This window comes from Barbatula barbatula, assembly GCF_947034865.1.
Source record: "Barbatula barbatula genome assembly, chromosome: 23".
NCBI classification, from domain to species: Eukaryota; Metazoa; Chordata; class Actinopteri; order Cypriniformes; family Nemacheilidae; genus Barbatula; species Barbatula barbatula.
Window position 1 is genome coordinate 2,961,122 of NC_136786.1, and position 144,179 is coordinate 3,105,300.

General features: G+C 41.2%; 1 protein-coding gene across 5 annotated transcripts; it reads left to right on the top strand.

Annotated features, from left to right (window-relative positions):
- Positions 1 to 3,458: 3,458 nt before the first annotated feature.
- On the top strand, positions 3,459 to 83,024 carry tmx3b (thioredoxin related transmembrane protein 3b). 5 transcript variants are annotated; one of them, XM_079487762.1, is made up of 17 exons: positions 3,535 to 3,626; positions 3,732 to 3,792; positions 7,052 to 7,091; positions 12,018 to 12,065; positions 15,694 to 15,817; positions 19,862 to 19,907; positions 29,362 to 29,442; positions 30,698 to 30,797; positions 34,243 to 34,320; positions 34,772 to 34,838; positions 37,546 to 37,644; positions 44,836 to 44,893; positions 45,003 to 45,056; positions 58,104 to 58,160; positions 77,449 to 77,578; positions 78,575 to 78,643; positions 82,624 to 83,024. In XM_079487762.1, exons 1-17 carry the CDS (start codon positions 3,608 to 3,610, stop codon positions 82,882 to 82,884), a joined length of 1,392 nt encoding a protein of 463 aa, XP_079343888.1. In that variant the 5' UTR covers positions 3,535 to 3,607; the 3' UTR covers positions 82,885 to 83,024. The 5 variants fall into 5 exon arrangements, with proteins under 5 accessions (XP_079343889.1, XP_079343892.1, XP_079343891.1 ...); XM_079487763.1 differs by lacking the exon at positions 12,018 to 12,065 and having other exon boundaries at positions 3,459 to 3,626; XM_079487765.1 differs by lacking the exons at positions 77,449 to 77,578; positions 78,575 to 78,643; positions 82,624 to 83,024 and adding exons at positions 60,081 to 60,212; positions 60,384 to 61,090 and having other exon boundaries at positions 3,531 to 3,626.
- The last annotated feature ends 61,155 nt before the right edge of the window (positions 83,025 to 144,179 follow it).

Here is a 144,179-nt window from a genome sequence, read left to right on the forward strand (position 1 = left end):
GTCCTTGATGGTTTATACAGATGGGAATAGCAGATTTAATACTGCCACTCTTTGCTATGTCTATTTCTTTCATTCTTTACTGCTTCTACATTTCATTTGTTGTTTGCTTAGTGTTTGTTACTTGTTAGTTAGTTGGTTTGTTTCCCCTTTAATGTAGTTAATAAACCCGCATTTGTATCTATGCTCGATTTGTTTCTGTGTTTATTGATCACATCTTAACGTCACTTAAACTCCTTGATTTCGTTATGATTTCTGAAGTAGTACTGCACCACAGTAAGCGTACTGTTTTTCCAAGGTCAGAAAACTAATATTTCTTAGAGTTAATATACAATCTGTTGATCACTCACTGGACGAGAACATTTAGTTTGTTGCAATTATTAATTCTGCTGCATCAGGTAAAGTGTATACAACAGGTATGATTAATCACCATTAATCACCACAGTATTTTACTGTGGTTAAACTCATAGTTTTCATATACACATATGTCAATGGCAAAATGTTTCCTGTGAACGATTCAGTATAAATAATAGAAATTTTTCGCTCAAAGTTTCAGCAGTGGCACCTCAGCCCCACCCAATTCACTCAGTTTTCTTGTCATGATCCTGCCTCTCCTTGTCTTGGTTCCCTTTCTGTCGGTCTCTCGACGTTGTGTCGACAGAATGGGGTTTGACTTGAGAACCTACCTTCTCTGACTGACTTGAACAGGCCAATAAAAATTGGCGAATGAAATTTGCATGCCGGACTCCGCCCCCGGATATCCGGGTATAAAAGGGAGCCGGCGTGCCGCATTCATTCACCTTTTGTTCTTCGGAGCCTTCGCATCCTGATGCTGACGACTTCGCAGATACTTTCTACGTGTTGCTGGTCTTACGACGTGGTGCAGCGGACTGTCCCTTTTCCTGTGACTTCCCCTGGGCGTCTCGGCAACTTCCAAAGCGTCTCTCTAAAGAGCGAGCCCTTTTCAGGGCTTAGGGTTTCTTCAGCGCGGCATGTCCCGCTGTGCTCGTGGGTGCGGCGCACTCATCGAGGAAGGGGACGGACACGATGTCTGCCTCAGGTGTCTGGGACTCCAGCACGCTGAGGCAGCATTTGTGGATACATCTTGCCCGCACTGCGGGCGGATGGTGATTCAGACGTTGCGGTCACGGGTAGCTGTGTTCTTGCGAGAATCAGCCGCCACCTCGAGTGCTTCCCGTTCTGCGGCAGCAGCGGCATCAGCCCTGCCGTCCGCTTCGGCGAGCACCGAGGGTGATCGGGGAATTACCGTGAGCCTCAATGCGTCAGCCACCGGCTCGCGGACCGTTCACGCCCCGCCTCGCTCGTCTGACCGTCCCGGAAAAGGCGGTACGCCGCCTTGTTCCTCCGTCACGTACTCGGACACGGGGCGTGACGACGATGAGATGTCGCTCGCAGCATCGGGGGGCGACCTCTTGGCATCCGACCTCAACGATTCCTTGGAGCTTCCTCCCCCGGGGGGTCGAGCTCAGGATGAAGCGGACGTCGAAATGTCAGCCATGCTTTCCCGGGCCGCCGCGAGTATTGGGCTGCAGTGCACCGCACCGCCTCTTCCCCAACGCTCGCGGTTGGATATGTGGTATCTTGGGGCCGGCCGTGACTCTAAGCCACGGTCGGCACCGGTACCATTCTTCCCTGAAGTGCATGACGAGCTCAGTCGGACCTGGAACGCCCCCTTTTCGGCGCGTGCACGTCAGACTAGCTCGGTCGCACTGACTTCCCTCGATGACGGGGCAGCTAAGGGCTATGTCGACATCCCACAGGTGGAACGTGCAGTCGCGGTGCACCTGTGCCCGCAGACAGCTGCCACCTGGAGGGATCGACCAAGGTCCCTTCAAAGGCTTGTAAGTTTTCGGCATCGCTGGTGTCGAGGGGTTACAACGCTGCGGGTCAAGCTGCCTCGGCTCTTCACGCCATGGCCATCCTGCAGGAGGCCAGGGCGTTGAAGGAGTTGCACGAGGGAAAGTCCGACCCGGGGCTACTGCAGGAGCTCCGCACTGCCACTGACCTCGCTCTTCGGGCGACCAAGGTGACGGCCATTAATGAATCTTAAACTATGATTCACTTGTAATCTTCTTCAAAAAAAGTTATATATTTTGTATATATACAAAATAAATTACAACAAAACAAGCAGTTTGCTGATCTTTGTATTTATTGAACATTACACATTGTTTGGTCCGCTTTGTCACATGACTGCAATTAAAATCTCAGCGCTATGCAGACATATGCATGTTGGACATCTTTTACAACATGAATGCATCCAAATATTATTTAATAATCACGTAAGAAGCATACTTTATTCGGTTCTTTTCTCTCCTTGACAAGTTACAAACGCTGTCTACTGTTGTTAGCCGTTAGCACTAGGTGTGAGGAGGGGTAACCCTTATTTCAGTTAGATGGAAGGGTCTTTAATACATCCAACTGGAGAAAGCGTAACAGCTAACAAACCCATAGACATCCATTTTAAAAACTAGCCTGTTGTCTCCTTGCTGTGTTCCGATGAAGCTAAGGTGATAGCATTAGCCGTTGCGCTTTTGGCTTTGGCTCTGGTGTAGGGGAGGAGCTGAGGAGATTAAATCTCACGTTACACAACAGCAGATTCGACTAGGTGCAGGCACAATTCAGATATCTTAAAATATAATTGTGACTAGTCGAAACTGAATTCGAGATATCTTTAAATACTTTGCGTATGTGTGACGAGATAATTTTAGATATCTATGACATCATTACAGATATCTCAAATAGAGTTTTGACTAGTCAAAACATATTTACAGATATATCGAATCAGATTTCTTACTAGCGCAATTATAATTGCAGATATCTCTAATTATCAATGTGACTAGTCAAATTATAATTATGACTCGTCGAAATACAATTGAAACTATCTAAAATATATTTTATGGATAGTCAAACCATAGGTTTATATGTCGAAACGGCTTGCCATACTAATGGGTCTGGCTGATCGTATCTGCTGCTCTCTGCAATCGATGAGCTAAAAACTCTTCTCCGCCGGTGACGCGTCTAAACTTCTGATTGGTCATTACGTACACGCGCTGTCTGTGATTGGCTGTGATGCTCAGCGCTGTAAACACGGAAAAAAACGTTGATGAACCGTGATCGGACGTGAACGTAATGCTGCACGGACACGTTTTGTTCATTTTCACATTTCATGTGCCTCGTCCCTTTATTGTAAAAAGATGGACGAGTTATCCCTCAACCTGAAAAATTCAAGGTGTGGCGTGTGAACATGCTGAAATGCGTGTCTCACTGCGAATGCGTGAAACTTGAGAGCCCTATGAAAACGGTATGGTAATTTTAATGCAGAATAAGCGCTGCTCCCCCGTCCCCAACATTTGTTTACAAGCCACTCTCAATGGCGGCGCCGTTGACGTATCGCAGCAGCTGACCTAAGCGGCCAATGCGCGGTTGTTTTTGTCTATGACGTAAACGCGGATATACAAGCAGAAGCTGAGAAGTACACAGAGCGCACACATAAGATTTGAGTGCCATCCGCGCACAGCAGCGTCACAGCGCATGCGTGCTGGACTACTATGCTCGCGCTTCCTGTCGAAAGGCACAATTAGCCGGAGAGATGATGCTTCTGAAAGCAGGTACTGGCTGCATTCAAATTTTCAATTTATCACCTTAATACCCATATCTTATTTAACAAGCAATGGATGTTATAGTCACAACCGTGTGTGATTTTGTGTTTGTAGTTATATCAGTTCTTATCTTCAGTCCGACGGCGTTTGCTCTAGTGGAGGATCTCGATGACACGTAAGAGACTTCATCTCCTAAACTGTGATTTTTATATAAAACAGGTAGAAATATTTTGAGGTTGTGTGAGAAAATGGGGTTTTAGACGCATGAGTGTTGCATCTTTTTGAGCTTACGCAAATTAACAATGGTTTGTTGGTGTATTGATTACTACTGGCAAAACCATGGTTTTACTATGGTAACCATGTTTTAACTATGTTTTTTTTATTTCAATTGTAGTAAAACCATGTTTAATTTTTGTAAGGGCGAGCACATCTTGACAGATACAGCTCAGGCATGTACTGAAATAGGTGTGATGGCATGTCAGTTTAGGGCCACTAAAAGAATCATGGTTGACAATTATTCACCTTGATATTGAAAAAGTGATTATAGTCGTTGGTCTATGATTAGATTGCATTGAAGCAGTGGTTCCCAACCCTGAAAACGTGTGTGTCACGACTGAAACATGGGATGTTTTGTCAAAGATAAATATATTGATAATTGATTTACATCTGAAATAAAAAAATATATACACATTAAATATTAATTTAGTAAATATAAGTATACTCTAGTGTTTCTAGTTTATCAATTTACTTCTACACTACTATTATTATAATACAATACAGTGTTTTTAATATTCGAATGCTGCACATATGTACAGTACAGCCTCGGAGTGTATTTACATTAGCTGAAGGGTTTAGGAACTAGGCCTATAGTTCTTTAATATGAAGCTCCCCCCTTTTTGTTTAAAAAAGGACATTTGAATCAATAGCTGCATTATCCATTTACATTTTTTCATTTGGCAGACGCTTTTATCCAAAGCGACTTACAAGTAGTTTTTACAGTGACACATTACTGCAGAGCAATCAGGGGTAAGGTGCCTTGCTCAACGGCCCTTCAGTCATGACCTGCTGGAACTGAGCTTTGAACCAGCAACCTTCTGACCACAAGGCCAACATTCTAACCCCCAGGCCACAACTGACATCTTGCAACACATTTTCAGTGAAATTCGATGCACTGTCTGGGAGAAGAATGAAAAAGTTTGCAAAAAAGAGCTAAAATGTGTTAATACTTCAAAATGGCCGACTTCCTGTTCGCTGGCATTTGTGGAATTTGTGAAAATCAGATGAACTTTGGGGGTACAATAGCAATAAACAGATTCACAAATGTTTGGGGGCACTGTGGAGCCAATGAGGGCTACCTCTGCTGAGTTTTGCTTTCAAATCCAAATTTGTCTTAAGTAACGCGTGTGTACAAAATTTCATAACTTCTCAACGATCATAAGGCCTGTATTTGGGGGCGCTGTTCAGCTCCATGGCCACGACCATGTCTGTTAAATGCAGAACTTTCTTATTTTCACCAAGTCTGACAAGTGTGCCAAATATAATTTTATCATGGTAAGTGCCTTAAAAATTAGTGCAAAGTGTCAGACAAATAATAATAACAATGGAAGGAAAACAATAGGGCTCTGCACCTCTGTGCTCTGCCTGAATAATAAATGCCAGGAAAACAACAGGGCTCTGCACCTATGGTGCTCGCGCTAGGGCTGGGCGATATGGCTTAAAAAAAAAATCTCAGATTTTTTCACAACAAACCCGATTTTCGATTTTAATCGATTTATTTTTTCTATTTAAAAACAAACTACAACTGACAAAGAAATTGCTCAAAACAAATGTACTCTTTATTTTGTTCTGATTTTCCTTTATGCAGTTTAATCTAAATTTCCCATTGGGGCATAAGTGTAACAGGAAACAAGCCTTAAAACATGCTTATAAACGAGATGGCAGGCCCTGCCATTGTAAACAGTGAAAATCTAGCTTATCAGTTTTCTAATAACCTCAAACTTACAGTGACACAATGCACCTTCAAAATAACTTAAAATATGAAAAAATAATGTAATTGTGTCCCTTTTTGGTCAAATAAATGTGGCAAAAATGACTAAATTAGATTGTACAAAAATACATACAGCAGTGGTATTCATAAAGTGCAAACAAAACTTTAAACAGTTTTCCTGAATCCCTGAAATTGTAAACAAAATGAAACATCTACATCCATTACTTTAGTTTCAACATTCTTCATTTACACATTTTTAGCCAGGAAGACAAGCCTGTCTACTACTACCTCTGGCTTGAGGCATGCCCGGTTACATGTAACAATGCCCTCTCACACACTGAAAAGCCTATCTGATGGGGCACTTGTAGCAGGGACAGACAAGTGTTTTTTGGCCAGATTACTGAGCCTTGGGAAGTTTGGTTCGTGACGCTTCCACCACTGCAGTGGATCAGTGTCTGGGTGTGCCGCTACACCCTCAACAAAATCCATGTCGCAATTAGACGAGAGCGGCTTGCCAGAAGCCCCTCCCATGATGCGTATTTCACTCACGAATGGCGCGAATTACACGCGCAAATGGCGCGAATTACACGCGTGAATGAAGCGAGTAAAATCAAAATGTTCAAGCGTCCAACTACTCGCGAATAGCGCGTTTTATTCGCGCAACTCGTGTTTGGTGTGAACACTCGAGAGCGTCGGTCGTAGAAGTTAAAGAGAAAACCGATTTTCATAAAAAAAAATCGCCCTAAACGTCAAATTCGAGTTAATCGATAAAATCGATTTATCGCCCAGCCCTAGCTCGCGCCCTAATAATGTTCAGAGTGAGCATTTATTTGCAAGACAATGTTAAAAGATTAGTAAAAAAATGGATAATTTACAGTACTGTATGTACAAAAAGTATTGTTTAACCCCCAAAAATCTCACTTTAACCCCCAAAATGCTTAAGGATCTTAAATGGTAATGAAAGCCTTTTACTTATTGAAATTTCTAGGGATGTCCCAAATTGTGACAGTTGTGGAAATACAAGAGCAGTGAAACAGCTGCTTGCAATATCTGCAGCGCGAGCATTCCGCAGGGTGCAAGCAACTGAGCGTTGTTCAATGATGATAATTTTATACCAAATCCTCAAAAAAGTGGATGGATTACAGCAACTTCAATCAGCTTTGTGATTGTTACAAATTGCTCTAATAATTGCGGGCCCTATTTAAAAACTGACAATTGTATTACCAACATATCTTTTGGATATCTTTCGGTAAAAGGAAGCAACACTCCGTAATCTTTCTGCAGGTCTGCATGGACCTATCATTTGACTCTAGTGTTTGAAATGTTAGTTTATTGCAACCTTCAACACTTGAAGCTTCAACACTTCAACATTTTGCTACCTTACATCAACTGCTGTCTCCTTCAGCTTATGCAGATTCAATATGTCTATGTTTTCTACTTCATTTAGGTTTAAAGACAACAGAATGGATGACATTTGGCTGGTGGATGTGAGTATCCTTTCAACAACCATGCTCACAGTGAATTATTATTATACAGTGAACAAAGTTTTATTGCACTTGCTATGCATTGTTGTCTCAATGTTGTTCTAATTGCTTATGTTGTTCACCTAATTTGTAAGTCACTTTTGATAAAAGTGTTTGCTGATGACTAAATTTAAATGTAAATGAACTGGAGAGGTTGTAGGGAATGTTTGGATGTCCGAAGGGAACATCTTTACATTATTTGCTTTTAATGCCATCTCAGGCTTGATTTACGCCTTCAAATATGAGGTAGGCTGAAGGGGGAATGGACTAAAGGCAAACTACAGATTTTGAGGAAAGCCAAAAACCTAAAGCAAATGTTATCAGTTTCATCGGTTTTCATATTTTGTTGATTCTTTCTTGTTTTTGACTACAGGATAGTGCTGTGCGCAGTGGCGTAACTTTGTTTTGAAAAGTGGTGGGGACAAAGATGACACAAACTATAGTTTAATTTTTTTTTCTGTAATAACTCTTTGGGAATATTCATGGGCGTCACAAGCACGAAAAATGAAGACTCCTCCTCCTCCAGAAAACAGTATAAAAACTGCACCGCTTTATCGACGGCTTCAGCGGTGTAACGTTAGTGCGAAAGATGCATGACAATTAATACAGACACTACCATGAAGCAGGTAGTGAACTCACTATTAAAAATTTAGACCGCAAACAGTAAAAAAACATTAAAAAACAGCAAACAGCATTCCCAAACCCAAGACGACATGAAGTAGGTTACAAATGCTTTACGCTCTACTCCACTGGAGCAGTCAATTTTCTTGTGCCTTTCTTACATTTGGTTTATTCCAATCTGAAACTGATGGGCAGAGTAAGTATAAATAGTCTCTGCTTACAAAGCAGGGAAAATTGACACTCCGTATTTTTTAATTCGTCTAATAAGGGGTGGTGACAAAGGCATGTCCAACACGTCCACCCGCAGGGCTTGGTGGTTTGACGAAAGATCTTTATCACAGTATTTATGTATTCGGGCGGTTCCCTGGTTTTTCAAGGGTTTTTAATGTGCAATACAATGGCCAAAATATGAACAATACAAAACAAGTTTCGAGTTGGACATTTCCCCACCATTTATTTAAACGAAAAATATTATTAACATTATCATTAAATTCAATTTTATTTATATAGCGCTTTTCACAATGTGCATTGTTCCAAAGCAGCTTTACATGAGAAAAACTGAAAACACAAAGGTCAAACATAGCACAGAACATGGTGTTTATAGAACAAGCTAAATTATTCTAGTAAATAATATCTAATGGATGCAGTGTCCCGGTGGTTTATTTAGCATATTTTTTATTAATTGAATGCTTTGCTGAAAAGATGTGTCTTTAATCTAGATTTAAATCGGGCGAGTGTGTCCGACCCTCGAATAGTGTTGGGAAGGCTATTCCAGACTTTAGGAACTACGTATGAGAAAGCTCGACCCCCCTTTGGTGGATTAAGTTATTGTAGGTGTTATCAAAAGTCCTGAGTTTTGAGATCTTAGAGAGCGTGATGGGTTGTAGTGTGATAGAAACTCTGTTATATAGGTAGGGGCTAAACCGTTTAAGGCTTTATAAGTGAACTTTAAAGTCAATACGATACTTAATGGGTAGACATTGAAGGGTTGATAACATTGGGGTTATGTGATCGTATTTTCTGGACCTGGTAAGAACTTTGGCAGCTGCATTCAGAACTGACTGTAGTTTGTTTATTGATTCTGACTTGACTTGACTTGATGATGCAGGACAACCACTAAGTAGTGCATTACAGTAGTCAAGTCTTGAGGTCACAAATACATGAATAAGCTTCTCTGCATCAGCAAATTTGGCAACATTTCTTAGGTGGAAAAAGGCTGTTTTTGTGACATTTGAGATGTGATTTCGAAATGACAGGTTGCTGTCTAATATAACGCCTAGATCTTTTACTGTATTTGTTGGAGTAACAGTACATCCTTCAACTTGCATTTTATAATAAGAAATATTCGGTTTGCGTGTCTTTGGTCCGATAAGTAATATTTCTATTTTATTAGATTTTAAAAGAAGGAAATTACAGGTCATCCAATGTTTTAAATCTACAATGCACTCTGCCAATTTGGACAGCTGGGAGGAATCATCTGGTCTTGATGAGATATATAGCTGAGTATCGTCTGCATAGCAGTTTTTTAATAATGTTTCCGAGGGGAAGCATGTATATGGAGACCAGCACGGGTCCCAGAACCGATCCCTGAGGTAATACATAATTTACTTGCGTTAGATTGGATGATTCCCCATTTAAATGGACAAATTGATGTCTGTCTGACAAGTAAGATCTAAACCATTGTTTAACGAAAAATGAAATTTTTCGTGTATGCCGTTATTTTGTAAGAAAGAGCACAACTGAGTGCACACTGCTTTTTCTCGAATTTTAGACAGGTATGGAAGATTTGAAATCGGTCTATAGTTCCCTAGTTCATTTGGATCTAAGTTTGGTTTCTTGATTAGAGGCTTAATGACGGCCATCTTAAAGGGTCCTGGGACATGGCCTAGATTAATTGACGAGTTGATAATGTTATAAATGGGCTCAATTGCAACAGGTAGTAACTCTTTTAATAATTTAGTTGGTATGGGGTCTAGTAAGCAAGTTGTAGGTTTAGAAGTTGCAATAAGTTGAATTAAATCTTCCTGTTTTATAGGTGAAAAACGCTGGAGCCTTTGTTTTGGAGCGATGGTTTTCGATTTTCTCTGTAAAAAATTTCATGATTTCATTGCTACCGAGGTGCGGCGGAATAGCCAGGTCAGGTGGTGTATGTTTATTTATTAATTTAGCGACTGTGCTAAATAAAAACCTTGGATTGTTTTTGTTGGTTTCTATGAGGTTACGAAGGTGCTCGGCCTTTGCTGCTTTTAGTGCCTTTTTATAACAATTTGCACTCTCTTTCCACGCCATTTTAAAGACCTCTAATTGCGATTTTATCCATTTGCGCTCCGTTTGCGAGTTTCTCTTTTAAGGGCACGAGTGGTGCTATTGTACCATGGTGCAATATTTTTCTCATTAATCTTTTTTGACTTTGTAGGTGCGACAGCTTCTAATGTATTAGAGAAAATAGTGCCCAATTTCCTGGTCATGACATCGAGCGATTCTTTATTTATTGGTATGGTTATTAAAGGAGTCAGATCTGGCAAGCTCTTTGCGAAGCTATCTTTAGTAGCGGAGGTGATTGTTCTACCTTGTCGATAACGAGTTAAAGGGCTGATTCCTGACGTGTGCAAAGTACCCGTTATAAGATAGTGATCGGTGACATCGTCGCTTTGAGGCATAATATCTATATTGGTTAGATCGGCTTCGTGAGATATAATCAGGTCTAGTGTATGATTAAATCGATGAGTGGGTCCTTTAATGTGTTGTACTACCCCAAAAGATTGTAGTAGTTCTGTAAACGCCAGTGCTAATGCATCGTTAGCGCTATCTATGTGGATATTAAAATCTCCGACAATTAGTTTTTTATCAACGTTAACCAATAGGTCTGATATGAAGTCCGCAAACTCTTTCAGATAATCAGTATAGGGACCAGGGGGTCTATACACCGTAGCCAATGTAAAAGAAAGCAATGTTTTTTTACTTTTGTTAGGAATAATTATGTTCAACGCAAGCACTTCAAATGATTTAAATTTATGCTCTGTTCTCTGAGTTACAGTAAGAAAGTTTCCAAATATTGTAGCCACGCCGCCACCCCGACCAACCGGACGTGGCTCATGCATATAACAGTAGCTTGGTGGGGTACACTCATTTAGACCGAAATAATCATTTGGTTTAAGCCAGGTCTCGGTAAGAAAACTGTTGTCCGTGATCATTTCATTTACAATAACTGCCTTTTGAATTTAGTGATCTAATATTAAGTAGGCCGAACCTTATAAATTGGTTTTGGTTGTTTATTACATTGTCTTCAGGTTTAATCACGATCAGATTTTTTCTCTGACTTTTGCCAAAATTTTTACTTTGTAGTATTATTCGGGGGACACATATAGTCTCTATATATTTGGAAACAGTAACATTTATAGCAGTTGAGGCGCACATACTATGGTTAAAGTATTTACTTACCTGAGGGAGACTTACCGGAGTGAGACATAGTCAACAGGTGCGTAGCGCCTTCGAGACGTTGTCGGACAGGAGAGCCGCTCCGATGCTGCTGGGGTGCAGGCTGTCGAGGCGGAAGAGCCTAGGTTGCTCCCAGAACAGATCAAAATTATTTACAAAGAGCAGCTTCTGTTCAATACACCATGATATCAACCATTGATTAAGCGAAGAAAGTCTACTGAACTTATCATTCCCTCGTCGGTAGGTAGGCAGCGATCCTGATATGATAATCCTCGCTGTGGGCGATGCGTTGCGTACCGTCTCCGACTGCCGCATCCTGACGTCGTTCACTCCCGCGTGCAGCACGACAGCTTCGATGTTAGCGTTGTCCTTCAGGATCGCAGGTACCTGCGCAGACACATCAAGAACACGAGCGCCGGGAAAACAGTGAGTGCGCACCTTACCTTTAGTAGATGTAGCGCGTATGTTCCGGACGATCGAGTCTCCGATGATCACAGCGTTGCATTCGGTCTCGCAGAGGGCGGCAAAGTGGTTCCTGGTCGGGATCTCGAAGACCGGTGCCGGCAGCTGAGTCATCTCACCGGTCCTGGCTTGCTTTTTTCACCGTGGGTGTGCCGGTGCAGGAGTGAAGTTCATTCGGGCTGATCGTGTTCTCGTAGCCTGGGCTCTGTGCAGAGAAGCACGCGGAGTAGAAGTGGAAGAAGTATTATAATCGCGATGAAAATTTACCGCAGATTTGCGAGCTTCAGCACGGGATGTTTCCAGCACCGTTTTACGTTCTCGTAGCCGTGTCTGCTTCATGAAGTAAATCATGGATCTGCTTCTCCACAGCCTCCAATTCCGACTGAAGCGCGAGCGTTTCCTCATCTGCACTCAAAGGTACAAACACGTCTGAAGCATTAGCATTAGCCATTAGTGATGTAATAATGAGAACAGCGAGTTAAGCAGTATGCAGGCTGGTAATGCTAATAGCCTAAGGGCTAACACAGAATGATCCGATCAAAATAATTTATCAGTACGTTTAACAACGATTTTTGTTTATGCTATACTTAAGGATAGGTTTCATTCTCGCTTAATAACAATTTAAGACACAATTCTTCAAGATGTAACAAGAATTATTAGATTTGAAAGAGCTCCCGCTCAAACCACACGCTCTCAGCAAACTCAAAAAAATATGCTTTTTTCCCTATAATTAACACATTTATGAATACATTATCTACATACTGAACCTACATCATAAAGGTTAAACTAATAACAGTAAGTAAATGATCCCGACAGAAAGATACTGTACTGTATTTTTAATTGTGTGCAGCATTCAGCTGAACAAGATTAACCAGAGGACATTATTTTTGGTTTATTGGCTATAATATATCAGCCTAAATTTTATTATCGGCCGATAACATTAAAAATGACCATAATATGGCCAGTCGTTTATCGTGCATCCCTACCGAACACATAGAATAAGGGTGTGTGGGAAACCCTAACTCAGTCAGCCAACTTCTCTGTCAGTAACATCTGTGACTGTTGACATTTTCGTGGAAAGGCAAGGAGAAACGCATATTGAAAACAGTGCCACATTTTAATTAGTTGCCTGTCATGTGAGAGAGTGGCGCTTAGCGTTGAGGGTGGAGCTGCACGCAACATGAGAGAGAGAGGCGCTGAGCATCAACTGGATGCTCATTACTGCAGCATGTTTAAACTGTTTTAAATAGTAAAATAACAATTTAAAGGGGAATCATGAAAAATCTATTAGTGGCAGGCAGTGTTGAAAGTGTGACGGGCTACCACGAATAAATAAATGTAGGGGAAACACAGTTATTTCATGGTTGTGAATAGAGCTGCCATGCAAAATATATATTTTTGATAAGTTAAAGTAAAGTTCTCGAAAATCCGGAGCCTGCGTCTGATTCTCTCTCACTCTTTCTCTGTTTTATTTTCTTACTCTCTCCTTGAAACGTTATTTTTTTTACAACATTTATCGACATGTTTGACAGCTGGAGTTGGTTTTAGTTGTATATTAATTAGGGCTGTCAACGGTAACACGTTAATGCATGTGATACATTTTTACAGATTAACGCGTAAAAACGCCATTAGTGCAACATCTGTTTTTCTGTCATCATTGTTTAGCGTTACATTATATAATCATGCTCTTATTCATGTAAAGGCTATTAAACTTGACACGGTTTGAAATTGTTGTATTGACATGTCCTGTATAGATTGAGCCTCTGGTGATATATTGTGATACAATTTAATAATTATTGCAAAAGGTAATTGAACAAAAATACAGAGTGACAAGAGGCCCCTAGAACCCCATGCAAACAGCCTGCTGATCCCCTGCTTTCTGTGTGAACACAAACGCATCCTGGATAGATCCGAAAAATTATTCCGGAAAGGGGACACATTAACAGGATCAGTCCCAGAAAGCGCCCTCTGTGAACAAAAGGCAGAAACAATGCAGTAAAAGCAGTTTAGTGATGGCACACATCTTTAACAAATCATTTGGCTATGAAAACAAAAATAGTTAAGCGAATCATTTGTTTTGTTTGTAAATCAAAAACCAAAAAAATTTGCCTACTATAGCTTATACTTTAGCTTAATCATGGATGAATGCAAGAGTTCTAATCACCAAACATAAGGTCAGATGCGAGAATAGAGTTGTCTGCTTATAAATGATAAAAAAGATTAACACGAAAATACACAGAGCTTCAATAAACTTGATCACTTACCAATCTTTAAAACATGGCTTCCGTTTAAGAAAACAAAACATTTTTTAAAATCTAATAAACTGCCACTAAATATCAGTAAGAAAAGTAAGAAAATCCACTGAATATAATAATTCTCATATATAATAATACTTGTGCAAGCAGACGATTACGAGAAACAATAAATGCAAGATCAGAACTCTGGTTAGTTAGGTTTTAAGTTACGTGACCTTTTGGAGGAATTTATTCGGCAAATGCGTTTCCATTTCCCATTATTCGCATTTACAAAATCTAAATGCTAAAAAAACTTTTCTCAAACTTTGTTTTAAAAAACGATAAACTTATTTTTGCATTTTGTATTGCATTAGGCTATGTTGCAAAAATACTGGCTCATTTTAACCTTTCAGCATTCAGCGTTATAGTTTTTCATTAAGGTTGTGTAAATTTACACTGAACAATACTGAACAATTAGCTTTTATATTTTTTCATTTGACATTTTATATTTAGCTTAATCTCGTTGGGCTATTGCCTACCTTGCGTTATTGTGGCTCTTCGTTGTTCTGCATTTACCAATAAAAATATAAATACAAAAGTTTTTTTAAATAGACGTCTTTGTCATTTGCAAAAGGCAACAAAATATGCTACAGAATAATAACCAAAATAAGAGATATTATTTAGGCTATACTATAGGGCTAGGGTCTAGAGACTGGCTAAAACATTAATTGTGCTTCTACTTAATCCACTCTTTGGTTGTCTTGGCAATTTGTTTTGAGTCTTTTGTCATGTTAAAGGCACATCCAGAACCCATCTTCAGTGATCTAGTTAAGGGGAGGAGGTTCTTGCCAAATATTTTACAGTACATGGGCCCATCCCTCAGCCCCTCGATGCGGTGAAGTCATACTGTACCCGAGAAAACGCCCTCAATTTTCTTTCCCTTTGACCACATCACTTTGTCTAAAGCCTTTTTTTGAATCATTTTGATGTTCATTGTCAAGCTTCAGACGAGCCAGGCGGGCCTTCATGAGCAGGAAGACCTTGCGGGTGCTTCAGGATTTTAATCTATTGTGACATAGCGTGTTACCAATGGTTTGGTGGCTAACTGTGGTCCCAACTGTCTTGAACTCATTAACAAGTTTCTTCCGTGGAGTTCTGGGTTGATCTTTAACCTCTCTTAACATTTTTCCAAATATCTTTTTTGTGTCCAATCGAACAAAGAAATGTTTTCTGTTAAGCTTTGCTTAAGTGAACATCATATTCAGTGTTGGCAACGCGCCATCGAGCAGTTCGTCCTATCAATGATGAAAGAGTTCCGCTGAAGCCGTCAGGTAATTTTGATAAAACTGCTCACTTTTAGTCATAGCTGGATTAAAGGGCGCTAGTCCGGCGTTCCGGTCGCTAGTCCTTTTATGCTCCCAATCTCCTCCGTGATGCAGCTCTCATCCCACCACCTCACTACATTCCCCTCATCGCCCCTCACAGGCCGGGGGTACCGGTAGAATGTAGACTTTTTTTACCACAATATTTACTTTAATTTACTTTCATCACCTTAAATTATTAACAAGTATTGACAAAGAGATGGAATTGATGACAAAGTTACATCTGCATTGTGTAATATTGCATATGTTTTTACATAATCTTGCATATGTGATGTGTAAAAAAGATATGACACTTTTCTTTTGTTAGGACTACACCACTGGTGTATATGCATGTCGGAATGAACTGTTTATTTTACTTGATGAATGTGATTTATATTTGGTGGATTTACAGTCTAGCTGAAGTGTGTGTTGTGTTGTGTTGTGTTGTAGTTTTATGCACCATGGTGTGGTTATTGCAAGAAACTTGAGCCAGTGTGGCAGGAGGTAGGAGCTGAGCTAACACATTCAGGGTCCCCAGTCCGAGTGGGCAAAATGGATGCCACTGCATATTCAGGTAATTTAATTTTTTTACATACACACAATCAAATTCATATTAAAGAGAGGTGAATTTTTGTTAGCTATGACTTTAGGGATGTTCATATTAATCGTTTAACCGTTAACCGATAGTAAAACCCTATGACCGATTACTATTACCAGTTAGTGCTGGGCAGAATATTCCGTTCCGAGATTTTTCTATTCCGTGTATTCCGTGGAATGTAAATAAGTAGGCGTGTTTAACTCGGCGCTCTGCAAATTGGGCTCTATTCTGAAAAAAACTAATGAATAAATCCACCCGTATCAAATTAACCTATCAAACATTCTTTTGACCTTCTTTCAGTCTGTAGTTTAGTGATCCGCTCCAGTCCGGCGATTCTTCTCTCACCCGGGATCTGCTCCAGCATAGAAAAAAGCTCATTCTCAACACGTATTGCAGAAGTCAGGTTGTTTTGTAAAGCTGTTAATAGCTTTAATAAAATTTTACTTCAGGCAAGCTAAGGTGAAACTTGCATTGAAATGTGCGATGATGCTCGCCGCGTGAGCGCTTTGATGTGACTCGCTAACATCCAGTTTTGGGAGACGCGTGAGGAGTAAACATAGACAATAAACAAACCTAAAGACAGAGAGCAACACAAAAATTTTGCTCATCTAATAGAGAGTAAAAACGATAAACGCCTACAGTACAGACCCCATGAACACCAGTTTATAACACGAGTCAAATACTGTACTCTCATTGTTTGTGCATATTAAAACTTAATTATTATACATGCTGTCTATCTGCCTACTGTATACATATGATATAGATATGATATAAATATGAATAAATAATACATCTGATTGTCAGAACTTAATTTGATATCTGCAGTACATTTTCATAACTTGCCTACATTTTAACTATGGTGAGCATTTAAATAAACTGTAATAAATAAATTAGTTAAATCAATCTAAGACAAATTCGATGTAAAATATAGCATTATAATGCGAGATTTCATGAAAATGTCGTTACCGTAAAATAATTTACTCATTCCGTGAAATAGATTTTTGACCATTCCGCCCACCTCTACTATCAGTTAAACGGTTTAATTTCTTTTAATAGAGAAAAAAATATATTTTTTGGTATGACAACGAAAGATGTGCTAATACTTGTTAATTTACGCCAACACGTGAAAGACGTCGGCGTGTGAAGCCACACGTGCCAACAGAAATTTCGCTGGGAACGCAAAATGAAGGGAGCGAAAAAAGTAATGTGTGGGAGCATTTCGACAGAAATGTGTGTATCTTTGGCAATGGCCACTACAGAAGATGACCAAGCGGTGTGCGGCTGCGCATGCGCGGGCATAACAGTTAACAGGCTGCGGTCCAGATTAAAATCTTAATTTGTTAACTATTTAATTTATGTGATTTTTTTTTTTTTAGTTTAGGTTTATTTAGAGTTTATTTATTTTCGAAATTTTGAAATTATATTCTTCATTTATATTGTGAATAATATTATGTTTGTTTGTTGTTATCAAGGTTCTCTTGTGATCGTTGTTGATCCGTTTTGTACGCTACTGTTTGCACTTTCATAATAAACCAATAAAAATTAGTTTTTCCAGGGTCACAGACAATCGGCAACAATTTTTTTCAATGTCCGATTTATATAAAAATCTCAGTTAACGGTTAATGTTCGGTTAACGAGCGTCATTTAAGAACATTATCCGAAATGAACATCCCTACTATGACTGTGTAATGTAGGTTAGCATAAACGTAAAAGAAAAAAATCACATTTTGAATTCACTGAATTAAAAAAAATATATATAATAATACACAAAATAAAATGCACTTATTCAATCACAAATAATAAAACATGAAAGGCAGGACCCTTTGGTCGCAGTTTCGCTTACAAAATGGCAGAGATGGGGCTATTAGGCTCTCGGCGAGTACTGCTGTGGAATGGTTATGCTTCTGAAAGAATGGTCTTTTTTAGTAAAATAGATTCAGATTCCATTAAATGTACAAATGTGAGATTTTTTACATGCATTAGGGCTGAAAATTCCCATTTTAACCATTAAATCCATAAAATGTTCTATTGTCTTTAGGGAGGGGGTTATTTTTTCAGCAAGGAAGATTATAATGGTATTACTACTCTTTCATAATTTACTTAATTACTGAATTTCACTGTAAAGATATGTTTATTTTAGTCAATTATTAAAATATTACGTTTCCTTTGCTGATTTATTAATTTTTCAATATTTTAGAGGGATTCTTCAAAAAGAAATGTCCCTTTGTTCATCCTAACTGAATATGACTTTCATCTTGAAGAATAATGCAGTCCAATTTATAGTACCACGTATCATTTTACTTCCAAGCGGTAGAATGGTAAATTTTTGGTTGTACATTTTTTGAAGCTCCAAAAAGTGCCACCATTGATCAAAGAACTGTTAGACACGGCTCCATTGTCTTAATAAGTCTCCTGAAGCGAATAGATCTTAAACAAAAGTGTTTAAGATATCAATATTGAAAAGTTTTAAATGGATGTCCATCTTCCGTTATCCCTCTGCTGCACGTGAACCTGAGGCATATTTTTCCAGAAAATTTGACGGTGACGAAAGCTCCGCGCAAAGGAGAAGGCTTCCTATTGAACAAAAAAGAAAAATTCTGCGTTGTCAACAGAACTGTCATTTGCCGGAAAATCACGCCTTTGTTAATACCACAGAGCCTTGTCTAGCACTTCGCATGTCAATGGATGCACTTTTTGAAACTTCCAAATTCTAATGCTTGGAAGTAAAATGATACGTGGTTTTATAACTCTGACTACATTATTCTTCAAGATGAAAGTCATATTCGATTAGGATGCCTTGAGGGTGAGTAGAACATTGGGAAACTTTGTTTCTTTCCTTAAGTATCCCTTTAAAAACAAGTAGAAAATGTACAGAATGTTTCATTTCATCCAAATGTAATTAGCAATGCATTAAGAATCAATTTGCATTTGTTTTAAACACAGAGCTGCGCGAGTTGACACAGGTTGTGTGTGCATCAAGCCTCACCCATATTGACAGATGCATGGCCGAGAGATTTAGAGACACAGGTTGTGTGTGTGTGGTAGTGTAAAAAATATAGATATTTTGATGCATAGGCCTATCGATACTGAAAAATCGGAAACTGTTCTAATACGCATGTCCTACAGAGCCCCACCTCCTCTCACGGACTCGACTCGATTGCGCCAGTTAAATAGTGTTAAAGTTTAAAAGATGACCAATGCGGTTTTTCATTTAAGATCTGGCTCTTGATGCACGCCTCTTTACGCTTCCCATGTTTACCATAACGCTTTTTAGCGATCCATCATTTCGTCCACTCGTCGGTTAGATGTTGTTAATGTTAGAAACATAGCCCGTGAAAGTCTCCGCAACAGTTTAATGGCCGCTCGTTCACGTTTCTGTCTCTATTTGCACTGCTGCTTATCAATAATTATATGTGAATAAAAGCCGAATTAAAATATGTTCATAATATAATGATATAAATATCAAATTATTCACAATGAGCAATACATTTGTTCAAGTGTTTATTCTAAATTTTTTATTCAATTAAGTTTGAATTTAATATTAATATGTTAAATATACCTACCTCATTGTCTAGTCTTGTTTCATTTAACGTTGAATAAAAAGCTGTTCCTAACCTGTATACATTTCTTTGTTTGGTTGAACACAAAGAAAGATATTTGGATGAATGTTAGCAGCTGAGATCTCTGGGGCAATATTGACTTCCATTGAAGAAAGAATTATTGTATTTTTTCTCTTTTCTGTTGAATACAAAATAAAATGTTTTTAAGAATTTAGCAAAACAAATAGTTATGACAGAATTATCATTTTTGGGTGTACTGTCCTTTTAATGGTAGTGGTTTAATAGTATTGAATATCAATATTTTTCAAGGTATTGTATCAAAGTTCGAAATTCCAGTGTCGCAACAACACGATCTATGTAATCTAAATAAACAAACGGCTTGCTGTGTTTAGAATAAATACGTATATGTTAATTACTTGGAATTATCAGAATTCTCTTACTAATATGTTGTATCATGCAGGTGTTGCCTCCGAGTTTGGCGTGCGAGGATACCCCACGATTAAACTGTAAGTCCTCCCCATCTCCTAATCTGTTTAAAATCCTCTCTCTCTGCTACTGCCACGATGATTATGTCGTCACTGCAATTCCAGCGTTATGGAGGTGACATATAAACTCTGAGAATGTATTTGTTACCCATATACTGAACCATTGTTTCTATTTTACAAGCCCTGTTGATAGTGTTTTAATGTCAGAAAAATAACTGTCAAAAATGTGTTCTCTATTTAAAAAGGTAAATAAACATGTGTATGTGGAGATATATGGATGTGACAAAAAGAAAGAAGGATTTCTGTGAAGTAAAATGGACAAACAAGAAACCCTTAAACTCAACAAATAGCGAAGGGGTCATAGAACATAAAACGGTTATTATATTAAAAGTTTTATTTGTCTATTTATTAGGAATATGGGCCGTTGTGGATGTGACAAATCTAAAAATGGCACAAACTATACATAAAGTTTTCAAAAGCTTTTTTCTTTGTTTTTTAAGTCGTCTTTAGAATCGGAAGAGTCCCGCCCCCTTCACTATGAGAGCTGCGGATGCGGCACCTCAAATCAGCCACTTGTTCGCACATTTATTATGTCCTACATGATGAATGATGCATAATGCACTAGATGAGAGATGGGGGACGATCCAGACAGTTTAACCATTAACATTAAAGTCTTAAATTCACGTTAGTGTCACACGAGTGGTTGCATTTGATTGTAAGATCTGATCATTGGCGCAAATCTGCTGAGAAAACACAACGTATCTGACCCGTTTCAAGTCTACACAGAATATTGAATGTTAAGGCTATGTGGAAGAGATCAGACTTGATTAAAGGACAATACAAACGCTAGTGTCACTCACAAACGTAAATAAAACGCTTTGAATGACACATCACTGATATCTCTGCCATTTCTATAAATGAACAATGCAATACTCCGACTGATAGCCAGTTTGTTCAAATTGCATCAACATATATTTCACATCAACCTCATAAGAAAGATAAAATAGATAAGTAATTATACTGTGCACAGTAAATTTTATTACAATTCTTAATTTTAGACACCACATGTAGTTTGCAGTTTTTTTGACAGTCAAAGTGTGGTTTCAGTTTGGTTGTGGCAATTCTCAGGACAGATCTTAGGTGTTCATCAGTTATCTGGGATCTGTGGCGTGCTTTGATGATGTTCATCAGGCTGAATGTCTGCTCACACATGTAGGTGGAGCCAAATAACACCAGCATCCTCTGTGCCATATTCTGAATGCTTGGTTCACTAAAAAACACCACCTTTCCATTAAATTTGTCCAGTTTAAGAGAGTTGAACCGTCCCTTTAAAACAGGGTTGCATTGAAGATCGATTAGATTAGATTAGATTCAACTTTATTGTCATTACACATATACAAGTACAGTGTAACGAAATGTAGTCCAATTGCAAATCCAATCCAATTTGTAGTCCAAATCCAATTGTGGTCCAGTTCCAATTGCAACTCCCGCAGCACAGTTTCTGAGTCTTCCGACACAGGATATGACACCAGATGAAGTGACATTTAAATTTTTTCGAAATCAGAGAACCGATGGCAGAATTCTCTGTGCAGGTCGTCCAGTGATTTGCTGTATTTCTTCACATGTAGAGATGCCTCTTTTAGTGTCGATAGTGTAGGAAAATGAGGGATTGATTTGTCTTGAGAATAAAGTCAACCTGGCTTTGAAGGATGTCACATTTGTGTGCATTTCATGCAAAAGTTGATTGTTTCCTTGTAGCTTCACGTTCAGGTCATTCATGTGTGTCAGTATGTCCACAGCAGAATTGCAAAGCCAATAGATGTCATTCAGCTCAGGAAAATAGTTTGCTTTCCCGATTAGCTCCAAAAAGGCATTCTTTCCCCAAACTTAACCAGCGAACACGAGAGTGGTAAAGCAAGTCCTGGTGATCAGCATCACTTTCCTCAAGGAACGTAATAAATTGACAAAGCTTGTATAAGGTTAACAAGTTTTACAACTGGCTTTACTACATGATCAAGCTGCAATACAGACTTACACAGGGCTTCCTGGTGGATTATGCAGTGTAGGAAAATTACATTCAACTCCGTGTTTTCCTCTTTCACTTTATCCAAGACTCTTTTCTGTAGTCCTACATTTTTCCTGTCAAGTTTGGTGATCCATCCGTGCAAGTCCTCTCCTCGTGTTGTCCCCTTTAGGGCTTCCATGGTCAGAAATTCCTCCGTTATCTCAAAATTATCATTAATCCCTCTGATAAAAATTAGGAGCTTGTTAACGTTATACGATATATATAACGTTATTGTTAACGTAATAACTTGTTAACGTTATACAGGCTTTGTCAATTTATTACGTTCCTTGAGGAAAGTGATGCTGATCACCAGGACTTGCTTTACCACTCTCGTGTTCGCTGGTTAAGTTTGGGGAATGAATGCCTTTTTGGATTTTTGCCCGATCGAACCAACACTGAAGAAATTCTGTGGAGTGTGAATGTAAATATTAATTGAAAAAAGTAGAAATTTCGATTCAGGGTCGCTAGGGGGCACTAAAATATCCGAACCGAAAGTTGCTTATTTCACTACAATGGCTATACCTAGAGAACGGTTTGATATATCTTCACGGGGCTTAGACCATATGTGTAGACAGTCAGTCCGAGGTCACGATAAAAATAACTCTGTGTTTGACCACTAGGTGGCGCTATAATAGGGCTATAACTACGCAACCATTTGCCCGATCGACTTATTATTTGGTTTGGTGTGTCTTTGTGTTATGCACCGTAACTGTATAAAAGGACTTTGTCGTTTCTCAAAAAACATGTCTGCCATAGGCCAATGAAATTTGAGCACTCATTAGACAGGGTTAACGGAGGCCGATCAAAACGACACTCGCTGGGCTTGTTCGTGTCTTGGTCCAGAAGGTCTGTAAGAATATGAACTCATTCGGCCCCCGGGGAGTGAAGTAACGCTTTTGGAGTGCATATTTGGAGTTCTCTATTGCAGGTACATTATAATTGATCATAGAGATTATGAAATGACCATGTCAGTAAATATGATGCGATTGTCTCCAGGCTTCCCTAATGTGACTATGTTCTTGCCCGCCATCTAGCGGCAAATTCGTTTTTTGGCCCGATGCCAAACTTACTTGCCGACCGCTGATGTTGGGAGTGTGCACTTTAAGCCAGTATTCATTATAATTTAGTAAAATTTTGGTAAAGTATACATTCAAGTAAAGAATGTATAAAGTATACACAAATACAATAAAAGTAAGTATAACACACAATGACAATGTTAATTTGTCTGTTACATTTAACCATCAGCTTCCATTATTTTATTATTTTCGTAAGGATCTTTACATTGTGTCCATTTCTGTACTTGTTGAACGAGAGACCACTTTCATTCCATTCACAAGTGAGGAGTAGTAGCTCATTCAGTTTGCTTAAAAACTAGATGACTAATGGTGAAGGAGAATCAGTGGGTCCTTTCGTTTTTACGCGAATGAGATGAACAAGAGGATTGATCTTTCCCGAACGAGAATCAGCAGGTCCTTTCTTTCATGAACGAGATTCAGACTCAAATTACCGGCTCGTTGGTTTAAGTCAAGGGCGTATTCATTCTGCACATACAACCAATCATATGCTCTGTCAAAGCTCACACTCGCACGCCATTGGCTCGTGCTTTAGACAGTCTTTTAAGCCAAGAGCTCTCTGTGTGCGAGTGAGAGATTTCAGTAAAAGAAAAATATGAGTCATTGGATTTCGTCAACGAGAACGATTCGTTCACTTAAAAGTTTCGTTAAAAAATAATGATTCTTTTACGAACATAACATCACTATTCATTTGGCAGACGCTTTTATCCAAAGGGACTTACAAGTAGGAGAGCATATAAACATTTTGTCAAAACGCGAAACCGTACCATTCGTTTACAAACAGTAGCGTTAGTTTATAAGTACCGTTAGTTTCTAATCTGTTAACATGAGCATTGAAAAATATCCACATCTGCATATGTACTTCACACGGAGTGTGTGAAACGGGCCTAAGATAAAACACACTCCGGAAGTCTTTTTTTCCCCACAAACAAATGTATGAGGAAAATTATGTTATGAAATATGATGTTTGCTGGGTTTATGTATGCTTGATGAAGGCAAATTGTTTTCATGTTTACTATGAAAGTGTGCCCGGTTGCATGACAACCATTATCAGAGGGTTTTTTCTGAGGGGAAAAAATCCCAGAGGAAAGGGTTTCTTGAAGAGCGTTGTAACAAACGTATTACTAGGGCTGTGTATTGACAAAGGGCCTCACGATATGATACATATCACGATATATGGGTCCCGATACAATATATCACAATACATTCGATACTATACAAACGTTTGATATATTGCAATAATTTGTTTTAAATAAATAAAAATTAAGAGTGAGCTAAAAATACATGATGGCGTGTACAATCTATGGTATTCTGGTGTGTTCATCACATTATAGTGATAACTCGGCAGACACAAATGATTCCATTCAATTTTATTAACAAAGTTATTTATAAGAGGTATTTGTCATCTTGCTTACACAGTGTTACTGAACAGCGAACATATACTGAAATGTTTAAAGTGCATATTTAGTCAGTAAACACTTGACTGCAAATGCCACAAAAAATAAAAAAATTCAGTATGTTGTAAATAAAAAACAAAGTACATTAAAATTCATTCATAAAACTGAAATTGTCAGTATGCCTTTCTTTTATGTCCCACTCCACCAGTGCAGTTTTCAGTAACTCTGCAATGTTTATGCCAGTATGGCTCTCATGCAATGCACGTGTGTCTGTGGTTGTGATGTAATCCTAACATACGACTCATTAACTCGAGAGGTCCATGCATTGCAAGTCAGGGCCACTCGCTCTGCCGAGCTAAGGGATTTTTTTTACCCTTGTTTTTACCTCTTCGTAAATCCTGGGTACTTCTACGTCAGTTATGTGCCTGCTAGTCGGAATCACATAACACTGCTCCATAGTGTTCACCATATGCCTGAAGCCGGGGTTTTCAACCACACTGTCGCAAATCCTTACAAATAAAATATACCACCGACTCCGTTATTTTCTTTGCATGAGCTAAGATATACGGAAGCTTGTTGGTGATATTATATGAATGAATCTACTTTATGCCATTTGCTTTCTCGCACCCTCTTACTTTTGAGACATTGGCCATATGACAGCGAATCACAGCGACATCAAAAGGGATGGAATAAAGGGTTATGTGATGAGACATCATTTTAAATCTGTTTCAAAACATGACTTATTTACATTTACATTTATTTATTTGGCAGACGCTTTTATCCAAAGCGACTGACAAGTAGTTTATTTTTTTACAGTGACACATTACTGCAGAGCAATCAGGGGTAAGGTGCCTTGCTCTGGCACTGAGAGTAGAATTTAAGGTATCGATACTATAGGTTGGACTATCGATACACTATCGTGAAAAAAATTATGTAAATAGTTAGCTGTATCGATAGTTTTGCACAGCCCTACGTATTACCCATCACCCTTACCCAAGTTTTTATCAGAATCAGAATCAGAAAGAGCTTTATTGCCAAGTATGCTTGCACATACATGGAATTTGTTTTTGTGACATGACCTTCCAGTACACAGAGACAACAACACACAAACAAGAAATAGGCAAATTAATAAGTGTATAAACAATTGTGCTAGAAATTATAATGGGATAGGATTAAGTAGATGCAGGGATGTACTAGGATGGAGGGGTAACAAAAAATATAAGGATATTGCAAATTTTTATTGCATAAGTGGGGAACATTTAACTGTTCATGAGGTAGATTGCCTGGGGAAAGAAACTGTTCTTGTGCCTGACTGTCCTGGTATTTGCGGCTCTGAAGCACCGGCCAGATGGCAAAAGTTCAAAGATGGGGTAACTTGGATGTGAGGGATCCAGAGTGATTTTCCTAGCCCTTTTCCTCACTCTGGATGTGTACAGTTCTTGAAGGGTGGGCAGGGGAGTACCAATAATCCTTTCAGCAGTCCGAACCGTTCTCTGTAGTCTTCTGATGTCTGATTTTGCAGCTGAACCAAACCAGACAGTTATTGAAGTGCACAGTACAGACTCAATGACGGATGAGTAGAACTCTTTCAGCAGCTCCTGTGGCAGGTTAAACTTCCTCAGCTGGCGAAGGAAGTACAACCTTTGTTGGGCCTTTTTCACAATTGAATCAATGTGATTGTCCCACTTCAGGTCCTGAGAGATGGTGGTTCCCAGGAATCTGAATGAGTCCACTGCAGCCACAGTGCTGTTCATGATGTTGAGTGGGAGGAGTGCAGGGGGGTTTCTTCTGAACTCCAGGATCATCTCCACTGTTTTGAGCGTGATCAGCTCCAGGTTGTTAAGACTGCACCAGACAGCCAGCTGCTCAACCTCTTGTCTGTAAGCAGACTCCTCACCGTCCTGGATGAGGCCGATGACTGTAGTGTCGTCTGCAAACTTCAGGAGCTTGACAGAAGGGTCTTTAGAGGTGCAGTCGTTGGTGTACAGTGAGAAGAGCAGTGGGGAGAGAACACATCCCTGAGGGGCACCCGTGGTGGTGGAGCAGCTGTTTGAAATGAATTTCCCCAGTCTCACTAACTGTTGCCGATCTGTCAGAAAGCTGGTGATCCACTGACAGATAGAGCTAGGAACAGAGAGCTGGGTCAGTTTGGTCTGGAGGGCTGTTGGGATGATGGTGTTGAAAGCCGAACTAAAGTCCACAAACAGGATCCTCACATAAGTCCCTGTTTTGTCCAGATGTTGCAGGATGAAGTGCAATCCCATGTTGATTGCGTCATCCACAGACCTGTTTGCTCGGTAAGCAAACTGCAGGGGTCCAGTAAGGGTCCAGTGATGTCCTTCAGATTAGCCAGAACCAGTTTTTCAAACGACTTTATGACGACAGACGTAAGCATTTATAATAAGCATTCCAGGATCGTTGCTGTCTTAACACGGCACTGCTGTACTTTGGCAGTGGGAATACGGTTGGTATAGTTACACTATTTAATCGACAACACAAATACATTACAGCAACCAAAACATTTGCTCTATGGGAAAATATTAACACAGCAGGACAAATACAACACTAAAGCAACAAATATGCAACAAGAAAAAACCTGTCTATATCCGCTATAACCGTCTACCATCTTTTCCAAGCAAGTCCTGAACATTTTTTTTGTTACTTCCTTCTCTTAAGCTAGAACTTAAAGGAAAACTTGAGCAATTAAAGGTTAAAACTTATTATGTACTCCTATCACTGCCTTTATCTCATAATGAGGGTGCTATAAATGGTCACAATGAAACACAGAATGCTGCCAGTAATATTGCTTAGGCTATGTTAACCCTTCTAGGCCAAGTTATTCAGTGTGCATGTATTAGCCCTATTTAAAAAAATGACAATAGGCTATATATAACAAATAAATATGATTATAAAAATGCAATCTCTAGAGATCAGATTACAATTATGATGTTGATCATGGTGTAAGTGTTCCAACTGACTTTCTCTCATTTTCTCAAATGCATTACTTGAATTTAGAGTGAGCTGCACGTAAAAATTGCCAAAGTGGCGGACTACGTTTTTTGTGGATCGCTTATAGAACATTGTATTGTGTCATTTGTGCTGGACTCAACACAACATTACTTCCACTTCACAGCTAGCCTTTACGCAGAGTCTTAAGGTAAGATATTCGCGAGGATGCACTTTTATATTGTACTCGTCATGTCATTGTACTCAAGATACAAGCGAGGATGCACTTTTATATTGTACTCGTCATGTCATTGTACTCAAGATACAAGCAAGAGAGCGAGAGTCTCTTGCGCGCAACTCTTTTAATCTATGATGACTTGCAGTTAAGCTGCGGGTCACTTGCATCCCGAACCGTAGAGCACAAGCACAATTGCGATTCTCTGTTCACCCCTAATGGACTGTATTGTCTGGGGAGATATGTGTTGTTAAAAAATATTCTGTTATTCATGTCCTTCTGGACTCTTACATACACAGTTATTGTGTATTATCAGGGGATTTTTTATCATCTTTGGAGACCGCTAAAATACACTTGTGTACTGCTGTAACCATAGCAAATACATGAGTGTTGGGTGTTTCAATGTATAACAGAAGTTAAAGGAATATTCTAGGGTTGATTGCATCATTCACTGAATGGTAGGTGGTAAATTAGTCTCAGCCTCCGATGTCACGCCCACAGACCGTTGGCTGAACATCTGATACTTAAGGTAGAGGTCTACATTCCTGCGGCTCTGGACCCAATAAGAATTCTTGAGGCACGGTATCAAATGCCCTGAATAAAAGACAGTAGCAGTTGGTAACTCTCTTGGAGCGAATGGTCTGAAAATAGGTTGTTTGCAGTCACGTGGTTTTGTTGACATTTTGTGTGCAGCTGGAGGTCAGGCAGTGATTTTTCTTTGTACAGATTCATCATATAATAAATGTTTTGTGTTGTTTCTCGTTCAAATCGATCAAACCATGAAACCACAAGGATTTTTTATTGTGTAGCAAAAGCTGTTAATGAAGGGGGAAATGCAAGTATCGGCTGAAATGGAGGACCAAATGCCTTTGCTCCTCTCAACCAAACGTTCAACGAGTCTAATTTTAAATCTAACTTTTTTTTATTTTGCCTTGTTGTGCAAGCACTGTCGAGCTTGTGCAGAGGCAGCAGTTTTTGCCAGAGTGGAACTGGAATCCCCTGGTTAGGCCTGGTCTCCCTCTGAGGTTTTTTTTCTCCTCCAATGGAGTTTTGGGTTCCTCGCCACCGTTTGCATACTGTTTTGCACTGTTTGCCTGGCCGGGGGGGCTGCTAGAATTTGATAGTCTTATTTAATTAACTCTGCATATAGGAATGTATAGTCCGTCTGATATTTGACCTGTGTTTTGACTTCCATAACCTTTTATGTTTTACTTATAGTTAATGTTTTCTTGTACAGCTGCTTTGTAACAATGAAAATTGTAAAAAGCGCTATATAAATAAAGCTGACTTGACTTGACGACTTTTGAAACAGCTTTAGGGTGGTTTAATGTACCCAAACAACGACTAGGGAAGCCCAAATTTCTGTCAAATCTTGTTTGTAGTTTCGGTTAAATGAACAAGCCATTATTAACATTTTACATTTACATTTATTCATTTGGCTGACGCTTTTATCCAAAGCGACTTACAAGTAGTTTTTTACACTGACACATTACTGCAGAGCAATCGGGGTAAGGTGCCTTGCTCAAGGGCACTTCAGTCATGACCTGCTGGCACTGAGCTTTGAACCTGCAACCTTCTGATAACAAGCCCAACGCTCTAACCCCCAGGCCACAACTGACCTATTAACTGATAAAATGAAAAATGTGACCACAGACAACCAAATGTGAAAAAGCATAACCACTTTAACAGGATAATCAGTTTGTTTATTATCTTCTCTTTTTTTCTCAGTTTATGATATTTTATGATTTCTTTTTCTCAGGCTGAAGGGGGAGCTTGCCTATAATTACAAGGGCCCAAGAACCAAAGATGACATAATAGAGTTTACCAACCGGGTAGCAGGGTAAGGCTTTTAGTATAGCAGTACATAAATGTAATTTTGTGTTTTATTGTTACAGAGTGATACAAATTGCATGTGAATGTAAGTATCTAAATTGCCATATACGTGGCAAAAAAGTAGTTTTAACAAAGAAAACTACAGGAAACATATAAACAGCTTTGCAGTTTAAACTGTGACAGAAATGCTAGCAAAAATTATAATATTATGGCTGTATTTGCAAATTCTATAATTCTCAATAGTATGTTTTTTAATAGCAAAGTCTTTTATTTCCTACTCATTCAAAACTGGGTAACATTTTTCAAGAACATTCATTAATAAATCATTAACAAACATTATATAATGCTTAACACATCATTAGTTACTATATACTTACGTAAGATTAATTTAAGATTTAATATTTACTTATAAACTTATTAAACATTACATGATGATTAACAGATCATTATTTAATGTAAATTAAAATGCTTACAAATGTCATTAAACTTTTAATTCATATGATAATACACATATTGAAAACCCAAAAAATATTTGAACAGATGTTATACAATGATTTATAAGCTTGAAAACACTTTTGCTGCTATTGAGTATGATATAGCTAAGGTTAGGGACAGGTTTTGTGGTATGTGTAGTTTTAAGGGTTGGTTAAGGGGTCAACAGTGTACTGGGGTCAAATTGATGACTTTGATTTGATTACTGATGATTACTGTTCTCTTTAAATGTTTATATATTTTCTCAGGTTGCTGTATGATTCAAGGAATATTCTATTTAATTGTACACAATTGTATGCTAATGTAAATGTTGTAGCAAAACATGCCTTGCACCCAAATTACAATGAGTGGTGGGCCTTTAGCAAGCATTAAATGTAACTAACCATCTGTGGCGAGAGCCATGAGGGAGCGGCAGATGTAACACAAGCTTTTAATAGAGGTGAGACCGGTGCACGCGCAGCCAACGGTCGCTATCACACGCGTCACCGGCCTTGCGCCTCTCCCTCACGGCTCTTGCCCGCCCTTCTCGCCACACCCTCACGGGTCTCGCCCCCCCCCGCCCTGCTCGCCACACCACTCTTGACACAAATGTTGTAAAAGTCCAATGCGGATAAATGTACTAAATGATAAACAAACAGTACTGATTATAAAATCAGCTTTTAATGCTGTTTTAATGGTTCCTTTTTTGAAGATATTGAAATGTTAGAAATTCTGCAAGACATGTAGATTTATGACACTAACTGTATGCATCCTTATGTTTTGTTTTTCAGACCAGCTGTGAGATCCCTCCCAAGCAGACAGATGTTTGTACATATATCAAAGAGGCATAGTGTTCTGTTTGTGTATGTTGGTGGGGAGTCGCCTCTCAAAGTGAGTGACATCTCAAAGTGATCTGACAAATCGTACTAAGCTTACTAGACTACAAAACCATGGTTTAAGGGATAATCCACCAAAACAGTTATTTGTCATCATTTACTTTCCCTCAAGTTGTTCCGAACATCTTTAAATTTCTTTGTTCTGATGAACACAAAAGAAGATATTTGAAAAAGATTTTAGCAACTGATACCCTGGGACATCATTGACTACCATAGTAGGAGCATTTATTGTATCATTTTATTTTGTTCAGCTGAACACAAAATGAGAAAGCAAACAGTTGAAGGACACCTTTGTGTACCATTCACATTTTTCCTTATATGGTAGTCAATGATGTCCCAGAAATAAATATTTTAAAATAATGTTCTTTGTGTTCAACAAAACAAAGGAATGTATATAGGTGTATCTGACGCCTGACTTGTGGTGTTTTTGCAGTCTCAGCATCTGTTAAGTATTTTTTGCTACACTGGTCTCTGTACCATACTTGAATGTTAACCTGTGCATGAATTTAGACCTTGCATAGATTGCAGAACTAGCAGATTTCACAGTTTTATGGATATACTGTATCTAGGTTGGGCTGGTCTTCACGTAGAGAACAAGAGAAGAGTGGGAGAGTAACCTTAAATCTAAATGGTTATGCTTACCCTATAGTTCAATATTTCATACTCTAGTTCATCACTTGACTCATAATGCTCATAATGCTGATTAAGAAGAATCCAGTGTACTTAAAGTAAACATTCAAATAGAATGATCAGTGTCAGTTGAGCCTTGGATGTTTAATTCCATTTCTTCCAGTACACAATACCTGTAGCCAAAAACACATGTGAAAATAATTACATTTACATTTAGGCATTTGGCAGACGCTTTTATCCAAAGCGACTTACATAGCATTATCCTATACATTTTACTTAGGTATCTGCAATCCCCTGGGATCAAACCCACAACCTTGCGTTGTTAACGCAATGCTCTTACCACTGAGCTACAGGAAAGCTAATTAGTTGTTAATTATGTAGTTTTTTCCTGTTACATTTAGGGCGTTTTCTCACCTTCAATTTACGGAAGCCGTAAAGTGCCTAACTGTAATAAAGTTCGTAAGAAGGGAAGGAAGGATGCGGGAACCGGCGAACATTCAAACTTTAAAACTTTAATTAAATAAACAATAAACACTGACGTAACTGACCGACAGCCACCTCACGGTAGACTGCCGGCCATAAAACATACACAAACTAAACACAGTTTCGGGCCCGGTCCTCTCTCGTCAACAGTCCTGCCGAACATCCTTGTAAGCTCCCAATCTCCTCCGTGATAAGATGCGGGACCGGTGCGCGCACAGCTGCTTCCACTTATCACTCACGCCACCGGCCCCGCGTCACGGCTCTCGTCCCGCCTTCCTCACCACATACCACCATCACCCCTTACAGGCCGGGGGGCACCACCGAGACTGTACCTACTCCCCCCCGGGGAGCCAGTCTCGGAGTCCGCGGCGCCTGGGGTATGCACCGGCGAGACGAAAGAACGGAGACAGGAGCCCCCGGAGCGACAGGGACGAGAGAGGGGAGAGAGGAAAAGAAAAAAAAATTGTCCGGTTCCCTGACAAGCTGTCGCTCGGTCCTCAGCCAGCCGAGAAACTCTTCCTCGCGGTGCCATGCGATGGTACTGGACGCTCGGTGGACGGCTCGATCCTCCTCCGCCCCCTGGCGGCCGGCGATGGCCCTCCAGCTGAGGGCAGCTGGTCCTCCGTTCCCTGCTCCTCCCCATCATGGCGGCTGGCAGCAGGCTCGGCCCACGGCGAACGGGCCTTGGCTCCCTCCTGGACGGCAGCCACCCCACCTCGACCCAGGAGCACGGCAGCGAGGTCCTCGTCCCATCCGACTTCTTGATCCAGCACCACCGCCTCGGGCAGCCACTCGCGGACTTCCCCCGTCCGCGCTGCCCGAACTCCTCAGCACCGCGATCACCCTCGGCAGCGAGGGCTCTCTGACAGCATGTCCCTCCTTCCTCCCGGGTTTCGGCACCAGTGTAATAAAGTTCGTCAGAAGGGAAGGAAGGATGCGGGAACCGGCGAACATTCAAACTTTAAAACTTTAATTAAATAAACAATAAACACTGACGTAACTGACCGACAGCCACCTCACGGTAGACTGCCGGCCATAAAACATACACAAACTAAACACAGTTTCGGGCCCGGTCCTCTCTCGTCAACAGTCCTGCCGAACATCCTTTTAAGCTCCCAATCTCCTCCGTGATAAGATGCGGGACCGGTGCGCGCACAGCTGCTTCCACTTATCACTCACGCCACCGGCCCCGCGTCACGGCTCTCGTCCCGCCTTCCTCACCACACTAACAAAACAACAAATCGCAAAACAAACAACAAATCTAAAAGCCAAAAAACTAATCCTGAATCACAATTACAAATCTGAAAACGCAACACCAAATCTGAAAACACCTTAACAAACCATAAAGCACAACAACAATTCCAGAAACAAAATTATAAGTCCGAAAACATAACGACAAATCGGTCAAACTGGAAAAGGTAGGTCTTTTGTGTGACCGGGGTAGTTACGGCTGATTGGACGGAACCCCTGTCAACCCATGTCCTCTCTTTCACAACACCTCAGCTAGGCTTTTTTGGTGATACCGTGTTTCACCTTTTTCTCAATTGTTTAAGACTATCCTTCCATTTGAAGCAAAAAAAGCTATACTGTCAAACGCTGGGGGAGGTTTTTACGCGATCCTTTTCATTTACGGACCTAAATACAAAAGTACCATACAGGAGAAGCAACTTAGCAGCAGAAGCGTACAGAATTGTGTAAGTGTATTTAAATCGTGTCTTGTTGAGCTTTAGTACGGTGTTTAACTGAGAAATCGCTTTGTATTTACTTCCTCTCTGTCACGTGGTGAAAACGCGTGTAGTATCGTTCTTTGTATACTGTGCTATGCTTTAATGGACTAGTTTGATGCACTTATGTATTTTTGTTGCCTATGTTGTTATAATTGCTTCCAATGTTTCCTCATCTGTAAGATGCTTTGGATAAAAGCGTCTGCCAAATGACTAAATGTAAGTGTAAATGTACCAGGATGCAAGCTCATGTTTTACTAAATGTTTTATTTGGGCAAGCAAAATTAGCAATTTTGTTGTCACAAAAATGGAAACTACTGGGCACAGGATTAACAGATGTTGTCTTGGTTTTTAGGGGATTGATATCTCTCTCTCTCTATCTCTCTACATATCTCTACATATCTCTACATATCTCTACATATCTCTACATCTCTCTACATCTCTCTACATCTCTCTACATCTCTCTACATCTCTCTACATCTCTACATCTCCCTCTCCATCTCCATCTCCCTCTCCCCCTTTCTCTCCCCCTCCCTCTAGAAATTACACACCTGATTTTTGCCCACAGTACTTAAGCGTGATTATGTTTCTGTTGTCTTTCAGGAGAAATACATTGAGGTGGCATCTGAGCTCATCGTGTACACCTATTTCTTTTATGCATCTGAAGATATCTTGACTGAGGTGAGACCAATTCTATTTAATTAACTCCTTTTCACATGGCTTTTGGTTTTACTTGCAATGATCATTGACTGATTTTGGACTGATGTTTGGTTATAGTTGTTTTTGAGTCCCGGGTATGTTCTTTGCTGTTAAATGCACAATATTTACCAAAACAATTAGCCAGGTCCTGTGGAGTCTTTGCTCTTCCAGCATGCCTCATCAAACTTTTTGACTCAACACTGACTCTATGATGTTAAGGTTCAATTTGTCATGCTGAGTACTCTTGATGGACTCATAAACAACTATTAGAAAATGTATTTTAGAAACATTTACTAAGGCATTAAATTAAAGACCATACATGTAAACTACATAAGTGTGGGTGTGAGCGCTTTTCTGTGTTATGCAGAGAGATTTATCAATGTGTTATTTATCAATGTATATAATAAATAGTTCTTTCACCCTTTTACTGCAGTCTGTTACTTTGCCGGAATTACCTTCAGTGCTTGTCTTTAAAGATGGAACATATTTCACATATGATGGTGAGTCAGTTTAATCTTGGTGTTTTATAACGGTTTTTCTATGGGAAGGCAATGCTGAACATTTAATTAAATTCAATGCGTTCATGGATTAATTTGCTTGCCTATATTTGCTTTATAAATAAGGTATATTATAAACATTACTGAATTAACCCACATACTACAGGTAATTATATGCCTCTGTGCTTTTATAATTGTGCAGCAAAGATCCGAAAACTCAGAGCAACAACTCAAAATTAATGTTTTTTGTCTTTAAGTGATATTTCATGCAACATCTTTATTTCATCCTCCCAACCAGTGGTATAGTAAATCAGGTCCGGCCCATAAGAAAAAAAATGTATGCCAAGTGACTGCGTTGCGCATTGCTGTACATTAGAACCGTGTGTCAATTGTGCTTAAATAGTAATGGCAGACAAAAGGCCGCTCAGTATCTCAAGCGCAAGAAAGAGGGACAAAACGAGGCAGCCAGCATTTTGCATGCGATTTTACACGCAACGTGTGAACGGCCCCTGATATTTCTTTGAACAGTTGTCAAACATTAACCCTTTAGCTACTTACAACACGCTCTTTTGCACTTGAATCCGACCTCAACCTCGGCTTCTGTCAATAGCAAATCCTGCCTTCCATTTGATTGGAAAGTAATCCTCAAATAACTCCATTTGATTGGCCAACTCATGACATTGACGAGCGCTGCACTGCAGAAAATGACATGCTTACAAAGCATTTTTGTCTAAACTTTTGTAGAGTAAAATATCTAAAACTTCTTAAAGCAATACAATTACTTGACATGAAAAGTTACCTAAGATATTTAGTCTTGTTTTATGAAAAATAAAAAACGAATGAAGTAAATAAATCTTTTTTTTTTTACATTTTTATGCAGTTGTCAGACACTTTTATCCAAAGTGACTTACATTGCATTACTATACATTTGTTTAGAAGTATGTGCAATTAAGGAATATACAGTGTGTACGGAAAGTATTCAGTCCCCCTTAAATTTTTCACTAAAATCATTTAGCAAATGGTTCACTTTGTTTTCTCATTAATGTACAACAGCACCCCACATTGACAGAAAAACACAGAATTATTGACATTTTTGTAGATTTATTAAAAAAGAAAAACTAAAATATTACATGGTCCTAAGTATTCAGACCCTTTGCTGTGACACTCATATATTTAACTCAGGTGCTGTCCTTTACTTCTGATCATCCTTGAGATGGTTCTACACCTTCATTTGAGTCTAGCTGTGTTTGATTATACTGATTGGACTTGATTAGGAAACCCACACACCTGTCTATATAAGACCTTACAGCTCACAGTGCATGTCAGAGCAAATGAGAATCATGAGGTCAAAGGAACTGCCTGAAGAGCTCAGAGATAGAATTGTGGCAAGGCACAGATCTGGCCAAGGTTACAAAAACATTTCTGCTGCACTTAAGGTTCCTAAGAGCACAGTGGCCTCCATAATCCTTAAATGGAAGACGTTTGGGACGACCAGAACCCTTCCTAGAGCTGGCCGTCTGGCCAAACTGAGCTATCGGGGGAGAAGAGCCTTGGGGAGAGAGGTAAAGAAGAACCCAAAGATCACTGTGGCTGAGCTCCAGAGATGCAGTCGGGAGATGGGAGAAAGTTGTAGAAGTCAACCATTACTGCAGCCCTCCACCATTCGGGGCTTTAAGACAGAGTGGCTCGACGGAACCTCTCCTAAGTGCAAGACACATGAAAGCCTGCATGGAGTTAGCTTAAAAACACCTGAAGGACTCCAAGATGGTGAGAAATAAGATTCTCTGGTCTGATGAGACCAAGATGCATGTCTCAACAGTGAAGCATGGTGGTGGCAGCATCATGCTGTGGGGGTGTTTTTCAGCTGCAGGGACTGGACGACTGGTTGCAATCGAAGGAAAGATTAATGCGGCCAAATAAAGGGATATCCTGGACGAGAACCTTCTCCGGAGTGCTCAAGACCTCAGACTTCCTACAAGATAATGACCCTAAGCACACAGCTGAAATAACAAAGGAGTGGCTTCACAACAACTCCGTGACTGTTTTTGAATGGCCTAGCCAGAGCCCTGACTTGAACATAAATTGAGCATCTCTGGAGAGACCTGAAAATGGCTGTCCACCAACGTTTACCATCCAACCTGACAGAACTGGAGAGGATCTGCAAGGAGTAATTGCAGAGGATCCCCAGATCCAGGTGTGAAAAACTTGATGCATCTTTCCCAAAAAGACTCATGGTTGTATGAGATCAAAAGGGTGCTTCTACTAAATACTGAGCAAAGGGTCTGAATACTTAAGACCATGTGATATTTCAGTTTTTCTTTTTTAATAAATCTGCAAAAATGTCAACAATTCTGTGTTTTTCTGTCAATATGGGGTGCTGTGTGTAAATTAATGAGCAAATTGCTGCAATACAACAAAGAGTGAAAATTTAAGGGGGTCTGAATACTTTCCGTGCCCCACTGTATCTGTCTCAATTCCAGTACAACAGAAAGTTATATCATTTATCACTTTAAATGCAGTAATTAGTTTATTAGTTTATAGTTTAGTTTTAAGTTGCTTCTCTACTTTTTTTCAAGTTAAGTGACATAAATGTCTACTCTAGAAATGTCTAATGAGGAATCTCTTTGCAGAGTCATTATCATTTTGCAAACGTATGTCTGCATACTGATGTTTTTGTGTTTTAGCATCTGTTGTGTTTGCTCTGTTTCAGAGTATGAAGATGGTAGCTTGACATCCTGGGTAAATCGGGAGCGTTTTCAAAGTTACATGCAAATCGATGGCTTTACACTCTATGAGCTGGGAGAAACAGGTAGAGCATTATTTCAGTTATAACATGACTGTTTTACTTTTTTAAAGTCATTTAGCAGATGTATAAAGTAACTTGCAGTGCATTTCAGATACTATATATTCATTTGATCAATTCATGAGTTTCCTGAAAATCACATCCCTGATTTTGGAAAGGAATATATGCTATTTGATTTATTCATATTTCATAATACGAAACAGACTATATGCACGCAGGGTGATACTGCTACTAAAATCTCAGCCAGCTAAGCCACTTCCACTCTCAAAGCACTGAGGTAATTTGCCACCAACTGATAACAAAACAAAATTATATTAGTGAACCGACAGCACTACTGCTGAGCATTTTTAAGGGCCTCTGTGATCAAGCCTTGAGTAAGTGCAAAAGTTTCTTTCGTATTTGTGGATATAGCTTGAAACGTATAGCGCAAGGGCTTTCTCATTTTGAGTTGCTTATGTATGATATAGAGTTTGGATAGTAGTACTCATGTTGTTAACTGTAATCCGAGGTGCATCTTGAAGTGACTGAGTGAAAAAACAAGTGTTTCCTATGTACTCTGTGCGCCTGATGTAATTGAGCTGCCTCAGACACAACTCTGAAGCAATTGTGCATAGTCTATTACGCAGGATCCTGCAGTCATGCTTCTCAGTATTGAATTGTGTTGTGCTTCATTACTTCCTCATATCTCCAACCTCACTGGTGATTTTCTAGTGATTCTGAATTCCTTGATTAGCTTTGCTTAGGTGTGTGTGATCAGGGTTGGAGCTAAACTCTGCACGGCCCTGGCCCTCCAGGGTGAGATTTCAGGAACCCTTTTGTCTGGTTATAAAGTTGTACCCTGTGCCTGTCCTGCACGCTCGTAGAGCATAAATGAGCTCTCGCAGGGGTGTGTTTACGCTCGTGGAACTGTTCTGCGTTCTAGAATCGCGGCATAGACATACAGTACCTCTACAATCTTCTCTGCAGGAAGCTTTGTTATGCCAGCTGCTCTCACAGATCTCAAAGGTCTCCCAAGCTGGAAGCCAGGCTCAAACACCTAGCCTTTAAGTCATCACAATCAACACTCATGACGACTAGGAGATCTGGTTTGGTGACCATGATGATAGGAAACTCTTAGTGTCGTCCATGAGACCTGGAAACACTTGTGTGTCATCCCTGGTGGCTGAAGAACTTCGCGTGGCTTTCATAAGGGAGGATTTGGTGTGGCGTTTGGCTCTGTGGTCAGCGGAGCATGATGCCTGCTGCCCCCCTACAAAATACATTCTGTGGAAGAAATGGCTCCTCCACCACTTTATTCATATGGCGCTTTTACAATTTTCATTGTTGCAAAGCAGCTGTACAAGAAAACATTGACTATAATGTAAAAACACAGAAGACAGACACAAACACTCCACTCAAAACGCACACACACTGAGACAGGCATACAAACGTGCACACAGACAGACACGCAGACACACGCACACACACGTACAGGGGCCATCACTTCCAACCACACACCCAAGATAAGGAGAGAGAGAAACACAGGTCAAATATTAAACAGACTATAAATTCCTATATGCAGTGTTAATTATGAGACGCTTATACGTGCTACACAAAACCACCCCTCGGAGACTCGGATCACAACGCAATTCAGCTCGTCCCGCAGTATAAACAAAAGCTCAAGATCAGCAAACCCGAGATAAGGACAGGCAAACAGTGGACTACTGAGTCTGTTGAACGCCCTAGACTCTAGGGCCTAGAGGCTGTTTTGATTCTACTTGTGGGACATTTTTGTTAATACTAGTAAGAACTTTGAAGAGTTGAATTCAGTGGAGTATATTCGGTTCTGTGTGGACTGTTTAATCCCAGAAAAACATTTAGGACATTTCCAAATGACAAACCTTGGGTAAATAAAGATTTAAAAAGTTCACTTTATAGGAAGAAGAGAGCTTTTGAACGGACACACATGCTTAAAATGAAAGAGATTCAGAAGGAGATTAGACGAATAACAAATGACTGTAAACTAAAATATAAACTGCAGATTGAGGCAAAAATGAGGGGGAATAACCTGAAACGTGCATGGCAAGGGATGTATACAATAATTGGGAAGGAAGAGAAGAAAAGGCACATAGTTACAAAAGGAGATGATCATGCATTTGTAAATGAATTGAATGTTTTTTATGCACGGTTCGAAACATCAGACTTTCTAAGGGAGTGTGATGCCATTAGACAGCAGCTACAGTATGGTACTCCTCCAACTATTACAGCAGAGGAGGTGTGTCGAGTATTTAATAAGATTGATTCAATAAAATAAGTGGAAAGGTTCTGCAGAAGTGTAGTGAACAACTAAGTCTCATTTTCTGCCAGTTTTTAAAAAAATCATTAGATACACACTACATTCCTAAAGCTTGGAACTCGTCACTCATAGTACCAGTACCTAAGGTAGTAAGACCAGCTGATTTAAATGATTATCGTCCAGTCGCCCTAACATCTATCGTGATGAAGAGACATATTCTAAATGATGTGCAATGTAATATCAACTCTTTACAGTTTGCGTATAGAAATAAGCGGAGCACAGATGATGCTCCTTTGTACATGCTCCATAATATCTATTGCTATCTGGATAAGCCCAAACGATATGCCCGGGCATATCACTTTATAGATTTCTCCTCCGCCTTTAATACCATCAGGCCACATATTATGATGGAGAGGCTGGGGCAGTTAGGGGTAAATCCTAACATAATCAGGTGGGTTGAGTCCTTTTTGATGGAGAGAACGCCGAGTACAAGTACTTAGGCACAATCGTACATAATCAGTTGCAATGGAACAGCAATGCCGACACAATCTATAAAAAAGGGCTGCAGAGGCTGCATTTTATGCGGAGACTAAGACAATTTAGAGTAGAGCATGCAATTCTATTGTATATTTATGTTTTGTATTCTGCATTGTCTTTTGTATAAGTGTATCAGTATGGTGCAGAACAATTTTCCGAAAGGTTAATAGATTTATATCATCATCAATTAAATAAAACTTAAAACTTCTAGCAGCAGGTTTGACAAAACCGGGGTAATATGCTCATACTTTTTTGTACTTGTAAGAACTCATGCTGCCGTGTTTTGGACCAGTTAAAGTTTTTGTAGTACGCCTGCAGGGCAACCGCCTAATAGTTAATTACAGTAATCTAGTCTTGATGTCATGAATGTATTAAATAACTTCTCTGCATCTGATGGTGACAGCATATGACATAGTTTAGATATATTTTTCAGATGGAAAAACGCAATTCTACAGGTGCAACATGGTTCTCAAATGACAGAGTACTATCAGACAGAGTTGTTCGTTCGTTAGTAATATATTAGGCTAACTAATGCTAATCTCAACAACTTGAAACATTAAAATGTACATACCATACCTAAAGCCTGTATTTTTCTCCTAAGAGCTTCAAATAGGGTCGTTGCTGTAAATAGTTTTGCACAATGTTTTTTTTATTTGTCCTAAAACGCACTGTAATTCCTTAGTATGGCTACCTTAGTTGATTTTATTTATTGTTGCAAATGCAATGCAAAGCTAAATAAGACAGACACTGACCAAGAAACGACAAAGAAAACGGGTGAGTGGCCGGATCAGTAATTCTTCCTCAGAAGACAGTCACGAGAAATACAATGGCTCCGTCTTTGTTTTTTGGACCAATTAACAGTCGGCATGAGGTACCTAGCCTGTTTACTTTATTTATTATCAACATTATAAATAATAATGCCAAATATTCTTGTTAGATCTGGGTTTTGTTACCGGTAGTTAGAGAATAGCCAGTGGCACCGCTAGGGGTGGGTTTAAGGGGGCTGAAGCCCTGAAAGTTTTCAGTAAAGCATGAATGTTTTATGACCATGCCGTGTACGAATCACTTATCACTTCCTGTGTCGAAACAGACAGAATTTTTATTTATATGCACTCTATTATTTATGTGAACGAGAGAGCAGAATGTTTTTTGCATCTTTTTTGTCTTAAACCTCCTGGCTCAAAATGTGGCGGAAGTGGTGCCATCCTGACCTTGTGCACACACACACACACACACATGTAGGCCTACCGTACCTTTAAGTGGCTCAACTAAACACTTTTCAAACGACATATGAATAGTTCATATTTGTAATTTCCTAATACTTTTTTATGTTAAATCAAATTACAAATTACTTCATATTTTACTAAATGAAAAATTTCAGCCTACAATAGCCAGCTTAATTATCCAGCTTATTTTCGCCCTGCTTTCTTTTGTGGTTCACTAAGCTTTGAATGATTCATTGATCTCTTGTATATTCACTTAGTGACCGAATGGTTTCAAGCAAATCGGTTCAACGGAGTCATTCGTTTGCTAATTTTTATGTGTTCATACTGGCCAACTCCCTTATGTAAAGTGTAAACATTACACATTGATTTACAAAACCTTTCCTGTCTGTTCGTGCCTGTGCTCCGGTGCATCTTCCCCCGACGCCAACTCCAGGAATCCATTCCATTGGCCCTTGTCTTCCACATGGCTTGTACCATAACAATGATTGGAAATATGCATTAACTGAAAAAAGCATGTTTTAAATCTCAGGGTTTGTCAACTTCCCCATGGCCCCAAAACCCCCTCAAACCCCAGAGATTAAGAACTGCAGTCTTAATATTAAAAGTGCTTTTATCACACTTCCTTTCAATAAAAGTGGATGGATGAATTGTGAGAAAACATTGAGTACCATGAGCTGCATGTTGTGATAGTAAAGTAAACAATTGTACATTTATTTTTGTTGTTTAATTTTTCTGCTTGAACATAAATATGCATAATACAGTGCATTTGGAAAGTATTCATCTTCTTCACTTTTTCCACATTTTTGTTATGTTACAGCCTTATTCCAAAATTGACTAAATTAATTATTTTCTTCAAAATTACCCCTTCATGATTTTTTTTACATTTATTCAAAATAACAAAACGAAAACATGAACATAAGTATTCACATCCTTTGCCTGTCGATCGACTTTGGAGTCGATGTGTGGTAAATTCAGTTGATTGGACATGATTTGGAAATGCATCTGTCTATACTGTATAAGGTCTCACGGTTAACAGTAACAGTGCACCAATCCATGAAGTCCAAGCAATTGTCTATAGACCTCCAAGACAAGATTGTATTGAGGCACAGATCTGGTGAAGGGTACAGATAAATGTCTGCAGAATTCAAGGGCCCAGTGAGCACAGCGGCCTCCATCATCTGTAAATGTCAAGTCAGCTTTATTTATATAGCGCTTTTTACAATTTTCATTGTTACAAAGCAGCTTTACAAGAAAACATTGACTATAAGTAAAACATAAAAGGTTATGGAAGTCAAAACACAGGTCAAGTATCAGACACACAATAAATTCCCATATGCAGTGTTAATTAAATAAGACTATCAAATTCTAGCAGCCCCCCTGGCCAGGCAAACGGTGGCAAAGAACCCAGAACTCCAATGGAGGCGAAAAAAATCTCAGAGGGAAACCAGGCCTAACCAGGGGATTCCAGTTCCCCTCTGGCAAAAACTGCAGCCTCTGCACAAGCTCGACAGTGCTTGCACAACAAGGCAAAATAAAAAGTTAGATTTAAAATTATCATTAATAATCCAATGGCTGAAGTTTTGTAGAGTCGCCACGTCCTTCATCTAGCTTTATCATCAAAGCATTTGTCAGGTCTGGGTATGGATTTGCGCCCTGCCCGCTCCGGTAACTAGTGCAGCCTAGATCTTTGAAATATATATATATTATGATAGTGTAGTGTATGCAAAGATGTATCTTTAGTCTAGATTTAAACTGACATAGTGTGTCTGCCTCCCGGACAGTGCAGGGAAGACTGTTCCAAAGTTTAGGCGCTAGATATGAAAATGATCTGCCACCTGCACTTGATTTGGAAATTCTAGGTATTACCAACTGACCTGACGCTTGAGAGCGTAGTGCACGTGATGGACTGTAATACATGAGAAGTTCACTCAAGTAATGAGGAGCTAAACCATGCAAGGCTTTATAAGTAATAAGCAAGATTTTAAAGTTAATGCGATGCTTTATTGTTAACCAGTGCAAGGTTGACAGAACCGGGCTAATATGGTCATACTTTTTGGTACGTGTAAGAACTCGAGCTGCCGCATTTTGAACCAGTTGGAGTTTTTGTAATGGGCCTGCAGGGCAACCACCTAATAGTGTATTACAGTAATCTAGTCTTGATGTCATAAAAGCATGTATAAGCTTCTCTGCATCTGATGGTGACAGCATATGACGTAGTTTAGATATATTTTTAAGATGGAAAAACACAATTTTACAGGTGTTGGCGACCTGGTTCTCAAATGACAGAGTACTATCGAATATAAAGCCAAGATTCTTAGCTGAAGATGAGGGTTTTATGGAACATACATCAATAGTTAAGAAGTATTCTTGGTTGTTACGTAGGGCGGTTTTCGGTCCGATAAGTAACACTTCAGTTTTGTCCGAGTTCAGTAATAAAAAATTAGAGACCTAGATCGGGCTGCCCAGCCAAACATAGCAATCGTGGGGGAAGGCGAGGTGACCAAGAACCAGATGGTCACTCAGACAAAGCTCCGGCATTTCTCTGTGGAGAGAGGAGACCTTTCAGTGGCCAGACGGAAGGCACTCCCAGAGAATTCTCCAGTTTGATGAAACCAAGATTGACATCTTTGGCCTAAATAGCAAGCATCATGTCTGGAGGAAACCAGGCACCACTAATCACCTAGTCAATACCATCCCTACAGTGAAGCATGATTTTGGCAGCATCATGCTGTGGGGATGTTTTTCAGCAGCAATAACTGGGAGACTAATCAGGATCGAGGGAAAGATGAATGAAAAGAATTCAAAAAGAATGCGAGAAACTTCCCTAAAATTGGTGTGCCAAGCTTGTAGAATCATACTCAAAAAGGCTTGAGGCTGTAATTGCTGCCAAAGATTCTTTAACAAAGTATTGAGCAAAGGCTGTGAATTATTATGTACATGTGATTTTTATTTTTTATACATTTGCAAAGATTTTAAACAAACTTTTTTCAAATTGTTATTATGGGGTATTTATTGAAGAATTTTGAGGAAAACCATTAATTGAATCCATTTTGGAATAAGGCTGTAATGTAACATGTGGAAAATGTGAAGTACTGTGAATAATTCGGATGCACTGTATAAACTAACCTTGCACATGCCTAATTTTGTTATATTCCTTAGGTAAATTGGTGGCAATTGCAGTTACTGATGAGAAGGATCAAACAGAGAAAAGTATCAGGTACAAAGATCAGTCACATACAGAAGGCTATGATGTTATGCTACTGTGACAGTCATTTAATGCTTAAATAATTGTATACAGAATTATCCATTTCAGTACTTTTCATCAGGTTAAAAGGTTTTGTCCAGAGAGTTGCTACTGAGCAGAAAGAACAGTATAACAGGTAAGATCCAAATCACTCTTGTTTTGATAGTTTATCTATTTGGCTTTATGTGGACAAACATTTGCGTTGCTGTAAAAAATAAATAAAGATTAAAATCACAGCTGCCACAATGCACTAATTGTAAAATAGGTCAATAACAATAGCATTTTTTGAAGCAAAGGCAGAAAGTCTGCAGACCTGTCAGTTTTTAACAAAAGGTCTTATTGACAGTATCTCACAGAAGTACGGACACCCATCAGACTTTTCATGTGACAAAACTGAAAAAATTACACTTTGCTACTAAAGTAGTGAGTGTACAGCTTGTATAACAGTATACATTTGCTGTACCCTCAACATAACTCAACACACAGACATTAATGTATTTGCCGCTGGCAACAAAATTGAGAGCACCCCTAAGTTAAAATGTCCAAATATTGGGTGCAAAGTGTGGTCACCATTATTTTCCTTGGGCCCGTTATTCACCGGAGCTTCGCAGGTTGACACTGGAGTCCTCTTACAATCCTCCATGATGACATCACGGAGCAGGCGGATGTTAACAGGCATTGCTTGTCCACCACGGCACTGACCCCCACTGTCATTTTTTATTTTCATAGTAATAAATCACTTAGTTCTGTCAAAGACCAAACTACAGTTGTGCTGCTGCGTAAGCGGAAAAAGTGTTGCGGCAAAGATCAGGAGTATAAGTCAGATTTTATTAATCATCTGAGGAGAGTGAAGTGCTGACTGACATGTAGTAGAATATGTTAGCACTGTTGTCAAGAGCTGGTTAAGGTTTCATTTTCTTTTTGTTCTTATTTTCAAAAGCCAGTGCTTTGCCATTTATTTAATATACGTTTTTCGTTTCGTTTTCCCTACTTATTTGTTTCTTATTTATTATACATAAACGTTTTTCTTTTCGTATACCTTTCTTCGATTCTTATTTATTTATTTAACTTATACATACACTAACCCTCTTCTCTCAACAGGTAGTGGTCAGCTAGTAGCTTTGTATTAGCAATTATTGTACTATTGCTCTTTGTATGACATATTGCTTATTGCTCCCCGAACTCTTTGCAAGTCGCTTACGATAAAAGCGTCTGCTAAATGACTAAATGTAAATGTACGTTATTCTTTTTGTATTCCCTTCTTGTTCATTTCTTATTTATTTATTTGTTGCACAATGTCAAGTCAACTTTATTTATATATATTTATATATTATTTATATGCTTTTAAAAAAAAGATTAAATGCTTCATGCACAGGGCCTGCTTCATGCCCATCTTCGACCGCCCCAAAGCAAACCCCCCATCCCCGTGGACCCCGTGGTCACCGGATCGTCAGAACAACCGATGCAACGCACCCTACACGGCCGGGCGGAAGTGCTCGTCGGCGGCGTCGAGATCATAAACAAAGGCGAGGGAAGCGCGGAGGTCTAGGAGCTAGGCTAAAGCTAACACCACACCGGCTCTCTTTACCCAGCATTTTCCTTGCTAATGTTCGATCATTAGTGAACATAAATGGATGAGATTCGACTCCGCATCATCAACAGCAAAAGACTTTTGAACTGCAATGTCATAATCTTCACGGACACATGTCTACACAGCGGTATACCGGACAACGCTATTGAGTTAGCGGGCTACAACACACACCGGGCGGATAGAACGGCAGAGGAATCCGGTAAGACAAGAGGAGGTGGATTGGGCATTTACATCAACAAAGCTTGGTGCACGAACTCTGTTATTGTCGGGAGACACTGCTCTGCTAACCTTGAGTTTCTCATGGTTAAATGTAGACCGGAATTCACTTCCACCATTATAACGGCAGCTTGTATTCCACCGGATGCTGATGCCAAACTTGCTATGAAAGAACTTCATGTAGCCATCAGTAAACAATAGACTGCTCACCCGGAGGCTGCATTTATTGTTGCGGGAGATTTTACATTTATTCATTTGGCAGACGCTTTTATCCAAAGCGACTTACAAGTAGTTTTTTTTTTTTTTTTTTAACAGTGACACATTACTGCAGAGCAATCGGGGGTAAGGTGCCTTGCTCAAGGGCACTTCAGTCATGACCTGCTGGCACTGAGATTTGAACCTGCAACCTTCTGATCACAAGCCCAACGCTCTAACCCCCAGGCCACAACTTTTAATCACTCAAACTTAAAGACAGTGCCACACAAGAGGAAACAAACCTTTGGATCATGTCTACACAAACATGGATGAATCTTACGCCTCGACCCCCTTCCCCACCTGGGTCAATCTGATCACCTTTCTTTGTTCCTCACCCCCAAGTACATCAATCTCATTAATCGTGTGAAGCCATCAGTGAAGACCATCAAGGTGTGGCCTGCGGGGGCAGACTTTTCACTCCAGGAAAGGTTTCTACACACAGACTGGAGTATGTTTGCTTCTCAGGCCAGCAGTGGCTCTCACACGGACATCGACAGTTACACCACCTCTGTATTGGACTACATAAATTCCACCATTGATAGTGTCACAACCCAGAAGCAGATCACCACGTACCCTAATCAGAAGCCATGGATGAACAAGGAAGTGCGCCTCCTGTTGAAAGCACGTAACACTGCCTTCCGATCGGATGATGCACAGGCCTACAGTACTTCTAGGGCAAATCTGAAGAGGGGCATCAAAAAGGCCAAGCACTGCTATAAGCTGAAGCTAGAGGAGCATTTTTCTAATTCTGACCCTCGACGCATATGGCAGGGCATCCAGGCCATCAGTGACTACAAACCCAAACACTCCACCCCCATAGCCACAGATGCCGTCTTCCTGAACGAGCTTAATGACTTTTATGCTCGCTTTGAGAGAGACAATAAGGAAACAGATACCAAGCTCACACCCTCTGCTGACCACCCAATCATCACACTTAACTCCACTGATGTTCACACTGCACTAAGCCGGATCAACGCGCGCAAGGCTGCTGGCCCAGACGGCATCCCTGGTCGTGTACTCAAGGCATGTGCGGAACAGCTCGCTGGGGTCTTCACGGACATCTTCAACCTGTCCCTTGCCCAAGCAGTGGTTCCAGCATGTCTTAAATCCACCTCCATTGTGCCCATCCCAAAACATTCGAACCCGACATGCCTTAACGACTACCGCCGTGTAGCACTCACACCCATTGTTATGAAGTGCTTTGAGCGGCTGGTCCTGGCACACCTAAAGGTCTCCCTACCACCCACACTGGACCCATACCAATTTGCCATACCAATCGCAACAATAGGAGCACGGATGATCCATGGCGCTGCACTCTGTGCTCACACATCTGGACAATAAGGACACTTATGCACGCATGCTGTTTGTAGACTTCAGCTCTGCTTTCAATACCGTCATCCCTTCCAAGCTAATCGTCAAACTTGGAAACCTAGGCATCAACAACCCAACCTGCAACTGGATTATGGACTTCCTGACGAACAGGCCTCAGCTTGTTAGGTTAGGCCACATCTGCTCCACCACCACCACCCTCAACACTGGTGTACCACAGGGCTGCGTACTGAGCCCCTTTCTCTACTCCCTTTTCACCCTCGACTGCAGGCCTGTGAATGGATCTAACTCCTTCATCAAGTTTGCAGACGATACAACGGTGATTGGCCTCATCAGCAACAACGATGAGACTGCATACAGGGAGGAGGTCCGGCACCTAGCCACATGGTGCTCAGACAACAACCTGCTCCTTAACACCTCCAAGACAAAGGAGATCATCGTGGACTTCAGGAAGGCGAAAGGAGGCACACACGACCCCATCAACATTAATGGGATTGCTGTTGAACGTGTTTCCAGTTTTAAGTTCCTGGGGACTCACATTTCGGAGGACCTGTCCTGGACCACCAACACCTCATGCCTGGTCAAGAAGGCTCACCAGCGTCTCTTCTTTCTGAGGACACTGAAGAAGAACCAACTGTCTTCAACTATCCTGGTGAACTTCTATCGCTGCACAATAGAGAGCATCCTGACCAACTGTGTCACAGTCTGGTACGGGATCTGTTCTGTTGCTGAGCGCAAGGCACTGCAGCGGGTGGTGAAAACAGCCCAGCGCATCACAGGGACTACACTTTCTCCCATTGAGGACATCCAGAAGAGCTCGCAGCATTCTCAAGGACTCCTCTCACCCCGCTCATAGACTGTTTACTCACCTGCCTCACCTATTGCATTGCAACTGTAACAGCTAATGTCAATAATCTATGCACACTTAATCACTTGCTCTATTGTTTAGTCTAAATGATTATCTGCTCATATCCACCTGTACATTAATGTTCATAGTGTTAATGTTCATAGTATATAGTCATCTCTATATATTGTTCATAGTACATACCTACTGTAAAATATTTTCAAAACTGTATAATATTTTATCAATATTGTATTCTGTATTTATTCTAACTGTGTATCCTGCACTTGCTAATTGCACTTCTGGTTAGACCTAAACTACATTTCGTTACACTGTACTTGTATATGTGTAATGACAATAAAATCTAATCTAAAAAACTATGTTTTTACATGTTGACTAACTATTGGGAAAATTACATCACCGCAATATCCCTATATACCATACTATTTGATGTAACAAGTACATCTGGGACAGGAGCTCAGTCAAGTACTGCGTAGCTAAACCATTCAGGGCCTTATATGTAATTAAAACTCGGTAAGGCAAAGCAGTAAACAGAATCATGTAAGTGTTTATTTCTGTCTTGTTTGTATTAGCGCAACCATCGTTGCTAGTTAGCACTGTTTTTTTTTTTTTACAGTTTTAACACGTCCTGAAGTCATGTTAATTTCTGTGCTTTCACAATTTTGCGGTTTTGGTCTGGTAGCTTAGCTGTGTTCTTCTGCTAACGTAGTCCTGCTGGATACACTCGCAGCCTGGACCATATATAATTTGTTTATCCACCACAGCATCCTCGTCACATGCAGCACTCATTGTGTGAAGACCAAAAAGTGTAAAGCCCTGCGACCGTACCTGCACAACTCTACCGAGCAAGGACATTTAAATGTTTCTATTTATTATTATATTATTCGCTCATTTTTCCTTATCCCTCCTATTATCCACTTTTGACTATGTGTTTTCAAATCCTATCTGTCACTACATCTGGTAAATAAAATGTCTCACGTCGTAGGTAATGCAACCCTAAAAATCTGTAGGCTCTTTCCATGTCCAAAACGAAAGTTGTATCCATTGGCTTGTAAACAAAGTAGATTTCATTATGTCTACTGCTAATCATTTACATTTAGTCATTTAGCAGACGCTTTTATCCAAAGCGACTTACAGATGAGGAAACATTGGAAGCAATTATAACAATATAGGCAACAAAATACATGTGCATCAAACTAGTCCATTAAAGCCTAGCACAGTATAAAAAGCTAAGAATAGTGAGGTTAGTAAGTGTTTTTTTTTTTTTTTAAAGAAGGAAAGGGAAGAGAATTAGGAAAAATCAATCAGCGACGTGTTGACGGAAGAGATGCGTTTTTAGGCGTTTTTTAAAGATGGCAACCGAGTCTGCTGATCTTGTAGCAGCTGGTAGATCGTTCCACCAATGTGGAACAGATCCAGAGAAGGTACGGGAGAGTGACTTTTTTCCTTTTTGGGATGGTACCACTAGTCGTTGTTCCTTTGCAGACCGCAGTGATCTGGCAGGAACATAGATCTGCATTAGCGAGTGGAGATACGATGGTGCAGATCCGGTGTTGGTCTTGTAGGCCAGGAGCAAAGCTTTGAACTCTATGCGGGCGGCAACAGGGAGCCAGTGTAACCTGATGAAGAGCGGAGTTACATGCGCTCTCTTCGGTTCATTGAAGACCTCTCTTGCCGCCGCATTCTGGATCATCTGGAGAGGTTTGATTGTGCAAGCAGGAACTCCAGCCAGAAGCGCATTGCAATAATCCAGTTTGGACAGGACAAGAGCCTGGACTAGGACTTGCGTAGAGTGCTCCGATAGGAAAGGTCTAATTTTCCTAATGTTGTAGAGGATGAATCTACAGGACCGGGTGGTGCTGGCAACATGAATTGTGAGGTTAAGCCGATCATCGATTACCACTCCCAGGTTTCTGGCTGTGCTGGACGGTGTAATCGTTGATGAGCCTAGTTGAATGGTAAGGTTGTGGTGAATCTTTGGGTTGGCCGGGATCACAAGCAGTTCCGTTTTTGCAAGGTTTAGCTGCAGGTGATGATCCTTCATCCAAAGCGAGATGTCACTCAGGCATGCCGCGATGCGAGCAGCGACCGTCGGATCGTCCGGTTGAAATGACAAGTAGAGTTGTGTGTCGTCGGCATAGCAGTGATAGGAGAAGCCATGCTTCTGAATGACCGAGCCGAGGGATGTCATGTAAATGGAGAAGAGTAGCGGTCCAAGCACTGAGCCCTTTGGCTCCCCCGTGTTGAGCTGTTGGGACGTGGAGACCTCATCTCTCCAGGATACTCTGAATGACCTACCCGAGAGGTAGGACTCAAACCATTGCAACGCCATTCCAGAGACACCCATAGCACTGAGAGAAGCCAGGAGGATGTGATGGTTGACAGTGTCAAAGGCAGCAGACAGATCCAGTAGGATGAGCACAGATGATATGGATGCTGCTCTCTGTGGAATGACCGGTCTTGAACCCAGACTGATTGCTGTCCAGGAGGTTGTTTTGCATGAGAAAGGAGGAGAGCTGATTGAACACAACTCGCTCCAGGGCTTTGGCGATGAAGGGAAGAAGGGAGACAGGCCTGTAGTTTTCTAGAAGTGCAGGGTCCAGGGTGGGTTTCTTTAGAAGCGGTGTGATGCGGGCCTCTTTGAACTCTGTGGGAAATGTCCCAGTGGTGAGCGAGGAGTTGATGATGTGGGTCAGAGCAGGCACAACCGTTGGGGAGATGGCCTGGAGGAGATGGGTGGGGATGGGATCCAGTGGGCAGGTGGTAGGGTGGTTGGAGCCAATGACCTTTGAGACATCAGCTTCAGAGTTGAAAAGGCAGGGAGCACACACGTGTCAGGGATGTGGGCGGGTTCGACAGATGGTGGCGTAGAGAACTGGCTGCTGATGGCAGTAGTTTTCTTTACGAAGAACGAGGCAAAATCAGCAGCTGTTAACTCCGATGAAGGTGCAGGAGCAGGCGGACAGAGGAGAGCAGAGAAGGTTTTGAAGAGCGTTCGAGAGTCCGGAGAGTTGCAGATCCTCGAGTGGTAGTAATCTGTTTTTGCAGAGGTGACATCTACAGAGAAAGAAGAGAGAAGAGATTGGTAGAGAGAGAGTTCAGCAGGGTCTTTTGACTTGCGCCATTTTCTCTCAGCTGACCGGAGGCTGGCGCGATGCTCACGCAGGACATCCGATAACCAGGGAGCCGACGGGGATGGACGGGCTGGTCCAGATGCAAGGGGGCATAGGTTGTCCAAGCAGGATGAAAGCGTGGAACACAGGGTGTCTGTGGCATTGTCTGTATCTAAAAGAGAGAGCTCATCAGATGGGGGGAGTGCAGAGAAGACAGCAGAGGAAAAACAGGAGGGAGGGAGAGACCGCATGTTGCGCCGGAAGGTGACCATCGGTAAGACATCTGCGATATCCGGAGCAGTGAGGTCGAGGTCAAGGGTGACGAAGAAGTGATCAGACGTGTGCAGCGGGGTGACCTGAGAGTGATGAGTGGAGCAGTACCTTGTGGTGTAATCATTATGGTTTTATCCTTCTAGCCCTTACTGAAACCTGGATCAAACCACAGGACAGCATCACACCGCACTACTAAGCATACAAAAGTCCTCCCGCTGCACACATCTGACAATTTTCTTCTTACTGTCGACCTAAACTTTTCTACACCAGACATAACACATGTTCCCTAACAGGTCATCTTTAGGCGTAATCTATGCTCACTCTCTCCCTCTCGCTTATACTCTGTGGTTTCATCCGCACTCCCTTCCCCGAAGCAGCACTCATTACTGGATGTTAACAGTATTAACACTATGATCCACTCGAACATCCTGCCTAAACAACTTATGCCCACTCACCACCAGACCAGCCTGGGCTATGCCCTCTGCCCCCTAGTTATCTGATTTTCCTTGGGAGCATCTCTCACAACATTGCACAAATCAAATGACCCCTCTGAACTTTGTCATTATCAGTGTCTCCTATCTTCATTCTCCACTGATGTCTCCTCTGCTGAAACTCGTTACTACCACTATTGGATCAACACTGCATCTGACTCTCGTACTCTCTTTAAAACCTTCTCTGCTCTTCTTTGTCCTCCATTAGCTTTAACAGCTGATGATTTTGCTTCATTCTTTATAAACAAAACTTCTGCCATCAGCAACCAGTTCCCCAAATCGCCTTCTAACGAACATGTCCTAACTTCTGACACGCACACTCTCCCCTCATTCTCTTTACTATCTGAAGCTGCTGTTTCTAAAGTCATCCTCTCTAACCACCCGACTACCTGCACACTAGATCCCATCTCCACCCATCTCCTTCAGGCAGCGATCCGTCAGTTGTCCCTGCGCTCACCCATATTATGAAATCCTCTATCCACGCTGGTTCATTTTGCACAGCTTTTTAGGAGGCCTGCATAACCCCACTTCTTAAGGAACCCACATTTGATCCTGTACTTGCAGAAAACTACAGGCCAATATCTCTCCTCCCATACATTGCTAAGTCTCTGGAACGTGCTGTGTTCGACCAACTCTCCTCGTTCCTTACTCAGAATAATATCCTGGACAGCAACCAGTCAGGTTTCAAGACCAGTCATTCAACTGAAACTGCTCTACTCTCAGTCATCAAAGCTTTGAGACTGCCAAGGGCAACCTCTATATCATCGGTACTCATCCTGCTAGATCTAACTGCTGCTTTTGACACAGTTTATCACAACATCCCCTTGACAACCATCAGGGTAATGGGTGTCTCGGGAACGGCGCTCCAATGGTTCAAGTATTTTCTTCCGGGCAGGTCATTCAGGCTATCATGGAGAGGTGTGGTCTCTGAGCCTCAACATCTCACTACTGTGGTGTCCCAGGGCTCAGTGCTTGGACCACTGCTCTTTTCAATATATATGGCACCCTTGGATCGGTCATTCAGGAACATGGCTTTTCCTATGACTGCTAGGAAAGTTGACACACAGTCAATACAGTATCTGCTCGAATCTCTGCGTGCCGGAGTAATATTTCACTCTTGATGAAAGACCATCACTTGCAACTGAAACTGCTAGTGATCTCGACTGACCCAAAGATTCATCACTACCTCTCCATTTAATTAGGTTCATCAACCATTTCCCCTTTCAGGACAGCCAGGAACCTTGGAATGGTAATTGATGTTCAGCTAAGCTTAACTGATCATGTTGCCAGCAAGACCGGGTCATGTAGATTTGTCCTGTACAACATTAAGAAACTTAGACCTTTCCTAACAGATTGTTTTCATTGTTGGAAAGCAGCTTTACATACAGTACATCATAATAAAAAGTTAACAAAAATATTACTGGGGAAAAATTTAAGAGAATATAGAATTCAAATATTAAAGTTTTTCTCTGTAAAATGTACACTGATGTTAGTAGATTAGCCGGTATCAGATTATGATCTAACAGCCCTGAGTGTTTCCTTCTCTGGAAAATCTTGAATGTCAACTAGACAGTTCAGCTGTCCATCAAAATCTGGATCCTCATACTGGGGAGAGTACACTCAAAATCCAGTCTTGATTTGACTTTCTCTCGCAGTATGGCAATTAGGTCATCCACTGATTCTGCTCGTCCTGTCAGAGTTCCTTTCACTGCAATATATATGGCAGTCTAAAGACGAAGCACACATTTCTGGGATGCTGCAATCATCTGGAAGACAAACCCATAAATAACTGAATATGCCATTATCTGTTGTAATCCTTTAAGTCGTTTCAACACTTTCAATTAACAATTATTCTCACACTATTATATTATGAGTGATTAGTATCCGTAACCTAGAATGCAAAGGTACATCCCTATAGAACTAAAATTTTGGAGGCTTTGCTGTCAAAAACAATCATATACGTTTTCTTTATCATAATGTTAAAAGTGGTTTAATGTCCAAATCAACAGTTGGTTTAAGATCAACATTGAGTGTGAAAATGTTTGTTAAAATCAAACGATGAACATACATTTTTAGTGCAGCAGTACAAAACATTTGGCCATCAACAGCTTTTTTCCTTTAACCCTGTATGCAGAGAGGGGTAAGCTATCATTGAGCTCTTGATATGCTGTGGACAGCAACATTCCCCGGGGGAAGCACATATGCTCTGAGGAGTTCAATCATTTGAGTTCAAAGAAATGTGACATCGATGTCAACAAGGAGGATCTGTTCAATTTTGCCAAACTGGGGCAGAACCCATCAATATTTGCTCTTTTATGTGCTGTATATCATGTGGTTTTCCTTTTTTTTTTGTTGAATGCCTTGTTTTGCATCCTCAGAAAGTGCTGAAACTAAGACAGAAGAGACATTTGATATCTACTGATGTGGTTAAATTAAGGATGGTGCCTTGAGATGGCCACCATGAACTGATGCCTAGTTGCTAATACCTAGTACCTAGTTTGCAAATACTGAACGGAATAGGCTGCCAGATTATATACCACAACACACAAAACAGTGCACCAAACTGACTGACCAAAGGACCCAATGGAAACACCATCTTTTTCAAGACAGCGAAGATCTTGCAACAAAGGAGAAGGTGCACTTCATTAGCCACAGCTCTGATCATGAGGTACCTTAGATAGTGCTGCTAGCTAAATTACATGCAGTGCGGATCACCATTTAGGCGGTACCGTGAAGTACCAAGATCGTCAATGTATAAAATCAATTGCTGTAACAGATCTGGAGATTAAATGAAATACACTTTATTGTCCCCCGGGGGCCGGGGGTTTGTCTTGGACTCATGGTGTTTACATTGACAAAAACTTTGAAAAGATAAATAACAAATTCAACAATACTAAATGAGTAAATAGCAGAACTCATTCGTCATTTAACGTGATTGAAATCGGTATAAAATACTTAAAACGATTATACCTACACATTGGGAGTCTGTATATTCTTCCAGAAGGTAACAATTCGTACTCAGTATGCAATACGTTAAGTGGATCAGCTAATATTTTATGTGCTGAATCAAGGGGGAAAAAATCTTTCTCCTTGTGGTCTTTATCGCTACTTTTACAAAGCGTACCATCTTACTTTTTACCTGAACTGTAAGGTTGCCAAACCAAACCGTAATACAACATCTGATTATACTCTCTTTAACCGCCTGTTAAAACAACCACATGGTTTTCTGGTCCACGCCTTAATCTAAAAGTATGCAGAAAATATAATATGTGCTGCACAAGAGAACTAATTCTCAGGAGTCCCCCAACTAAGTGTGTTATCCATATAAATACCAAGGTACCTATAAGAACACCCTCGCTTAATTGATGTTCCAAGAATAAGCACTGGTTTGTGATCCCCTGTTGATCTAAGAGATGACAACAAATGATTCTCCTTGAAATATATGCCATCTTTATGGCTTATGTAAAGGTCGTTTGTGAGAACTGTGTCTCCTTTATTCTGTGGAGTATGTCTGAACAATTCCTGAATCATATGGAATATTTTGTTAGGACCCATAGACTTGCATGGGTTGATCCTAGAAAGGGTCTTCCTCACTTCCGCTGGAGACAGACGGAGTGCCTAGTGGTGGGAGCTGTGGGCAGTTTTTGTCCAGGCGTGTCTTTCTGCATTTCAATAGAACTGATTGAGTGCATCTGGAAGATATGTGTTTTTTGTGCAAAGGACCATTTTGCATTCTTGATGCCAAAGGACAGATTGGCTCTTGCTGATTTGAGGGCTGCTTTATTTCTTGTTCTGAACACTTCATCTCTGGTCTTTAGCAGCCCACAATCCTGCTGTCATCCATGGCTTCTGGTTGGCACATGTGATAATGGTCTTCGTGACCGTCACACATCAAAGCACTTTTGATGTAAACAGTCACTGTTTCAGTACATTCTTGTAAGTCTGTATCTGTATCATTGTTGTTAATAGCTGCCTCATTACACATGTTCCAGTTCCATACTGTAATGAGATTTGGATTGTATGCTGGGATTAGCATAACAGAGATGTGATCCGAGTACCCTAAGTGGGGGCGGGGTTCAGCTTTGTACTTGTTTTTCTCTTTTTTGGTAAACAATCTCGAGTGTGTTGTTTCTCCATGTTGCAAAGTTCATATGCTAGAATTTTTCAAATGATACACTCAAGACAGAGACATAGAAAAGAATCCTCTTTAAGATCACATTCTTTATTTGTAATGATCAAAATGCGGATCGAATTGGGTCCTTTTATTTACTTTGGGTATAACAATTTCACCAAAGTCACAGAGACGAAGTGCAACTTCAGATTTTTTGTCTTTTTATCGTAGTGTAACAATCACATTTTGGGCTGCCAATTGACATAAAATACAAAAAAACTTTCAAATTGCTGAATCACTCTGTCCCTTAACCTTCTCTTAGTCAATCATTTGTAAAAGCATTTATACTGGCATTCCAGTCTATACATAACGTAAGTCAAATCATTGATCTCATATTTCTTAATGTATTTCACATCCTCAAATATAGATTTTTTTTGTGGCGTTGATTATTTTATTTGGATTAAATTTGACACATTTACATTACATTTATTCATTTGGCAGACGCTTTTATCCAAAGCGACTTACAAGTAGTTTTTTTCAGTGGCACATTACTGCAGAGCAATCAGGGGTCAGGTGCCTTGCTCAATGGCACTTCAGTCATGACCTGCTGGCACTGAGATTCGAAACGGCAACCTTCTGATCTAAAATGTTGTCTCTTATTTGACACCCAGATGAAGGCCTGCTAGGGATACGCGTTGGTGGGTTAAATAAAGGCTTTTTAAATAATCACACTTGCCTGGACATGGAATCTTTCTATTTACTGGGCGACCTTTTTGAGTGCCAAATGCGCTCTTGGATCTTTATATATAATTTAATTACTTAGATATAAAAATGAAGTCTTTCAAACTAAATTTTCCCTTCACGTTTTACCTGCTTTGTTAACATGTTGTGATGATAAACCAGAAGTCAGTCTTACATTTTGTCTTATTTTTTGTTTATTAGGGATTTCCAGTTTGGCCACATGGAGGGTAATGACTACATCAACAGCCTGATAATGGGGTCAGTATCTCTAGACAATTATTCAAAGCAGCCAATGTCATTGTTTCCTGTATATTTTTTCATTTTCTATTCTTTCTCTAGCGGTGCAGCCTTTAAGTTTACAGTAAATACCAAAAACAATAACTATAAAACTATTGTAAGGATAAATATAGCTACAAATATAACTGTGCACATGCATTTTTGTGGGCTATTTTGTCTGTTGTATGTGACAGTTGCCTGTTGCCAGTTGATGGTGCAAACAAGGAATCACAATGGCCAGATCAATTTGATAAACCTGGGTCTTTATTCTCAAGCCTTGTTTTAACCTCGGGTAAACAATAATTTCACTCTTGTAATTTGGAGGCGGTTATTCCCGCATTTACATGGGATTATGAAACCTGAAGCAGGGTTAGCAGTGCTTTCGCATGGTGCTGTGTGATACAAAGTGGGGGTTGACTGATACGACCAGATGCTGAACACCCAAGCTGAACAGCGCTTACCTCATGTCACAAGCTGTGTACAGTCACAGAAACTCAGCGTGCTGTGTAAATAGACGTTTCAGTTGTTTTATTTATGCAAGTAAATCACGTCTTTGGAGGCAAAAAAGGATTTACGATAATTTGCATAGTAATAAAAATTTTCTCGGATGCGAAACAGCAAGGTGGTTACTTATTTAAAACTATCACGTATTGTTTTTTATAACGTGTGAGAGAAAATTTCACGCTGTGTGCGGAAAACCAATATTCTCGCCAAAGATTTATTTAAACATTGAATGTGACTTTTGACCCTGATGACCTTATGGGTCATTTTTTTTTAATTGAGATTTTTACACCCCCGAAAAGCATTCTACTGATGTAGGGGTTATTAGGACAGGACAATATCTTGCGGAGATACGGCCATTTAAGTCTGTAATCTGAGGGTGCAAAAATATCTAAATATTGAGAAAATTGCCTTCGAAGTGGTTAATCAGAGGCACTGCAGCAGGCCATCCACTCACAAAAATAATGTTTTTATCTATTTAGGGTAGGACATTTACAAAATATCTTCATGGAATATGACCTTTACTTTATGAGCAGGAAAAAGCAAGCAGAGACCTTGTGCATTCCCTCTGTCTCCAAAAAGTGTGTTTGACTAACCATAAATTAACTGGGGGTCAGACGGAAGTGACTTGGGTACATTTAAGAAGACTAGATTTAAGCCTATTGAGGTGACACACTTTGTGCTGGTTATTCCAGGACTCACAATAGCCACAACATTGTGACCAAACATACAGCTCAAGTTTCACTCAATGCATGTAGATTATGGCAATGGTTTACCATGGCTATGGAGGACTAACACTGTGCCATTATACAGTTTAAACTGGATTGTTGTGCCGCTATAATTAGTTCCCCGGTTCATCTACCAACCCAGAAAATGTAAAAAGAACAACACAGTAATTTTGGTTTCTCTGAAAGTATGTGAAAAAAATCAGTGCTTCAGATTACTCGGCTTGATGACAAAGGGGAGGGATCTCATTGTAACATCACTTAATCTGCTCGTTTTCACCCGTGTTGCGCCATTTTGTTTTGTCGTAGGTGACAGGAGTGTATCCTCAGGGACCTGTGGCAACTTAAAAGTTGATAAAATGTCACTGTGAAAGGTTTGTCCGTTCACTCATAGAAAGCAATGTGTATGGCATATAAACATGCAAAGGTATTCTTGTTCGCATTTTGACCCTTTTCTTTCTTGGGTAGGCTACTTTCACTACTTTCTACAATCAGAAAGCAGTGTGTATGGTTGGTAAATACGTGATCGGGTTGTCATGTGGGTTTTCACGTATAGAAAATGTGAGGCCTTTGATAGTAGTCTGTTCACTTATAGAAAACAATGTGTTTGGTGTTTAAAGACGAGACATTGTTTCTCATTCACTTAATGTGACCCTTCTTTCTTATCTGTCGACAGAAGCACAGGCTCACAACCCTGGGTGCATTATCTGCTGAAAAGGGGGCGGAGACTAGCAGCTCATTTGCTCTTGACACTTATACCAAAATGGCTCGTTTCTCCTCGCATGCAAAATTGGGCAACTAGAGCATGGTATAATAAAAGATCTGTGGTGTATTTTGAGCTGAAACTTCTCAGACACATTCTGTGGACCCCTATGATAGATATTAAATAAAGTAACTGCTTATTTTGAAAACATAGATAAATATAAGGATTGTGTGATTTGGGGAAAATATCGAATTGCGATTTTCTTTTTTTTTACAGGCATTGCAATTTAATGTTTCTAAATCAAGCTTCAACTCAATATTGTCAATAGTGTGCCACACAGTATGGGTATAGTTACCCTGCTGAAAATAACAATAAAAACCATAAGATAATTCTAATTCCATATTTGCAGTTTTGGGTATTATTGATATAGCAATTTATGTTGTTCTAAAGGTTGCCAACTGTCAGATTACACCACACCAAAAGAATCCAAATACCAGTGTACACTATATAGTTTTCATTAAAAACAAATACAACACCCATTATAACCCTTAAATCCATAACATGTTCTATTGTATTAGTGAATTGTTAAAATGGTAAATAGGTTACACAGTTTGATTTATGTTTCATTTCATCCAAATGAAATCAGTAAAGCAGTTAGATGGAATTTAAACAGGAACTTAATACCTTGCACTGTTGCATGTTGCAATAACAGGTACGTTTTGTATATACGTATATTAAATTAAAGTGTGGATGCTTGATCTTGGTTTGTTACACTGCCGTTATAACACAATTCCCATGTGGAGACAAAATTGGTGCTTGGCAAATTAGAGTTTTGTTATTCGCAAAACCTGCACCATTTTTGACATACTAGGAGTATGTGTAAATGAAATGGATTGCATCTTTCCTGGCAGCAGAATGTGTTTTTGGGACCTATTTTAAAAATTTTACAGTTTAATTAAGTCACCGGGAGAAAGTAAATGAGCGGTGCTAAACAAACAAAATAACAAAACAAAAACGAAGAAACCCTTACACAAATAAAAACTCAGTGACAAAGCATTGGCGACTACATTTTCCACTCCCTTTTTGCGTCAAATCTCAATATTATAATTTTAAACTACCAGAGCCCATTGCGTCAGCCTTTGGTTTTGATTGTACATTCGACACAGAAACGTCAGAGGGTTGTGGTCGGTCTATACAACTACAGGATATGAAGTAGATCCAACGTATACCTCGAAATGCTGCAATGACAACAACAAGGCCAAAGCCTCTTTCTCAATTGTGGAATAGTTACATTGATGTTTGTTAAATTTCTTAGAAAAAAAACAAACAGGATGATACCTTCCTCGTCCTCCTGCGCTCGCATCGACATCCAACTTGAAGTGTACTGCAAAATTAGGGGCAGATAACACAGGAGAACTACATAACAAGAGCTTAATGGTACTAAAAGCGGACTGACTCGCGGCTGACCAAATGAATTCTTTTGCGGGGCTGAGCAAGTCTGTCAGGGGTTTTGAAACAGAAGAAAAATTCTTACAAAAACTTCTGTAGTACCCTGCCATTCCTAAAAATCTTCTCAACTCCTGACGAGTAAGGGGTGCAGGGAATTCTTTAATGCCTTCAACCTTGGCCTCTACTGGACGAACTTGACCTTTCGCCACTTGCTTACCCAAGTAAGTCACCGTAGCTTTACAGAACTCACAGTTAGTCAAGTTCAAGGTTAATAAAGCATCAGAAAGTCGTTGAAATACCGTAGTCAACACTGACAGATGTTCAGGCCAAGTAGAGGTATAGACAACCAGATCGTCCAAGTATGAACTACAATTAGGGACATTTGCCAACACTACATTCCCTAACCTCTGAAAAGTCACAGGTGCATTCCTGAGACCAAAAGCCATAACATTATATTGCAGGAACGAGTCTGGGGTTACAAAGGCGGAATGTCTGATGCCCTTGGTGTCAGTGGCACCTGCCAATAATATTTGAGCATATCTAGCTTTGTAACAAATTTAGCAGCACCTACGTTGTCAATGCAGTCCCCCATCCTTGGCAATGGAAAACAATCTGGTACGGTTACAGAATTCACTCTACAATAATCGGTACAAAAGCGAACTGTTCCGTCAGCTTTTGGAACTAAGATGCACGGAGAGCTCCATGGACTAACACTGGGCTTTGCAAGACCTTCCAGTTACAAATACTCAACCTCTCTCCTCATTGCAGCCCTCTTTACAGCATTCATCCGATAAGGATGCTGCTTAATGGGAACAGCCCGGGCACATCCCCAAAAATCTGATGAAAACCTCTTATCAGTGCTACAATGTCCACACGCTGATCCTCTGTCAAATGACATAACTTAGAAGGATCAGCTAGAATCTCAGAATTGGACAAATGTGTAAAGGCCAACGGGTCCACCTGTAATCTCACCTCATCAGCATCGAACTCAGCATTAACAGGAAATGATGGTTCTATCTCACAACTCACAGCAACAGACGACATCACTGGCACTGTGTTCTCCTCTGCACAGTTAGATGCTTCCTTCCTGGAATGAGCAGATTAATGTGACAGACAAGTTTTTGTCTCTTACGATCAGGTGTTTTAATGATGAAATTCGTGTCATTTTGTTTACCGTCTACCTCATAAGGACCAACAAAACGTGCAGACAATGCAGACCCTAAAATCGGTAATAACACAAGCACCTTATCACCCACTGAAAAAGATCGTGTCACTGCTACTTTATCAAAGCGATGTTTCATGCTAGATTTAGCTTCCGAAAGAGCTTCTCTGGCACGAGCACATGCTTCATGAACTCGTTCATGAAAACAAACGACATAATCAAGAATGTTCTTTGTAGGGCTCAAACTTTCATCCAGACCAAGCATTTGCTCCTTCAGAACCTTCAGTGGTCCTCGCACACTATGTCCGAAAACCAGTTCAGTTGGACTGAACCGTAAAGACTCCTGAGTGGTTTCACGAACAGCGAAAAGAACAAGTGGCACACCCTCATCCCACTCATTCTCTGTCTCGAAACAACATTTCCTCAACATAGACTTAAGTGTCTGGTGAAATCTCTCGAGCACCCCTTGACTCTCTGGATGGTAAGGACTGGAAGTACGGTGACGGACTCCCAATGAACCCAACGTTTGTGTGAACAACTTCGACATAAAGTTTATGCCTTAATCTGTTTGTACTACCTTAGGCAACCCAAACGTAGTAAAGAACTTTACTAATGCCTTAACGACCGCTTTGGATGTAATTTTTCTCAAAGGCACCGCTTCAGGGTAGCGAGTCGCTACACACATCACCATGAGCAAAAACTGATGTCCAGTCTTTTTTTAGGCAATGGCCCGACACAATCCACGATCACGTGCTCAAAAGGTTCACCGAGCACCGGAATTGGAACTAACGGCGCTGGAGGAATTACTTGGTTTGGATTCCCAATAACCTGACAGGTAGAGCATGTTCGGCAATAAGAAGCAACATCCCGTTTCAACCCAGGCCAAAAGAAATGACACAACGCATGGTTGTATGTCTTTCTTTCACCCCTAAATGTCCTGACATAACATGGTCATGGGCAAGTGACAGCACATGTGCACAATATTCTGCAGGCACAACTACCTGACAAACAGTCGAACACTCCACATCATCCACTACTCTAGGCCGCCATTTCCGTAGTAACAAACCATTTTCGATGAAATATAATGTATCCCCTTTCGAATCAGTCACCGCATCAAAGCACTTCATTACCGTTTTATCATCCCGTTGGACCTGAATACATTTTTCATGACCAACAGGTAACGAAGATGTCACCAGATCACTAACCTTTTCTTTCCCTGTTTCCAGAGACACACGTTCTCCTACAACATCATCACCATTCGTGCACTTGAACGTGTCGTCCAATGTAAACTCTGTCCCCAACTTCTTCCTCTGGGCATGAGTAAACATGCAGGCCGGAAAAGCCTCAGGAAATTTCGAAGTTAGTTCTTCTGTCACAGAAGTAACTACAGGTTTTTCAACACCTCCAACACTGGCTGCACTCTACCCCCTGCCAAGTCATTGCCCAAAATGAACTCAACACCAGGCACTGGTAACGCCGGTCGCACACCGACGTCCACAAAACCTGGAACCAAACCAGTCTGTAAATACATACGATGCAGTGGCACTTTCAATATGTTCATGCTAATACCTTGCACCAGGATACTGGAATCCAAACATGACTTTTCAGAAAACGGCAGCACATCCCCACGTATGAATGAGAGAGCAGCTCCAGTGTTCCGCAAAACCCGAATTTCAACTTGATCCTCTGGTTGGCCACTGAAAGACACAACACCTTTCAACAAAAATGGTTGATAAACAGAGTCAATAGATCCTGGAATTGTTTTTACCAGTCCAACGGACTGTGTACTGGAAGGATTTAGCTGTTTCCTTTTCAGCACTATACAGTCTGCAATTACATGACCCATTTTGTGACAATAAAAACACTCATGCTTTTCTTTCACTGGTTCCACCCTTGTTCTAGCGGCAGCATATGCAAAGGAAACACTGTGGAAGCATTTCTATCACAACGCATTGTAGTAAATATGTTTATGTGTCAACGCAAACTCTTCCGCTAGTACAGCAGCCGCAGACAATTCCATCACCTTCTGTTCATTCAAGTACAAAACAATGCGTTCAGGCAAACACCTTTTAAAATCTTCAAGGAGCGCTAATTCACGCAAGGAAGAAAAATCAGTAACATGACTTGAAGCGCACCACTTGTCAAACAAAGCTCCCTTTTCACGTGTGAATTCGACAAAAGTCTGATTACTACTCTTCCTATGACTCCGTAAGCTTCCTGCACCAATTCATACGCGCGCAGAATAGCTGCTGCGTTCTGGTGAAAGCGCTCACGTAAAGGTTCGTCTTGCTCGAAAACGCCGCCGGACCTCGAGCCATAGATCAAATTCAGCTCGCCGAACTTGAGCTCGGTCTTCCGCCTCCATGCGTATTCGAGCAAGACGAACCTTTACGTGAGCGCTTTCACCAGAACGCGGTGTACAAATGGGGGTAAACCTGTTTCAACCTTAGCCTCCGCCTCCCTCTCAACAAGCTTAACCTCCTTATCCGTCTCCGTTCACGTGTCGTCATTCCCTCACTGATTTGATCTGCTTCTCCTACCAACTCCGGCAAACTCAGAATATTTAACTCCGAAAGACCGTCTAAAACGACAGTTCTAAGATCTTTTTTCAATGACTGCCGACGAACTGAGATTTGGAAGTGTTCAGCTATTGCCAAGAGATCATCTTTACGACATTTATCAAAAATGTCGAACGACGGATTCTCAATAAAACTATGTGCATGCGACGACATCATAAACTCACAAAGAACCTACACAAACCTTTATTCTACAATACTGACAACACTACTATAGTCACTTGAGTCCATTCAACGCAACACTCCTAGAGTAAAATGAGGGATTATGCCAACCAGCGGAACTTCCTCAATATTGCGAACAGTATCCCAGACGAGCCCCCAAATTATGTTACGTCCCCTGATGGCGTAGAGGTATGAGGAAGACGTTCATAATCAAAATTAAGCACTTTCCCACCATTTTAGTCTCTGGGGAGTGTCGTGGTCAAATGGATTCACTGACAACAAATTACTGCAAGCAGGTGGTTCGCTTTTATTTGCAAGCTAGACGTTTTCAGCTATATACAAATAAAATCATTGAAATTTTACAGTTGAATTAAGTCACAGGGAGAATGTAAATGAGCGGTGCTAAACAAACAAAATAACGAAACAAAACCCGCTCACTAACTAATTTCCCCCCACTCTCTCAATTTACTCAAAACAAAAACAATTTCTCCAGTGTTTACCACGCCATAACAAACTTTGCTGACTAACCAAACATAAAATTACACAAAGTTGCACATGCTCCTTCCCTAGTGTATCTAACAATTGTTATTCTGAGTGCAAGATGTAGGTCACGTGACGTACTTCCCTTTTCTCTTCTCCCGGACTGGTACAACTTTAGATGAGGTGAGAAGTACTCTGAGTGAGCAACAAGATCCAAACGAGCGAACCACCACAAATTCAGTACACAACAATAACATCAGTTGCAAAAGACAAAAAACACTCAAAGCCTTCCTCTTCCGTTCTCCAGAGTGCCTTTTGTTCTGCACCACAGCCAATGATTGGTTGTCTTCGACCAATAGTAGTCAAGTCAGCTTTATTTATATAGCGCTTTTTACAATTTTCATTGTTACAAAGCAGCTGTACAAGAAAAAATGACTATAAGTAAAACATAAAAGGTTATGGACTTCAAAACACAGGTCAAATATCAGACACACAATAAATTCCTATATGCAGTGTTAATTAATTAAGACTACCAAATTCTAGCAGCCCCCCCGGCCAGGCAAAACAGTATGCAAACGGTGGCGAGGAACCCAAAACTCCATTGGAGGAGAAAAAAAACCTCGGAGGGAAACCAGGCCTAACCAGGGGATTCCAGTTCCCCTCTGGCAAAAACTGCTGCCTCTGCACAAGCTCAACAGTGCTTGCACAACAAGGCAAAATAAAAAAAATTAGATTTAAAATTATCATTAATAATCTAATAGTGGCTGAAGTTTTGTAGGGACGTCACTTCCTTCGTCCAGCATTTGTCAGGTCTAGGAATGGATTGAGCCCTGCCCGCTCCGCTCTTGTAACCTTGGAACAATGAGACAAGACTGGCTGAGAGTAGAGTACTGTTCTGCACTCTTTGATGCAACAAATGCATCAGTTGTTATTGGAAGTGTCCCTGGTTCCGGTTGATCTAACTAGTGCAGGCTAGATCTTTGAAATACATATATTATGATAATGTAGTGTATGCAAGATTAAAAAGATGCGTCTTTAGTCTAGATTTAAACTGACAGAGTGTGTCCGCCTCCCGGACAGTGCAGGGAAGACTGTTCCAAAGTTTAGGCGCTAGATAAGAAAAGGATCTGCCGCCTGCACTTGATTTTGAAATTCTAGGTATTACCAACTGACCTGACGCCTGAGAGCGTAGTGCACGTGATGGACTATAATACGTTAGAAGTTCTCTCAAGTAGTGAGGAGCTAAACCATGCAAGGCTTTATAGGTAATAAGCAAGATTTTAAAGTTTATGCGATGCTTTATAGGTAACCAGTGCAAGGTTGACATAACCGGGCTAATATGCTCATACTTTTTTGTACGTGTAAGAACTCGAGCTGCCGCATTTTGGACCAGTTGGAGTTTTTGTAATAGGCCTGCAGGGCAACCACCTAATAGTGCATTACAGTAATCTAGTCTTGATGTCATAAAGGCATGTATAAGCTTCTCCGCATCTGATGATGACAGCATATGACGTAATTTAGATATATTTTTAAGATGGAAAAACGCAATCTTACAGGTGTTGGCGACCTGGTTCTCAAATGACAGAGTACTATCGAATATAAAGCCAAGATTCTTAGCTGAAGATGAGGGTTTTATGGAACATCCATCAATAGTTAAGCAGTATTCTTGGTTGTTACGTAGGGCGGTTTTCGGTCCGATAAGTAACACCTCAGTTTTGTCCGAGTTCAGTAATAAAAAATTGCTACTCATCCACTTTTTTATATCGACTATGCATTCCACTATTCGATGGAATTGCTGTGTTTCGTGAGGCTTCGAGAAAATATAAAGTTGCGTATCATCAGCATAGCAGTGAAAGCTTATTCCGTGTCGCTTTATTATATCTCCTAGGGGTAACATGTATAATGCGAAGAGCATAGGCCCTAGTACTGAGCCCTGTGGTACACCGTACTGGACTTGCGATTTGCGTGATACCTCATTGTTTATTTTTACATATTGGAAACGGTCGCATAAATAAGATCTAAGCCATTTCAAAGCTATTTCCTTAATACCGACATCATTTTCAAGTCTATGTAGGAGCATGCTGTGGTCAATGGTGTCGAATGCAGCACTAAGATCTAGCAGCACCAATAAGGAGATACAACCTCGGTCAGACGCCATAAGCAGATCATTTGTAACTCTAATCAGAGCAGTCTCTGTACTGTGATGTGCTCTAAATCCAGACTGGAAATCTTCATTAATCTCATTCCTTTGGAGGAAGGAGCATATTTGAATTGAGACTACTTTTTCCAGAACTTTAGATAAGAAAGGTAGATTCGAAATAGGTCTATAGTTAACTAGTTCTCCAGGGTCCAGATGGGGTTTTTTGACAAGGGGCCTTATAACAGCCACCTTATATGCTTTAGGCACATGTCCTAATGTCAGAGATGAGTTAATAATGCTAGGTAGAGGATCTATAATTTCTGGGAGCATCTCTTTCAGAAGATTTGTAGGTATATGGTCTAGCATGCATGTAGTCGATTTAGATGATCTAATGATTTTCGATAGTTCATCGTGATCTATAGTAGAAAATAAACATAATTTCTCCTTAGGGGTGCTGTAGTTAGTCATATGTTCAGCGGGTTTCGCATCTGGTTGCATAGTTATAATTTTCTCCCGACTATCTTGGATTTTATTTGTGAAATAGTTCATAAAATCATCACTGCTATGCTGGTATACAGCATCAGAAGTCGCTGACGATTTATTTTTGGTTAATTTAGCCACTGTATCAAATAAAAACCTAGGGTTATTTTGGTTTTCTTCTATTAATGATGAAATGTAGGCGGATCGAGACGTTTTTAGGGCTTTCCTGTATTTTTTTTGTACTATCCTTCCAGGCAGTACGAAATACCTCTAATTTAGTCTTCTTAAAGTTGCGCTCCATTTTTCGTGCCGCTTTCTTTAGAGCCTGAGTGTGTTCATTTTTCCACGGTGTCGGTCTGTCATTTTTAATCTTCTTTAAGCGCAAGGGAGCAACTATGTCTAGCGTTTCCGAGAAGGTGGCATTAATATTTTCAATGGTAAAGTCAAGATCTTCAACGTTATTACTCATGCTAGAGATTTGAGACAATTCAGGCAAATTATCAAGAAACGCACCTTTTGTAGTCGAAGTTATTGTTCTACAATATTTGTAACTTGGAGTTTGATTTGCCACCATTGGGTATTGAAGCAAGCATGATACGAGATGTCTTCGCTCTGCTGAAGGATTTTAACATCGGCCACGTTTATACCATAAGTCAAAATTAAATCTAAAGTATGATTACGAAGGTGAGTAGGTCCTGACACATGTTGACTAACGCCCATGGAGTTAAGAGTGTCTTTAAAAGCCATTCCTAAAGCATCTGTATCATTATCTACATGAATGTTAAAGTCCCCAGCAACAAGGACTCTGTCTGCAGACAGTACTAGTTCTGATAAGAACCCACCAAATTCTTTAATAAAATCTGTGTGGTGCCCTGGAGGCCTATATACAATAGCCAGAATAAATTTTAAAGATGTTTTGTCCTTAGTATTAGGTATTGATGCATCAAGTACCATGACTTCAAAAGAATTGTATTTAGGATTAGACTTCTGGGAAATGCTAAAAGAGTTACGGTAAAGTGCAGCAACACCTCCCCCTCTGCCTTTTAGGCGAGGCTCGTGTTTATAATAATAATCTTGGGGGACAGACTCATTTAACGCAATATAATCATCTGGCTTTAGCCATGTTTCTGTGAGACAGAGCATGTCTATTTTATGATCTGTTATCATATCATTAACAAAAAGTGCTTTATTAGAGAGAGATCTAATATTTAGCAATCCGAGTCGTAACAGTTGATTATCTGTATTATGTTCATGTTTAGTTAGTTTAACGTTAACTAAATTACCTTTGAGAGGTTTACGCTTTATTTTATGTTTACTAATCCGGGGGACAGACACAGTCTCTATTTTATGATGTTTGGGAGAAAGTATTATCGCATGTTGTGTATTATGTGTGTTCTGCAACGTGAGACGGCAAGCAGACCGTTGGTTAAGCCATTCAGTCTGCTCCCTGACCTGGGCCCCAGTGAGTCAAGTTTTAGCATTAAGACTATGTGCCATATTTCTAGAGAGTAGAGAAGCTCCAGCCCAGGAGGGATGGAGACCATCACTTTTCAACAGGTCAGGTCTGCCCTCAAAACTCTTCCAGTTATTTATAAAAACAATATCATTCTGCAGGCACCACTCAGACAACCAGCCATTTAGTGATGATACTCTGCTATGTATCTCATCACCACGATAAGTGGGGAGGGGGCCAGAGAATATTACAGTGTCTGACATCGTGCTTGCGAGCTCACACACCTCTTTAATATTATCTTTTGTGATCTCCGATTGACGGAGTCGAACATCATTTGTGCCGACGTGAATAACAATCTTAGTGAATTTACGATTAGCCTTAGCCAGCACATTTAAATTTGACTTGATGTCAGGCGCTCTGGCTCCCGGTAAACATTTGACTATGGTGGCTGGTGCCTCTATGTTAACGTTCCGAACAATAGAATCACCGATAACTAGGGCACTTTCAGCAGGTTTCTCAGTCGGTGCGTCGCTGAGCGGGGCAAACCTGTTCGAGACTGTAGTCGGAACGTTTGAGTGATGTTTTGACCTGCGACTACACCGTCTCACAGTCACAAAGTTTCCCAGCTGCGGGGGTTGTTCAACCGGAACCGAACTGTGCGCGCTAATATTGCTCGCATCCAAAGTGTTTTCTAAGCTCCTTACATTCTTACTATCCTCAGATAAAGATTGGATGCGAGACTCTAATACTGTGATCTTCTCTGTCAGCCTAGCTATTTCCCTGCATTTATCGCATGTAAAGCCCTCGCCGCTGACAGAGAAGGCTAAGCTAAACATATGATATGAGGTGCAAGTGACAATAATAAGAGAAGAAGCCATAACTCACCGGGTTTGAAGAGTAATTCCAATTTACCAAGGTTGCTCGATGAATCTTAGTATATACGCTTTAGAGAGAAACCGTTAGCACACAAGACAGCTAGAAGGCGAGATGATATTTAGCAGTGTAAACAGAAAGCCCGCTAGCACGCTTGTGCTATGCTAACGGCGCTGAGTGTTTTGGTTTAAGATTTTCAAGTAAATAACCAGGAGAGGTTAGCAACGACAGTGATAATTAACAATGTATGCTATGAATAAAATACACTAATATGAAAGAAGTGCAAGTTAAGTGATACAACAACCTGATTCCGTGTTGTATTAGAGGGGAGAGGTAAAGCACAAAGACCTGCGCACACTCTTCACTATCGAACACCTGTCACTTGGATCATCTGTCCTGAGAGGGAGAGACAAACTCTGTGTGGGCTTTGGGTAAATAATTGCTTCATTTATGGGTTTGTTTCCTTAGCATCTGCAAACTTAGAACTTAGTAGCATCTGCAAACTTAGAAACAACAGAGAGCGGGAAAACAGGAAGAAACCATCAACAGAGCAACAAAGGGGAGAAACGCAGCAACCATTAGCGAAAAAGGAGGGGGGGAAATAACGCTAGCAAGTAAACAATCATCTAAATCAACTACATACATGCTAGACCATATACCTACAAATCTACTGAAAGAGATGCTCCCAGAAATTATAGCATTATTATCTTCTTAGCATTATTAACTCATCTCTGACACTAGGAGCATATAAGCTCTAAAGCATGTGCCTAAAGCATATAAGTTGGCTGTTATAAGGTCCCTTGTCTCGACCCTGGAGAACTAATTAACTACTGACCTATTTCGAATCTACCTTTCATATCTAAAGTTCTGGAAAAAGTAGTCTCAACTCAATTATGTTCCTTCCTCCAAAGGAATGACATCAATGAAGATTTCCGGTCTGGTGTTTAGAGCACATCACAGTACAGAGACTGCTTTGATCAGATTTATAAATGATCTGCTTATGGCGTCTGACCGAGGTTGTATCTCCTTATTGGTGCTGCTAGGTCTTAGTGCTGCATTCGACACTATTGACCACAGCACGCTCCTACATAGACTAAAAAATTATGTCGGCATTAAAAGAATAGCTTTGAAATGGCTTAGATCTTATTTATCCGACCGTTTGTAATATGTAGCAATAAACAATGTGTCACGCAAATCGCAAGTCCAGTACGGTGTACCATAGGGCTCAGTCTTAGGGCCTATGCTCTTCACATTAACATGCTACCTCTAGGAGATATAATAAAGCCACACAAAGGTAGCTTTCACCGTTATGCTGATGATACGCAACCTTATATTTCCTCAGCCTCATGAAACCCAGCAATTCCATCGAATAGTGGAATGCATAGTCGATATAAAAAGGTGCTTTCTTATTTCTGAACTCGGACAAAACCGAAGTGTTACTTATTGGATCGAAAACCGCCATACGTAACAACCAAATACTGCTTAACTATTGATGGATGTTCCATAAAACCCTCATCTTCAGCAAAGAATCTCAGGGTTTTATTCGATAGTACTCTGTAATTTGAGAACCAGGTCGCCAACACCTGTAAAATTAAGTTTTTCCATATTAAAAATATATTTAAACTACGTCATATGCTGTCACCATCAGATGCAGAGAAGCTAATTCATGCCTTTTATGACATTAAGACTAGATTACTGTAATGCACTATTAGGTGGTTGCCCTGCAGGCCTATTACAAAAACTCCAACTGGTCCAAAATGCGGCAGCTCAAGTTCTTACACGTACAAAAAAAGTGTGCGCATATTAGCCCAGTTCCTTGCACTGGTTACCTATAAAGCATCGCATTAACTTTAAAATCTTGCTTATTGCCTATAAAGCCCAGATTGCTTATTACCTATAATATACCAGACACACTCTGTCAGTTTAAATCTAGACTAAAGACGCATCTTTTTAATCTTGCATACACTACACTATCATAATATATATATTCCGAAGGTTAAGGCAGCACTAGTTAGATTAACCGGAACCAGGAACACTTCCAATAACAACTGATGCATTTGTTGCATCAAAGAGTGCAGAACAGTACTCTATTATTAGCCAGTCTTGTCTCATTGTTCCAAGGTTACTAGAGCGGGCAGGCGCAGTCCAAGGTTACCAGAGTGGGCAGGACAGCCACTAAGTAGTGCATTACAGTAGTCAAGTCTTGAGGTCATAAATGCATGAATTAGTTTCTCTGCGTCAGCAACACATAGAATATTTTGTAATTTTGCAACATTTCTATGGTGGGAAAAGGCTGTTTTTGTGACATTTGAGATGTGATTTTCGAAATTACAGGTTGCTGTCTAATATAACGCCTAGATCTTTTACTGTATTTGTTGGAGTAACAGTACGTCCTTCAACTTGCAAGTTATAATCAGAAATATTAGGTTAACGTGTCTTTGGTCCGATAAGTAATATTTCTGTTTTATTAGAATGTAAAAGAAGGAAATTACAAGTCATCCAATGTTTTATATCGTCGATGCACACTGCCAATTTGGATAGCTGGCAGCTATGAGATATATAGCTGGGTGTCAGCTGCATAGCAGTGGAAGCTAATTCCATGTTTTTAATAATGTTTCCAAGGGGCAGCATTTATATGGAGAATAGAAAGGGTCCTAAAACCGATCCCTGAGGTAATCCATAATTTACTTGCGTTAGATTTGATGATTCCACATTTAAATGCTCTTCTCTTCGCTCTCTCAACGGAGGCAGTCGCATTTTCTCTTGCTCCCGTCCTCCGCTTTACTTTCCTGCTGACCTTGAGTCTCGTCTCGTATCATCTTTTGAGAGATTTTCTCTGCACTGCTCTACAACTGAAATTATGGATCTGATCAAATGGTCTCTAAACGCTATTGACACGATCTTCTCGACAAGAAGCTTGGGTTCGGGGGAACCTGCCTGCCCTGACGGAACGTTTGCAGCTGGCTACACGATGGACGACTGGGAGAGATGGCGGATCGTGTGTCTGGCTCCTCTTTCCGTGGAGGACATTGAAGATGTCTACCTATTCGGAACCATGATAACAGGTATTATGCTGATTGGATTAGGCTGTGCCGTTTGTTATCGAGAAATTAAGAAAACGGTAACAGCTCTCAAAAGTCTCACAAGGCTGCCCGTTATGATGGAAGTCGTGGGAAGAGCGGTCGGCTCTGGAAATGAGACTATTAACCGCAATATGGATTCTATCACGGAGAAGCTCACGACTTTGCAAAGGAAAATTGATACTCTTGGAGACCATTTTGGACAAAGAGAGTAGCCGTCTAAATGGAAGTTGCTCGCCCATAGACCAAACATTCAATCTTATCTCTTTCGACTCCCCCGTATCAGCTTTGGCCAAGGCTGCTGCTGAAATTCAACCCTGAGTAGAGCAATACGGAGAGACGCTCTTGTCCCTCCCTAATTTCTACTGAAACACCTGCATAGACTCTTACACAGACTTTTCCACACAGACACAAACATAGGCCGCACCCAGATCCAATGCCTTCGTCGCTTTGACCCGCCAGCCTGACAAGTGGGTCTGCATGCGGCGCCATCATGGCAGCAGAATCAGATGCTGCTTGTCGGAACTGGATTACCTATCCCTGTTGCAAGTCTTGTCTTTGGTGTATTGTGTACATGTTTTTCTCCCCACCTTCCCCAATGTTATGCTTTATCTTCTTCTAAAAATACATTTCGTTGCACTGTACTTGTATGTGTGTAATGACAATAAATTGAATCAATCAAATCAAAATGGACAAATTGATGTCTGTCTTATAAGTAAGATCTGAACCATTGTAGTGCCTCTCCCCCAATACCGGTATAGTTGTGCAAGCGATCTAGAAGTATGTTATGGTCTACAGTATCGAATTCAGCACTAAGGTCAAGCAGGACAAGGAGTGAGATGTTACCCTTATCTGATGCTATAAGCAGGTCGTTTGAAATTTTAACGAGCGCAGTTTCAGTACTATGATGTGGTCTAAAGCCTGACTGAAATCTTTCGTGTTCGTCATAATTTTGTAAGAAAGAGCATAACTGAGTGGACACTACTTTAGTATTTTTGACAGGTAAGGGAGATTTGAAATTGTTCTATAGTTTCCTAGTTCTTTGAGGTCAAGTTTGGTTTCTTGATAAGAGCTTAATGACGGCTATCTTAAAGTGTCCTGAGACAAGGCCTAGATTAATTGATGAGTTGATAATGTTATAAATGGGCTCAATTGCAACGGGTAGTAACTCTTGTAATAATTTAGTTTGTATGTCACCAGATCTCCAACCAATAAAGCACCTTTGGGATGTGGAGGAACGGGAGATTCGCATCATGAATGTGCAGTCGACAAATCTGCAGCAACTGCGTGATGCTATCATGTCAATATGGACCAAAATCTCTGAGGAATGTTTCCAGTACCTTGTTGAATCTATGCCACGAAGGATTAAGGCAGTTTTGAAGGCAAAAGGGTCCCAACCCGGTTCTAGTAAGGTGTAACTAATGAAGTGGCCAATTAGTGTGTATATATATATACTGGGTAACTACTACCTTTCATGCATAACCTGTGTTATAGGATAATAGATTTTATTTGGTGGTAGAGGGCCCAAATGGCTCTTTTGCCAACTGCTGTCATATGCGTTCAAAAGTTAACGCTATATGAAGTGAAACGCAAGCATTTTTTATTATTGTTTCTGTTTTATTGTGTTTAACTACAGGGGCCTGTACCATGAAGCTGGTTTAGGTGGCTAGCCAGCTATGTTTCAGTTTAGTTTGTGGCAACCCTGGGTTTTAGGTACCATAAAAGTCGCTCGGCTTTATTCGGTGTTCGTCGCCATGGTGTCTTACGCTGCACGGCTAACCTGCTCCGGGGCAGATTATGTTCTGGATTCGAGATCTCAGACTGAAGTTTGACCAATCAGCTGTGAGCAAAGAAACATATAGGTGACGTAATTGACTCACAGTGCGTGTTAGAATGGCTAGTTATTTTTCATACTGTTTAATAAAATAAAAATACTAATATAAAAATATATATTACAAATATAAAATAAAATATTGACATGAAATTCAATTTACTTACTTATATTCCACTTTTATTGTATCACGTGTATTTGCATTGCAGTTTTTACATTCTTGTCTGTGGTGCAGAACACTTTCAGTTTCACTGTATTAGGACATTTTTCTGAACCGTAGTTTTTATTAAGGCTTCAATGAAATGACTGACCCTGGTTAATGGTGCAAAGACTAGTCTATTAAAGGTAAAGGCTTATGCATTCTGTTGGAAAAGCAGGCCGTTTTATTAAGTGTTATTCTTATATTTTCTTCCGCTTCTCTGTGTTGCAGAACACACCGCTATTTATAATTCTGAGCTCCGTTGTCTTTCTGCAAAAAAATAAACTAGTTTTTTTCCTGCAGAGCATCATATCAGACTAAAAGGAGACCAACATGCAACCAGTCCGCGTTATTTTTTGGGCAACTTGTTTAACACGCATTCATTGATTTTAAACACGTAAGATGTCAGAGTTTACAATGCAGAAGCGTTGTGGTGTCATTTGCCTGTCAAATTAGCCGTTTACAGCTTTAACAAATTTGTACAGAAGTTCAGAATATATGAGAATGAACTTTATTTGCACGCAACTCCTCTCATGTGTACTCGGAAGGGAAATGATGAAGCAGATGTAAGGTTAACTTTCTTGCTTCTGCTGCCTGAATGGATGTTTTTTGTCCGCACGAGGGTTAAAATTGCAATATGCGGGAGCTTCAATTAACATTTGTTGTAATATTTCTGTACCCATGCCCTACATAAAAAAAGTTGCCCGCAAGGACACGGACCCCTTGTTGTTCCACCGAGGACCCCGCGGATCCTGTTTGCACTACAGTAAACATATAGACAGCAGAAACATATCACTCCATGGCTGAAATTCATTTTTGTGTTCATATTGTGGAAATCGCTTTATCCATTTATAATGCGATTGGTTTAGCCATGCTGACGTCACTCGTTCATGTGCACGCGCGCGCAAACTAATCTTAGCTTCAGGATCAAAGCTTGAGTTGACAAAGAAACTCCACGGGCTGCTTCATGGTACCAACAAAGCTTGATCACGTTGGTTTGGTTTTGTCAACCCAAAACTAATCCAATTACCCTGAGTTTGTTCAGCTACATTCATGGTACAGGCCCCAGGTGGCGCCAGTGTTTTTGTTTGGCAATTGCAGCCAGTTTGTTTCAAATTGGAGATTGTATTCTGTCGACTGTATTCACAACGAGATATTTTAAACTACTTATATTGCCGAATCGGTCCTGGTTTGTATTGGCCGCCTCCAGCTGTGGTTGGGCTTGTGATCAGAAGGTTGCCTGTTCGAATCTCAGTGCCAGCAGGTCATGACTGATGTGCCCTTGAGCTAGGCACCTTACCCCTGATTGCTCTGCAGTAATGTGCCACTGTAAAAAAACTACTTGTAAGTCGCTTTGGATAAAAGCGTCTGCCAAATGAATAAATGTAAATTTAGTGTTACTTGAGTTATTTTAGAAAGTTCTAAATTACAGCTTGCTCATAATTTTTTGTTGCAGTGAGGTGTCAGTGCCAAACATCATCATCCTCAACACATCAAATGAGCAATACTTCTTACCAGCTGAACCTGTGGAGAATCTTCAACAGCTGCTCAACTTCTTCAACAGTGTACTGGATGGCAGTGCTCCGGTACACATTTCCTAAAGCATTTACAGTCTGTATATATCTATATATATATGTATATATATATGTCTATATGTGTATATATGTATATATATGTGTATGTGTAATATATTTCCTAATTGGTAAACTGATACATGCACATCACTAGCTATGTTTATTATGTTTGTAATGGGACTGTTGGCTCAGTCAGACTGAAAAGCTGTTCATTTTCTTAAACATCTTAACGACTCCAGGGGTAAATACGTGTCTTTTAAAGTGAAATTATACGTTTGTGAGTAAACACGATTGTTTCGGATTATTATTTACCACTGGTTATCACCACATATGTAATGTAAACACAGCCCCGCAAACTAACATTAAAAATGTCACCAGACAGCTCAATGTTGATAAATTGCAAACTCATTGGTTCTTGTATCTCATGAGTTATCATCATATGAGTGTGTTTCATCATCACAACTACATAAGAAACAATGGGATTCAAAGTTGAGAAGGAAGTACAATGCTAGGAAGAGATAGAATATATTACAATTACTCAGATGTGTTTCGCTGAAGAAATGCCCAGAATGGCATGAATGTGAAAAAATTCTCAATCCACACTGTTAATGGCATTCCGATGGCTTGTGTTCTGGCATAACATTACATAAAGCAAAAAGAATGATGTGTCGTTTGAAAAATTGGTTTCCATTCATAGCTTTAAAACTTGATTCAAACCAATCTTGACTGTATATTTACACAAAAATGACTCTGAAATACCATTTTTTAATACCCCCAAAAAACCAATCTGCACCTGCGGTGTTAGTAGACATACTCTCACGACCCTGTCCATAGAAGTAGAGAAGTACCTTACTAGAAGGACAGGATCATGACAGCTCATGTCCAGTGCATTTATTTTAGTGATTGGGAACAGTGCAGCGTTATTGTCCGCTGGTGTGGACAGCGAATCTCATTTTGAGCCCATAATAAAGCAGTTGGTTTCTAACATTAGCGTCTTTATGCTTACAGGCTTTTGGAGGAGATGGAATATTCCAAAGAATCAAGCGTGTGGTTTATGATGCCAAATCTACAATAATGGTGAGTCAAGGGTCAGGGATGCAAATTCGTCTGGGTGAAAAACCCAGTGACCCTCCCAATGCTATGTTTGTGTGCGTCTTTGTCTATTGGTGTGTGTGTCAAAATGGATGATGTCCCTCCTGACATCTGATTTTATTGAAATTCAACTAACACTGGGCTAGAAAGACCACATACATAGAAATGCTGATTTGAAATAAAATTTTGAATGTTTTTTTAATTTTTCTGCAGCTATATACAGTTTGTATATACAGCGGGTAAAATAAAAATTGAACACGTCACCATTTTTCCCCCATGATGAAGATTTTATGCAGTAAAACATTATCAACATTAACAAAAGCCGTCTTTAAACCATAGCTGTCAACTATCCCGTTTTTGCCTGGAGTGTCTCGTTTTTCACACCCATCTTCCGTCACCCTCCCGTTTTGTTATGTCTCGCCTAAAAATCCCGTATTTCAGTTTCTCCCATCGGGAACCGGAACAGCCAATGTGGCTTGAGCCACTGTCCATTTGCCCAAACAGGCTGAGGTGCCCTTTGGTAGGCCGAATTGAACGGAAGCCGAAGTGGAGTTTTTAAAGCATACTCTTAATGTATTCTCATAGTATTTACTCTTAAAGTCTTAATGTATTGTTTTTGCTATTGGTATAACAGTATTTTTGGAAGTCTGCCTGAAACCTATCATCTTTTTACACCACAAGCTGTTGTTGTTACACTTTCTATGCCTTTACAACAAAATTGTTATGAAAAGAGTGTTGTGCAGACTACTCTAAATAAAAATACATAGGCTAATAGAGTTTATTTTTATTTCCCGTACTATGACCATAAGCGGTTCTTGTAAATAATAACAGCAATATGCAAACACTGGTAAATCCTAAAAAATATCAAAATTCTGCTTACTCCTAAACAAAGTTGAATCAACCAAACTACGGGTTTCATGAAGGGACAAACTGCTTGTATTTTTTTAAACCGCGTTTAGATGTACTTCATGTTTGACTTTGAGATCTATGGCAAAATGTAAATATCAAATTAAAATTATACCTTGTAGATATATCATTTATGAAATCATGGTCCTGTGAGCTGCATTACAGTCTGTCTTATTATTCTGAATACATATCTAGATTTACATTGAAAATTATGTTATGTTAGATATAAAGTAATTAAAGCCACAATATAAAAGAATATTGTAAAGAAATATTCAAAAACCACTTGCATAGTGTGATATATTTCATTCAGTCGTGTACTTACAAATGTTCCCATGAACATTTAAAATAATGGCCCGTCCCTTGTATTTGTTGCATATCAGTGACTTAATATCCAGTGCTCCGTACTACCCTCAGTTTACGGTTGTAGAAACTTCGGCAACACGCAAATGTGGAAGTGATTATATTTCATCTGCGACGCAGCATCTGTTGTTTTGTTATTATAATCACGATTAAGTGAAGCGTAACCCAAAAAAAGCGTAAACGTAGTTTACTTTTTAAACGCTGACTGTATGACTGTTTTAAACAAGTAAAACTGTGTAGCATTACGCTACCAAATCAATTGACATTCCACATTTCTTGCAAGCTAATTCATTATGATGACATAAAATTAAATTCATTCATTACCTCATCCGTGAACATGATGGGCGATCTCCATATGCCTCTGGATGGTGAAAACGACATTTCCCATAATTCCACTCTCCTACATAAGGTGATTTAGCTTTGCCTTTTGATGTTGTTTCGAAAGTGCACCATCTAGTGGTCCAAATTTACATATTGTGGCTTTAAAAGACTTCTAACAGGGGGTACCCAACTGTTGGTATGCTTATTACACTGATGGCTTATTACAAAGACTTTTGGTGCATAATGTACAGTATAAAAATAAAAGTTTAAGGCTATATTGTCTTTAATTTGAAATGAGTCTGAGGAGCATATGACATGACATATAATTATAAATCTACAGACTCTCATTACAGAGGACTGCAAGATTTAAACAAAAATAGTTCATTGCTACGGGAATATATACGGGTGTATAAAGAAAACGATAAAGAACATTCAACATCACTGAAACACTCCATGACTTAAGGTTATTCATCAAAGAGTCCTGTTACTAAGCACAATGAATCTCTTTTTTACATCTTGTAAGTACGTGGTTGTTCATATGAACTGTGACTGCTGCAGCACACTTCAGCATGGCGGCTCTTCCCCGGTGAATTATTTAAACGCCTCTGATTGGCCATTAAATTCATATATGAACAGTGGTTGGTTGTGATGCTGTAACCGACATTCATATATTTTTTTAGATTGCAACAGTCTTAGTTCATTTTTATTATCTAGCGGCAAAAAAAAAACACTGGGATTTCCCAAAGCCTCTGTTAATTTCCGACCTTGATGTAAACATAATGCATGTTAGGAACTGTATCTACAACACGAATTCTGGAAAAGTTGGGATAAATAAAATGAAAACTAAATGATTTCAAATCACATGAGCCAATATTTTATTCACAAATAAACATAGATAACATAGCAAATGTTTAAACTTCATCTCTGATGGTATGGGGGTGCATAAGTGCATACGGTACGAGCAGCTTGCATGTTTTGGAAGGCTCTGTGAATGCTGAAAGGCATATAAAGGTTTTAGAGCAACATTTGCTTCCCTCCAAACAACGTCTATTTCAGGGAAGGCCTTGTATACTTCAGCAGGACAATGCAAAACCACATACTGCAGCTTTTACAACAGCATGGCTTTGCGTAGAAGAGTCCAGGTACTGAATTGGCTTGCCTGTAGTCCACATATTTCACCTATAGATAACATTTGGCACGTCATTAAACGAAAAATACGTAAAAAGCCAACTACGAACTCTTCAGCAGCTGGAAACCTATATAAGGCAATAATGGGACCAAATGAAATCACCATCTGTAGCAAATCACATATTGGGGTGGTACCCATAGTGGCCAATTGAATGTCACACAGATCCCTGTATGGTGGTGGTGTCACTTGCTGATCCAGGATCAGAGCATGTGAGCGAAGCGGAGCTTTTTTTACAAAATTTCCCTGAACATATAGCTGCAATTGTGCAATACACTTTATGAACACCTTTATTATTACTGGTGTTAACAAAAGTAAGGGGAAATGCAGACTTTAAACATCAAACCTCATTGGTTGTGACACAATGTACATTTTCTAATGTTTGAACTTAAATTTGCCTGTATCAAACCTCTGGTCACCCGACGAGGTGTTTGTAGTTGAAGCGCATGCCGTTGATTTCGGATTTGAGCTATAGAAATGCTTTGGAAACGTTAGCTTTTGTGGAAGCAATCACACTACTTGATCAACTGAAAAGCAATTGGATTAAGAAAACAGCAACGCAACCACCACGCTACTGAGAAATGTACTTAAACTAGTACTGCCCTACAAATTATATATATTTATTTAATGCCATAATTTTATAAATGAAACCCTGCATCACTGATATCAGTAGTACTATGACATTCTTCTTCTTTCTTTTCTTTTAACATTAATTATGGCCATTCAACATTGAAGTATAATTGAGAGCTATCAGTATTAACATTTATTAGGAGGCATTACTGGTTCGCAGGCTTTGCCGATCTGACGCGTTCTACATTTTCACAAATCTGTGCACTCATTTAAGATTTTATTTAACTGCCTGGCTAAGCAACATATTTTTTCAGCAATCCAAGTCCAAGTTAGCAAATGCATTAACTAATTCTTAACAATACAACTTTACTGTCAAGTGTTACCCTATCATTTTGATGTGCCTATGTCTGTCTCATTAAGTAGCAAACTGACAACTCTGTACTCACACAACTTGATTTGTTTTAGTAGCATAAGAAACTATTATAAAGCCTTACTAACACTAAACATCATTATCAAGCTTTAAGTTACAGTTTTTATACACCAATTATGAATAAGAATCATTTGTCCAATTTAAGTAATTTGTACCATCACTCCACTCATACTGTCCATCTTTCTCTTGTAGTCAGTCTTTCGCAGTTCACCGGTATTGGGTTGCTTCCTGTTTGGCTTGCCGTTAGGCGTCATCAGTCTCATGTGCTATGGAATCTGCACAGCAGAATCTGATGACAGTACAGATGACATGGAATTCATTAAGAGAGAAGGCTTTACGGATGAGGACGAAGAGGAGAGCGATAATGAGGCACGGCGTAAAATAAAACACACAGAAGAAGAAGAAGATAAGGAGGATGAAAATGAAGAAGAGACTAAAGAAAAGGTTGATTAAAAAAAGAATAAATATGAATGTAACAAATTGAGATGCCTCTGTATGAGAGGAACTAGTGGTCGAGGTCTTTTTGACTGGTTTTGTTTTCACTGGGTTATATGTCTGAATGGTTATATTGACCTTTTATTTTCTGAATATAACCCCAAATGTCAAATTTATGCTGTAACTTGATGGGGGTTGGGTATAGCATTGCATTTTGTTGTTTAAGGGTAGATTAACTAGTCAGTCACACAAAGCACACAAAATGTTAAAAACTGTTCACCCAATTACCCACCCTCCTGTCATCCTAAGTGTGCAGGACTTCATTTGTTCACCTGAACTCAATCAGTTATTTTAAATAATACCATTGCCCTTCATAGCTCTGTAATGCCATTTTTTGAAGCTTCAAAATATCACTGTAAAAATTGTGTTGTTAAATAACGGTAAAGTATTGGCAGCTGGGCTGTCAGCATTTTACTGTTTTTTTTTTCAGTCCTATACCTTTATTTTACAGCTCTATTTTTACTGTATAGTACCGAAATAATACATTGATAGTTAACTTCCTTGTTTTTCTCAAACATTCGAGTTTCAAAATAATTATATTTACACAGTGTTAGCAATGCACTTATTTGGCTTTAATCTTCTTTTGTCCATATAAAATTAAACTGCAAACACCTAATCTTGTGTATTTCATCATTGCTTATAAATCAATATCAAATAAGCAATATGCAGCATAAACATAATTAATATACATTGCCTGTCCTTGTCTTAAACACAGGCTCTGCTTGTCAACACGATGGTGACCCACTGAACTCAAATTCCAAAAAATTAAACCGTAATATAACAGAAGCTTAAATAGATCTGCCACTATATCATCTTGTGCAGACACACATCCAAAAAGAAAAAGGAGAGTAAATGTCTACTGAACTCTATCCAGGAACATTCACTAATATTCAAGTGAAATTAACTTGTTTTGCCATGTACAGTAAATCTGACTCTTATGTTTTACAGTATATTGCTAGTTTCCTTAACTTCACCGTAATTTAACAGTTAATTACTGCCAGCATTTTACAGTTTTTTTACAGTGTCCTGCAGTAAAATAAATGTATGGTTTCTTACTGTTAAAATCTGTTAAATTCTCATATGGCACCCTACAGATTAATGAAGAGATGATTGAGTGATAAATGATAACACAATCCCTGAAGAAAACACGGAGAACAATCAAAAATATCTCACAGCTTGAACCTGAACAGTAAATAACAGATGAACACATTGGATCTGTAAAGATCTCACCAGAGGAAAATTAAACAACTCCACAAACTGAAGTTATTACAGAAACCCAATTCACATAAAGTGTTTTATTGATAATTAACCAAGGTTTGGATGTTGATGTTTTATTTCATTTAAAGTTACCATTATTCTGATCAGTATTTGCTTTATCTTGACCCTTGACTTTTTGAGAGTTATTGTGTGTTTGGAAACTGCATTTGTTATGGCAAAGAAGGCTACGATAAGATAAAAGGAGATGATTATGAAGACATGATCAGTTTTGTTTCAATACTGTGTTATTAAGTACATCTACCTTGTAATACTACATCATGACATCCATCAGTGTTATGGCAGTCATATGAAAGACTTTTAAACTGTGCACATGACAAAAGCTCAACTGTGTATAAACACAGACATCAAGAATCAGTGTATGAATCTCAACAATTGAATTTTATAATGAATATAAAAATATAATTTATTCCGCCATGCATGCTGGGTAACATCATAATACAAACTCATCATGACTCCCAGCATGCATTGTGGCATGAATAAATTATATCAAAATAACTTGTTGTTAACTGTTTTTATGTTTCATTTTCTTTTTCTGTTGCTTTTGTTTTAACTTTTGCTTGTTTTGTAAAGCTAGGGTTGATCTGTTTATCTGAATATTTGAATGCCTGTGCATGTGGTCAGTGTGTCATGGATTCTTTTTTATTTGCATAGTCATTTATAAGTTCTATTATCTGATTGCCACAACACTGCTGTACCTCATGATGCAGTGTCACTGAACATTGATTAGTTCAGGATTGATTTTAAAACTGTATTTAGACTTTGGATTACATCAGGTTATGACTGTGATCATCAATATTCAATCAACCTCACCAGATGTCAAACTTTCTTTTAGCTTTTCTGTCATAAAAAATTGCCAATTTCCATTTATGAAATCAAGGGTCAAGAGCCACACTGAAGCAAACACTGATCACCAGGCGTTAACTGGCTATCGGCACTACCGGGACTTTCCCGGTGGGTATATGTATTTATCACTATATTAATTTAATCAGTCAAACGTTGGACCTTTACATGTCTGGCCACATATAGCTGAATCAAACTGACATGTAAGCAAATGAAATGAGCATGTGGCAAGTGTGTATCAATAGCATTTATGTTTATTATGTGCTGTGTAGCAGAAATGTCCTTTTGCGTGCATATGATACGCATTTTGTTGTGTATACCCACACCTCTAATCCTGAGCTTGGAGCGTATTCACAAAAAGAGTTTGGTATTTTTGCGTATAAATAGCAGGTCAAATACAAACATAGATCCACTAGACTAGGAGATCAGGTACATTTATGTTAATTAAATATTTCACTACTTCATGACATTCAAACACTTAACACAAATTAAGAAAAATTTATTTAATTAGATATTCAGATCAGTTGTCCTAATAGGCTCCTACTATCAGTTAACAATAAGATAAGCTTTTCAAAATAATTTTTCATTAGAAAGATATGACATGAGTGATCTTTTAATGAATTACAATAAAGTATGTCAAAACAATTGACATTTTAATTTAAAATAAATGTGTTCTCTTTATAATTTGGAACTAATTGTGATTAAATGGGGCATATGGGAGTTTTTTATGTCTTTATTATTCAGTCAAAATATCATGTGTTTGAGAGTAAAACAGTAATTATTTTTATAGAAAAATAAAAGATTGCAAAAAAATGAAATTGCTAACTTTATTGCATGCAAATCTTCAGATTTGTTTTTTCTTTGTGCAGTTTAAAAAGTTCCTCACAAAACCACAAATTTTGTTGTCTTTTTTTGTGGGTCTAAAACTTTTGCTTGTGAGTTGAAAAGTTTTACTTGCAAATGAAGCTGTATCTAAGTGGGCTCTACCCACCAAGGATGAAAGACCTCTCTCTATTGGCTTTGCCCACTACCGTTCCTCGTCATGGCCACCACAGAGTCAAATCGGACAAGCACATGTGTGCCTATTGCCAATCTTTACCCAGCGCAGCTGATCTTAAGCGGTAAGCGGGTCTCCTGTTGTTACGAAACTGATTTCGATGGTCAAAAAAACTTGCCGCTGTCAGACGCTGGGAGAGTGTATCGAGCACACAGAAACACTATGTCATACGTCCAATTCGTTTTCAGTAGCCAGAGAGTGGGGGACGGCGATGTGGGACAACGGAAGCGAGTGTTGTAACTCCTTCATCAGCTTCTCCCAGGAGTTACAGAAGGTTTCGACTGAGCACCACTAGTTAATGAGATGGCTCGAGCTCTCTCACTACTCCACCAGGGCTCCTGGTCGGTATCCGAGTACGCCATTGAGTTCCGTACACTCGCCTCGTCCAGCGGCTGGTACGATAAGGCACTGTGGGACCATTTACTCCACGGGCTGGCCAAGCAAATCCAGGACAAGATTTGCTCGCTGGAACTCCCAGCTAAACCAAATGATTTTCCTAAACCATCATTTATAAATATACTTACTTTACTATAGACAAACAAATTACTTTAATTTACTAAGACATTTCTTTTACTTTTAAAAGATAACAGGTGGGTGCTAGTAGTCAAAATCTTGTGCTACAGTTTATATTTTAATAATACTTCCCTCAACACAAATAAACAAATCTTCGTGAATATCACAGCAAGTTACTTGTGGCTAGAATTACTAACTACAGGTATGTACCAACCAATATGTTCCTGTATAGAAATTCAGTATTTAACTGTTCGACTATACCAGAATCAGAAAGAGCTTTATTGACAAGTATGCATGGACATGTTATGCAAGAGAATGTTCATGACAGCTTCGCACCTTGCACATCGAAATTATGGTGCAATACAATAGTATGTGACCTAACATCTGAAAATAAAGATGGAAATACTGTAACAAGATCTATCACATGCTGCATCTATGTAGGTAAATGACAGAGATGAGAAGTCAAATTGGAAATAATGACTGAATCCTCTAACTCACTACATTGATGAGAAGTTGTTCTCACCAACAAACCATTGTCTACTACCTCAGCAATAGACACAACCCCTGTGGTCACAGTCATAATGGCTTTTCCTAGTTCTTTCACAGCATCATCCAGTTTATCTCGTACATTATATGCCTCAAGCATATTAATGTGACACACTTGCGTTTTACGCCTTCAGTCTCACTAAGCTTACGAACTACTACTTCTGCATTACTCTTGCTCATCTTATTGAAAAACATGTCAAAAGAGTAATTCAGCCGGGCTGAATCATAGCAACTCTTATTCTATTTCACGAATGGCAAACATCACTAGAGGAACTCCCTCATCCCAATCATTACCCTTTTCCATGCCATATTTTCTCAACATAGTTTTCAACATCTGATGAAATCTTTCAATTGCACCTTGACCCTCGGGATGGTAAGCAGTAGAAGTTTTATGTTTTATCCCAAACAATTCCAAAGATTGCTCAAAAACATGTGACTGGACTTTCGTCCCTCGATCTGTCTGGAATACCCTAGGAAGACCAAACGTTGAGAAAAACTTTTTACGTTTTCACAATAACTGGAGCAGTTATTTTCCATAAAGGATTAGCTTCAGGAAAATGGGTTGATATACACATTATGGTACACAAATATTGGTTACCTGCTTTAGTTCTCGGCAAAGGACCAACACAATCAACCAACACTTCCTCAAACGCTTCACCTACAACTGGAATAGGCTTACTTATCCTTTCAATCCTCTGATTATTGACACTGCGTCCAGCTATGATACTTCCTCTGTTTAGTCCTCTTCTGCTCAGTATGAAACAAGCTACCTCGATGTTCTCCATACCAAGATCACATCTGACTCTTGAGGGTAACCCAAAATTGAGTACCCCTCTTTGGAATAGGGTCAAAACACTGGATGCCCTGTTATTGTCTATGCGGTCAAGATATGTAATTGTATGGCGGTACCCGTCAATGCATCCATAGAACAACATCCTCCATCTAACCAATTTATGGTTTCCATCAATGTGCCTGTCAAAAGAGGAAATTGCAATAATTGAACTTGTTTGTTTGAACTGTAAGAATAAAAAATCTTTTTTGGATAATTACAGCACCAGAATATTGTTTCTAAAACTATCACTATTTGTGAAAATGTGTAGAAAAGTTATTTTATATTTAACTTGAGATGGCACAATGAATATTTGTATAACAATTAGCTAGACATTTTTTTAAATCTTACAGAAATTAAGACCCCTACAACTGGTGCAACTAACATTATGTGCCATTATTACCCAAACAGATGAAGAGTTTGATAACCTTTCATAATTAACCAAGATTTATTATAGTGAAAGTGTATTCATATTTTTGGCTGCATGATTACCATTTATATGACCACAGTTTGACAACAGATAGTATAACTACTGTATGGTTAGTGTAGCAAAATCATGGTTAATTTTTGGTTTACAAGGTTAACCATATGTAACCGGTCTTCTTGCACCGTGACTGCAGCGAGCGGGCCTCCATTACATATAGTTAAGTGCAATGTTACAATAAAGTAGCTCATGAGAACAGTTAATTTGCCACATACCATAATTAATTTGGACCTCCGACACTGTAAACTCTGCGACGAATGGCTTGTCTACGTCGAAAGTTTTGTCTGACAGGGTCAATGTCTTGCAGGACTTGGCGTACCCTCCACTGCTGAATGTGGAAACCCCTTGAGCGAAGACTTCCCCTTACATAGGTCTCTCCAGCATTTGAAGTGTTCTCCTAATTATTTAAAGTCAGATTCTCGTCTGACAGTTGAGTGTATTCATTAGATGGAATAGAAAGTCATTGTCTGTGGCGGAATAAAGTTTGCCGATCTATTCCAAACCTTAAAGATATTCCCTGCCAGCCATAACCCAGATCCAAGCAGTGGTTAATTTGATCCGCTGTCAAATAATACCGCGGACGACCAACAAGGGGTCTGCGAACTGTTGGTGGGATGATGCAGTTGTTGCTATCATAACGATTCCAGGACAGTTATGCACTCTTCAGAGTCTTGCCCTCTTGCACGACAAACTACATTTGTAATTGAACTGTCCGTGCTTCCTTGCTCGTTAATATACCAGGGGGTTAAAGAAGGGTAACATGAGACCAGTGGTGTATATTCACAATAAACATATCAAGAGGTGATGGAGAGAAGACAACAACCAACAAGTAAGTTTATAAGATTTTATTTCCACCACAGGCTTGTCGTTTAAACTTAAACAAAATGTTGATACTGGATTTAGACTAAATAGAATTTAAACAAGTCAACTACGGCAAACAATACCAGAACTGCGGAGAACACAAAAGGGGAAATGGTTTGTGCCAACGTAATGAAAGAAACAAAACAAAACACAACCGACTTAACCCAGACACTTTAATTTAGCTAATCAAACAAAAACAAAGAAAAGAGTCTTCAACGTCCAAGACGTCGTATCTTTCCTGTCATGATCGCTAGGGTGAGACAAGGAAAGGGGACCAATGTGCAGACAACGGGTAAGGGCTTAACTTATATTTAATTACAAGGACAGGACTAAGACTAACTACACTTAAACAATACTAAAATCAACTTTAAACATTAACTACACTACACATGACTGACTAAACTGACACAACACAGGAACTCACCACACAACCACAATGAACCAGCACAAGACAGAAGACACAAGGGCATTAAATAAGGGACCAAATCAAGAGGGGAACAGGTATAGGGCATGAATCAATAACAAGTAAACAAGAGGATGGGAACAGAGACGAGACCGGAGAGAGTGTATGGAAGGCCATAACTGCCTCTCTCCACACAAGACATGAGACTCTGTTGTAATGGAAATGTTCTAGTCTTGCTTCATGACCTGTTGGTCTTTATGTTTTTGAACTGTTTATCTTTGTTTTTAATTACTGTTATTCTATCCTTGCTTCATGAAGTGTTTATCTTTGTTTTCTCTAAAATGTTTGTAATGTTTTTCTCTATACGCATCATACCACTCTGTCTTTGGCCTCGAGCAGGGGCCAAGATCTTCTGTTTGGGATAACGGGCATCACTTCTCGTAAACCAGCTCGGGATTCTTGCTGGGGGGCAAAGGGAGGGGGTGTCACGTTTGAATCATAATATAAACTCTGTTGTGCAGAAGGAAAGGGGCCTTTTTTCTGCACCATGCTCATTTCTTATGATGCAGATTAATGAGAAAGAATGGGTGTTTTTTATGGACAGCAACAAAAATCTATATTTCACACATGGCATGCATTGGGGATTAAGATGATTGGGGATTTATATTATGACACTTCCCTGATAACTTTCCTCCAATTACAGGAAAAGTTTATGCTTGGATGCGAAGATTTTTGGGGCTACCTTCAGATCCGGCATTTTGTTAATGCCACTTCCAGCGGAGGTGCCAAGGATTTGTGAGTTAGAGCATTTCTCACTCTGCCTGCAGGGACACAACACCTTATTTAAAAAATGTACTCTCTTCTTTATTCTATGGATCCGGGTAGCATCGATCATATCAGGCACATTTGGGAGAGAGCTGGGTAAAGAATATATTGAGCATGATTGGGCGGAGGCAGTCAAATCGATCCGAAAACTTTCACTTGTAACAGACTGGTGGAGACTCAATACAAAATACTTCTTAGGCTTTTTATTACCCTGTGCATACTCCGTAAAATGGATTATCAACATTCCCCGTTGTGTAACAAATGCCAGAGGGAAATTGGCACCTTTATGCATTGTTTTTGGCATTGTCCAGCCATTCCACGGTTCTGGGATCTCATTGCAAGTTGGGTTTCATTTTTTATATAACATTTAGTAAGGACCCTGGGTATTTCCTTGTAGGCTTGCCCCAAAAATACATTGCTTTGGTTGCTAATGGGTTTTTGCTATGTGATAAGCTTTTGCTACTAGCTAGGAAATATATTTTGATTATGTGGATTGCTCCTAAACCTCAATATCTTCTATTTGACAAAGTAAATTCCTGCAAATCAGGGTGAAAGAAATTCCATGTAAGAGAAAATTCCGAGCATAATGATAAAATTTTAATATTTAATTGCTGGCTATCGTTATATCTGGGAGGAAGTCTGTCCAAGGAATCATCCACACATTCATTAAAATCCCCGCCTAAAATCACAAAAGAGTCTGGGTAGATAATAATTACTTCTTTCAATTCTGAAGTTATCTGAGAGAAGAGAGAACTATTGGCAGATCGGGAATTGTAACCATAGATATTACAAATAATAAAGATTGAGTTATCCTGCTTAGTCGCTAAAATAATCCATCTACCTTCATCAGAAGACCTAACATCTAGTATTTGCCCTTTAAATTTGTACGACAAAATTGAAATTCCAGCCGAATGATTAGTGCCATGACTACAGTAAATTGTATTTCCCCATTGATTTTTCCAAAATTTTACAACCATCTCACTTGAATGCGTTTCCTGAAGAAGAATTATATCTGACTTACTGCTTTTACAAAAAAACAGCTTTCCTCTTTACAGCATCACGTAAAGTGCTCACGTTTAAGGATACAACAGAAAAAGAACGAAACTTAAAATCCATTGTACAAGAAAATTAGTAGGTTACCTCTTATCAGAAAAAAACACCCAAATCTATTTTGATCTAGGAACAATATATAACCAAAATTAACTCACGAACATTACATTTGAATAATAATAATTATAATCACTTAACCTCCTTACTTATCTCTCTTATCTCCGTCGCCACAACCTCCAGAGACTCATTGTGCGTTGCTACCTTAGCCACAAGTTGAGTAACAGTTGACGATATTGTCTCAATCTGCTTAGCCATAGATTCAGTCCTTGTGTCAATTGCAGAAATTTTCTGTAACATCTCTTCATATTTGCTCGAAAGCTCACGAATGGCCGCCAGAATTTCTGCTGCTTAGCCGTTTCTTTCCATACTAACCCCTCTTGTTTTTTTTGCTGGAGGTTTTAAGGGAGTGTCAGGCAGGGGAGTAGCAAGAAGATCACTTAAATCTGGGTGCGAATCGAACCAGTTGTGTTGGTCAGATTCAGCATTATTGCATAAAATCACATCCATCGAGGAGACAGTGTTATCATTCCTTTCAGCAAGATTAATAGGCTCCATAGTTTCCATGTGTGCGTTTGCTGTCATGTTCAAAGTTTGTCTATTTTTCTTTCTTCCCATAGATGAATTGACGCAAGGAGGTCAAAAGAAAGAGGCAATCACTTACGCGCTTGTTGTGGAATTTTCTTATTCCTAGTCAATTTTGACAAACGCAATACACAGAGAAAAATGGAAGTACTTTGCAAAGTATTTTATTGTCGTTTAATCTGCATCATAAGCAATGAGATGGTGCAGAGAAAAGGCACTCTTTCCTCCTGCACACAGAGTATGTATTAAAACGTGACACCCCCTCCCTTTGCCCTCTAGCAAGAATCCCGAGCTGATTTACGAGAAGTGATGCCCGTTATTCCAAACAGAACATCTTGGCCTCTGCTCGAGGGCAAAGGCAGAGTGGTATGACGCGTATTGAGAAAAACATGATAACGGTTATGTTTTTGGTGTACTATGTTCTCTTTTCTATGGTTTTGTTACTTCTAGATTGTTGGGTGTTGTTTCCTTTCTGATTTCCAACATTACTCCCGCCTGGTCACTGGTTTACCCAATTATCAATTTGTTCATTGCACACACCTGTTCCCCATTAACGATCTCTATTTTTACCACGGTGTTTCTCTCACTGGTTGTGGCGTTGTCGTCTTTGCTCACTGACCCATGTGGAGTACGGTCAATGTTTTGTTCTCGTGTGGGATTACGGTCTGTGTTTTGTTTGCTCGTTTTTGATTACGGTCTGTGTTTTGTTTCTGTGTTTTTTTTCTAAGCAGTTTCGTTGAGGCCGGTTTGGACGTTTATCTCTCCCAATCGGTTTCCCTGCTTTACCAGACGGACCTGGCGCTAGCTCGCTATCTCTGGATTATTGTTTTTGTTATAATTTGCGGTTTTCGAGCCAGGAGTGCCCCGTCTTATTGAGTACTGGTCTCTAAACCAGTTGGAGCAATAAACTCTTCTTGTGATTTCATCTCCTGCATCTGAGTCCTTATTCACACCTTTAACAGATAACATTCCGAAAACATAGAACATAGACATATCATGAAGCAAGATTAGAAAATTTCCATTACACATTCCTAAATAGTAACTGTCAAAATTATAATGGCTATATATTCGTCCTATTTAAAAAAATTTCTGAGGAGACGTTAAGCAAAGTATCCACCTAACACAGCGCCATCTTGGCCGTCGCCTTCTTCTAGAATATGTGGTGAAGTGAGTGACTCGTTACCACGTCATCCTCATTATGTATTTAGCCAATGGGGTACCGCCCTTAGCGTATATAGACTCTGTGTTTATGCCTCCTAGGTAGGTATGCGTTTCAGCTGGGAAGCGGGTTGTTTTGATTTTAGTATTAGGTAATGTTACATCTTTCTTTATTTGTATTTGTTTAGTGTGACACTTGCTCGTTGTTTTCTAGGTGACATCCACACGTGTACAGTGTAAGTAATGTTGTACAGTAACTTTTCGGGAAGTTTGTTTGTGAGAAAGATGAGAATGTGATGAGAAAGTCAGTTTTGACATGAACACAGTTCATTACTGAAATGCTCTAATTGAGCTGTTAGAATGTCAGAAACAAGCTTTTCTGAACAGAAAACTGCATTTTGTGACAAAGTGCATCAGTGAATGATGAGAAAGTCAGTTTTGACAAAGAACACTGTTCATTACTGAAATGCTCTAATTAAGCTGTTAGAATGTCAGAAACAAGCTTTCTGAGTAGAACACTGCATTTTGTGTTAAAATGCATCAGGGGATGATGAGAAATTCAGTTTTGACAAAGAAGACAGTTCATTACTGAAATGCTCTAAATGAGCTTTTAGAATGTCAGAAACAAGCTTTCTGAGCTGAAAACTGCATTTTGTGTCAAAGTGCCCTTGTGGATGATGAGAAATTCAGTTGTGACAAAGAAGACTGTTCATTAATGAAATGCTCTAATTTAGCTGTTAGAATGTCAGAAACAAGCTTTCTGAGCTGACAACTGCATTTTGTGACAAAGTGCATCAGAGGATGATGAGAAACTCAGTTTTGACAAAGAACAAAGTTCATTACTGAAATGCTCTAAGTGAGCTGTTACAATGTCAGAAACAAGCTTTCTGAGCTGAAAACTGCATTTTGTGACAAAGTTTATCAGAGATTGATGAGAAACTCAGTTTTGACAAAGAACACTGTTCATTAATGAAATGCTCTGATTGAGCTGTTAGAATGTCAGAAACAAGCTTTCTAAGCGGAAAACTGCATTTTGTGACAAAGTGCATCAGAGATTGATGAGAAACTCAGTTTTGACAAAGAACACTGTTCATTACTGAAATGCTCTGATTGAGCTGTTAGAATGTCAGAAACAAGCTTTCTGAGCTGAAAACTGCATTTTGTGACAAAGTGCATCAGAGATTGATGAGAAACTCAGTTTTGACAAAGAACACTGTTCATTACTGAAATGCTCTGATTGAGCTGTTAGAATGTCAGAAACAAGCTTTCTGAGCTGAAAACTGCATTTTGTGACAAAGTGCATCAGAGATGGATGAGAAACTCAGTTTTGACAAAGAACACAGTTCATTACTGAAATGCTCTAATTGAGCTGTTAGAATGTCAGAAACAAGCTTTCTGAGCTGAAAACTGCATTTTGTGACAAAGTGCATCAGTGAATGATGAGAAAGTCAGTTTTGACACAGAACACTGTTCATTACTAAAATGCTCTAATTGAGCTGTTAGTCAAGTCAAGTCAAGTCAAGTCAGCTTTATTTATATAGTGCTTTTTACAATTTTCATTGTTACAAAGCAGCTGTACAAGAAAAAATGACTATAAGTAAAACATAAAAGGTTATGGAATTCAAAACACAGGTCAAATATCAGACACACAATAAATTCCTATATGCAGTGTTAATTAAATAAGACTACCAAATTCTAGCAGCCCCCCCGGCCAGGCAAAACAGTGCAAAACAGTATGCAAACGGTGGCGAGGAACCCAAAACTCCATTGGAGGAGAAAAAAAACCTCGGAGGGAAACCAGGCCTAACCAGGGGATTCCAGTTCCCCTCTGGCAAAAACTGCTGCCTCTGCACAAGCTCAACAGTGCTTGCACAACAAGGCAAAATAAAAAAAAATTAGATTTAAAATTATCATTAATAATCTAATAGTGGCTGAAGTTTTGTAGGGACGTCACTTCCTTCGTCCAGCATTTGTCAGGTCTAGGAATGGATTGCGCCCTGCCCGCTCCGCTCTTGTAACCTTGGAACAATGAGACAAGACTGGCTGAGAGTAGAGTACTGTTCTGCACTCTTTGATGCAACAAATGCATCAGTTGTTATTGGAAGTGTCCCTGGTTCCGGTTGATCTAACTAGTGCAGCCTAGATCTTTGAAATACATATATTATGATAATGTAGTGTATGCAAGATTAAAAAGATGCGTCTTTAGTCTAGATTTAAACTGACAGAGTGTGTCCGCCTCCCGGATATTGCAGGGAAGACTGTTCCAAAGTTTAGGCGCTAGATAAGAAAAGGATCTGCCGCCTGCACTTGATTTTGAAATTCTAGGTATTACCAACTGACCTGACGCCTGAGAGCGTAGTGCACGTGATGGACTATAATACGTAAGAAGTTCTCTCAAGTAGTGAGGAGCTAAACCATGCAAGGCTTTATAGGTAATAAGCAAGATTTTAAAATTTATGCGATGCTTTATAGGTAACCAGTGCAACGTTGACAGAACCGGGCTAATGTGCTCATACTTTTTTGTACGTGTAAGAACTCGAGCTGCCGCATTTTGGACCAGTTGGAGTTTTTGTAATAGGCCTGCAGGGCAACCACCTAATAGTGCATTACAGTAATCTAGTCTTGATGTCATAAAGGCATGTATAAGCTTCTCCGCATCTGATGATGACAGCATATGACGTAATTTAGATATTTTTTTAAGATGGAAAAACGCAATCTTACAGGTGTTGGCGACCTGGTTCTCAAATGACAGAGTACTATCGAATATAAAGCCAAGATTCTTAGCTGAAGATGAGGGTTTTATGGAACATCCATCAATAGTTAAGCAGTATTCTTGGTTGTTACGTAGGGCGGTTTTCGGTCCGATAAGTAACACCTCAGTTTTGTCCGAGTTCAGTAATAAAAAATTGCTACTCATCCACTTTTTTATATCGACTATGCATTCCACTATTCGATGGAATTGCTGTGTTTCGTGAGGCTTCGAGGAAATATAAAGTTGCGTATCATCAGCATAGCAGTGAAAGCTTATTCCGTGTCGCTTTATTATATCTCCTAGAGGTAACATGTATAATGCGAAGAGCATAGGCCCTAGTACTGAGCCCTGTGGTACACCGTACTGGACTTGCGATTTGCGTGATACCTCATTGTTTATTTTTACATATTGGAAACGGTCGCATAAATAAGATCTAAGCCATTTCAAAGCTATTTCCTTAATACCGACATCATTTTCAAGTCTATGTAGGAGCATGCTGTGGTCAATGGTGTCGAATGCAGCACTAAGATCTAGCAGCACCAATAAGGAGATACAACCTCGGTCAGACGCCATAAGCAGATCATTTGTAACTCTAATCAGAGCAGTCTCTGTACTGTGATGTGCTCTAAATCCAGACTGGAAATCTTCATTAATCTCATTCCTTTGGAGGAAGGAGCATATTTGAATTGAGACTACTTTTTCCAGAACTTTAGATAAGAAAGGTAGATTCGAAATAGGTCTATAGTTAACTAGTTCTCCAGGGTCCAGATGGGGTTTTTTGACAAGGGGCCTTATAACAGCCACCTTATATGCTTTAGGCACATGTCCTAATGTCAGAGATGAGTTAATAATGCTAAGTAGAGGATCTATAATTTCTGGGAGCATCTCTTTCAGAAGATTTGTAGGTATAGGGTCCAGCATGCATGTAGTCGATTTAGATGATCTAATGATTTTCGATAGTTCATCGTGATCTATAGTAGAAAATAAACATAATTTCTCCTTAGGGGTGCTGTAGTTAGTCATATGTTCAGCGGGTTTCGCATCTGGTTGCATAGTTATCATTTTCTCCCGACTATCTTGGATTTTATTTGTGAAATAGTTCATAAAATCATCACTGCTATGCTGGTATACAGCATCAGAAGTCGCTGACGATTTATTTTTGGTTAATTTAGCCACTGTATCAAATAAAAACCTAGGGTTATTTTGGTTTTCTTCTATTAATGATGAAATGTAGGCGAATCGAGACGTTTTTAGGGCTTTCCTGTATTTTTTTGTACTATCCTTCCAGGCAGTACGAAATACCTCTAATTTAGTTTTCTTAAAGTTGCGCTCCATTTTTCGTGCCGCTTTCTTTAGAGCCTGAGTGTGTTCATTTTTCCACGGTATCGGTCTGTCATTTTTAATCTTCTTTAAGCGCAAGGGAGCAACTATGTCTAGCGTTTCCGAGAAGGTGGCATTAATATTTTCAATGGTAAAGTCAAGATCTTCAACGTTATTACTCATGCTAGAGATTTGAGACAATTCAGGCAAATTATCAAGAAACGCACCATTTGTAGTAGAAGTTATTGTTCTACAATATTTGTAACTTGGAGTTTGATTTGCCACCATTGGGTATTGAAGCAAGCATGATACCAGATAATGATCTGAGATGTCTTCGCTCTGCTGAAGGATTTTAACATCGACCACGTTTATACCGTAAGACAAAATGAAATCTAAAGTATGATTACGAAGGTGAGTAGGTCCTGACACATGTTGACTAACGCCCATGGAGTTAAGAGTGTCTTTAAAAGCCATTCCTAAAGCATCTGTATCATTATCTACATGAATGTTAAAGTCCCCAGCAACAAGGACTCTGTCTGCAGACAGTACTAGTTCTGATAAGAACCCACCAAATTCTTTAATAAAATCTGTGTGGTGCCCTGGAGGCCTATATACAATAGCCAGAATAAATTTTAAAGATGTTTTGTCCTTAGTATTAGGTATTGATGCATCAAGTACCATGACTTCAAAAGAATTGTATATAGGATTAGACTTCTGGGAAATGCTAAAAGAGTTACGGTAAAGTGCAGCAACACCTCCCCCTTTGCCTTTTAGGCGAGGCTCGTGTTTATAATAATAATCTTGGGGGACAGACTCATTTAACGCAATATAATCATATGGCTTTAGCCATGTTTCTGTGAGACAGAGCATGTCTATTTTATGATCTGTTATCATATCATTAACAAAAAGTGCTTTATTAGAGAGAGATCTAATATTTAGCAATCCGAGTCGTAACAGTTGATTATCTGTATTATGTTCATGTTTAGTTAGTTCAACGTTAACTAAATTACCTTTGAGAGGTTTACGCTTTATTTTATGTTTACTAATCCGGGGGACAGACACAGTCTCTATTTTATGATGTTTGGGAGAAAGTATTATCGCATTTTGTGTATTATGTGTGTTCTGCAACGTGAGACGGCAAGCAGACCGTTGGTTAAGCCATTCAGTCTGCTCCCTGACCTGGGCCCCAGTGAGTCAAGTTTTAGCATTAAGACTATGTGCCATATTTCTAGACAGTAGAGAAGCTCCAGCCCAGGAGGGGTGGAGACCATCTCTTTTCAACAGGTCAGGTCTGCCCTCAAAACTCTTCCAGTTATTTATAAAAACAATATCATTCTGCAGGCACCACTCAGACAACCAGCCATTTAGTGATGATACTCTGCTATGTATCTCATCACCACGATAAGTGGGGAGGGGGCCAGAGAATATTACAGTGTCTGACATCGTGCTTGCGAGCTCACACACCTCTTTAATATTATCTTTTGTGATCTCCGATTGACGGAGTCGAACATCATTTGTGCCGACGTGAATAACAATCTTAGTGAATTTACGATTAGCCTTAGCCAGCACATTTAAATTTGACTTGATGTCAGGCGCTCTGGCTCCCGGTAAACATTTGACTATGGTGGCTGGTGCCTCTATGTTAACGTTCCGAACAATAGAATCACCGATAACTAGGGCACTTTCAGCAGGTTTCTCAGTCGGTGCGTCGCTGAGCGGGGCAAACCTGTTCGAGACTGTAGTCGGAACGTTTGAGTGATGTTTTGACCTGCGACTACACCGTCTCACAGTCACAAAGTTTCCCAGCTGCGGGGGTTGTTCAACCGGAACCGAACTGTGCGCGCTAATATTGCTCGCATCCAAAGTGTTTTCTAAGCTCCTTACATTCTTACTATCCTCAGATAAAGATTGGATGCGAGACTCTAATACTGTGATCTTCTCTGTCAGCCTAGCTATTTCCCTGCATTTATCGCATGTAAAGCCCTCGCCGCTGACAGAGAAGGCTAAGCTAAACATATGACATGAGGTGCAAGTGACAATAATAAGAGAAGAAGCCATAACTCACCGGGTTTGAAGAGTAATTCCAACTTACCAAGGTTGCTCGATGAATCTTAGTATATACGCTTTAGAGAGAAACCGTTAGCACACAAGACAGCTAGAAGGCGAGATGATATTTAGCAGTGTAAACAGAAAGCCCGCTAGCACGCTTGTGCTATGCTAACGGCGCTGAGTGTTTTGGTTTAAGATTTTCAAGTAAATAACCAGGAGAGGTTAGCAACGACAGTGATAATTAACAATGTATGCTATGAATAAAATACACTAATATGAAAGAAGTGCAAGTTAAGTGATACAACAACCTGATTCCGTGTTGTATTAGAGGGGAGAGGTGAAGCACGTTTACTCGCACGTCCAGCCCAATCAGATGCACCTGATCCCCACAAGACCAGATGATTCCTCCCAGCTAAGAGCAGAATGTCAGAAACAAGCTTTCTGAGCTGAAAACTGCATTTTGTGACAAAGTGCATAAGTGGAATTTGAGAAATTCAGTTTTGACAAAGAAGACAGTTCATCACTGAAATGATCTAATTGAGAAGTTAGAATGTCAGAAACAAGCTTTCTGAGCTGAAAACTACATTTTGTGACAAAGTGCATCAGTGGATGATGAGAAACTCAGTTTTGACAAAGAACACTGTTCATTACTGAAATGCTCTGATTGAGCTGTTAGAATGTCAGAAACAAGCTTTCTGAGCTGAAAACTGCATTTTGTGACAAAGTGCATCAGTGGATGATGAGAAAGTTAGTTTTGACATGAACACAGTTCATTACTGAAATGCTCTAATTGAGCTGTAAGAATGCCAGAAACAAGCTTTTCTGAGCTGAAAACTGCATTTTGTGACAAAGTGCATCAGAGATTGATGAGATACTCAGTTTTGACAAAGAAGACAGTTCTTTACTGAAATACTCTAAATGAGCTGTTAGAATGTCAGAAACAAGCTTTCTGAGCTGAAAACGTCTCGGTTACGTATGTAACCTCTGTTCCCTGATGGAGGGAACAAGACGTTGTGTCGAAGCCGACAGATGGGGTTCGCCCTTGAGAACCAATCGTCTCTGACTATTTTGAAAAGGCCAATGAAAATTGGCGAATGAAATTTGCATGCCGGGCTCCGCCCCCGGAAATCCGGGTATAAAAGGGGAGCCGGCGTGCCCATTCATTCACCTCTTGTGCTGAGGAGCCTGAGAGCATCTCGTGACTGCTGCAGCGGACGGCTATTGTCGTGGCAAGGAGGACACAACGTCTTGTTCCCTCCATCAGGGAACAGAGGTTACATACGTAACCGAGACGTTCCCTTTCTGTCGGTCTCTCGACGTTGTGTCGAAGCCGACAGATGGGGTTCCTATGGAAAACGCCACGGCACTAGCCGCGTCACAATCTCTAGCGAAGCGACGTTGACCGGCCTGGGCGAGCCACACGTGAGCGCTATCGCGAAATTTGTAACCTTCCAGTGGGCAGGCAGGGGCTCCCAGAGCTTTTGGCAAAGATGAGTAGCCCCTGCCCTCTGCCAACTCAGACGGCCCCATTGGCAAGGGCCATCCAGTCGTAGGGCTACTGGGTAAGCGCTGTTCCTTCAATGAGGACGTGCGCTACGGAGACCACTTCCCACCCTAGGGGGGGAATACAGTGGAGACACCAACATGGTCTCACCAAATAGGGGAGAACTCATGGGAGGTATGTGCGGAATGCCGCAAGGTGGATGTCCACCTGGGGGAGGTCATGGGTTGCCACGTGGGGAACCATCTCATGACGACATCTCAGACGGAACCACCCTAGTGGGGGGTTACTACGTGTGGGGCACTAGGTCCGGTTAGAGCTATATGTAATAACTCAGCTTGATACCCGGCCATAGGCGGCAGGGCTGCTCCGCCGAGCCCGCCGCCCTGAGTGCTTATTGATGGAAGGACGGACTGCCTATTCTTCACCCTTGGGGAAAGAAGGGAGGCAGCCCATAGCGCACTGATCCACCTAAGAAGGGGAAAGGCGCTATGCGCAGGCGTACGCCCCACGACTGCTGGTCTCACCTGTTGGCAAGACTCGAGCTGCCGACTCCCCACGGAGGTTTGCAAGCCTCTGCGAGGTATAGCGTAGCCCAACCCGCAACTCTACAGATGTCTGCCAGAGAGGCGCACTTAGCCGATGCCCACGAGGAGGCCACACCCCGAGCGGAGTGTACCGTCACTCAAATGGGCATGGGGCTAGGATCGGCACACCGTAGTGACGGCGTGTGCGATCCGGCGCGACAACTCTCCTCGGAGACAGCACTCCCGTTGCTGACCTCCAAAACAGACAAGAGCTGCTCAGGGCCTTGAAGCCCTCTGTGTGGTTCGAGTAGAGGCGCAATGCGCTTACTGGACACCCCACGTACAGGTTGGGTCTTTCTCCCGGTGTGGGAGCGCCTGCAAGTTCACCACCTAGTTCCCAAAAGGGGGGCGGCGGAACTTTGGGCACGTAAGTTGGCCGGGGTCTCAGGATCACGTGAGAGTCACCGGGCCTGAATTTTGGCAGTCGGTGGACACGGAATGCTTGCAGGTGCCTCACCCTCTGGATGGACTCGAGCCCCAGCAGGAGAGCCAACCTCCCTCGCAGAACGAGGAAGGGGCTCTCGGCAGGGCCCGAAAAAAGGGGACCCAAAGGTCCACCTTAAGGTCCCAAGAGGGTACGGGGCGCGGACGAGGCCTTAGCCCCTCGCGCCCTAGAGGAACCTAATAATCAGGTCATGCCGCCCCAGAGGCTCACCAGCAACTGGTACGTGATAACCGCGACAGCGGGTACCCACGTTCCAATGTGGAAGGGGAGATTACTCCCCAGCCTCTCCTGCAATCGGACAGCACGTTCCTGAGCGAGCAATTCCGCGGGTCTTCTCCTCGAGAAGAGCACCAGGACGAGAAGGGGCGCCACTTAAAGGCATCCAGCCTTGTGGGCATGGCCCTTGCCTGAGTGACAGTCTCCACCACTGAGGGGGGTAGGTCATCCAGGAACTCCTCGTCCCATCCAGGAGCCAGACCCAGAGGTCCGGCTCGAATGCCACAACGTGTCCACCCCCTGCGAGTAGGCCCTTCGCCAGGGGATTTGGCCAGGGGGAGTTGTCGTCAGGAGTATTAGCTCCGAGGACCAAGTGTAGTTGGGCCCATAAGGCGCAACTAGCAGCACTTGACACTCCCTACCCAGACCTTGCACAGAACCTGCGCAATGAAGCTCACTGGGGGAACCGTAGTTCCGCTTGTCCCGCGGCCAGCTGCGCGCTAGGGCCTCCGTGTCGAGGGGGGGCCTCGACCAGGGAGTGTCCAGCGGCGCTGGGTGGTGTTCAGGGAGGCAACAGGTCCACCTGTGCCCGCCCAAACCACACCCAAGCCGGCCGCAGTGGTGGAGTCGTCACTACCCAGGAGGTGTCAACTGACGAGAGAGCGCTTGGCTGTCTGGTTCAGGACACCCGGTGGCCGTGTGAAATGCAGGGGCCTTGCCACCTGCTGTCTCCACCAGGGGTGGAGTCGTCACTTCCCACGAGGCGTCAACTGACGAGAGAGCGCCTGGCTGTCTGGTTCAGGACACCCGGTGGGCGTGTGACCTCCACTGGAGGCTGCGCGCTAGGGCCTCCGTGTCGAGGGGGTCCTCGTCCAAGGAACGCCCAGCGGTACTGGGTGGTGTTCAGGGAGGCGACAGGTCCCCCTGTGCCCGCCCAAACCACACCCAGGCCAGCCCGCAGGGGTGGAGTCATCACTTCCCACGGGGTGTCAACTGACGAGAGAGCGCTTGGCTGTCTGGTTCAGGACACCCGGTGGGCATGTGACCTGCAGGGGCTTTGCCACCTGCTGTCTCCACGGGAGGAGGCGTTTTTGGGCGAGTTGCGATGACTGCAGCGAGCGAATGCCACCCTGAGGTTTAGTACGCTACGCCGGTCGTGCTGTCCGGGCCAGTATGCTGGCTCTGCACGAGAGGCCGGAGCCTCATCAGTGCAAGCAGGACAGCTAGCAACTTGAAGGCAGTGATCTGCCAACGCAGGCGGGGGCCCGTCCAGCGACCCGACACTGCGCGCCCGTTGCACACCGCACCCGCACCCCGTAGGGAGGCGTCTGTCGTTCCACGACCGGCCTCAAGACCTGCTCGGGGTTAGGATGCGACGGCAGCAGGCGTAATGACGATACGCCTACTGCCAGTGCGCCACGCTCTCCAGGGAACTCATCTCTGTAGTCAGTGCTGTCGCGGTCCCATGTGCGTCAACCCGAGGGGGACAGGCCACCCCCGAGGACACCATGCCCAGGAGCCTCTGAAACTGATTTCAGGGGACCGCTGGCTGCTGCCTGAAAGTTCAAGCAGCTCAGCACTGACTGTGCGTGCTCGTGAGCGAGCACGCCGTCATGGAGACAGTGTTGAGTTCTCTACCAGGAAAAAGGGGAGCTCCGCGCCAGGGAGAGCTGCTCTCTTTTTCCCGGGTGACCCGTTACTGACATGCCAGCCGCTCGACAGTGCCGAGGGAAACTGTACATGAGAGTATGCGGTCAGTTGTCATGAACCACGCCTGGCGTCTGACAGACACCAGGACGCGCTTCTGCGCCTCCCGAACGGCACCCTTGCAAGGTGCTGCTCAAGGTATGCAGCGACCCCTGGTTTTGGGGATGAAGTGCGGCTGTCGAAGCCACTGGACATCTCGGCCGAGGGGACGGTTCGATCGCCTTCGCCAGAGGGGTGGCAGCCCCGGCCTGGAGCACAGGAACATCCCTGCCTCTGCTGAGGTAAGAGGATGCCTGAAGTCCGGCGGAGGTCTGGCGAGCTGGATCGAATGCCGAGACGGACCACACTCCCAGCCACCGTGATGGTTTGAAATGCTAACCAAGCACCCAGAGACCTCACAGGGGGGGCTGCGATCTACTTCATCAACCCGCGGGGGTTGGTTCAATGACTAGCAGTGCTGTTCCCCCCGGGGGAAACGGCTCCGCTAAATCACCTGCCAGGCGATGGCGCAGCTCGACGCACCGTCGAAGCGAGAGTGCTGAGGGCTGCTTTATACTCGTCATTGCGTGCCGCCACGACGCAACGTCGAGTTGCCGAACACCATCTTTCAGAGGGTGAGAGCGGCTGCAAGTGGGACCCAGAGAGAGACCTCTCCTTGTGAGAAGGCGGGCACTAGGCCCCCGAAGGGGCCCAGAAGGTGTTTGGGACACGGCAGGGACTGCCCCATTCCGACCATCCAGCAACCAAGGCTGGGTCGGGCCCGATGGTTCAATCTCTCTAGGTGGTCCTTCTCTCGACGTCTTCCTCCGGGGGGCCACCTGCGGGGGCACCGGAACCGGAGTCGACGCTGGAGAAGGCCAGGGCTGCTGGGGGCAGACCACGTGCGAGACCTCGACGGCCGAAAGGCGGCCGGGTCACAGCAGGCCGGTCTGTTTCTACACTGTCAAAAGGCTGCTGGAGCAGTCCTTGACAGCGCCACCAATCAGCCGACCTTGCGAGAGGGGAGTCGGGAAAGTGGCCTTTCTCGAGCTCGCCCGCCTGCGCAAGATTGGGTCCGAGGCATCTTTCCGGGCCACTGATGTGGACATCGTCCGACCCAGCCTGCGCTGCCCCCGCGGTCCCCGGAGGGCCAGTCGGCGGCGGCACTACTTGGGTCGGTCTTACCCCGTGGGGCTCTCTTTAGCGCCCTGGCCTGCAGGGTGGCCATGGCGTAAGAGTGGAGGCAGCTTGGTCCACGGCACTGCCAGCCTCAACACCAGCGATGTCGAGACCTTACATGCCCTGGACGGTGAGCCTAGGTCAAGCTCCCCAGGTGGCCGCCGTCTGCGGATACCCGCGACTGCATGCTCCACCCAGGGTGCATTGACATAGTCCCTAGCTGCCTCCCCGCCCCGAGGGAAGAGAGGGCGATAGAGTCAGCTAGACGGAAGCGCGCCGAAGGGGGCGCTCCAGGTCCTACTGAACTCCTTATGCAGCTCGGTAAAACTTGGCACTTGAGCCGAGTACCCAGCCGCGAGCACCAGGGCTGCACCGCAACCCGACGCTCACGGCGGTCCGAGCGAGCATGGCTGACATCTTGACGTCTGCTCTCACCTGTGCTCGACCTCCCGAGGGAGGGAGCTTCAGGGAATCGCCAGAGTCTGATGCCAGCAGGTCGCGCTCCGATGTTGCAAGAGACACCTCATCTCCACAGCTCGTGTCCGAGCGCGTGGCTGAGGAATAAGATGGCTTAGGACCATCCTTGGGGACCTGCTAAACAACCGAGACGGGGCGCGAGCGGTCCGCGAGCCGACCGGCTGACGGATTAACGCTCACGATAATCCCCACATCACCCTCGCTGCTCGCCGCCGCTGACGGCAGGGCCGTAGCCGCTGCGGTCACAGAACGGGAAGCAAACGAGGTGGTGGCTTGCTCTTGACAGAACATAGCCAACGTGACGCAACGTCTGAATAGCCGTCCGCCTGCAGTGACGCAACGTCTGACTAGCCATCCGCGCGCAGTGACGCAACGTCTGAATAGCCATCCGCGCGCCGTGCGGGCAGGACGAATCCACGAGGCTGCCACAGTGGTCGGACCCCCGAACACTTGCGGCAACCACCGTGTCCGTCCCCGTCCTCGATGAGTGTACTGCACCCAAGAGATCAGCGGGCAATGCCACGCTGAGGAAATTGCTCTTTTAGAAAAATACCTCAGGAACTGCCAGGACGCCCAGGGGAATCTCCGCTGCACCGCGTCGTAGAAATCGGCAATTCGAAGAATGTCATCAGATGCGAAGGCTCCGAAGAACAAAAGGTGAATGAATGGGCACGCCGGCTCCCCTTTTATACCCGGATTTCCGGGGGCGGAGCCCGGCATGCAAATTTCATTCGCCAATTTTCATTGGCCTTTTCAAAATAGTCAGAGACGATTGGTTCTCAAGGGCGAACCCCATCTGTCGGCTTCGACACAACGTCGAGAGACCGACAGAAAGGGAACTGCATTTGTGACAAAGTGCCTTAGTGGATGATGAGAAATTCAGTTTTGACAAAGAAGACAGTACATCACTGAAATGCTCTAATTGAGCTGTTAGAATGTCAGAAACAAGCTTTCTGAGCTGAAAACTGCATTTTGTGACAAAGTGCATCAGACTATGATGAGAAATTCAGCTTTGACAAAGAAGACAGTTCATTACTGAAATGCTCTAAATGAGCTGTTAGAATGTCAGAAACAAGCTTTCTGAGCTGAAAACTGCATTTTGTGACAAAGTGCATCAGAGGATGATGAGAAATTCAGTTGTGACAAAGAAGACAGTTCATTACTGAAATGCTCTAAATGAGCTGTTAGAATGTCAGAAACAAGCTTTCTGAGCTGAAAACTGCATTTTGTGACAAAGTGCATCAGAGGATGATGAGAAATTCAGTTTTGACAAAGAAGACAGTTCATCACTGAAATGCTCTAAATGAGCTGTTAGAATGTCAGAAACAAACTTTCTGAGCTGAAAACTGCATTTTGTGACAAAGTGCATCAGAGGATGATGAGAAATTCAGTTTTGACAAAAAAGACAGTTCATCACTGAAATGCTCTAATTGAGCTGTTAGAATGTCAGAAACAAGCTTTCTGAGCTGAAAACTGCATTTTGTGACAAAGTGCATCAGATGATGATGAGAAATTCAGTTTTGACAAAGAAGACAGTTCATTACTGAAATGCTCTAAATGAGCTGTTAGAATGTCAGAAACAAGCTTTCTGAGCTGAGAACTGCATTTTGTGACAAAGTGCATCAGTGGATGATGAGAATGTCAGTTTTGACAAAGAACACTGTTCATTACTAAAATGCTCTAATTGAGCTGTTAGAATGTCAGAATCAAGCTTTCTGAGCTGAAAACTGCATTTTGTGACAAAGTGCATCAGTGGATGATGAGAATGTCAGTTTTGTCAAAGAACACTGTTCATTACTAAAATGCTCTAATTGAGCTGTTAGAATGTCAGAAACAAGCTTTCTGAGCTTAAAACTGCATTTTGTGACAAAGTGCATCAGTTGATGATGAGAATGTCAGTTTTGACAAAGAACACTGTTCATTACTAAAATGCTCTAATTGAGCTGTTACAATGTCAGAAACAAGCTTTCTGAGCTGAAAACTGCATTTTGTGACAAAGTGCATCAGTGGATGATGAGAATGTCAGTTTTGACAAAGAACACTGTTCATTACCAAAATGCTCTAATTGAGCTGTTAGAATGTCAGAAACAAGCTTTCTGAGCTGAAAACTGCATTTTGTGACAAAGTGCATCAGTGGATGATGAGAATGTCAGTTTTGACAAAGAACACTGTTCATTACTAAAATGCTCTAATTGAGCTGTTAGAATGTCAGAAACAAGCTTTCTGAGCTGAAAACTGCATTTTATGACAAAGTGCATCAGTGGATGATGAGAATGTCAGTTTTGACAAAGAACACTGTTCATTACTAAAATGCTCTAATAGAGCTGTTAGAATGTCAGAAACAAGCTTCCTGAGCTGAAAACTGCATTTTGTGACAAAGTGCATCAGTGGATGATGAGAATGTCAGTTTTGACAAAGAACACTGTTCATCACTGAAATGCTCTAATTGAGCTGTTAGAATGTCAGAAACAAGCTTTCTGACCTGAAAACTGCATTTTGTGACAAAGTGCATCAGAGGATGATGAGAAATTCAGTTTTGACAAAGAAGACAGTTCATTACTGAAATGCTCTAAATGAGCTGTTAGAATGTCAGAAACAAGCTTTCTGAGCTGAGAACTGCATTTTGTGACAAAGTGCATCAGTGGATGATGAGAATGTCAGTTTTGACAAAGAACACTGTTCATCACTAAAATGCTCTAATTGAGCTGTTGGAATGTCAGAAACAAGCTTTCTGAGCTGAAAACTGCATTTGTGACAAAGTGCATCAGTGGATGATGAGAATGTCAGTTTTGACAAAGAACACTGTTCATTACTAAAATGCTCTAATTGAGCTGTTAGAATGTCAGAATCAAGCTTTCTGAGCTGAAAACTGCATTTTGTGACAAAGTGCATCAGTGGATGATGAGAATGTCAGTTTTGTCAAAGAACACTGTTCATTACTAAAATGCTCTAATTGAGCTGTTAGAATGTCAGAAACAAGCTTCCTGAGCTGAAAACTGCATTTTGTGACAAAGTGCATCAGTGGATGATGAGAATGTCAGTTTTGACAAAGAACACTGTTCATTACTAAAATGCTCTAATTGAGCTGTTACAATGTCAGAAACAAGCTTTCTGAGCTGAAAACTGCATTTTGTGACAAAGTGCATCAGAGGATGATGAGAAATTCAGTTGTGACAAAGAAGACAGTTCATCACTGAAATGCTCTAATTGAGCTGTTAGAATGTCAGAAACAAGCTTTCTGAGCTGAGAATTGCATTTTGTGACAAAGTGCATCAGTGGATGATGAGAACGTCTCAGGTTACGACTGTAACCGTAGTTCCCTGAGACAGGGAACGAGACACTGCGTCAATGTTGACACTTTGGGGAACGCCAGCAGCGTGACGCATCTGAATACGTTGTGTGAAACTAATCTCGCGACTTATCGTCGCGCCGCGATTTATCGTCGCGCCGCGATGACGTCACTATGACGTCACGAGTGACGCGCGGCACCGGAAGGTATAAATAGGAAGCGGACGCAATGCAAACCAGCTTCTGCAAAAATTATTGAAGCAAATGCTCCAGGCACAGGGAGTTATGGCACAACGACGCAGTGTCTCGTTCCCTGTCTCAGGGAACTACGGTAACAGTCGTAACCTGAGACGTTCCCTTTCGAGGGAACTCTACACTGCGTCAATGTTGACACTTTGGGGAACGAAATGCCCACTACGCCATAATGCATTGTGTCTGTCCAAGTGTGAAGGTGTCCACGCACATCTCAGGACAAAAGTGCCTGGGTTCCAGGTAAAGAAAAGAGGTCCAGTTTGTAGTACCATATAAACATCCCACATAGACGCCCGACAGAAGGGCCCGCGAGGAAGCCATACTCCGAGTTGAATGTGCCCTTACTAGCAGAGGTGAAGGTATTCCACGCACCTCATAAGCTAAAGAAATTGCCTCTACCATCCATTTACAAATGGGCTGCTTAGAGGTTGGTTGACCTCTGTTACGAGGTCCAAAACAGACCAACAGTCGGTTAGAATTTCGTCATAAAGAAGACCTGCACATATTCTTCTAACGCCCAGACAGGGCATGACAATTATTACCTTCGGTTATCCGCTATCTCGTGAGGTGGAGGATGAAAAGCCTGGAGCTAACTCCAAACAAGATTGAGAAGCTGATAAGCTTGAAGGTCGCCTACCCTCCAAAGAGAGGTAATGACTACCAGACAGGCTAGCTTGAGGGATAAATGAATGTCCCAGCTAGACTCAATGGCCTTAAAAGGCATCTGGGAAAGCCCTTCTAGAATCACAGTCTAGAGCAGGAACTTTCACCTGAGATGAAGGCCTCATCCTCATGGTTCAATGCAGGAACCGAACAGCTAAGGGATGTCTCCCCAGAGAACCCTCGGGTATAGGGGTCGACAGGCCGGATAGCTGCCACATACACTTTAATGTATGTCGGACTCTTTCTAGAAGTCCTGGGAGCAGAGCGATCGGAGGGAAAGCTTACAGATGCCGTTGTGGCAATGTCTGTACCAGGGCGTCCAGTCCCAACGGAGCTGGGCGTGTAAATGAAGACCACAGAGGACAATGAAACGTCTCTTGGGACGCAAACAGGTCAATGGAGTCTCCTCTCCCCCGGGCCTCAGCCCCTGCCTTGACAGCGTGTCTGCTCCCACATTCTGGACTCCAGGGAAGTACACTGCCCTGAGCGATGTAAACTTCTCCTGGGCCCATAGGAGAACCTAGTGCGCCAGTCTGCAGAGAGGGCGTAGTCTCAGGCCCCCTTGAAGATTTATGTAAGAGAACTATCGTATTCTGTTGATAAGAACATGATGGCCTCTAAGGACTGGAAGGAAGTACCTCAGTACTTGTAGTACAGCTAATCTCCAGGCAATATTTGTGCAGTTGGTGATGCTGCACTCCAATTTCAACCCTTGATTGAGAAACCAAGGATTCTTCCATATAACCAGGAAACGAAGGCATCTGCGCGTTAACCTGATCATACAGAACGGGTTACCTCTCGAGGAAAACCTTTTGCCTTTTAGCCACCACTGTAAAGATCTCATGTGCAGGAGGCCAAAGGAATCACGTTGGACGCTGCTGCCATTAGACCAAAAAATTCACAGAAATGCTTGACAGTGTAAGCATGACCTTACTTGATCCTGGACACTGCTGTCAGGATCTATTCGACACGTGCAGGGGACAATCGTGCCTGCATCGTGACCGAATCCTATACTACCTCTATTGAGGAGTTTAGTTGCTCTTTTTGGCATTGAGCCGTAACCCCCCACGCTTCATATGGTCGAGAACGAGATCTCAATGTCGAATCGCCATATTGTGAAACTGAACTAATATTAACCAGTTGTCTATGTAATTTAGTATATGGATCCCTTGAAGTCTCAATGGAGCAAGGGCTGAATCCATGCATTTTGTGAAGGTGCGTGAGGAAAGAACAAGGCCGTATGGAAGAACTCGATATAGGTAAGCTTTGCCCCCGAAAGCAAACCTGAGAAACTTCCGATATTGAGGAAGGATAAGAGTGTGGAAGTATGCAAATTTCAGCACTATTGTGGTTAACCAGTCTTCTGATCTGATTCCGGCCACAATAATAGGGACAGTGAGTATCTTGAGCTTGTATCTCTTCAGATTTGTTGAGATTTCTCAGATATAAAAATGGGCCTCAGCCCTCCATCCTTCTTCCGACTGTGAAGTACCGGCTGTTTAAAGCCGATCTGACTCTCATGGGGGGGAACATATTTTATGGCCCCTTTCACCAAGAGAGACAACTCTTACCCTTCTACTACCCCATTAGAATTTGTAAAGCTTTCTCCACTCGTGGAGAAAGGTATGCTAAGGGGTCAACCTCTCGACATTGATGTCGGTTGTGTGAAGCCCGATGCCCTGAAGCGGCTGACCGGCAGGGGATGGTCGGACTGTTGATTTTATTTGCAGATTCACTAGGTCTACAGCATCTTCGGGTAGACTCTGATGATTCCATGTAATAGAAACGGACGTGCCCCGAAACGTCTTGGACGGCGGGGTTAACGTAAAGATTGTCTGAGGACTTCTTGGAAGGATCGAACTTTTCAGTCCTCCAAGAGGAGCCGCCCTCGGGTGTCCTGAAAACACATCAGGACCTCTTTGCAGCAGCCTTCCGGTTTGAGACGATGACTGTTCTCAGATCCGGCTTCGCCTGCCTAGCAGGTTTAGGAGGTTGCTGCCTCGACCCCCAAGCTCTTTGAGGGGGGGTTCGAGTGGCTACACTCTGCTTCTGCTGCTGCCTATATGAGGAGCTTGTAGATGGCTGGGGCTGTCCTTGGACTGCAGACCCCTGGGGATAAGAGCGGAGAGGTAAATATTTATGAAACGCAGCAGCCTGGCGTTTTGTCTCCTGGAAACGGTCAACAACTGTCTCGACCGCACCACCAAAGAGGCCTTCAGAGGAGAGAGGTGCATCAAGCAGCACAGTTTTATCTCTCTCCTTAATGCCTGACAGATTTACCCACAGGTGTCTCTCTGTGGCTACCAGTGCTGACATGGAGCGCCCAACAGCTTGGGCTGTCTCCTTAGTGGCCCGAAGAGTAAGATCTGCTGCTGTTCTCAACTCGTTGAGCAGACTTGGATCTATTACCTCGCCCTCTTTAATATCCCCCAGCAAGTCGGCCTGGTATGCCTGCAATAGACCCATGGTGTGTAGGCATGATCCAGCCCGACCTGAAGCCATATATGCCTTGCCTACCAAATTAGATGTCACTCTACATGGTTTGGAGGGCAATGTCGGGGATTTCAAAGATGATGCCGAATCTGGTGAAAGATACACGGCCAACGTATCTTCTACCCTTGGCATCATGCCATACCCCTTATCTCTAGCCCCTAACACATTCGAAAAATTCGTGGATGTGGAAGAAATGCGAGAAGAGTATGGTTTTTTCCACGATTTGGACACCTCTGAGTGTAAATCGGGGAAAAAAGGCAACCCCCGACGCTGAGGTTGTATCCGTTTTTCCAAGAATCTTTCATCCAATTTACTGACAGACAAAACTTCTTGTTGCTCTGTGGGCCAGTCAATGCCAAGTCTGGATACCGCCCGGCCAACAACCTCTAGCAGCTCCTCATACCCAGGGGAAAGGGGAATTTCATTGGGCTCATCTATGTCCCGTGCATGAAAACCAACACTCTCTAACTCCTCAGAGCTAGAGCAGTGCGTTGGGCTTCTGGATGGGGCGGGAGAAGCCGCCATGCGGGCTCCCGTATCCCTTCCAGAGGCAATGGAACTGGGGGGTTGAGAAAAGGCCGAAGCCGTCTCTACACCCTCATAAACATCCATCTGCGAGCCCCACGAACGGAGACGCCGCGCTGCCTCGGCAGTAGCGGGTCCCGATCCGTGAGGCTGGCGAATTTTGCCTGACTCATCAAACAAAGCAGCACGAGAGTTGAGTGTTTTTAGTGATAGCCACAAACAATGTTCACAGGGATCCCCCTTAAGAGCTGCCTTAGCATGCTCAAATCCCAAACACTCAACACAGAGTTCATGTGTATCCCCACCCGTAATAAAACGAGGACAAGGGGAAACACATGGCTTAAAGGTCTTTTGTCTACTCATTTCTAATAAAGTTTTCAATAAACAATCTAGACAACGTCGTAAACAAACAGACAATAAACTTCACACACACAGAGCGCTTTGCTGAAATGGCAGAAGCTGGTTTGCATTGCGTCCGCTTCCTATTTATACCTTCCGGTGCCGCGCGTCACTCGTGACGTCATAGTGACGTCATCGCGGCGCGACGATAAATCGCGGCGCGACGATAAGTCGCGAGATTAGTTTCACACAACGTATTCAGATGCGTCACGCTGCTGGCGTTCCCCAAAGTGTCAACATTGACGCAGTGTAGAGTTCCCTCGAAAGGGAATGTCAGTTTTGACAAAGAACACTGTTCATCACTGAAATGCTCTAAATGAGCTGTTAGAATGTCAGAAACAAGCTTTCTGAGCTGAAAACTGCATTTTGTGACAAAGTGCATCAGAGGATGATGAGAAATTCAGTTTTGACAAAGAAAACAGTTCATCACTGAAATGCTCTAAATGAGCTGTTAGAATGTCAGAAACAAGCTTTCTGAGCTGAAAACTGCATTTTGTGACAAAGTGCATCAGAGGATGATGAGAAATTCAGTTTTGACAAAAAAAGACAGTTCATCACTGAAGTGCTCTAATTGAGCTGTTAGAATGTCAGAAACAAGCTTTCTGACCTGAAAACTGCATTTTGTGACAAAGTGCATCAGAGGATGATGAGAAATTCAGTTTTGACAAAGAAGACAGTTCATTACTGAAATGCTCTAAATGAGCTGTTAGAATGTCAGAAACAAGCTTTCTGAGCTGAGAACTGCATTTTGTGACAAAGTGCATCAGTGGATGATGAGAATGTCAGTTTTGACAAAGAACACTGTTCATCACTAAAATGCTCTAATTGAGCTGTTGGAATGTCAGAAACAAGCTTTCTGAGCTGAAAACTGCATTTGTGACAAAGTGCATCAGTGGATGATGAGAATGTCAGTTTTGACAAAGAACACTGTTCATTACTAAAATGCTCTAATTGAGCTGTTAGAATGTCAGAATCAAGCTTTCTGAGCTGAAAACTGCATTTTGTGACAAAGTGCATCAGTGGATGATGAGAATGTCAGTTTTGTCAAAGAAGACAGTTCATCACTGAAATGCTCTAATTGAGCTGTTAGAATGTCAGAAACAAGCTTTCTGAGCTGAAAACTGCATTTTGTGACAAAGTGCTACAGAGGAGGATGAGAAACTCTGGTTTGACAAAGAACACTGTTCATTACTGAAAAGCTCTAATTGAGCTGTTACAATGTCAGAAACAAGCTTTCTGAGCTGAAAACTGCATTTTGTGACAAAGTGCATCAGAGGATGATGAGAAATTCAGTTGTGACAAAGAAGACAGTTCATTACTGAAATGCTCTAAATGAGCTGTTAGAATGTCAGAAACAAGCTTTCTGAGCTGAAAACTGCATTTTGTGACAAAGTGCATCAGAGGATGATGAGAAATTCAGTTTTGACAAAGAAGACAGTTCATCACTGAAATGCTCTAATTGAGCTGTTAGAATGTCAGAAACAAGCTTTCTGAGCTGAGAATTGCATTTTGTGACAAAGTGCATCAGTGGATGATGAGAATGTCAGTTTTGACAAAGAACACTGTTCATTACTAAAATGCTCTAATTGAGCTGTTAGAATGTCAGAAACAAGCTTTCTGAGCGGAGAATTGCATTTTGTGACAAAGTGCATCAGTGGATGATGAGAATGTCAGTTTTGACAAAGAACACTGTGCTTTACTAAAATGCTCTAATAGAGCTGTTAGAATGTCAGAAACAAGCTTTCTGAGCTGAAAACTGCATTTTATGACAAAGTGCATCAGTGGATGATGAGAATGTCAGTTTTGACAAAGAACACTGTTCATTACTAAAATGCTCTAATAGAGCTTTTGGAATGTCAGAAACAAGCTTTCTGAGCTGAAAATTGCATTTGTGACAAAGTGCATCAGTGGATGATGAGAATGTCAGTTTTGACAAAGAACACTGTTCATTACTAATATGCTCTAATTGAGCTGTTAGAATGTCAGAAACAAGCTTTCTGAGCTGAAAACTGCATTTTGTGACAAAGTGCATCAGTGGGTGATGAGAATATCAGTTTTGACAAAGAACACTGTTCATTAGTAAAATGCTCTAATTGAGCTGTTAGAATGTCAGAAACAAGCTTTCTGAGCTGAAAACTGCATTTTATGACAAAGTGCATCAGTGGATGATGAGAATGTCAGTTTTGACAAAGAACACTGTTCATTACTAAAATGCTCTAATTGAGCTGTTAGAATGTCAGAAACAAACTTTCTGAGCTGAGAACTGCATTTTGTGACAAAGTGCATCAGTGGATGATGAGAATGTCAGTTTTGACAAAGAACACTGTTCATTACTAAAATGCTCTAATTGAGCTGTTAGAATTTTAGAAACAAGCTTTCTGAGCTGAGAACTGCATTTTGTGACAAAGTGCAACAGTGGATGATGAGAATGTCAGTTTTGACAAAGAACAGTGTTCATTACTAATATGCTCTAATTGAGCTGTTAGAATGTCAGAATCAAGCTTTCTGAGCTGAAAACTGCATTTTGTGACAAAGTGCATCAGTGGATGATGAGAATGTCAGTTTTGACAAAGAACACTGTTCATTACTAAAATGCTCTAATTGAGCTGTTAGAATGTCAGAAACAAGCTTTCTGAGCTGAGAACTGCATTTTGTGACAAAGTACATCAGTGGATGATGAGAATGTCAGTTTTGACAAAGAACACTGTTCATTACTAAAATGCTCTAATTGAGCTGTTAGAATGTCAGAAACAAGCTTTCTGAGCGGAGAATTGCATTTTGTGACAAAGTGCATCAGTGGATGATGAGAATGTCAGTTTTGACAAAGAACACTGTTCATTACTAAAATGCTCTAATAGAGCTGTTAGAATGTCAGAAACAAGCTTTCTGAGCTGAAAACTGCATTTTATGACAAAGTGCATCAGTGGATGATGAGAATGTCAGTTTTGACAAAGAACACTGTTCATTACTAAAATGCTCTAATTGAGCTGTTAGAATGTCAGAATCAAGCTTTCTGAGCTGAAAACTGCATTTTGTGACAAAGTGCATCAGTGGATGATGAGAATGTCAGTTTTGACAAAGAACACTGTTCATTACTAAAATGCTCTAATTGAGCTGTTAGAATGTCAGAAACAAGCTTTCTGAGCTGAAAACTGCATTTTGTGACAAAGTGCATCAGTGGATGATGAGAATGTCAGTTTAGACAAAGAACACTGTTCATTACTAAAATGCTCTAATTGAGCTGTTAGAATGTCAGAAACAAGCTTTCTGAGCTGAGAACTGCATTTTTTGACAAAGTGCATCAGTGGATGATGAGAATGTCAGTTTTGACAAAGAACACTGTTCATTACTAAAATGCTCTAATTGAGCTGTTAGAATGTCAGAAACAAGCTTTCTGAGCTGAAAACTGCATTTTGTGACAAAGTGCATCAGTGGATGATGAGAATGTCAGTTTTGACAAAGAACACTGTTCATCACTTAAATGCTCTAATTGAGCTGTTAGAATGTCAGAAACAAGCTTTCTGAGCTGAGAACTGCATTTTGTGACAAAGTGCATCAGTGGATGATGAGAATGTCAGTTTTGACAAAGAACACTGTTCATTACTAAAATGCTCTAATTGAGCTGTTAGAATGTCAGAAACAAGCTTTCTGAGCGGAGAATTGCATTTTGTGACAAAGTGCATCAGTGGATGATGAGAATGTCAGTTTTGACAAAGAACACTGTTCATTACTAAAATGCTCTAATAGAGCTGTTAGAATGTCAGAAACAAGCTTTCTGAGCTGAAAACTGCATTTTATGACAAAGTGCATCAGTGGATGATGAGAATGTCAGTTTTGACAAAGAACACTGTTCATTACTAAAATGCTCTAATAGAGCTTTTAGAATGTCAGAAACAAGCTTTCTGAGCTGAAAATTGCATTTGTGACAAAGTGCATCAGTGGATGATGAGAATGTCAGTTTTGACAAAGAACACTGTTCATTACTAATATGCTCTAATTGAGCTGTTAGAATGTCAGAAACAAGCTTTCTGAGCTGAAAACTGCATTTTGTGACAAAGTGCATCAGTGGGTGATGAGAATATCAGTTTTGACAAAGAACACTGTTCATTACTAAAATGCTCTAATTGAGCTGTTAGAATGTCAGAAACAAGCTTTCTGAGCTGAAAACTGCATTTTATGACAAAGTGCATCAGTGGATGATGAGAATGTCAGTTTTGACAAAGAACACTGTTCATTACTAAAATGCTCTAATTGAGCTGTTAGAATGTCAGAAACAAACTTTCTGAGCTGAGAACTGCATTTTGTGACAAAGTGCATCAGTGGATGATGAGAATGTCAGTTTTGACAAAGAACACTGTTCATTACTAAAATGCTCTAATTGAGCTGTTAGAATTTTAGAAACAAGCTTTCTGAGCTGAGAACTGCATTTTGTGACAAAGTGCAACAGTGGATGATGAGAATGTCAGTTTTGACAAAGAACAGTGTTCATTACTAATATGCTCTAATTGAGCTGTTAGAATGTCAGAATCAAGCTTTCTGAGCTGAAAACTGCATTTTGTGACAAAGTGCATCAGTGGATGATGAGAATGTCAGTTTTGACAAAGAACACTGTTCATTACTAAAATGCTCTAATTGAGCTGTTAGAATGTCAGAAACAAGCTTTCTGAGCTGAAAACTGCATTTTGTGACAAAGTGCATCACTGGATGATGAGAATGTCAGTTTTGACAAAGAACACTGTTCATTACTAAAATGCTCTAATTGAGCTGTTAGAATGTCAGAAACAAGCTTTCTGAGCTGAGAACTGCATTTTGTGACAAAGTACATCAGTGGATGATGAGAATGTCAGTTTTGACAAAGAACACTGTTCATTACTAAAATGCTCTAATTGAGCTGTTAGAATGTCAGAAACAAGCTTTCTGAGCTGAAAACTGCATTTTGTGACAAAGTGCATCACTGGATGATGAGAATGTCAGTTTTGACAAAGAACACTGTTCATTACTAAAATGCTCTAATTGAGCTGTTAGAATGTCAGAAACAAGCTTTCTGAGCTGAGAACTGCATTTTGTGACAAAGTACATCAGTGGATGATGAGAATGTCAGTTTTGACAAAGAACACTGTTCATTACTAAAATGCTCTAATTGAGCTGTTAGAATGTCAGAAACAAGCTTTCTGAGCGGAGAATTGCATTTTGTGACAAAGTGCATCAGTGGATGATGAGAATGTCAGTTTTGACAAAGAACACTGTTCATTACTAAAATGCTCTAATAGAGCTGTTAGAATGTCAGAAACAAGCTTTCTGAGCTGAAAACTGCATTTTGTGACAAAGTGCATCAGTGGATGATGAGAATGTCAGTTTAGACAAAGAACACTGTTCATTACTAAAATGCTCTAATTGAGCTGTTAGAATGTCAGAAACAAGCTTTCTGAGCTGAGAACTGCATTTTTTGACAAAGTGCATCAGTGGATGATGAGAATGTCAGTTTTGACAAAGAACACTGTTCATTACTAAAATGCTCTAATTGAGCTGTTAGAATGTCAGAAACAAGCTTTCTGAGCTGAAAACTGCATTTTGTGACAAAGTGCATCAGTGGATGATGAGAATGTCAGTTTTGACAAAGAACACTGTTCATCACTTAAATGCTCTAATTGAGCTGTTAGAATGTCAGAAACAAGCTTTCTGAGCTGAGAACTGCATTTTGTGACAAAGTGCATCAGTGGATGATGAGAATGTCAGTTTTGACAAAGAACACTGTTCATTACTAAAATGCTCTAATTGAGCTGTTAGAATGTCAGAAACAAGCTTTCTGAGCGGAGAATTGCATTTTGTGACAAAGTGCATCAGTGGATGATGAGAATGTCAGTTTTGACAAAGAACACTGTTCATTACTAAAATGCTCTAATAGAGCTGTTAGAATGTCAGAAACAAGCTTTCTGAGCTGAAAACTGCATTTTATGACAAAGTGCATCAGTGGATGATGAGAATGTCAGTTTTGACAAAGAACACTGTTCATTACTAAAATGCTCTAATTGAGCTGTTAGAATGTCAGAATCAAGCTTTCTGAGCTGAAAACTGCATTTTGTGACAAAGTGCATCAGTGGATGATGAGAATGTCAGTTTTGACAAAGAATACTGTTCATTACTAAAATGCTCTAATTGAGCTGTTAGAATGTCAGAAACAAGCTTTCTGAGCTGAAAACTGCATTTTGTGACAAAGTGCATCAGTGGATGATGAGAATGTCAGTTTAGACAAAGAACACTGTTCATTACTAAAATGCTTTAATTGAGCTGTTAGAATGTCAGAAACAAGCTTTCTGAGCTGAGAACTGCATTTTGTGACAAAGTGCATCAGTGGATGATGAGAATGTCAGTTTTGACAAAGAACACTGTTCATTACTAAAATGCTCTAATTGAGCTGTTAGAATGTCAGAAACAAGCTTTCTGAGCTGAAAACTGCATTTTGTGACAAAGTGCATCAGTGGATGATGAGAATGTCAGTTTTGACAAAGAACACTGTTCATCACTAAAATGCTCTAATTGAGCTGTTAGAATGTCAGAAACAAGCTTTCTGAGCGGAGAATTGCATTTTGTGACAAAGTGCATCAGTGGATGATGAGAATGTCAGTTTTGACAAAGAACACTGTTCATTACTAAAATGCTCTAATAGAGCTGTTAGAATGTCAGAAACAAGCTTTCTGAGCTGAAAACTGCATTTTATGACAAAGTGCATCAGTGGATGATGAGAATGTCAGTTTTGACAAAGAACACTGTTCATTACTAAAATGCTCTAATAGAGCTGTTAGAATGTCAGAAACAAGCTTTCTGAGCTGAAAATTGCATTTGTGACAAAGTGCATCAGTGGATGATGAGAATGTCAGTTTTGACAAAGAACACTGTTTTTACTAAAATGCTGTAATTGAGCTGTTAGAATGTCAGAAACAAGCTTTCTGAGCTGAAAACTGCATTTTGTGACAAGGTGCATCAGTGGATGATGAGAATGTCAGTTTTGACAAAGAACACTGTTCATTACTAAAATGCTCTGTGACGAGCGGGCCAGTGGCAAATCAGCGTCGCCAAGGCAACGGCGCAATCAAGCCGCCACACCTGCAGATCGTCACCACCTAATCCCCATCAAGCTCACCCTTTATAAGCAGAGGAAGAAGAAGAAAGGGTGAGCTTGTTCTCAGCAGGTACTCGGATGACTAACCTCTGGTTTTCTTCCCTTTACAGACACCAGCGAGTGACGATCTGCAGCAGCAGGGTTTTCTTCCACGGGACTCTCACCTACTTCCCTTTTGATGCACGAGCACCCCCAGGACTTCACAGGATTGAGGACGCGCCGACTTCCCCACGGCCTTCTCTCCAGAAGTCGTCACTACACCAAACCCCTCCAATAAATCACCCTCCGGGGCTAAAATTGTATAGTACTGTGTCTGTCTCGTTTTATGCCTGCCACAGTGGTGGAGAATGCGGGCATATTGAGACGGTCCAGATACTAAATAAAAACTGTTTTTTTTTCCGTCCGCAGGAAATCGCTCTCTCTCTCTCTCGCATTCTCTGTTCTTTCCTCGAGGGATAAACCAGTATGGACGAAGTCATCTGCCGCCTTACGGAGATCTCTGCCCAACAACAACGCTTCACCGAACAGCTCTCTCGCCGGCAAGAGCGGCTGGAACACCGGTTCGAGACCGTGCAAGACACAGCAGCGCGAGTTCCCCTCCCTGATGGCCGCGCCACAGCCCACCAGCATCTCACCAAACTTACGGAGCAGGACGACATCGACGCCTACCTTCATACCTTTGAGGTGATAGCCAAAAGGGAAACCTGGGACAAAGCTGTTTGGGCCCGGATACTGGCTCCTTTCCTGACCGGCGAGGCACAGCGGGCCTACTTCGCCCTCCAAGCCCCGTTTCAGGATGACTACGACAGACTGAAGGCGGAAATCCTCGCTCGGGTCGGTCTGTCACCGGTAGCCCGCGCTCAGCACTTCCACCAGTGGGTATACAATGAGCAACTCCCAGCTCGAATGCAGGCTGCCCAGCTGTCGAGATTCGCCCATCTCTGGCTCTTGAACGAGGGGGCCACAGCCAATCAAGTCGCCGAAAAGGTCGTCGTGGACCACATGCTGCGAGCCCTACCTCGCCGGTTCAGGAATCCAGTGAGCATGAGGAACCCGACCTCCCTCGGACAACTAGTAGAAGCGATTGAGCTGGCGGATGCAGCTTTTGCGCGAGACGGAGGAGAGAGAGAGAGTGCCCAGCCCCGGAGGGTGAATCCGCCTTGGCGAACGCGAGAGGGTATCTCTCGACCAGCCAGCAGGACCTCGGTGGCCTCCCTTCAGGATGAGCCGATGCCCACCGAGCCGGCCTCTCCGACGCCGCGGGCGTCGTTAGCAGGCTGTATTGTCCACCGGAAGGTGCCGCCTGGTGCCCCAGAACGAGTGGTACGCTTGGACGGCAAGGCAGTAGTCGCCACCCTCGACTCTGGTAGTTCCATTGCGCTGGTCCGGGACGGCATTTTATCCCCTCCTCAACCCCGACGGAGCCTGCTTCCCATCAAGTGTGTCCATGGGGACACCCGAGAGGTCCCGAGTCATCGCGTGGAAGTCGCCGCTGAGGCCGGATCCTGGTATGTGGAAGTGGGTATCGTGAATGATCTGCCCGTACCGCTTCTCCTCGTGCGGGACTGGCCCGGCTTTGACCAGCTCTTGGCCTCGACAATACAGCCTGCTTACAAGAAGAAGAACCGGTACCCACGACGCCGACGCACGCCCAGACCCCAACCCGCCCTGTTGGCCACCGAGAGCGAGCAAGGAGGTGAGGATAACTCTCAGTCTAATAATGTTGGTTTTGATCTCTTCCAGCGGTCACGGAAGGCGGTTCGTTCGGAAGAGAACAACGAGAGGACGATCGCTTGCGCAATTGTTGGAACCAGGTCCGGATGGTAGACGAGGAGGTTCGACATCCAGCCCCTCACCCCTTGCCGCACTTCATAGTAAGGAATGGTCTGCTGTACTGTGTCGCCCTAAGGCGGGGGGAGGAGAAGAACTTGTTGGTGGTACCCAAGGCGAAGACGGGGGTGATCATGGAACTCGCGCATGTACACCCAATGGCTTGACACCTCGGAGCCGCTAACACGGCACAACGAATATGGGACCGATTTCACTGGCCAGGACTAGAAGCTGAGGTTAAACGGTTCTGTCAGGGATGCCCGACCTGCCAGCTGACGTCCCCCCAACGACCTCCCCCCAGCCCCCTGATTCCACTTCCCATCATAGAGATACCCTTCTCGCGCATTGGCCTGGACCTGGTAGGGCCCCTGCCGAAGTCTGCTCGTGGTCATGAACACATCTTAGTAATCGTCGATTACGCCACTCGATATCCGGAAGCCCTCCCTCTCCGAAAGGCCACAACCAAGGCGATTGCAAAAGAGATGTTCCTGTTGTTCAGCAGGGTGGGAATCCCTTCCGAGATTCTGACGGACCAAGGTACCCCGTTCATGTCCCGGCTGATGACCGACCTCTGCCACCTCCTCAAGGTGAAACAGCTCCGCACTTCGGTCTACCATCCACAGACGGACGGCTTAGTCGAAAGGTTCAACCAGACCTTGAAGAGGATGTTGCGGCGAGTGGTGGCAGAGGATGGGCGCGATTGGGACCTTATGCTCCCCTACGTGCTCTTCGGGGTGAGAGAGGTACCCCAGGCATCCACCGGGTTTACCCCATTCGAACTTCTCTTTGGCCGGCAACCTCGCGGCCTCCTAGACGTCGCTCGAGACGCCTGGGAGCAACAACCCGCCCCGCACAGGAGCATAGTCGAACATGTACAACAAATGAGAGAACGAATCGACCGTGTGATGCCGTTGGTGAAGGAACATCTGCTCGAGGCCCAGCGCGCCCAGAAGCGGTTGTATGACCGGCCCACCCAACCACGCGAACTCCAGCCGGGCGACAGGGTTCTCGTCCTGACTCCTTCGGCCACCTCGAAGTTCCTGGCGGCCTGGAAGGGACCCTACACCGTCCTCGAGAAGGTAGGGCCGGTCAATTACCGGGTCCGTCAGCCGGGCAGACGAAAGACTGAACAACTCTACCACGTGAACCTCCTGAAAAAGTGGGTGGCCCCGCCCCAACAGATGGCGGCCTTTGCCGAGGCAGAACTACCAGTAGTTCACGTTGGGGAGCAGCTCTCATCGGACCAGAGGCGGGACGTAGAGGCCTTGGTCCGTCAGTTCTCCGATGTGTTTCAGGAACGACCCGGGTAGACTCGGATTATCCAACACGAGATTCGGACGCCCCCGGGAGTTATCGTCCGGCTGCGGCCCTACCGGGTCCCAGAGGCTCGTCGGCTGGCTATTGAGGAAGAAATTACCCGGATGAAAGAACTGCAGGTGATTGAACCCTCCCGTAGCCCGTGGTCCAGCCCTATAGTGATGGTACCGAAACCAGATGGGACACTACGCTTTTGTAATGACTTCCGGCGCCTCAACGAGGTCTCTACATTTGACAGCTACCCCATGCCCCGAGTGGATGAACTCCTGGACCGGTTGGGGAAAGCTCGGTTTATTTCAACGTTGGACCTCACCAAGGGCTACTGGCAGGTGCCCCTTTCCCCAGAGGCCAAGGAGAAAACGGCGTTCAGCACACCTTCAGGGCATTGGCAATACAGGGTGTTGCCTTTCGGCCTACATGGGGCACCTGCCACTTTCCAGCGTATGATGGACATTCTGTTGAGGCCTCACCAAACGTATGCCGGGGCTTACCTTGATGACTTGGTCGTCCACTCGGGGAGCTGGGAGGAACATTTGGAGAGGCTCCGGAAGGTCTTACTTGATCTGCGAAAGGCAGGGCTGGCCGCAAACCCGAGGAAATGCCACCTGGGTCTAGCGGAAGCCCGCTACCTCGGATTCAGAGTGGGACGTGGGATTATCCAACCACAGCCCCAAAAGGTTGAGGCCGTCCAGAAGGCCCCCAGACCCACTACAAAGACCCAGGTACGTGCTTTTCTCGGGTTAGCTGGATACTACCGTTGATTCATCCCTGCCTTCTCCTCTCTAGCCAGCCCCCTGACTGACCTGACCAAGAAGGGGCAGCCAGAGAAAGTAATATGGAGTGACGAAGCCCAGGCGGCGTTCCAGACCCTGAAGAAGGCCCTTTCCTCTTCACCCATCCTTCATGCCCCAGATTTTGGCTGCCCCTTCGTACTCCAAACGGATGCATCAGATACAGGGCTGGGAGCAGTCCTGTCCCAGGACAAGGATGGGAGGGAACACCCGGTCCTGTATATCAGTCGGAAGCTCACCCCAGCAGAAACCCGGTATGCCACAGTGGAGAAGGAGGCCCTCGCCATAAGGTGGGCAGTCCTGGAGCTCCTCTATTACCTGCTAGGAAGGAGCTTCACCCTGGTCACAGACCATGCACCGTTAACCTGGATGGCCAAGGCGAAGGACTCCAACGCCAGGGTGACTAGGTGGTTCCTCGCGCTCCAGGACTACCACTTTACAGTCAAACATCGGGCGGGGGCCTCCCATGGCAATGCCGACGGTCTCTCCCGGATGTGGTCAGCTTGGACATCAAGGTCAGGGACACCTACTCCCCCCCACTCTCCCCTAGTCCCGTACGGGGCGAGCCGCCGTACCACGTCAACGCTTAGTGGGGGGGGGGGGTTTGTGACGAGCGGGCCAGTGGCAAATCAGCGTCGCCAAGGCAACGGCGCAATCAAGCCGCCACACCTGCAGATCGTCACCTACTTCCCTTTTGATGCACGAGCACCCCCAGGACTTCACAGGATTGAGGACGCGCCGACTTCCCCACGGCCTTCTCTCCAGAAGTCGTCACTACACCAAACCCCTCCAATAAATCCCCCTCCGGGGCTAAAATTGTATAGTACTGTGTCTGTCTCGTTTTATGCCTGCCACAGCTCTAATTGAGCTGTTAGAATGTCAGAAACAAGCTTTCTGAGCTGAAAACTGCATTTTATGACAAAGTGCATCAGTGGATGATGAGAATTTCAGTTTTGACAAAGAACACTATTCATTACTAAAATGCTCTAATTGAGCTGTTAGAATGTCAGAAACAAGCTTCCTGAGCTGAAAACTGCATTTTGTGACAAAGTGCATCAGTGGATGATGAGAATGTCAGTTTTGACAAAGAACACTGTTCATTACTAAAATGCTCTAATTGAGCTGTTACAATGTCAGAAACAAGCTTTCTGAGCTGAAAACTGTTTTGTGACAAAGTGCATCAGTGGATGATGAGAATGTCAGTTTTGACAAAGAACATTGTTCATTACTAAAATGCTTTAATTGAGCTGTTAGAATGTCAGAAACAAGCTTTCTGAGCTGAGAACTGCATTTTGTGACAAAGTGCATCAGTGGATGATGAGAATGTCAGTTTTGACAAAGAACACTGTTCATTACTAAAATGCTCTAATAGAGCTGTTAGAATGTCAGAAACAATCTTTCTGAGCTGAAAACTGCATTTTGTGACAAAGTGCATCAGAGGATGATGAGAAATTCAGTTTTGACAAAGAAGACAGTTCATCACTGAAATGCTCTAAATGAGCTGTTAGAATGTCAGTAACAAGCTTTCTGAGCTGAAAACTGCATTTTGTGACAAAGTGCATCAGTGGATGATGAGAATGTCAGTTTTGACAAAGAGAACTGTTCATTACTAAAATGCTCTAATTGAGCTGTCAGAATGTCAGAAACAAGCTTTCTGAGCTGAAAACTGCATTTTGTGAGAAAGTGCATCAGAGGATGAAGAGAAACTCAGTTTTGACAAAGAACACTGTTCATTACTGAAATGCTCTAATTGAGCTGTTAGAATGTCAGAAACAAGCTTTCTGAGCTGAAATCTGTCATGATTCCGCTATCATGTCATGTTTATTTTTGGTCTTGCAGCGGAGTCATGGCATAGCCTTAGGTTTTGTGTGAGAAAGCCATGTGCTTTCTCGTGTCTCGTCAGTGTTTCCCGCCATCTCGTTTCCTCGTTAACCTTCCCTGAGTGTTTCAGTACCCGCACCTGACCCTTGTTAATTATCCTTTGTCTGTCTCCCTTTAAAACATCCTCGTGTTCATTGTCTTGTGCTGGTTCGTTGTACTTGTTACCCTGTCCTAAGCCTTGTTGTGTAAGAAACTTTAAAATCTAGTCTTTGAGTGTTCAGGTTAGTCTTAGTGTTTATAGTTGAGTTCTTGAGTCTTTGGTTTTCAATTTGTCGTGTTTTGCTATTGTGTACTCCTTTGTTACCCCCTCGTGGGTTTTTGTTTTTCTGTTTATATATATATATATTAAAGTCCCTTCTGTTAACCCCTTCATCCCCGTTTCGCTGCCTGCAATTGGGTTCTCCCCTCACGATCATAACAGAACGAACCAGCCAGAACTGAACCCAGCAGGCAGCTTTGACCTCGGCACGATCCCGGAAGCCTCGTCTACTCTGCGGCATCCAGCAAGGGAACTCAAACCTGCAGGACTATTTTGGGAGATTCCTGGATGTCGCAGTTGATGTGGACATGGGAGAAGAGGAGCTGGCGGTGCTCTTTAATGCCGGTCTGAGGGACCCACTTTCGCGGGCGGAGATGAGGTCATTGGGACCTCCGGAACTCGACGACCTGTGGCGGTACGTCAATGCTCGCTCTGAGTCCGGGGTCTCACCCCAACCGATCTCTCCGCTGGCCGCCATCCCCGAGGGCCGTACCCGGCGAATCGGGGCTGTGGGCCTCTCCTCACCCTCGGCACCCTTCAACTCTTCCAGCACGGAGCTGGTCATGCTCCCCGCCGCTTCTACGCAACCGGCTACACCCACCGTGAGCCGGGCGAAGAAGAAGAAGCCGAGGAGGGGTGTGGTGTCCAGCCCGAGGTTCCAGCCGGAGGAGAACGCCGGAACTCAGCCCAAATATTTTTTGGGGGGGCGTCATACGGGCAGGGGGGCCCTGTCCAGCGGGCCTCCTGGTGTCCCGTCAAGTCCGGTGGTCCCGTCAAGTCCGGTGGTCCCAAGTCCGGTGGTCCCGTCAAGTCCGGTGGTCCCGTCAAGTCCGGTGGTCCCGTCAAGTCCGGTGGTCCCGCCAAGTCCGGTGGTCCCGCCAAGTCCGGTGGTCCCGCCAAGTCCGGTGGTCCCGCCAAGTCCGGTGGTCCCGCCAAGTCCGGTGGTCCCGTCAAGTCCGGTGGTCCCAAGTCCGGTGGTCCCAAGTCCGGTGGTCCCAAGTCCGGTGGTCCCAAGTCCGGTGGTCCCAAGTCCGGTGGTCCCACCTGCACTCAGTCAAGTGCCAAGTCCTGCCCAGGCGTCCACGCAAGTGCCAAGTCCTGCCCAGGCGTACACGCAAGTGCCAAGTCCTGCACCCAGTCCTGCCCTGCCGGCCTTCCAGCCGGCGTCAAGTCCTGCACCCAGTCCTGCCCTGCCGGCCTTCCAGCCGGCGTCAAGTCCTGCACCCAGTCCTGCCCTGCCGGCCTTCCAGCCGGCGTCAAGTCCTGCACCCAGTCCTATCCAGCCGGCCTTCCAGCCTGTGGCTCAGCCGGCCTTCCAGCCGGGAACAAGAACAGTTCCCCCGCCATCAAGTCCCCGGGGATTCCACGCTCGCGAGCGCCCCCGGGAACTAGGACTGTCCCACACTATCCCTACCCTCTTGGACACTCTCCCGTGAACTTTGTTGTTCCCCCACCCCCCCCTCCCATGTTTATTATTTTTATTGTCTCACCCCAACCCTGTGATTTTGCTTGCTTGTTTCCCCCTGATATTGTTTTCTTTGTTTTGCCTTGTATTGTCGTGTTCCCAGTCTGTCTTGTCTTGTTAGTCTACCCCTTGATGAACACCTGGAGGTGTTCATTTAAGGGGGGGCTTATGTCATGATTCCGCTATCATGTCATGTTTATTTTTGGTCTTGCAGCGGAGTCATGGCATAGCCTTAGGTTTTGTGTGAGAAAGCCATGTGCTTTCTCGTGTCTCGTCAGTGTTTCCCGCCATCTCGTTTCCTCGTTAACCTCCCCTGAGTGTTTCAGTACCCGCACCTGACCCTTGTTAATTATCCTTTGTCTGTCTCCCTTTAAAACATCCTCGTGTTCATTGTCTTGTGCTGGTTCGTTGTACTTGTTACCCTGTCCTAAGCCTTGTTGTGTAAGAAACTTTAAAATCTAGTCTTTGAGTGTTCAGGTTAGTCTTAGTGTTTATAGTTGAGTTCTTGAGTCTTTGGTTTTCAATTTGTCGTGTTTTGCTAATGTGTACTCCTTTGTTACCCCCTCGTGGGTTTTTGTTTTTCTGTTTATATATATATATATATATATTAAAGTCCCTTCTGTTAACCCCTTCATCCCCGTTTCGCTGCCTGCAATTGGGTTCTCCCCTCACGATCATAACAGAAATCTGCATTTTTTTGACAAAGTGCATCAGAGGATGATGAGAAATTCAGTTTTGACAAAGACGACAGTTCATTTCTAAAATGCTCTAATTGAGCTGTTAGAATGTCAGAAACAAGCTTTCTGAGCTGAAAACTGCATTTTGTGACAAAGTACATCAGTGGATGATGAGAATGTCAGTTTTGACAAAGAACACTGTTCATTACTGAAATGCTCTAATTGAGCTGTTAGAATGTCAGAAACAAGCTTTCTGAGCTGAGAACTGCATTTTGTGACAAAGTGCATCAGTGGATGATGAGAATGTCAGTTTTGACAAAGAACACTGTTCATTACTAAAATGCTCTAATAGAGCTGTTAGAATGTCAGAAACAATCTTTCTGAGCTGAAAACTGCATTTTGTGACAAAGTGCATCAGAGGATGATTAGAAATTCAGTTGTGACAAAGAAGACAGTTCATTACTGAAATGCTCTAAATGAGCTGTTAGAATGTCAGAAACAAGCTTTCTGAGCTGAAAACTGCATTTTGTGACAAAGTGCATCAGAGGATGATGAGAAATTCAGTTTTGACAAAGAAGACAGTTCATCACTGAAATGCTCTAATTGAGCTGTTAGAATGTCAGAAACAAGCTTTCTGAGCTGAAAACTGCATTTTATGACAGGGTGCATCAGTGGATGATGAGAACGTCAGTTTTGACAAAGATCACTGTTCATCACTAAAATGCTCTAATAGAGCTGTTAGAATGTCAGAAACAAGCTTTCTGAGCTGAAAACTCAGGTTTGACAAAGAACACTGTTCATTACTGAAATGCTCTAATTGAGCTGTTATAATGTCAGAAACAAGCTTTCTGAGCTGAAAACTGCATTTTGTGAAAAGTGCATCAGAGGATGAAGAGAAACTCAGTTTTGACAAAGAACACTGTTCATTACTGAAATGCTCTAATTGAGCTGTTAGAATGTCAGAAACAAGCTTTCTTAGCTAAAATCTGCATTTTTTTGACAAAGTGCATCAGAGGATGATGAGAAATTCAGTTTTGACAAAGAAGACAGTTCATTTCTAAAATGCTCTAATTGAGCTGTTAGAATGTCAGAAACAAGCTTTCTGAGCTGAAAACTGCATTTTGTGACAAAGTGCATCAGTGGATGATGAGAATGTCAGTTTTGACAAAGAACACTGTTCATTACTAAAATGCTATAATTAAGCTGTTAGAATGTCAGAAACAAGCTTTCTGAGCTGAAAACTGCATTTTGTGACAAAGTGCATCAGTGGATGATGAGAATGTCAGTTTTTACAAAGAACACTGTTCATTACTAAAATGCTCTAATTGAGCTGTTAGAATGTCAGAAACAAGCTTTCTGAGCTGAAAACTGCATTTTGTGACAAAGTGCATCAGTGGATGATGAGAATGTCAGTTTTGACAAAGAACACTGTTCATTACCAAAATGCTCTAATTGAGCTGTTAGAATGTCAGAAACAAGCTTTCTGAGCTGAAAACTCAGGTTTGACAAAGAACACTGTTCATTACTGAAATGCTCTAATTGAGCTGTTAGAATGTCAGAAACAAGCTTTCTGAGCTGAAAACTGCATTTTGTGAGAAAGTGCATCAGAGGATGAAGAGAAACTCAGTTTTGACAAAGAACACTGTTCATTACTGAAATGCTCTAATTGAGCTGTTAGAATGTCAGAAACAAGCTTTCTGAGCTGAAATCTGCATTTTTTTGACAAAGTGCATCAGAGGATGATGAGAAATTCAGTTTTGACAAAGAAGACAGTTAATTTCTAAAATGCTCTAATTGAGCTGTTAGAATGTCAGAAACAAGCTTTCTGAGCTGAAAACTGCATTTTGTGACAAAGTGCATCAGTGGATGACGAGAATGTCAGTTTCGACAAAGAACACTGTTCATTACTAAAATGCTCTAATTAAGCTGTTAGAATGTCAGAAACAAGCTTTCTGAGCTGAAAACTGCATTTTGTGACAAAGTGCATCAGTGGATGATGAGAATGTCAGTTTTTACAAAGAACACTGTTCTTTATTAAAATGCTCAAATTGAGCTGTTAGAATGTCAGAAACAAGCTTTCTGAGCTGAAAACTGCATTTTATGACAAAGTGCATCAGTGGATGATGAGATTGTCAGTTTTGACAAAGAACACTGTTCATTACTAAAATGCTCTAATTGAGCTGTTAGAATGTCAGAAACAAGCTTTCTGAGCTGAAAACTGCATTTTGTGACAAAGTGCATAAGAGGATGATGAGAAATTCAGGTTTGACAAAGAACACAGTTCATTAATGAAATGCTCTAATTGAGCTGTTAGAATGTCAGAAACAAGCTTTTTGAGCTGAAAACTCAGGTTTGACAAAGAACACTGTTCATTACTGAAATGCTCTAATTGAGCTGTTAGAATGTCAGAAACAAGCTTTTTGAGCTGAAAACTGCATTTAGTGACAAAGTGCATCAGTGGATGATGAGAATGTCAGTTTTGACAAAGAACAATGTTCATTATTAAAATGCTCTAATTGAGCTGTTAGAATGTCAGAAACAAGCTTTTTGAGCTGAAAACTGCATTTAGTGACAAAGTGCATCAGTGGATGATGAGAATGTCAGTTTTGACAAAGAACAATGTTCATTATTAAAATGCTCTAATTGAGCTGTTAGAATGTCAGAAACAAGCTTTCTGAGCTGAGAACTGCATTTTGTGACAAAGTGCATCAGTGGATGATGAGAATGTCAGTTTTGACAAAGAACACTGTTCATTACTAAAAAGCTCTAATAGAGCTGTTAGAATGTCAGAAACAAGCTTTTTGAGCTGAAAACTGCATTTAGTGACAAAGTGCATCAGTGGATGATGAGAATGTCAGTTTTGACAAAGAACAATGTTCATTATTAAAATGCTCTAATTGAGCTGTTAGAATGTCAGAAACAAGCTTTTTGAGCTGAAAACTGCATTTAGTGACAAAGTGCATCAGTGGATGATGAGAATGTCAGTTTTGACAAAGAACAATGTTCATTATTAAAATGCTCTAATTGAGCTGTTAGAATGTCAGAAACAAGCTTTCTGAGCTGAGAACTGCATTTTGTGACAAAGTGCATCAGTGGATGATGAGAATGTCAGTTTTGACAAAGAACACTGTTCATTACTAAAAAGCTCTAATAGAGCTGTTAGAATGTCAGAAACAAGCTTTCTGAGCTGAAAACTGCATTTTGTGACAAAGTGCATCAGAGGATGATGAGAAATTCAGTTTTGACAAAGAAGACAGTTCATCACTGAAATGCTCTAATTGAGCTGTTAGAATGTCAGAAACAAGCTTTCTGAGCTGAAAACTGCATTTTGTGACAAAGTGCATCAGAGGATGATGAGAAATTCAGTTTTGACAAAGAAGACAGTTCATTACTGAAATGCTCTAAATGAGCTAGCTATTAGAATTTTAGAAACAAGCTTTCTGAGCTGAAAACTGCATTTTGTGACAAAGTGCATCGGAGGATGATGAGAAATTCAGTTTTGACAAAGAAGACAGTTCATTACTGAAATGCTCTAAATGAGCTCTTAGAATGTCAGAAACAAGCTTTCTGAGCTGAAAACTGCATTTTGTGACAAAGTGCATCGGAGGAAGATGAGAAATTCAGTTTTGACAAAGAAGACAGTTCATTACTGAAATGCTCTAAATGAGCTGTTAGAATGTCAGAAACAAGCTTTCTGAGCTGAGAACTGCATTTTGTGACAAAGTGCATCAGTGGATGATGAGAATGTCAGTTTTGACAAAGAACACTGTTCATCACTAAAATGCTCTAATTGAGCTGTTAGAATGTCAGAAACAAGCTTTCTGAGCTGAAAACTGCATTTTGTGACAAAGTGCATCAGTGGATGATGAAAATGTCAGTTTTGACAAAGAACACTGTTCATTACTAAAATGCTCTAATAGAGCTGTTAGAATGTCAGAAACAATCTTTCTGAGCTGAAAACTGCATTTTGTGAGAAAGTGCATCAGAGGATGATGAGAATGTCAGTTTTGACAAAGAACACTGTTCATTACTAAAATGCTCTAATAGAGCTGTTAGAATGTCAGAAACAATCTTTCTGAGCTGAAAACTGCATTTTGTGAGAAAGTGCATCAGAGGATGATGAGAATGTCAGTTTTGACAAAGAACACTGTTCATCACTAAAATGCTCTAATTGAGCTTTTAGAATGTCAGAAACAAGCTTTCTGAGCTGAAAACTGCATTTTGTGACAAAGTGCATCAGTGGATGATGAGAATGTCAGTTTTGACAAAGAACACTGTTCATCACTAAAATGCTCTAATTGAGCTGTTAAAATGTCAGAAACAAGCTTTCTGAGCTGAGAACTGCATTTTGTGACAAAGTGCATCAGTGGATGATAAGAATGTCAGTTTTGACAAAGAACACTGTTCATTACTAAAATGCTCTAATTGAGCTGTTAGAATGTCAGAAACAAGCTTTCTGAGCTGAAAACTGCATTTTGTGACAAAGTGCATCAGTGGATGATGAGAATGTCAGTTTTGACAAAGAACACTGTTCATTACTAAAATGCTCTAATAGAGCTGTTATATTGTCAGAAACAATCTTTCTGAGCTGAAAACTGCATTTTGTGAGAAAGTGCATCAGAGGATGATGAGAATGTCAGTTTTGACAAAGAACACTGTTAATTACTAAAATGTTCTAATTGAGCTGTTAGAATGTCAGAAACAAGCTTTCTGAGCGAAAACTGCATTTTGTGACAAAGTGCATCAGTGGATGATGAGAATGTCAGTTTTGACAAAGAACACTGTTCATTACTAAAATGCTCTAATGAGCTCTTAGAATGTCAGAAACAAGCTTTCTGAGCTGAAAACTGCATTTTGTAACAAAGTGCATCAGTGGATGATGAGAATGTTAGTTATGACAAAGAACACTGTTCATTACTAAAATGCTCTAATTGAGCTGTTAGAATGTCAGAAACAAGCTTTCTGAGCTGAGAACTGCATTTTGTGACAAAGTGCATCAGTGGATGATGAAAATGTTAGTTTTGACAAAGAACACTGTTCATTACTAAAATGCTCTAATTGAGCTGTTAGAATGTCAGAAACAAGCTTTCTGAGCTGAGAACTGCATTTTGTGACAAAGTGCATCAGTGGATGATGAGAATGTCAGTTTTGACAAAGAACACTGTTCATTGCTAAAATGCTCTAATTGAGCTGTTAGAATGTCAGAAACAAGCTTTCTGAGCTGAAAACTGCATTTTGTGACAAAGTGCATCAGTGGATGATGAGAATGTCAGTTTTGACAAAGAACACTGTTCATTACTAAAATGCTATAATTAAGCTGTTAGAATGTCAGAAACAAGCTTTCTGAGCTGAAAACTGCATTTTGTGACAAAGTGCATCAGTGGATGATGAGAATGTCAGTTTTTACAAAGAACACTGTTCATTACTAAAATGCTCTAATTGAGCTGTTAGAATGTCAGAAACAAGCTTTCTGAGCTGAAAACTGCATTTTGTGACAAAGTGCATCAGTGGATGATGAGAATGTCAGTTTTGACAAAGAACACTGTTCATTACCAAAATGCTCTAATTGAGCTGTTAGAATGTCAGAAACAAGCTTTCTGAGCTGAAAACTCAGGTTTGACAAAGAACACTGTTCATTACTGAAATGCTCTAATTGAGCTGTTAGAATGTCAGAAACAAGCTTTCTGAGCTGAAAACTGCATTTTGTGAGAAAGTGCATCAGAGGATGAAGAGAAACTCAGTTTTGACAAAGAACACTGTTCATTACTGAAATGCTCTAATTGAGCTGTTAGAATGTCAGAAACAAGCTTTCTGAGCTGAAATCTGCATTTTTTTGACAAAGTGCATCAGAGGATGATGAGAAATTCAGTTTTGACAAAGAAGACAGTTAATTTCTAAAATGCTCTAATTGAGCTGTTAGAATGTCAGAAACAAGCTTTCTGAGCTGAAAACTGCATTTTGTGACAAAGTGCATCAGTGGATGACGAGAATGTCAGTTTTGACAAAGAACACTGTTCATTACTAAAATGCTCTAATTAAGCTGTTAGAATGTCAGAAACAAGCTTTCTGAGCTGAAAACTGCATTTTGTGACAAAGTGCATCAGTGGATGATGAGAATGTCAGTTTTTACAAAGAACACTGTTCTTTATTAAAATGCTCAAATTGAGCTGTTAGAATGTCAGAAACAAGCTTTCTGAGCTGAAAACTGCATTTTATGACAAAGTGCATCAGTGGATGATGAGATTGTCAGTTTTGACAAAGAACACTGTTCATTACTAAAATGCTCTAATAGAGCTGTTAGAATGTCAGAAACAATCTTTCTGAGCTGAAAACTGCATTTTGTGAGAAAGTGCATCAGAGGATGATGAGAATGTCAGTTTTGACAAAGAACACTGTTCATTACTAAAATGCTCTAATAGAGCTGTTAGAATGTCAGAAACAATCTTTCTGAGCTGAAAACTGCATTTTGTGAGAAAGTGCATCAGAGGATGATGAGAATGTCAGTTTTGACAAAGAACACTGTTCATCACTAAAATGCTCTAATTGAGCTTTTAGAATGTCAGAAACAAGCTTTCTGAGCTGAAAACTGCATTTTGTGACAAAGTGCATCAGTGGATGATGAGAATGTCAGTTTTGACAAAGAACACTGTTCATCACTAAAATGCTCTAATTGAGCTGTTAAAATGTCAGAAACAAGCTTTCTGAGCTGAGAACTGCATTTTGTGACAAAGTGCATCAGTGGATGATAAGAATGTCAGTTTTGACAAAGAACACTGTTCATTACTAAAATGCTCTAATTGAGCTGTTAGAATGTCAGAAACAAGCTTTCTGAGCTGAAAACTGCATTTTGTGACAAAGTGCATCAGTGGATGATGAGAATGTCAGTTTTGACAAAGAACACTGTTCATTACTAAAATGCTCTAATAGAGCTGTTATATTGTCAGAAACAATCTTTCTGAGCTGAAAACTGCATTTTGTGAGAAAGTGCATCAGAGGATGATGAGAATGTCAGTTTTGACAAAGAACACTGTTAATTACTAAAATGTTCTAATTGAGCTGTTAGAATGTCAGAAACAAGCTTTCTGAGCGAAAACTGCATTTTGTGACAAAGTGCATCAGTGGATGATGAGAATGTCAGTTTTGACAAAGAACACTGTTCATTACTAAAATGCTCTAATGAGCTCTTAGAATGTCAGAAACAAGCTTTCTGAGCTGAAAACTGCATTTTGTAACAAAGTGCATCAGTGGATGATGAGAATGTTAGTTATGACAAAGAACACTGTTCATTACTAAAATGCTCTAATTGAGCTGTTAGAATGTCAGAAACAAGCTTTCTGAGCTGAGAACTGCATTTTGTGACAAAGTGCATCAGTGGATGATGAAAATGTTAGTTTTGACAAAGAACACTGTTCATTACTAAAATGCTCTAATTGAGCTGTTAGAATGTCAGAAACAAGCTTTCTGAGCTGAGAACTGCATTTTGTGACAAAGTGCATCAGTGGATGATGAGAATGTCAGTTTTGACAAAGAACACTGTTCATTGCTAAAATGCTCTAAATGAGCTGTTAGAATGTCAGAAACAAGCTTTCTGAGCTGCAAACTGCATTTTGTGACAAAGTGCATCAGAGGATGATGAGAAATTCAGTTTTGACAAAGAAGACAGTTCATCACTGAAATGCTCTAATTGAGCTGTTAGAATGTCAGAAACAAGCTTTCTGAGCTGAAAACTGCATTTTGTGACAAAGTGCATCAGAGGATGATGAGAAATTCAGTTTTGACAAAGAACACTGTTCATCACTAAAATGCTCTAATTGAGCTTTTAGAATGTCAGAAACAAGCTTTCTGAGCTGAAAACTGCATTTTGTGACAAAGTGCATCAGTGGATGATGAGAATGTCAGTTTTGACAAAGAACACTGTTCATCACTAAAATGCTCTAATTGAGCTGTTAAAATGTCAGAAACAAGCTTTCTGAGCTGAGAACTGCATTTTGTGACAAAGTGCATCAGTGGATGATAAGAATGTCAGTTTTGACAAAGAACACTGTTCATTACTAAAATGCTCTAATTGAGCTGTTAGAATGTCAGAAACAAGCTTTCTGAGCTGAAAACTGCATTTTGTGACAAAGTGCATCAGTGGATGATGAGAATGTCAGTTTTGACAAAGAACACTGTTCATTACTAAAATGCTCTAATAGAGCTGTTATATTGTCAGAAACAAGCTTTCTGAGCTGAAAACTGCATTTTGTGAGAAAGTGCATCAGAGGATGATGAGAATGTCAGTTTTGACAAAGAACACTGTTAATTACTAAAATGTTCTAATTGAGCTGTTAGAATGTCAGAAACAAGCTTTCTGAGCGAAAACTGCATTTTGTGACAAAGTGCATCAGTGGATGATGAGAATGTCAGTTTTGACAAAGAACACTGTTCATTACTAAAATGCTCTAATTGAGCTCTTAGAATGTCAGAAACAAGCTTTCTGAGCTGAAAACTGCATTTTGTGACAAAGTGCATCAGTGGATGATGAGAATAACAGTTTTGACAAAGAAGACAGTTCATTACTGAAATGCTCTAATTGAGCTTTTAGAATGTCAGAAACAAGCTTCATGAGCTGAAAACTGCATTTTGTGAGAAAGTGCATCAGTGGATGATGAAAATGTTAGTTTTGACAAAGAACACTGTTCATTACTAAAATGCTCTAATTGAGCTGTTAGAATGTCAGAAACAAGCTTTCTGAGCTGAAAACTGCATTTTGTGACAAAGTGCATCAGAGGATGATGAGAAATTCAGTTTTGACAAAGAAGACAGTTCATTACTGAAATGCTCTAAATGAGCTGTTATATTGTCAGAAACAATCTTTCTGAGCTGAAAACTGCATTTTGTGACAAAGTGCATCGGAGGATGATGAGAAATTCAGTTTTGACAAAGAAGACAGTTCATTACTGAAATGCTCTAATTGAGCTTTTAGAATGTCAGAAACAAGCTTTCTGAGCTGAAAACTGCATTTTGTGACAAAGTGCATCAGTGGATGATGAGAATGTCAGTTTTGACAAAGAACAATGTTCATTATTAAAACGCTCTAATTGAGCTGTTAGAATGTCAGAAACAAGCTTTCTGAGCTGAAAACTGCATTTTGTGACAAAGTGCATCAGTGGATGATGAGAAATTCAGTTTTGACAAAGAAGACAGTTCATTACTGAAATGCTCTAATTGAGCTTTTAGAATGTCAGAAACAAGCTTCATGAGCTGAAAACTGCATTTTGTGAGAAAGTGCATCAGAGGATGATGAGAAACTCAGTTTTGACAAAGAACACTGTTCATTACTGAAATGCTCTAATTGAGCTGTTAGAATGTCAGAAACAAGCTTTCTGAGCTGAAAACTGCATTTTGTGACAAAGTGCATCAGTGGATGATGAGAATGTCAGTTTTGACAAAGAACACTGTTCATTACTAAAATGCTCTAATTGAGCTGTTAGAATGTCAGAAACAAGCTTTCTGAGCTGAAAACTGCATTTTGTGACAAAGTGCATCTGTGGATGATGAGAATGTCAGTTTTGACAAAGAACACTGTTCATTACTAAAATGCTCTAATTGAGCTGTTAGAATGTCAGAAACAAGCTTTCTGAGCTGCAAACTGCATTTTGTGACAAAGTGCATCAGAGGATGATGAGAAATTCAGTTTTGACAAAGAAGACAGTTCATCACTGAAATGCTCTAATTGAGCTGTTAGAATGTCAGAAACAAGCTTTCTGAGCTAAAAACTGCATTTTGTGACAAAGTGCATCAGAGGATGATGAGAAATTCAGTTTTGACAAAGAAGACAGTTCATTACTGAAATGCTCTAAATGAGCTGTAAGAATGTTAGAAACAAGCTTTCTGAGCTGAAAACTGCATTTTGTGACAAAGTGCATCGGAGGATGATGAGAAATTCAGTTTTGACAAAGAAGACAGTTCATTACTGAAATGCTCTAATTGAGCTTTTAGAATGTCAGAAACAAGCTTTCTGAGCTGAAAACTGCATTTTGTGACAAAGTGCATCAGTGGATGATGAGAATGTCAGTTTTGACAAAGAACAATGTTCATTATTAAAACGCTCTAATTGAGCTGTTAGAATGTCAGAAACAAGCTTTCTGAGCTGAAAACTGCATTTTGTGACAAAGTGCATCAGTGGATGATGAGAAATTCAGTTTTGACAAAGAAGACAGTTCATTACTGAAATGCTCTAATTGAGCTTTTAGAATGTCAGAAACAAGCTTCATGAGCTGAAAACTGCATTTTGTGAGAAAGTGCATCAGAGGATGATGAGAAACTCAGTTTTGACAAAGAACACTGTTCATTACTGAAATGCTCTAATTGAGCTGTTAGAATGTCAGAAACAAGCTTTCTGAGCTGAAAACTGCATTTTGTGACAAAGTGCATCAGTGGATGATGAGAATGTCAGTTTTGACAAAGAACACTGTTCATTACTAAATTGCTCTAATTGAGCTGTTAGAATGTCAGAAACAAGCTTTCTGAGCTGAAAACTGCATTTTGTGACAAAGTGCATCAGTGGATGATGAGAATGTCAGTTTTGACAAAGAACACTGTTCATTACTAAAATGCTCTAATTGAGCTGTTAGAATGTCAGAAACAAGCTTTCTGAGCTGAAAACTGCATTTTGTGACAAAGTGCATCAGTGGATGATGAGAATGTCAGTTTTGACAAAGAACACTGTTCATTATTAAAATGATCTAATTGAGCTGTTAGAATGTCAGAAACAAGCTTTCTGAGCTGAAAACTGCATCTTGTGACAAAGTGCATCAGTGGATGATGAGAATGTCAGTTTTGACAAAGAAGACAGTTCATTACTGAAATGGCTTAATTGAGCTGTTAGAATGTCAGAAACAAGCTTTCTGAGCTGAAAACTGCATTTTGTGACAAAGTGCATCAGTGGATGATGAGAATGTCAGTTTTGACAAAGAACACTGTTCATTACTAAAATGCTCTAATTGAGCTGTTAGAATGTCAGAAACAAGCATTCTGAGCTGAAAACTGCATTTTGTGACAAAGTGCATCAGTGGATGATGAGAATGTCAGTTTTGACAAAGAACACTGTTCATTACTAAAATGCTCTAATAGAGCTGTTAGAATGTCAGAAACAAGCTTTCTGAGCTGAAAACTGCATTTTGTGACAAAGTGCATCAGTGGATGATGAGAAATTCAGTTTTGACAAAGAAGACAGTTCATTACTGAAATGCTCTAATTGAGCTTTTAGAATGTCAGAAACAAGCTTCATGAGCTGAAAACTGCATTTTGTGAGAAAGTGCATCAGAGGATGATGAGAAACTCAGTTTTGACAAAGAACACTGTTCATTACTGAAATGCTCTAATTGAGCTGTTAGAATGTCAGAAACAAGCTTTCTGAGCTGAAAACTGCATTTTGTGACAAAGTGCATCAGTGGATGATGAGAATGTCAGTTTTGACAAAGAACACTGTTCATTACTAAAATGCTCTAATTGAGCTGTTAGAATGTCAGAAACAAGCTTTCTGAGCTGAAAACTGCATTTTGTGACAAAGTGCATCAGTGGATGATGAGAATGTCAGTTTTGACAAAGAACACTGTTCATTACTAAAATGCTCTAATTGAGCTGTTAGAATGTCAGAAACAAGCTTTCTGAGCTGAAAACTGCATTTTGTGACAAAGTGCATCAGTGGATGATGAGAATGTCAGTTTTGACAAAGAACACTGTTCATTATTAAAATGATCTAATTGAGCTGTTAGAATGTCAGAAACAAGCTTTCTGAGCTGAAAACTGCATCTTGTGACAAAGTGCATCAGTGGATGATGAGAATGTCAGTTTTGACAAAGAAGACAGTTCATTACTGAAATGGCTTAATTGAGCTGTTAGAATGTCAGAAACAAGCTTTCTGAGCTGAAAACTGCATTTTGTGACAAAGTGCATCAGTGGATGATGAGAATGTCAGTTTTGACAAAGAACACTGTTCATTACTAAAATGCTCTAATTGAGCTGTTAGAATGTCAGAAACAAGCATTCTGAGCTGAAAACTGCATTTTGTGACAAAGTGCATCAGTGGATGATGAGAATGTCAGTTTTGACAAAGAACACTGTTCATTACTAAAATGCTCTAATAGAGCTGTTAGAATGTCAGAAACAAGCTTTCTGAGCTGAAAACAACTGCATTTTGTGACAAAGTGCATCAGTGGATGATGAGAATGTCAGTTTTGACAAAGAACACGGTTCATTACTAAAATGCTCTAATTGAGCTGTTACAATGTCAGAAACAAGCTTTCTGAGCTTAAAACTGCATTTTGTGACAAAGTGCATCAAAGGATGATGAGAAATTCAGTTTTGACAAAGGAGACAGTTCATTACTGAAATGCTCTAAATGAGCTGTTAGAATGTCAGAAACAAGCTTTATGAGCTGAAAACTCAGGTTTGATAAAGAACACTGTTCATTACTGAAATGCTCTAATTGAGCTGTTAGAATGTCAGAAACAAGCTTTCTGAGCTGAAAACTGCATTTTGTGACAAAATGCATCAGGGGATGATGAGAAATTCAGTTTTGACAAAGAACATGGTCCATCACTGAAATGCTCTAATTGAGCTGTTAGAATGTCAGAAACAAGCTTTCTGAGCTGAAAACTGCATTTTGTGAGAAAGTGCATCAGAGGATGATGAGAAACTCAGTTTTGACAAAGAACACTGTTCATTACTGAAATGCTCTAATTGAGCTGTTAGAATGTCAGAAACAAGCTTTCTGAGCTGAAAACTGCATTTTGTGACAAAGTGCATCAGTGGATGATGAGAATGTCAGTTTTGACAAAGAACACTGTTCATTACTAAAATGCTCTAATTGAGCTGTTAGAATGTCAGAAACAAGCTTTCTGAGCTGAAAACTGCATTTTGTGACAAAGTGCATCAGTGGATGATGAGAATGTCAGTTTTGACAAAGAACACTGTTCATTACTAAAATGCTCTAATTGAGCTGTTAGAATGTCAGAAACAAGCTTTCTGAGCTGAAAACTGCATTTTGTGAGAAAGTGCATCAGAGGATGATGAGAATCTCAGTTTTGACAAAGAACACTGTTCATCACTGAAATGCTCTAATTGAGCTGTTAGAATGTCAGAAACAAGCTTTCTGAGCTGACAACTGCATTTTGTGAGAAAGTGCATCAGAGGATGATGAGAAACTCAGTTTTGACAAAGAACACTGTTCATTACTGAAATGCTCTTATTGAGCTGTTAGAATGTCAGAAACCAGCTTTCTGAGCTGAAAACTGCATTTTTTGACAAAGTGCATCAGTGGATGATGAGAAATTCAGTTTTGACAAAGAAGACAGTTCATTACTGAAATGCTCTAATTGAGCTTTTAGAATGTCAGAAACAAGCTTCATGAGCTGAAAACTGCATTTTGTGAGAAAGTGCATCAGAGGATGATGAGAAACTCAGTTTTGACAAAGAACACTGTTCATTACTGAAATGCTCTAATTGAGCTGTTAGAATGTCAGAAACAAGCTTTCTGAGCTGAAAACTGCATTTTGTGACAAAGTGCATCAGTGGATGATGAGAATGTCAGTTTTGACAAAGAACACTGTTCATTACTAAAATGCTCTAATTGAGCTGTTAGAATGTCAGAAACAAGCTTTCTGAGCTGAAAACTGCATTTTGTGACAAAGTGCATCAGTGGATGATGAGAATGTCAGTTTTGACAAAGACAGTTCATTACTGAAATGCTCTAAATGAGCTGTTAGAATGTCAGAAACAAGCTTTCTGAGCTGACAACTGCATTTTGTGAGAAAGTGCATCAGAGGATGATGAGAAACTCAGTTTTGACAAAGAACGCTGTTCATTACTGAAATGCTCTTATTGAGCTGTTAGAATGTCAGAAACAAGCTTTCTGAGCTGAAAACTGCATTTTTTGACAAAGTGCATCAGAGGATGATGAGAAATTCAGTTTTGACAAAGAACACTGTACATTAATGAAATGCTCTAAATCAGCTGTTAGAATGTCAGAAACAAGCTTTCTGAGCTGAAAACTGCATTTTGTGACAAAGTGCCTCAGTGGATGATGAGAAATTCAGTTGTGACAAAGAAGACTGTTCATTACTAAAATGCTCTAATAGAGCTGTTAGAATGTCAGAAACAAGCTTTCTGAGCTGAAAACTGCATTTTATGACAAAGTGCATCAGTGGATGATGAGAATGTCAGTTTTGACAAAGAACACTGTTCATTACTACAATGCTCTAATAGAGCTGTTAGAATGTCAGAATCAAGCTTTCTGAGCTGAAAATTGCATTTGTGACAAAGTGCATCAGTGGATGATGAGAATGTCAGTTTTGACAAAGAAGACAGTCCATTACTGAAATGCTCTAAATGAGCTCTTAGAATGTCAGAAACAAGCTTTCTGAGCTGAAAACTGCATTTTGTGACAAAGTGCATCAGTGGATGATGAGAATGTCAGTTTTGACAAAGACAGTTCATTACTGAAATGCTCTAAATGAGCTGTTAGAATGTCAGAAACAAGCTTTCTGAGCTGACAACTGCATTTTGTGAGAAAGTGCATCAGAGGATGATGAGAAACTCAGTTTTGACAAAGAACACTGTTCATTACTGAAATGCTCTTATTGAGCTGTTAGAATGTCAGAAACCAGCTTTCTGAGCTGAAAACTGCATTTTTTGACAAAGTGCATCAGAGGATGATGAGAAATTCAGTTTTGACAAAGAACACTGTACATTAATGAAATGCTCTAAATCAGCTGTTAGAATGTCAGAAACAAGCTTTCTGAGCTGAAAACTGCATTTTGTGACAAAGTGCCTCAGTGGATGATGAGAAATTCAGTTGTGACAAAGAAGACTGTTCATTACTAAAATGCTCTAATAGAGCTGTTAGAATGTCAGAAACAAGCTTTCTGAGCTGAAAACTGCATTTTATGACAAAGTGCATCAGTGGATGATGAGAATGTCAGTTTTGACAAAGAACACTGTTCATTACTACAATGCTCTAATAGAGCTGTTAGAATGTCAGAATCAAGCTTTCTGAGCTGAAAATTGCATTTGTGACAAAGTGCATCAGTGGATGATGAGAATGTCAGTTTTGACAAAGAAGACAGTCCATTACTGAAATGCTCTAAATGAGCTCTTAGAATGTCAGAAACAAGCTTTCTGAGCTGAAAACTGCATTTTGTGACAAAGTGCATCAGAGGATGATGAGAAATTCAGTTTTGACAAAGAAGACAGTTCATTACTGAAATGCTCTAAAGGAGCTGTTAGAATGTTAGAAACAAGCTTTCTGAGCTGAAAACTGCATTTTGTGACAAAGTGCATCAGTGGATGATGAGAATGTCAGTTTTGACAAAGAACACTGTTCATTACTAAAATGCTCTAATAGAGCTGTTAGAATGTCAGAAACAAGCTTTCTGAGCTGAAAACTGGATTTTGTGACAAAGTGCATCAGTGGATGATGAGAATGTCAGTTTTGACAAAGAACACTGTTCATTATTAAAATGATCTAATTGAGCTGTTAGAATGTCAGAAACAAGCTTTCTGAGCTGAAAACTGCATCTTGTGACAAAGTGCATCAGTGGATGATGAGAAT

Excerpts from the sequence above, each read along its gene's own strand:
- tmx3b (XM_079487762.1), top strand. Across the intron at positions 34,839-37,545 it reads AACATATTTCACATATGATG|AGTATGAAGATGGTAGCTTG; the intron begins GTGAGTCAGTTT and ends GCTCTGTTTCAG. Across the intron at positions 45,057-58,103 it reads CAGAAAGAACAGTATAACAG|GGATTTCCAGTTTGGCCACA; the intron begins GTAAGATCCAAA and ends TTTGTTTATTAG.